General features: G+C 41.4%; 3 protein-coding genes across 11 annotated transcripts; all 3 read left to right on the top strand.

Moving 5' to 3' along the window:
* Positions 1 to 31156: 31156 nt before the first annotated feature.
* On the top strand, positions 31157 to 54782 carry LOC128409091 (gastrula zinc finger protein xLCGF3.1-like). 4 transcript variants are annotated; one of them, XM_053379301.1, is made up of 3 exons: positions 31157 to 31370; positions 33829 to 33979; positions 46500 to 54782. In XM_053379301.1, exons 2-3 carry the CDS (start codon positions 33880 to 33882, stop codon positions 47660 to 47662), a joined length of 1263 nt encoding a protein of 420 aa, XP_053235276.1. In that variant the 5' UTR covers positions 31157 to 31370; positions 33829 to 33879; the 3' UTR covers positions 47663 to 54782. The 4 variants fall into 4 exon arrangements, with proteins under 4 accessions (XP_053235276.1, XP_053235274.1, XP_053235277.1 ...); XM_053379299.1 differs by having other exon boundaries at positions 33793 to 33979; XM_053379303.1 differs by lacking the exon at positions 31157 to 31370 and adding an exon at positions 39444 to 39588 and having other exon boundaries at positions 33884 to 33983.
* A 10893-nt stretch (positions 54783 to 65675) lies between these two features.
* On the top strand, positions 65676 to 115495 carry LOC128409009 (oocyte zinc finger protein XlCOF6-like). 5 transcript variants are annotated; one of them, XM_053379160.1, is made up of 3 exons: positions 65700 to 66129; positions 93308 to 93494; positions 112325 to 115495. In XM_053379160.1, exons 2-3 carry the CDS (start codon positions 93395 to 93397, stop codon positions 113989 to 113991), a joined length of 1767 nt encoding a protein of 588 aa, XP_053235135.1. In that variant the 5' UTR covers positions 65700 to 66129; positions 93308 to 93394; the 3' UTR covers positions 113992 to 115495. The 5 variants fall into 5 exon arrangements, with proteins under 5 accessions (XP_053235136.1, XP_053235135.1, XP_053235131.1 ...); XM_053379156.1 differs by lacking the exon at positions 65700 to 66129 and adding an exon at positions 68234 to 68409; XM_053379159.1 differs by lacking the exon at positions 65700 to 66129 and adding an exon at positions 90893 to 90995.
* LOC128409022 (oocyte zinc finger protein XlCOF6-like) lies at positions 90906 to 137844 on the top strand. 2 transcript variants are annotated; one of them, XM_053379186.1, is made up of 3 exons: positions 90906 to 90995; positions 133766 to 133952; positions 134925 to 137844. In XM_053379186.1, exons 2-3 carry the CDS (start codon positions 133853 to 133855, stop codon positions 136505 to 136507), a joined length of 1683 nt encoding a protein of 560 aa, XP_053235161.1. In that variant the 5' UTR covers positions 90906 to 90995; positions 133766 to 133852; the 3' UTR covers positions 136508 to 137844. The 2 variants fall into 2 exon arrangements, with proteins under 2 accessions (XP_053235161.1, XP_053235160.1); XM_053379185.1 differs by lacking the exon at positions 90906 to 90995 and adding an exon at positions 128971 to 129066.
* The last annotated feature ends 6335 nt before the right edge of the window (positions 137845 to 144179 follow it).

Here is a 144179-nt window from a genome sequence, read left to right as displayed (position 1 = left end):
GGGACAGCCCATGGAGGCCATGCTTTCCACAAAGTCCCAATCGGCCCCTTGTAAGGTTGTGTCGGCATGAATGTTAAAATCCCCCAGGACAACCAAATTAGGTGTCTCCAGGAGAACATCTGCCACGACCTGAAGCAGCTTGGGCAGGGAATCCTTGGTGCAGCAGGGTGGTCGGTACACCAAAAGGAATCCTGTACTGCCCCTATTGTCCAACTTCAAGAACATGCACTCAGAGAACTGGGTCTTCCCAATAGGACGCCTGGTGCAAATTAATGACTTCCTACAAATCACTGCAAATCACACCCCTCCCCTGCCCACATGACTTGGGTTGCTGTGCGTAAGAGAAACCTGGTGGACAAGCAGTGGCAAGGACAGGTCCACCTGCTTCATCCCACCAGGTCTCTGTTAAACATGCCAGGTCAAGTTCTCCATCCACGATCAAGTCATGGATGGCAGTGGTCTTATGAATCATTGACCTGGCATTCCATAGCAGCACCTTCAGGTCATGTGGGTCTCCCTTGCTGATTCCAGTATCCATCCAAATGACACCAGACCTGGAGTCAGGGATAGTCCTCAAACTAAAATGGGGGGCCATGCTATTTGGTGACCCTCTTTTTTTCTTTTTTAATTTATACTTCTACATCACACAAACAAGCATTGAATAAATCGAACAAACAATAGAAAACAGAAGAAAATTGAAAAACAAAATTACAAGGATCTAAACATAATATGCAATAAAAAATACAGAACATTATATTCTCTCCAAAAAAGGAAAAAGAACGAAAAACACCAAAAAAGAAAAAGAAAGGGGGGGGAATGACTTCTAACTAACTCCATGCGGCTCTTTATTCTTCATATCACTGGTTGTCTGTAATGATTATTTTTTTGGAGAATTATTCTAATTACCTGTGAGATTTTTATTCTAAACTAAGCCAAGTATGAATCTGGAAATCGGTTCTCTTCGTATAATTTATAAAGACTTCCCACTCTCTCCTTATTTTCTCATTAGAATAACTTCTTATTAAACCTGTAAGTCTGGCCAATTCAAGATATCCTGACAATTTAAGAACTCTTTCTTCTTTTGTTGGTGTTATGTTACTTTTCCAATTTTTAGCCATTACTATCCTGGCCGCCGTTACTGCATACAAAAATATTCTTTTGGTTTCTTTTGGGATGTCTGTTGTTAATAGGCCCAAAAAAACATTTCTGTTTTTTTGGGAAAAGTATGTCTTAACATTTTATTTAATTCTTCATTAATGGTATCTCAAAATTATTTAATTTTAGGGCACGTCCACCACATATGGAAGAAATTCTCTTCTTTAAGTTTGCACCTCCAACACTTTCCACTGGTGTTTTGGTACATTTTAGCCAATTTTGAGGGTTTAAGATACCATCAGTACATCATTTTTTAAAAAAATTATTTTATTGTATAACATGCTGTAAATCTTATGTCTCTTTTCCATAAGTTTTCCCATTTTTCTAAATCAATTGAATCACCGATATCTTGTGCCCATTTGACCATGACATCTTTAAACTCTTTGTCTCCTAAGTGCCAATTTAATAATAGTTTATACATTTTGGATAAATTTTTATCATCATTTATAATCAATTCTTTGTATATTTCAAATCATTTTGTATCAAATCCATTTACATTCTTGTCTTCCTCAAAAATTGCATTTAATTGATGGTATTGAAACCAGCCTATTCCTGTATGTCTTATTGTTTCATATTTTTTCATTTGTAATCTATTATTTACTTCCTCTAAAAGATCTTTATACGTCAACCAATTTGAATCCATATTTTTTCTTTTTACTGCCTCTGCCTCCATTGGTGACAACCACCATAGGGTTTTTGGTTCTAATAATTTTTTGTTCCTTTCCCAAACTTCATATAAGGCTTTCCTAATAATGTGATTTAGGAATCCCTTGTGGATTTTTGCTTTATTATAACCCAGGTAGCCGTGCCACCCCACTATATTATCCCAGCCCTCAATATCCAGTAATTTAGTATTCTTCAAGATCATCCATTCCTTGAGCTAGACCAGGCAGGCAACTTCTTTTTTTTAAAAAAAATAATTTTTATTAACAGGCCAATCACATCACATTATCCAAATCACATTAGTTTCAAATTATACAGCCAAATTTTAAATTTTGTTGGGGGTACCCATACATCAAGCTCCGCACGAGTCCAAAACTACGAACGAGTCCAAACATCACTTATATTACTGCTTTAATTAGACCTATTAGTTCTATCCAGTTCAATCCAGATAGTCCTTTATTACTTTCTTTCTCTTCTTGTTGTTATCATATATTCCTTTCTTTGCGATCTCTGATAATTTTCACAAGCAGATTGAAAACAGGCATGCTTTGTGTGGGTTTTGTACTGTCCAAAGATCATAGCACTCAGGGACACCCTCTGTTCAGCGCTTCCATAAAAAAAATTAATCTTCGGTCTGTCCTTTACTTTTCTCAGGCTTGCCAAATAAATCAAATGAGTCAGGAGGCTCTGTCAGGTCAAGTTTGCGTTCCAACATTCCTTCTCTTTCAAATAATCCTGATTCTCCTCCCCCTGTCCTCCTTTCTCCGGCAAGCCTGTCTTGGCGAGACGCCATTTTTTAACTGCGTCATGAAAATTTTCCTCTTTCTCACCGTTCACCAATCCTCTCTCCTGTTATAATCCATCCCACACAGTTCTTGAATTCCTGCTTGTGATTAATAAAAACGCAACGATCTTATTTCTATCTGGGGTGAAGGGTTATTAATATCACATCATGCAAAGAAAAAAAAAGTTTTTTCCTCCACCCCCCCCCCTTCATTCCAAACATACAGTCTCCTAGTGGTGATTCATCAGAAGATTTACTTATCCATCCGTCACTCCCGGTCACAGAGATCCATTAATCAGCAGTCTTATCTCTCGAACATTACTTGATATATGTGCTTCAGCTTCATTCCAATCCTATGTTTCCAATTATAATTCCAAGCTGAAGCTAACCAGCACGCGCTAATTGGAATCGGCGTCAGGAAGATCTGACTTCACCGAGGGCTCGTGCCAAGTGTTAGGCACCCCCATCTCTCGGATCAGGGGGTGCATTGTGAACACCGCTGGCAAGGCAGCGCCCCCCGTCTTCTGGGGGGGTAGGAAGACTGCATACTTCCCATAGCAGCCCCTTAATTACCTCGTATGGGTCAGAGAGATGTTATTGTCGGCCATCTTCCAACGCGCCACCTGGTGGCCCCCAGGCAGGCAACGTCATAGTAGATCCTAAAATCTGGCATTCCAAACCCTCCTTTGTTTTTGGTTACTGTTAATAGTTTAAATTTAATTCTGTTTTTGTTTTTTTTTTTTTTTTGCCCTGCCAAATGTATTTTGCCAAATACCTGTGCCATTTTTTAAAACAATTTAAGCCATTAAGAACCAGAATTGATTGAAAAAGGAACTGCATTTTTGGTAAAACTACCATCTTGATTGTAGAAATTTTCCCCACAACGTGAGTTTTAATTTACTCCAGATTTCTAAGTCTTTCTTAATATCGTTCCATACCTTAATATAAATGTCTTTCTATAAATTAATGTTTTTCATGGTTATCCAAATTCCTAAATACTTTGCTCTGTTAGTAATTTTAAGTCCTGTTTCTATTTCTAACTTTACTTTTTCTTGTATATCTAATTTTTTTACCAGGAGTTTTGTTTTTTCTTTATTAATTTTGAATCGTGAAAATTGTCCAAACGCCTTTCTTTTTCCTTTCCTTTCCTTTTCTTATAATATGTTTTATTGATTTTCTTTCTTACAACAAATATCCATCACCATCACTAAATCTTCCTATATCTCATCATAGTCTTTCAATTTTAACTTTCCTCCTTGTTCTGTTAGTAATTCTCTGTATGTTGGCCATATTCCTTTCATTGTTGACATGTTAAGTGATAGTGCTTCAATGGGTGATCGCCACCATGGAGTTTGGGGTTCCAATAATTCTTTGTATTTTCCCCATACCTTTATTAAAAACTTATTATAGTATTGTCGAGTCCTTTGTGTACTTTTGTTTTCCCATACCACAAATATGCATGCCAACCAAATATGCTGTCATGTCCTTCCAGTTCTATTGCCTCTCCTTTCTCCAATTTAATCCAATCCCGAATCCGAGTCAGACAAGCTGCTTCATAGTAAATTTTGAGGTCTGGAAGGGAAAAGCCTCCCCTTTCTTTTAAGTCTGAGTTTTGTATTTTATTCTTGGCCTTGTTTTTTCCAATATTACTACAATACTCTAGAGCAGCCTTTTTCAACCTGTGGGCCCCCAGATGTTGCTGAACTACAACTCCCATCACCCCTAGCTAGCAAGGCTAGAGCTCGGGGATGATGGGAGTTGTAGTCCAACAACCTCTGGGGACCCACAGGTTGAGAACCGCTGCTCTAGAGGGTTTTCTGTTGTAAATATTAGATTGTCTGAAAAGGCTCTGACCTTATAGGCCCTTTGTCCAACTTTAATTCCTTCTGTTCTAGGGTCTTCTCTTACTGCTTTCAAATACACTTCCAGAAGCGTGATAAAGAGGAGAGGAGAAAGAGGGCAGCCCTGTCTTGTTCCCTTAGATATATTAAAAGCTTCTGATGTTTCACCATTTATAATTAGTCTGACCTTTTGGGAATTATAAATCGCTTTTATACCACTACATATTTTCTCACCCAAACTCATCATTTCCAACGTTTTCTGCATGAATGCCCCTGAAGCATTATCCAATGCTTTCTCCGCATCCACCAAGATCAGGGCTGCCTTTTTATCTGGTCTCATTTCTAGGTATTCTATTGTATCTACTACCAATCTTACGTTGCTGTAAATTTGTCTTCCAGGTAGGAAGCCTGACTGATCTTTCTTTATTAATTTTGCCAGGATCTTTTTCAATTTATTGGCTAATTTTTTTGCAAATAATTTATAATCTGAATTTAGAAATGAGATTGGTCTATAATTTTTAATTTACTCTAAATTGGATCCATATTTCAGTATCAATGTAATTAGGGCCTCTTGCCATGATTCTGGCACTTGTCCTCCTTCTAAAATTTGGTTCATTATTTTTTCTAACACCGGTAATATGGTCTCTTCCAATTTTTTGTAATTCATTATAGAAATATCATCTGGACCAGGGACTTTACCATTCTTAGAAGTCACAATTCCTTCTTTTATTTCATTTATATTAATAGGGGTATTTAAGCATTTATTTCTCTTATTTTTGCCAGTCTATTGTTTATTTTAAAAAATCCTACTTTTTCGTCAAGTTCTTCCAGCTCACTTCCATTTGTGTTGTTGTTTTGCAGCAGATTTAGTTAATGTGAAAGCACAAAAGAACCACAAGGAATCTTGAGGCAGGTTACACATTTATTCCAGTTCAGTCTTTGGTTATTGACATTTCTATCCCACAACCCTATCCACCTAGCAGACTGCCTCTCTCCCCTGGCCCTACAAGCCCATCAGTAAAATTTTCTGCAGAGACACTGGGGATTGTTCCATGACAGTTGTCACTTGCTCACAATGCAGAAGGGGGCCACCTTGGTGCACCCAGAAGATACCAGGTGTTGGTTGTAGTTACATCTACACAAAGTGCATAGCCTTTGACCCTCCATAGAGAAATGGGGAGGAATGAGGAGCCTGAATAGCTGACTAGAAGGAAAGGTACCCTGGTAAGCTTCTGTCGATTCTTGAGGGGGCTTTGTATCATTTAACTTCAAAATGTGGAAAATGTTTGTGGGGCCTTCTCCTCCCCCTGTTGCTGCTGCTGAGTGGGGCCCTGGATATCTGCCCCAAACGTTTGCCTTGATGGTAGCAGGATGGGAGAAGTCAAGTGCCCAGAATTAAAAAGGGAAAGTATCTTCTGCATCTTTCTTGATTGAAATGGGTATGTCTGAAACCTCAGACAAAGTTCATGTTGACAGTATCAAAACTGTTATTCATAACCCAGTTAATATATTTATTACTGCTGATATAAAGAGTCTATCCTTCAGAGAAATACAATATAATGCTGTCCCAAACAAACACTTTAACCAGATAAACTTGCCTTCTTGGAGGTGGGGCAAGATGCTGAGGGAATCTATTCTATCTGGGGGGGGGGAGCTCAATGCACCCAGAAGATTCCAGTTGTGGGTTGTAGTTGCATCTATGCAAAGTGCACAGCCTTTGCCCCTTCATAAAGAAAGAAATGGGGGGCCTATTTTCATTCAGTCTCCAGTGTGTCCATGGGTGGGTGTGTTTTAGGTTTCCTTTCCCCCCTTCCTTGCAGTCCTGACAAAATCCAAACCTCCATGCCAATGCTTTCAGCCCCAGAAGAGGAGCTCCCCTTGGTGTCGAGGGAGTGGGGGGTCCAAGGGAGCATCTGGAGCCCTGCCATTCCTTCTGGCGCTGGTCCCTTCCCCTCCTCTCTCTGCCATCCCAGGGCCACTCTTGACTCCCCAGCAGGAGACTGGATCTGTCTGTGATGGTGAGATGTCCTGGCTGGTTGAAGGACCACTTCCTGTTTCCTGGAGCTCCATCCTTCTTTCTCATGCAAGGTGGAGTCATGAAGCAGGTGAAGATTGAGCACACCGAAGGGCGACATGGGGGGGGGGGTGTATTCTGCATATCCTTTCCCCGTCTGCTCCTTTTCTGGATCAAAATCCCCAGCTAATCTGTCTAGCTGCTCCTCCTGCTGCTGCTGCTGCCTGTCACTGTTCCTGTGTCTCTGGAGTGTTTCTTTGAGGAGAATACAGGACACTGCAAAAGACATTGTGTGTAATGAGTGTGCAATAAGGTAGACAGAGGCTGAGCCCTCCCTGTAATCCAAACAGGGAGACTTCTGTCCAGGAGATTTCTGTATCAAAAATTCTTTGCTGAGGTGGAAGTGGGGACTAAGTGTTATGTATTGAAGTTCTCACCCTGGCCACCAGGGGTATTGTGTATATACCGTATTTTTCGCTCTATAACACGCACCCGACCATAACACGCACGTAGTTTTTAGAGGAGGAAAATCCGTAGGCATGCCACCTGTAGGCATTTCCTCCATAACACGCACAGACATTTCCCCTTACTTTTTAGGAGGAAAAAAGTGAGTGTTATGGTGCAAAAAATACAGTAGTTTTCACTCGGGTCCACGTCAGTCAATTTAGGCGGGAAACCCTCGGTTGTTGTTGTTACAGTGTTGACAGCCGGCTGCCTATAAAAGCAGGCCAGCTGAGCTGTTTGCTGTTCAGTTCAGTTCCAGCTTACTATAAAGAACCACTTGGAGGAATCTCTGTGGCGTCTGCTATGTCCACCCACAATATAATACTCAGTGAGATTGGAGTAGAACCAGTTACCCAGAAGAGTTATTAGGCTTTTTTGCTATAAGCTACTTCATACATTGTAAGAAGTGGGTCCTGAGACCCTTGATCCCCTTCTTTAAAATACCATCTGAAGAATCTTGGAGAAGCAAATAAAGAGTTTATTGAGGACAAATAGGTAAAGGTAAAGGGACCCCTGACCGTGAGGTCCTGTTGAGGATGACACTGGGGTTGCGGTGCTCATCTCACTTTACTGGCCGAGGGAGCCAGCGTACAGCTTCTGGTTCACGTGGCCAGCATGACTAAGCTGCTTATGGCAAACCAGAGCAGTGCACGGAAACGCCATTTACCTTCCCGCTGGAGCGGTATGTAACAAAAAAATTTAAGGTCTTATATATATAATAAATGTTCATAAATGTACCAACCAAGCACATACATAGATATGTGGACCACATGTCTGAAGCAGCACAGGAAAAGCAACAACATTCAAATTTCTGTTGTAGACTGCCTTTTCTGTGATGTAGGTATGATGTATGGAGGGGTGGTCTTGAGCTCCAGGGCAGGGAATTTAAAAGGTCTATATAAGGGCAGGCACACCTTTGTTCTGGGTCCTCCTTCTTTCTCCTCCATGTGAGGGGAGCACCCTGTTGCAACAGTTCAATAAAGATCAGGCTTACTAGCTGCTTTGCTTCTCAATATTCTCTGGTTGGCCTCTGTTATTTTCTCCTATTGATGGAGAACCGGCAAAGGACTCTATAAAGGCTCTTGTGTCCCCCATAAGGGAATAAGGGCAGATTTTGTTTACAACAGGTACCTATTTATCTTCTTGCACTTTGTGCTTTTGAATTGCTAGGTTGGCAGGAGCAGAGACAGAGCAACGGGAGCTCACCCCATTGCAGGGATTCAAACTGCCAACCTTCTGATTGGCAAGCCCTAGGCTCTGGGGTTTAAACCACAACTCCAGCCGCGTCCCTTATTGAGGACAATACCTTATTGCAAAAGCGGGGGTCCAAAGCAGGCACAGTCCAGCTGGAGCGAAGAATGAGCTTTTATTCCCTATGCACACGTTCCCTCCCTTGCCTTCCCATTGGTTGGGTGCTGCAAGGTTTTCCTTCCCCCAATTATCAAATAACAGACAAGAGGCTGAACGTGGAGAGAAACTTCTTCCTTCCTTCTCAGAGTTGCCTCCACTTCCGGCTTCACCAGCAGAGATAAAATTGGAGCTTGCAAAGGAGGGGAGGGAGGGAGGCGGGAAGCGGGGCTGCGTCTTGAGGAGACGGAGGAGGGGGCTTCTTCCTAATCAAGCCTCCTAATTAAGCGCGTCACTCCCTGCCTCCCACGCGGGGGCTCCCATTCCCGCCCCCGCTGCCCAGGATTTCGGGTGAGTGCAAAGCCAGTGGCGGGGAAGGAGGGAAGGGGGTTTGCGAGGGGGTCCAGGATGAGAAGCCCCGGGACGGGGAGAGGCGGCGCTGCGCAAGATCCGGGCGGGGAGAAGAGAAGGCAGGAAAGGGAGCTGTTCTCTTAAAGGGGGCCTTGTAGGGGAGGGGGGGGGAGAAGCTTCCTCCTGCAGGGACCTGGTGCAAAGGGAGGAGGCGGGCGAGGGGAGAGGGGTGGGCATTGCTGGCCAGGATCGCCTTAATAGTATTAATTTAAATTTAGTATCTATACCCCAGCAGAAGACCCCTCGGAGAAGGACCTTATCTTTAGGCAACAGGCGAAAGCCTTGCTCTTCTCCCAGACGTTTGGCTCATTAAAAATCTATGGACTGCACACCTGCATGGGGGGGGGGGGAGGAAGGGTTGTCGTTTCTGTTTCTTGCTCTGCTATGCATCTCTGTGTTTTTCTCTTGTAAGCTACCCTGTGATCTATAAATAAAATTTATTATTATTATTATTATTATTATTATTATTATTATTATTATTATTATTATTTGGAGGAAGGGCAGTATAGAAATGTGAAGAATAGCTGTCAAAATAGGAAGCCCTCTTGCGTTCAAGGGGGGGGGTTGGGACAGAGTCTCTGATCAGCATACATAACAGGATGGGCTTAGGAGGGAATAATACTATTAAGAATAAGAATAAATAATTCATCACTTGCACCCTTCCCATCTGACTGTGTTGCCTCAGCCACTCTGGGCGGCTTCCAACAAAAACACCAAAAAATTTAAAACATTAAAAACTTTCCTATATAGGGCTGCCATCAGAAGACTTCCATTTTGTAGAAATGGCCTTTGAATTTAAAGAAATGCCCTCTTTAAGGATCCACGTGGTGTAAACGTGTATGTTGTCCTCTAGGTCCAAACACATAGTAAGAGCAAGCAGTGCTCCAAAGTGCTTCTCTTGTGAACTTGCCATCTAAGTTGTTTACTCCTGACCAAAACTCCTGTTTCCCAAAAGGACTGGAGGGGGGGTCTCTCTCTCTTTTTTTTAAAATAATATTTATTAAAGTTTTAAAGGTTACAGAAAGAAAAAGTAAAAAACACCATATTAAACAAAAACAATACAACACATCACAATAAGGGGGGGGGGGAAGGATGAGAAAAAGAAAAAAAAAGAACAGAAAAAGAAAATCCATTAAAAAAAACAAAAAAAGATACAGCGAATCTTCCCATAACTTATCTTTCATTAGCTTATTTCCTTGACCTCCTCACACCTCCCTTTTTTGTATTCTAGTTCGATTATCTGTTTCAGCAAATCCTTTCCATCTTTTCAAATTTTTGTCCTGTAATTTATCTTCATATAATGTAACTTTACTTACCCTCCTTTCACCAATTAACAGTCAGTTTTTTCCTAATTCTTTATAACATTTCTGCTAAAATCACATCATCATTCCAACATCCTTCTAACATTCATTAATTTTACAATGTTTCTGTAAATAGTCTTTAAATTTCTTCCAATCTTCCTCCACCGACTCTTCTCCCTGGTCTCGGATTCTGCCAGTCATTTCCACCAGTTCCATGTAGTCCATCACCTTCATCTGCCATTCTTCCCGGGTGGGTAGATCTTGTGTCTTCCAGTACTTTGCAATAAGTATTCTTGCTGCTGTTGTAGCATACATAAAGAAAGTTCTATCCTTCTTTGGCACCAATTGGCCGACCATGCCCAGGAGAAAGGCCTCTGGTTTCTTCAGAAAGGTATATTTAAATACCTTTTTCATTTCATTATAGATCATCTCCCAGAAAGTCTTAATCCTTGGGCATGTCCACCATAGGTGAAAGAATGTACCTTCAGTCTCTTTACATTTCCAACATTTATTATCGGGCAAATGGTAGATTTTTGCAAGCTTGACTGGTGTCATGTACCACCTGTAGATAATTTTCATTATATTCTCTCTTAAGACATTGCATGCCGTGAACTTCATACCTGTGGTCCATAACTGTTCCCAGTCAGCCATCATAATATTATGTCCAACATCTTGTGCCCATTTAATCATAGCAGATTTCACCGTTTCATCCTGAGTATTCCATTTCAACAGCAAGTTATACATTCTTGACAAGTTCTTAATTTTAGGATCTAGCAGCTCTGTTTCCAATTTTGATTTTTCCACCTGGAAGCCAATTTTTTTGTCCAAGTTATATGCCTCCATTATCTGGTAATAATGAAGCCAATCTTGCACTCTATTTTTTAATTTTTCAAAACTCTGCAGTTTTAATCTGTCTCCCTATTGTTCCAAAATTTCCCAATATTTCGGCCATTTGGCCTCCATATTGAACTTTTTCTGAGCCTTCGCTTCCATTGGTGACAACCACCTTGGGGTTTTATTTTCAAGCAAGTCCTTATATCTTATCCAAACATTGAACAGTGCTTTTCTGACAATATGGTTTTTATACGCTTTATGTGCTTTGACCTTGTCATACCACAGATATGCATGCCACCCAAATACATTGTTAAAACCTTCTAAATCCAGCACGTCAGTGTTTTCAAGAAGCATCCATTCTCTCAGCCAGCAAAAAGCAGCTGATTCATAATAAAGTTTTAAGTCTGGCAGGGCAAATCCACCTCTTTCTTTAGCATCAGTTAGTATCTTAAATTTTATTCGAGGCTTCTTGCCCTGCCAGACAAATCTAGAGATATCTTTCTGCCACTTCTTGAAACACTCCTTTTTATCCAAAATTTGCAATGTTTGAAACAAAAACAGCATCCTTGGCGATACATTCATTTTTATCACAGCAATTCGGCCTAACGATAGCTTCAGGTTTGACCATATTTCTAAATCCTTTTTCACTTCCATCCAACATTTTTCATAGTTATCCTTAAATAAATTCACATTCTTAGCGGTCATGTTAACCCCTAGGTATTTCACTTTCTTAGCCAGTGTTAATCCTGTCTCCTTCTGAAACCTCTCTCTCTCAGTCACTGTTAGATTTTTCTCTAAAACCTTAGTTTTCATCTTATTCAACTTAAATCCCGCTACTTGTCCAAATTCTTGGATCAGTTCCAGTACTCTCTTAGTACTAGATTCTGGCTCCTGTAATGTCAATACCAAATCATCGGCAAATGCTTTCAATTTGTACTGTTTAGCACCGACTTGTATACCTTTAACCATTTGGTCCCTTCTAATCATGTTTAAAAGAACCTCCAGGACCGATATAAAAAGCAATGGAGAGATTGGGCAACCTTGTCGTGTTCCTTTCTCTATCTTAAATTCTTCCGTCACTACATTATTCACAATTAATTTAGCCTTTTGTTCTGAGTAAATTGCACCTATACCATTGCCAAAACCTTGACCAACTCCCATCCCCTGTAAATTCTTCTTCATAAAACTCCAAGAAATATTGTCAAAGGCTTTCTCCGCGTCCACAAATATCAAGACTGCTTTAGTATTAATATTCACTTGTAATTTTTCTAGAATATTAATTATGTTCCTCGTATTGTCAGACAAGTGTCTGCCCGGGAGAAAGCCAGCTTGATCTTTATGAATTTCTTCTACTAGTACCTTTTTTAATCTTTTAGCCAAAATGTCTGCAAAAATTTTATAATCCACATTAAGCAAAGATATGGGGCGGTAGTTCTTAAGCTGTGTCTTCTCAGCCTCTGTTTTCGGTATAAGTGTAATAATAAGCTTCCTTCCACGACTCTGGTGCCCTTTTCCCTTCCAATATTTCATTACAAACTTCCTTTAATGGCTGTACTAACCATTCTTTCAGGGATCTATAATATCTTGAAGTCAAACCATCCGGTCCTGGAGATTTGCCTAATTGCATATTCTGGATGGCCCCTTCTACCTCCTGCTCCGTTATTTTGCAGTTCAACATTAGCTTATTTTCTTGAGAGATTTTTTGTAGTCCATTTGTTTTCAAAAATAGGTCAATATCCATTTCTTTCTGCGTCTCCTGTGTATATAATTGTTTAAAGTACCTCTGGAAACACTTTCTGATCTCCACTGGATTCTGTATATTTTTTCCTTCCACTTCCAAGTTTGTAATGGTATTAAGTTTTTGTCTTTTTTTCATTTGCCAAGCCAGCAGTTTTCCACATTTATTTGTCGATGCGGAAATGTGGAGGGGGGGTCTCCTCATCACTTTTAACCCACCCCACTCCCACCGCATGGAAGGCAGAGGACGTGTTCATTCACAATCCCAGTAAACCATGAAGTGAACCAGGCGCTGCAGCTCCTTCCCCTCTCACTGGGCTGCTGCAAGAAAAGGCAGCAGAGGAGGAAACGGATGGTTTTGAAGGCTCTTCCTGCCTCTCTCCCCTGAGCAACAAGAGCAAAGGGTGTTTGCAGGGCTGGAGGCAGGGAGGGCAGAGGGAGCAGTGGGCGGATCCACCGCCTCTCCCAGGGGGTCCAGATGCAAGCAAGGGGGTTCCTTCTTCTCCATGCAAGGGCCACCCATGTATTCAGAGCAGTCCTTTGCAGATTAACTCTTAAGTTCCAAGGGATCTACTCTCAGGCCACTAATGTGCATACCATGCCAGCCTTAGGAAGGCAGGTGGCACAGGCAGGTGAAAGAAATTGCCAAAGGTGTTTGAAAATGGGTGGGGGCTCTTGGGAAGGGGGTGCCCAATTGGGGCTTCTCCAGGGGCAGCAGAATGTCTTGGGCAGGAGAATCCCTGCAGGGGCTCTCAGACTCCCTTGGCTTCTTCTTCCCTCCCTCCCAGGAAGCTGCAACTTGCTCTGGCTTCTGCGCTCCTCAGGAAGCTGAACCTGCAAACCTAGCTGAGACTAAACCTGCAACCCTGGCCAGGATGGAAGGAGGAAGATGGACGGTTGACCTGGTCAGGCTGTCTCCCGCATCCCTCCCCACAACCTCTGAGCATTCCCTTCCAGGACCCTTGGAGAAATCTGGTGAGTTCCAGGGGAGAGGAGATGGGGACAGAGATAGATGGATGGTGGAGGGAGAAAGGGGAAAAGATGGAGAGGAGACAAATTGATGGTAGCTCCTGACAGGAAGAAGGAAGGGGTGAGGCCTTCTCCGAAGCATCTCTTTGTTTCTTGAATCCCTTTCATAAAGTACAGTGGTACCTTGGGTTAAATACGCTTCAGGTTACAGACTCCGCTAACCCAAAAATAGTACCTCTGGTTAAGAACTTTGCTTCAGGATGAGAACACAAAACGCGTGGCAGCAGCGGGAGGCCCCATTAGCTAAAGTGGTGCTTCAGGTTAAGAACAGTTTCAGGTTAAGAACGGACCTCCGGAACGAATTGAGTATGTAACCAGAGGTACCACTGTAGTGGGGGCAGATTTTCTTCCTCCAGGATTTTAAATCTTAGGAGTTACAGTGGTACCTTGGTTCTCAAACATAATCGGTTCCGGAAGTCTTCCAAAACTAAAGCGTTCCAAAACCAAGGAGCATAAAATGAAAGCAATAAACAATGTTCTGTACCATAAAATAAATAAGACAGTATTTTAGATGATAGAAATTAAAATTAAAACAAAAAAACAAGCCACAGTCAAGAATGAAAAAGCCACACAAACAAAAACGCAAAAAATAGGAAACAACTAAAGCACCAAATGTCACCTCAGAACACTGCAACCAGAAACGGCTTGAATATTGATTGGGGGGGAGCTTAAATTAGCTGTGCAAGGGAACAAATGGGATGAAAAAAGCCTTGATTACGATGGAGACGACTTAAATTAGCTGCTCAAGGGTAAAACGGAATGAAAAAAAGCCCCAATTAGGATGGGGGGGCACTTAAATTTGCTGCGCAACAGTAAAAATGGAAGCTCAGGAGCACGTTCGGTTACCGCGGCAAACTTCAAAAACAGGAACACCTATTTTGGGGTTTGCAAATGATGAATCAACAGAAGCCTAGTCAATCTATGGACTTCCCTTTTTTTGAAATATTTTTATTGGTTTTTACAAATGCAAGTTTATATTAAAGACATTTATATAATCATTTCATGAGATTCTCTGAATCACATGACTTCACTCCATTCCTTTCATGGGTCCTTATATTACTGTATTTTTCGCTCCATAAGGCACACTGGACCTTAAGACGCACCTAGTTTTCAGAGGGGGAAAACAGGGAAAAAATATTCTGAATCAAACGTACTAAACTATTTAATAAACTACTGGTATATCAGAGTGAGACTAAGAGGGACAGGAACTGTTTGTTTGTTTGTTTAGTGTGCAGGCTCAAGGAGCCAGCGGATCAGCTGAGACGCACCGGATTTGCGTAATTTTTCCCTCTCCCTCATCCTCTGCCCTCCAGTCCCCAGCAGCCTTCCTTTTTTACCTCCAGATTTTCACTGCGCTCGTGGCTCAGAGCTCGAGTTTGGGGTTTTTTTTTGCTGCTGGTTGCTTAAATTTTATCCTTCCCGATCCAACCCCTCCTGTGTCCTGCCGTCCCTCTGCAGCCTCATTGCTCCATCAGGGAGCGGGCGGACCTTCTGCTGGCTACGCACCACTTTTAAAATTGCCTTCTGGCTTTGAATCACCTGCCTCCCTTTGCTATTTTACTCAAGGTATTTGCCCTGTGCCTGGGGTTTTTTTTCCATTTAACAGTTTGCAGCCTCTTCCTTCCGTTGCTTGTTTTGAGGCAGGATAGATTTGAGCAAGTGATCAGGACTTGGATTGCAGGGGATTCGCCATTAGCTGTGTAAAAGCGCTCCTCCTTGCAGCCTTCTATGTTGTTTGTACACGTGGCTACTGGTATCAGGTTCAGTTTGAGTAATAAGCAACCCCTGGCAGCAATAGAATGGAGCATAAAAAAGGAGTAGGGGCACTGGGACCCAGACAATGCTCAAATCTCTCCTGCCTCAAAACAAGCTGCAGAAGGAAAAAGCACGCTCCCGCTCCCCTGCCCCTCATCCCGTGCCCTCCCCAGCTTTTTTTATACTTCCTGGTTTTCACTGCGCTCGTGGCTCTGAGCTCGTGGCTCCTTCCCGATCCAACCCCTCCTGTGCCCTGCCGTCCCTCTGCAGCCTCATCGCTCGGTTTAGGGAGCGCGCGGACCTTTGCTAGCTGAGGCTCGCTGTAAAGCAAGCAAAGCTAGAGCTGCGCAAAGCGGGACAGAAGCCCTTTAAGCGGCTCCCGCTTTGCTTGACTGACGGGAGCCATGGCTCCGGTCCAGTGCATTCGCTCCATAAGACGCACAGGCATTTCCCCTTTCTTTTTAGAAGGAAAAAAGTGCATCCTATGGAGCAAAAAATACGGGAATTTTTCCAAAACTACATACAGTGGTATCTCCAGCTGCAAACGGGATCCGTTCTGGAGCTCCAGACGAATCCTGAGGTTTTTGCAAACCGGAGGACCGCTTCTACACATGCATGCGGCACAACAGAATGCTTCTACGCGTGCGAGTGGCAAAACCCGGAAAAATACCAGAGGGTTACGTAACACGAGGTACCACTGTATAGATACATTCTCCACAGTCCTCATTTATCTAAATAATCTCATAGGTAAATTAAAAATTTTCCCCATTCTTTTAAAAGTCCTTGTTTTCTTGATTCCTGAGTCTCGTGGCTAATTTTACCATTTCGTGTTTTTTTTTTAAATAATTTTTATTAACTGGCCAATCACATCAAATTAAATCACATCACATAAATTCCAAATTACAAAGCCAAATTTTTAAATTTTGTTGGGGGAACCCATACTTCAAGATCCAAAGGGGGATTCAAATCATCTTCTTATTACTGCGTTAGTGTCCAAATCAGTCCCAATTCCTCCAGACAAAGTTCATAATTCTATCCAGTCTTATCTTGGTGTTTCCACATCATATCTTGTTCATATAATTTCTCTTTTTCTTTTACGATCTCTTCTGTTACTCTCCTTAAGCCGATAAGCAAATATAATAATCCTGTGTGAATTTCCCGTTCTTCCAATCTAAGTCCAGATGGTTTCCATATATCTCCTTCGTAGATAACATCACTCTTTCCATCATAAATCAGGCATTTTTCGCTCTTAAGTCCCACAGAGGAGTTAATCCACGATATGTAAACAGCTCTATTTCTCTCTTTCTCCTCCCAGACCCAAGAGCTCCAACAATGCCTCCCAAGATGGCGACGGCATTTTTAACTGCGTCATTCCAAAACTCTTAACTTTCCAGCTTCGTCTTGAAACATTGCTTTGGTTCGAAAGTTTATCTCCACACAGCCTTAAATCACAGCTTAAGTCCTTAAAGTTCTAACTCATTAGGGGAGGGGATTCTTGTTTAATCACATAAAGAGGAAAGGAAATTTTTTCCCCCTCCCCCCTCAGTCATTTGCAATACCGTATCTTGACGTATCTTCTCATATTTTGTTCTTGCCTTGTTATCAGAGATCTCTTCTGTCAGCAGTCTTTACTCCCCCTTTTTCCTTGAAGTATGTGCAATTTATCTCGTCCAAATTGTTTCTTTTGAAGATTCTTGCAAACTAGAGGCGCGGATCAGAGACAGCATCAAGGAGTGCCGGAATCCCACAGGAGGGCTTTGTGCCTAGTGCCCCCACCCCCACAAATTCGGGGGTGGTATAGGGCACAGCAGGCAAGGGCCGTCCCCCCCATAATCCTGGGGGGGTTAAGGAGGCTAATTACCCCCATCATAGCCTCCAAATTACCTCGTGTGGGTCGGAGAGATGTTATTGTCAGCCATCTTCCGATGCGCCACCTAGTGGCCCCCGCTAATTTTACCATTTCGGCAGAGTCCAGCAGTTTGGGTTGCTATTCTTCCCTAGTTGGGATTATTGCATCTTTCCTTTTTCTTTTTTTAATAATTTTTATTCATTTTCCAAACAAATTTTATACAATCAACAAATTATTTTGCACTCATTCTTCAATTTTTGACTTCCCTCAGTTTCTCTGTCAATCTTTCGTAAAATTTCTATTTATTGACGCATTTCTAAACATGATATTGCCTTTCCCAACTCCTTTTCCTCTTACTCTCTTTTTTGCAATATTTCTTACTATCTCACAGAGTCTCTTCAGAACCAACAAGTGTTGTCTGTACATCACATATATTTTTCAGATATTCTGTAAATTTCCCCCAGTCCTCGATAAACTTTTGGTCTTTCTGATATCGAATCTTCCCAGTCAATTTGTCCAATTCTGCATATTCAGTCAATTTCCTTCTCCATTCTTCCACTGTTGGAATTTCTTCCTGTTTCCATCTTTGGGCCAGAAGTATCCTTGCGGCAGTCACTGCATATTGAAACAGTTTACAGTCTCTCTTATTAATTTCGTTTCCTACCATTCCTAATAGAAAGGCCTCTGGTTTTTTAACGAACGTATATTTCAACATCTTTTTCAATTCATTGTATATCATTTCCCAGAAGTCTTTCACCCTTTTACACTCCCACCACATATGATAGAAAGTACCTTCTTTTTCTTTACATTTCCAACACTTATTGCATGTTTTATACATTTTGGCCAGTTTAACTGGCGTTATATACCATCTGTAGAACATTTTCATTACATTTTCTTTCAACGCAGTACATGCCGTAAATTTTAACCTTTCATTCCATAATTTCATCCAATCATCATACTGTATATTATAACCAAAGTCTCTTGCCCAGTGTATCATTACTGCTTTTACCTCTTCATCTTTTGTATGCCACTCCAGCAACATTTTATACATTTTAGACAGATTTTTATACTCATTATTCAATACCTCCACTTGGAATTTTGATTCTTTACCTTCATACCCACACATTTTACAATCTTTTTTAAACATTTCATTAATCTGAAAGTAATGTAACCAGTCGTAAACAGATTCTTTCACCTCTTCATAAGTTTTCATTTTCCATTTACCCCCTCTCTTGTTACCAATTCTCCATATGTTATCCACCTCCCCCTCATATTAATTTTTTTTCACACTCATCACTTCTAATGGTGAAATCCAATGGGGGAGTCTAGGTTCCAACAAGTTTTTATACCTCTCCCACACCTCTATCAATGATCTTCGGAAGATGTGGTTTTCGAAACCTTTGTGAATTTTTTTCTTCTCATACCATAGATAAGCATGCCAACCAAATCAGTTATCAAATCCTTCTAAATCTAACAGCTCTCCATTCTCTAATTTAATCCATTCCTTTATCCAACAGAGGCATGATGCTTCATAATATAATTTCAAATCTGGCAGGGCGAAGCCACCTCTTTCTTTTGCATCTGTTAATAACTTAAACTGAATCCTTGGCTTCTTACCCTGCCAGATATATCTTGAAATTATTTTTTGCCATTCTTTAAAAATTGATGCCCCCTTGATTATCGGCAGTGATTGGAAAAGGAATAACATCTTTGGTAGCACACTCATTTTTATCGTAGATCTTCTCCCCCAAAAGGACAATTTCAGTCTTCCCCACACCTCCAAATCCCTTTTTATTTGATTCCACATAGGTAAATAATTGTTTTGAAACAAATCAATGTTCTTGGGGGTTAACCATATTCCTAAATACTTCACTTTGTTCACCACTTCTATCTCTGTCCTTTGTTGTATTTCCTCAATTAATTCTTGATTCATGTTTTTAGCCATAATTTTCGTCTTCTTTTTTGTCCCCTTCTGCTTGTGCCCCCCATCTTTCCCAACATTAGGGTCTTTTCCAGGGAGTCTTCTCTTCTCATGAGGTGGCCAAAGTATTGGAGCCTCAGCTTCAGGATCTGTCCTTCCAGTGAGCACTCAGGGCTAATTTCCTTAAAAATGGAGAGGTTTGATCTGCTTGCAGTCCATGGGACTCTCAAGAGTCTCCTCCAGCACCATAGTTCAAAAGCGTCAATTCTTCAGCTTTCACTTCCATACATCACTACTGGGAAAACCATAACTTTTACTGTACGGACCTTTGCTAGCAAGGTGATGTCTGTACTTTTTCATTATATACCATTTCCCAAAATGATACTGTTATCTTACATGACCACCACATATAGCAAAAGGTACCCACTTCTTCTTTACATTTCCAGCAGATATTTGAACTTACTCTATACGTTTTAGATAACTTACTAGAAGCCAAATACCACCAGTACATAATTTTCATGTAGTATGTTATGTCCTAAGTCCCTTTCCCATTTAGTCATAACTGATTTGACCTGTTCATCCTTTGTATACCGTTCTAGGAGCAAGTTATACATTTTAGACAGATCTTTTTATGTTACTTCCTAAGAGTTCTTTTTGAAATTGTGATGTCTCATAATTAAACCTTTCTTTTTGTCTCTCTTAAAGATATCGTTTAGTTGATGGTACTGTAACCAGTCAGTTACAGCTTCCCTTATCTCTTCAAAATCTTTTAATTTCAGTTGGTTTTCAACTTCAGTTAACAGCTCTCTATAAGACGGCCAATTACTTCTCATATTCAATTTTTTTCAGAGATATTGCTTCCAAGGGAGAAAGCCACCAGGGTTTTTTACTCAAGCAAATTTTTATACTTCTCCCATACCCTACAAATTGGTTTTCTTACTATATGATTCTGAAAAGCTCTATGCACCTTGGCCTTTTCCTACCATAAATATGCATCCTATCCATTATTTGTGTCCTTCCAGATCTAAAATACAGTACCTGTGTTTTCAAATGTAATCCATTCCCAGTTCTAGTTTCAAACCCGGCAGGGCGAAACCTCCTCTCTCTCTTACATCTGTTAATAATTTATTTTTTATACTTGGTTTCTTCCCTTGTCAAATAAACCTAGATATATCTTCTTGCTATTTTTCAAAGCATCCTGCGTTGCCTATTGCCTGGACTGACTGGAATAAAAATAACATTTTTGGCAATACATTCATTTTTATTATTGATATTCTTCCCCAAAATGATAAATTCATTCTTCCCCATATCTCTAAAGCTCTTTTTATTTCTTTCCACTCATTCTTGTAATTGTCTTTAAAAATATTAATATTCTTAGCTGTCAGACAAATCTATCAGTATTTGACTTTTTATGTATAACTAACTCTGTTTTCTGTTGTAATTCCTTTTGGTCTTGCTCCATTGTGTTTTTTACCAAAAACTTAGTCTTATTCTTGTTTAGTTTAAAGCCTCCGGCCTGCCCGAAGTCCCTTATCTTTTCTACCACATTCGGTGGAGTATTTTTGGGATCCTTCACTGTAATTACAAGGTGAACTGTAAAAGCTTTTAATTTATATGCTTTATTTTCTACTGTTATTCCTCTAATTAATTTCTCCGCTTTTTCTCTCTCGCCAGGGCCTCTAATACCAAAATAAATAATAATGGTGATAGGGGATATCCTTGTCTTGTCCCCTTCGTTATTTTACACTTTTCTGTTATAACCTTATTAACAATCAGCATAGCCTGTTGGTAAAAATAAATTGCATCAATTCCTCTCCTAAATGCTTCCCCAAGATTCATTTTTTCTTTTATCTTTTTCATAAAAGCCCATGAAACATTATCAAAAGCCTTTTCAGCATCTATAAACATTAAGGCCGCTTTTTTCTCATTTCTTACTTTCAAATATTCAATAATATCAGTTATATTCCTTATATTCTCCTTCATCTGACGTCCTGGTAGACAGCAGGCCTGATTGTGATGATTTTTTTCTGCTAAAACACCTTTCAATCTATTGTCCAAAATACGATCAATACTCTAAATGGAGTATTTTTCTCGCCTTTTAGTTCAAGAATTATTGAGTTGTGGTCCAAAAGCGTTCTTGGTTGTATTTCTGCTTTTTGAATCTATGTAATTCCATCCTACAGGAATGATGGCCAACAACTTGGATAGCTTGAAAAAAGAGGATTAGACTGAAAGCACAGGAAGGCAGAGGGTTCCTGTACTCAGATCCTGCTTGCTGGTTTCCCACAGGCATTTAGTTGGCCACTGTGAGAACAGGATGCTGGACTAGGTGGGCCTTTGCCCAATCGAGCAGGCTCTTATGTTCTAATACAGACATCCCCAAATTTGGCCCTCCAGATGTTTTGGGACTACAACCCCCATCATCCCTAGCTAACAGGACCAGTGGTCTGGGAAGATGTGAATTGTAGTCCCAAAACATCTGGAGGGCCAAGTTTGGGGATTCAAATATATTGCAATATTTTTACAGTTACATGTGGCATAGTAACATGAAAGTTTTACTTCCTAGTCATAGGAGAGACTGTTACTCGATCCAGTGATCATTTCCTCCCTGGGAAAAGAGAAATACCGAGATGTGTCTAAGAAGCCAGTTCCACCATAAATTATAAAATAATGCAGTTTATTAAGTGTGAATGGAGTGATCATGTGTTGTTCTTGCAATTATCTCACCTGCATTCCTAAAACTTTGGAACATAGAGAGGACAATGGAGAAATGAGACAGTGTTAAAATAGGAGAAGGTGCATATTAGGATTGACATGTGTTCAGTTCCTTTCTTGTCTTTCTTGTAAGTCTTAACAGGATTCTCACCGCCCCGACCCAACTCCCAAACAGGTGAGGAAGATGATTGCCAGAATTCTATGGAGCCATCTGTGAATTCATTGGGAAGAAAAAAGAAACAGTTTAAATGCATGGAATGTGGGATGTGTTTTAGTCACAGTGGAAGACTGAGGACACATCAACGAATTCACATAGAGGAGAAACCATTTAAATGTACTGACAATCGAAAAAGCTTCAGGGAAAATGGAACTCTTAGAAAACACCAAGGAACTCACACAGGAGGAAAACCATTTGAATGTACTGAATGTGGAAAGTGCTTCAGTAGATATGGAACACTTAGAATACACCAACGAACTCACACAGAGGAGAAACCATTTAAATGTATTGAATGTGGAAACAGCTTCAGTCAAAATGGAAACCTTAGAAGACATCAACTAACTCACACAGGGGGGAAACCATTTGAATGTACTGAATGTGGAAAGTGCTTCAGTCGATATGGAACACTTAGAATACACCAACGAACTCACACGGGGGAGAAACCATTTGCATGTATTGAATGTGGAAAGAGCTTCATTAAAAGTGAAGCACTTAGAATACACCAACGAACTCACACGGGGGAGAAACCATTGAAATGTATTGAATGTGGAAAGGGCTTCAGTGAAAGTGGAGCACTTAGAAGACATCTACAAACTCACATAGAGGAGAAACCATTTAAATGTATTGCATGTGGAAAGGGCTTCAGTAAAAGTGGAGACCTTAGAATACACCAAGGAACTCACATGGGGGAGAAACCATTTAAATGTATTGAATGTGGAAAGAGGTTCTGTAGAAGTGGAACACTTAGAAGACATCAACGAACTCACACAGAGGAGAAACAATTTAAATGTATTGAATGTGGAAAGAGCTTCAGTAGAAGTGAACACCTTAGAAGACATCAACTAACTCACACGGGGGAGAAAACATTTAAATGTATTGAATGTGGAAACAGCTTCAGTCAAAGTGGAGCACTTAGAATACATCAACTAACTCACACAGAGGAGAAACCATTTAAATGTATTGAATGTGGAAAGAGCTTCAGTAGAAGTGGACACCTTAGAATACACCAACGAACTCACACGGGGGAAAAACCATTTGCATGTATTGAATGTGGAAACAGCTTCAGTCAAAATAGATACCTTAGAATACATCAACGAACTCACACAGGGGAGAAACCATTTAAATGTATTGAATGTGGAAAGAGCTTCAGTTTTAGTGGACACCTTAGAAGACACCAACGAACTCACACGGGGGAGAAACCATTTGCATGTATTGAATGTGGAAAGAGCTTCAGTCAACATGGATACCTTAGACTACATCAGCGAACTCACACAGGGGAGAAACCATTTAAATGTATTGAATGTGGAAAGGGCTTCAGTAGAAGTGGACACCTTAGAATACATCAACGAACTCACACGGGGTAGAAACCATTTAAATGTATTGAATGTGGAAAGAGCTTCAGTCAAAATGGAATACTTAGAAGACATCTACAAACTCACATAGAGGAGAAACCATTTACCGTATTTTTCCCTCTATAACACGCAGATTTTTTCTCCTAAAAAGTAAGGGGAATTGTCTGTGCGTGTTATTGAGCGAATGTGTGGTCCCTGGACTGGCGCGAGTGAAGGCAAAAATCAGGCAAATATCAAATCGTCCGGAGAAGGGAAGCCTTGAAAAGAGGAAGCTGCTGCTTTCCTGCATTCTGCCTCAGGGTCTTACTGCCCACCCACTTCTGTTTCATTACTGTGTTTGCTCAAACGGAACAAAGAGCAGAGAAAACCCCTCCCCTCCAGGCAAGCAGAGGCGAAAGCAGAGCGTCCTTCCTTCTAATTCCTCTCCGTGCTCCGGTGGTGCTGCTGCTGCGTCTAGGGACTCGCAGGCAACATGCAGGTGGGGGGGGGAGAGAGAGAGAGCTGGCTGGGTGGGTGGGTGGGGGGAACTTTTGCCTTCCTTTCCTCCCTCCGGTAAAACCCCTCTCCTGCATTCTTAGCCAGCTGCTTCTCCGCACACCCCTCTCGGTGCTCCTTCTCCCTTCTATGTTTTTCCTTCCCTCCCCACTTAAAACGTGGTTACAAAGCACGGATCCACATGGATCCTCAGGATCTTTGCATTGGGTCACCCCAAATTCACCATCAGATCACATAGCATGTCCATGGCTACAGCCTGCACCAAAAAAAATCACACACACACTGTTGCCTGGGGCTGCAATGGTACAAAAATGTGGTTACAAAGCATGGATCCACATGGATCCTCAGGATCTTTGCATAGGGTCACCCCAAATTCACCATCAGATCACATAGCATATTCATGGCTACAGCCTGCACCCAAAAAAATCACGCACCCACTGTTGCCTGGGGCTGCAATGGTGCAAAAACGTAGTTACAGAGCACAGATCCACATGGATTCTCAGGATTTTTGCATTGGGCTACCCCAAACTCACCGTCAAATCACATGTCTGTGGCCACAGCATGAAGCACAAAAATGATACATCCACTGTTTCATTCAGAATTTTTTTTCTTGTTTTCCTCCTCTAAAAACTATGTGTGTGTTATGGTCAGGTGTGTGTTATTGAGCGAAAAATATGGTAAATGTATTGAATGTGGAAAGAGCTTCAGTAAAAGTGGAGACCTTAGCATACACCAGCGAATTAACACGGGGGAGAAAACATTTAAATGTACTGAATGTGGAAAAAGCTTCAACAGGAAGGATAACCTTACATTACATTGGCAAACTCACACAGCGGAGAAGCTTAAGTCATTATGGAACCTTAGGAAACATCCACTAATTTACATGGGGAGGTCTTAATACAGTGGTACCTCGGGTTAAGTACTTAATTCATTCCGGAGGTCTACTCTTAACCTGAAACTGTTCTTAACCTGAAGCACCACTTTAGCTATTCGGGCCTCCTGCTGCTTTCAAGCCGCCACAGCACGATTTCCATTCTCATCCTGAAGCAAAGTTCTTAACCCGAGGTACTATTTCTGGGTTAGTTAGCACAGTCTGTAACCTGAAGCTTATGTAACCTGAAGCGTATGTAACCCGAGGTACCACTGTATAGTACTTTCTAGAGCAGCCTTTCTCAACCTGTGGGCCCCCAGATGTTGCTGAACTACAACTCCCATCACCCCTAGCTAGCAAGGCCAGAGCTCAGGGATGATGGGAGTTGTAGTCCAACAACATCTGGGGACCCACAGGTTGAGAATCGCTGCTCTAGAGGGTTTTCTGTTGGAATTATTAGATTGTCTGCGAAGGCTCTGACCTTATAGGCCTTTTGTCCAACTTTAATTCCTTCTATTCTAGGGTCTTCTCTTACTGCTTTCAAATACACTTCCAGAAGTGTGGTAAAGATGAGAGGACAAAGAGAGCAGCCCTGTCTTGTTCCCTTAGAGATATTAAAAGCTTCTGATATTTCACCATTTATAATTAGTCCGACCTTTTGGGAATTATAAATTGCTTTATACCACTACATATTTTCTCACCCAAACTCATCATTTCCAAAGTGTTTTGTATGAATGCCCCCAAAACATTATCCAGTGCTTGCTCCGCATCCACCAAGATCAGGGCTGCCTTTTTATCTGGTCTCATTTCTAGGTATTCTGTTGTATCTACTAACAATCTTACGTTGCTGTAAATTTTTCTTCCACGTAGGAAGCCTGACTGATCTATCTTTATTAAGCTTGCCAGGATCTTTTTCAATTTATTGGCCAAAATTTTTGCAAATAATTTATAATCTGAATTTAGAAGTGAGATTGGTCTATAATTTTTAATTTACTCTAAATTGGATCCATATTTCAGTATCAATGTAATTAGGGCCTCTTGCCATTATTCTGGCACTTGTCCTCCTTCTAAAATTTTGTTCATTATTTTTTCTAACACCGGTAATATGGTCTCTTCCAATTTTTTGTAATTCATTATAGAAACACCATCTGGACCAGGGACTTTACCATTCTTAAAAGTCACAATTCCTTCTTTTATTTCATTAATATTAATAGGGGCATTTAAGTATTTCTATTCTTTCTCTTATTTTTGCCAGTCTATTGTTTATTAAAAAAAATCCTATTTTTTCGTCAAGTTCTTTCATCTCACTTCCATTTCTGTTGCTGTTTTGCAGGAGATTTACCGTACTTTTCGCTCCAAAACACGCACTTTTTTGCTCCTAGAAAGTAAGGGGAAATGCCTGTGCGTGTTACGGAGCGAATGCACTGGATGGCCGCTTGCAGGGCTTTGCACGGCTCTAGCTTTGCTTGCTTTACAGCCAGGAGGAGGGGCTCTCTGAAAGTAAGCAAAGCGAGAGCCGCTTACACGCTCTATGAGGCTCTCGCTTTGCTTGCTTTAAAGCGACCTACGGCTCGGAGGATCCGGGGAGGAGGGAGGGAAGGAGAGCCATGGCAGCAAAGCGGGCAACAGCCGCTTACACGGGAGGAGGGACAGACGGGAGCCATAGCGAGCTGGGAGGAGGCAGGCAGTTCAAAGCCAGCAGGCGCTTTTAAAGTAGCCAGCAACAGCTGCTGCAGCCTCAGCTAGCACAGGTCCACGCGCTCTCTAAACGGAGCAATGAGGCTGCAGAGGGACAGCAGGGCACAGGAGGGCTTGGATCAGGAAGGATAAAATTTAAGCAACCAGCAGCAAAAAAAAAACCCAACCTGGAGCTCTCAGCCACGAGCGTAGTGAAAACCAGGAAGTAAAAAAAAAGGCTGGGGAGGGCACGGGATGAGGGAGAGGGGAAAACTAAGCAAATCCCCCCCCTTCTCAGCTGTTTTCAGGCAGGATAGATTTGAGCATTGTCTGGGCCCTAGTGCCCCTATCGTTTTTTTGTGCTCCGTTCTATTGCTGCTGGTGGCTGCTTATCACTGATACCAGTAGCCACGTGTACAAACAAAGTAGAAGGCTGCAAGGAGGAGCGTTTTTACACAGCTAATGGCGAATCCCCTGCAATCCAAGTCCTCCTCACTTGCTCAAATCTATTCTGCCTCAAAACAAGGAGCGGAAGGAACAGGCTGCAAACTGTTAAATGGAAAAACCCCCAGGCACAGGGCAAATACCTTAGGTATACCTTTAAAGCAACAGTGCTCTTTTCCTCCCCACTCAGCTCTCCGAAAAGCTCCTCCACACACCTCACATGTGCTCCTTGTCCCTTGCATGCTTTTCCTTCCTCCCCACTTAAAACGTGGTTACAAAGCACGGATCCACATGGATCCTCAGGATTTTTGCACTGGGTCACCCCAAATTCACCATCAGATCACATAGCATGTCCATGGCTACAGCCTGCACCCAAAAACACACACGCACCCACTGTTTCATGGGGCCGCAATGGCGCAAAAACGTGGTTACAAAGCATGGAGCCACATGGATCCTCAGGATTTTTGCACTGGGCTACCCCAAACTCACCATCAGATCACATGTCTGTGGCCACAGCATGAACCACAAAAATCATACATCCACTGTTTCATTTAGATTTTTTTTTTCTTGTTTTCCTCCTCTAAAAACTACGTCCGTGTTACGGTCAGGTGCGTGTTATAGAGCGAAAAATACGGTAGTTAATGTGAAAGCACAAAACAACCACAAAGAATCTTAAGGCAGGTTACACATTTATTCCAGTTCAGTCTTTGGTTACTGACATTTCTATCCCACAACCCTATCCACCTAGCAGACTGCCTCTCTCCCCTGCCCCTAAAAGCCCATCAGTAAAATTTTCTGCAGAGACACGGGGGATTCTTCCATGACAGTTGTCACTTGCTGACAATGCAGAAGGAGGCCACCTTGGTGCACCCAGAAGATACCAGATGTTGGTTGTAGTTACGTCTATACAAAGTGCATAGCCTTTGACCCTGTTGGGTTGAAATAACGACAGACAGGTAGCGAGTGTCATCTGGGAGGCATCTCCTGAGCAAGTCTCAAGGAGCCTCTTTTATTGAATATTACAACATTGCCACATATGTGCTTATTGCTGATTGGTTAACACAAGTACAAAGCAAAGGTTGCATTAATCACCAATAGATTAAAGGCTGGGAAAGGGTGCACAGAACTAGACAGGCATGAAGACCTCCTAATTAAACTTTTACTAGTGATTGATATAGCATTCATCCGTAGATGTGGTCAACTATGCATTAAGAACAAGTCAGGTACGAACTCAATGAGAACTGAACATTCTAAGGTGGTGAGTGACTGTCTTAGAACGGTTTGTGTAGCGTTATGTGCAGGAGCGAAACTTAAGAGCAAGACTTCCCATCAGGCCACAGTCGTGTATAGGATTATTGCATCCAGCATCCCAGCAGACCCTCCATAAAGAAATGGGGAGGAATGAGGAGCCTGAATAGCTGACTAGAAGGAAAGGTACCCTGGTAAGCTTCTGTCGATTCTTGAGGGGGCTTTGTATCATTTAACTTCAAAATGTGGAAAATGTTTCTGGGGCCTCCTCCTCCCCCTGTTGCTGCTGCTGAGTGGGGCCCTGGATGTCTGCCCCAAACGTTTTCCTTGATGGTAGCAGGATGGGAGAAGTCAAGTGCCCAGAATCAAAAAGGAAAAGTATTTTCTGCATCTTTTCTTGAACAAAATGGGTATGTCTGAAACCTCAGACAAAGTCCATGTTGACAGTATCAAAACTGCTATTCATAACCCAGTTAATATATTTATTACTGCTGATATAAAGAGTCTATCCTTCAGAGAAATACAATATAATTCTGTCCGAAACAAACACTTTAACCAGATAAACTTGCCTTCTGGGAGGTGGGGCAAGATGCTGAGGGAATCTATTCTATCTGGGGGGGTGGAGCTCAATGCACCCAGAAGATTCCAGTTGTGGGTTGTAGTTGCATCTATACAAAGTGCATAGCCTTTGCCCCTCCATAAAGAACGAAATTGGGAGGATACAAGAGCTGGAATAGCTGACCAGAAGGAAAGGTAACCTGGGAACTTCATGTTGATCGACCACCTCAGCTCCTTGACCCCAAGAAAAGACCAGTCCAGGGAGGCAGGTGAGCATTACAGCTAAACCCCACATTATGCTCTCCAGTAGCTATTCCTTCAGACAGGCCTATTTTCATTCAGTCTCCAGTGTGTCCATGGTTTTATGCGTTTTACGTTTCCTTTCCCCCCTTCCTTGCAGTCCTGACAAAAATCAAACCTCCATGCCAATGCTTTCAGCCCCAGAAGAGGAGCTCCCCTTGGTGTCGAGGGAGGGGGGGGGTCCAAGGGAGCATCTGGAGCCCTGCCATTCCTTCTGTCGCTGGGCCCTTCCCCTCCTCTCTCTGCCATCCCAGGGCCACTCTTGACTCCCCAGCAGGAGACTGGATCTGTCTGTGATGGTGAGATGTCCTGGCTGGTTGAAGGACCACTTCCTGTTTCCTGGAGCTCCATCCTTCTTTCTCATGCAAGGTGGAGTCATGGAGCAGGTGAAGATTGAGCACACCTAAGGGCGACATGGGGGGGCGTTCTGCTTAACCTTTCCCCGTCTGCTCCTTTTCTGGATCAAACTTCCCAGCTAATCTGTCTAGCTCCTGATGCTGCTGCTGCTGCATGTCACTGTTCCTGTATCTCTGGAGTGTTTCTTTGAGGAGAATACAGGACACGGCAAAAGACATCGTGTGTAATGAGTGTGCAATAAGGTAGACAGAGGCTGAGCCCTCCCTGTAATGCAAACAGGGAGATTTCTGTCCAGGAGATTTCTGTATCAAAAATTCTTTGCTGAGGTGGAAGGGGGGACTAAGTGTTATGTATTGAAGTTCTCACCCTGGCCACCAGGGGTATTATGTATATAGCTTTCACTCAGGTCAACGTCAGTTAATTTCAGCGGGAGACCCTGGCTTCTTGTTGTTGTTACAATGTTGGCAGCCGGCTGCCTATAAAAGCAGGCCGGCTGAGCTGTTTGAGTCCAGTTCAGGTCCAGCTTAGTATAAACAACCACTTGGAGAAATCTCTGTGTCGTCTGCCATATCCACCCACAATTTAATACTAAGTGAGGTTGGAGTGGAACCATGTTTACATGAACATGAGAAGGCAAAATATGCTCTCCGTTTAAATATTTATTAAAATAATTTATTCTGTTACCCAGAAGAGTTATTTTTTGCTGTAAACTACTTCATACATTGTAAGAAGTGGGTCCTAAGACCCTTGATCCCCTTCCTTAAAACACCATCTGAACAAAATTGGTGAAGCAGTAAAGAGTTTATTGAGGACTAAAGGTAAAGGTAAATTACTAAAGGTAATTAGGTCCAGTCGTGACCGACTCTGGGGTTGCGGCGCTCATCTCACTTTACTGGCCAAGGTAACCGGCGTACAGCTTCCGGGTCATGTGGCCAGCATGACTAAGCCGCTTCTGGTGAACCAGCGCAGTGCACGGAAACGCCATTTACCTTCCCGCTGGAGCGGTATGTAATAAAAAATTTTAAGGTCTTATATATATATAATAAATGTTCATAAATGAACCAACCAAGCACATACATAGATATGTGGACCACATGTCTGGAGCAGCACAGGAAAAGCAACAACATTCAGATTTCTGTTGCAGAGCGCCTTTTCTGTGATGTAGGTATGATGTATGGAGGGGTGGTCTTGAGCTCCAGGGCAGGGAATTTAAAAGGGCTATATAAGGGCAGGCACACCTTTGTTCTGGGTCCTCCTCCGTTCTCCTGCGTGTGAGGGGACCACCCTGTTGCAACAGTTCAATAAAGATCTGGCTTACTAGCTGTTTGCTTCTCAATATTCTCTGGTTGGCCTCTGTTATTTTCTCCTACCGATGGAGAACCTGCAAAGGACTCTACAACGGCTCTTGTGTCCCCCATAAGGGAATAAGGGCAGATTTTGTCTACAACAGGTACCTCTTTATCTATTTGCAGTTTGATGTGCTTTTGAATTGCTAGGTTGGCAGGAGCAGAGACAGAGCAACAGGACTCACCCCTTCACGGGGATTCGAACAGCCAACCTTCTGATTGGCAAGCCCTAGGCTCTGTGGTTTAACCCACAGCGCCACCAGCGTCCCTTATTGAGCACAATATGCGGCTCCAAAGCAGGCACAGTCCAGCTGGAGCGAAGAATGAGCTTTTATTCCCTATGCACACGTTCCCTCCCTCTTCTCCCCATTGGTTGGGTGCTGCAAGGTTTTCCTTCCCCCAATTATCAAATAACAGACAAGAGGCTGAGACTTCTCCTTCCTCCTCAGAGTTGCCTCCACTTCCGGCTTCACCAGCAGAGATAAAATCGGAGCTTGCAAAGGAGGGAGGGAAGGAGGCCGGAAGCGGGGCTGCGTCGTGCGGAGGAGGGGGCTTCTTCCTAATTAAGCCTCCTAATTAAGCGCCCTCACTCCCTGCCTCCCACGCGGGGGCTCCCATTCCCGCCCCCGCTGCCTGGGATTTCGGGTGAGTGCAAAGCCAATGGCGGGGAAGGAGGGAAGGGGCTTTGCGAGGGGGTCCAGGATGAGAAGCCCCGGGACGGGGAGAGGCGGCTCTGCACAAGATCCAGGCGGGGAGAAGAGAAGGGAGGAAAGGGAGCTGTTCTCTTAAACGGGGAGCCTTGAAGGGGAGGGGGGAGAAGCTTCCTCCTGCAGGGATTTGGTGCAAAGGGAGTTGCAGGCGAGGAGGCGGGAAAGGGGAGAGGGGTGGGCATTGCTGGCCAGGATCGCCTTAATAATAGTATTAATTTTAATTTTAATATCTATATCCCAGCAGAAGGCCCCTCGGAGGAGGACCATATCTTTAGGCAACAGGCGAAAGCATTGCTCTTTTCCCAGGCGTTTGGCTCATTAAACAATCTATGGACTTCACAACTGAATTGGGGGGGGGGAGGGTTGTCGTTTTTATTTCTTACTCTGCTATGCATCTCTGTGTTTTTCTCTTGTAAGCTGCCCTGTGATCTTTGGAAGAAGGGCAGTATAGAAATGTGAAGAATAGCTGTAAAAATAGGAAGCCCTCTTGCGGTCAAGGGGGAGGTTGGGACAGAGTCTCTGATCAGCATGCATAACAGGATGGGCTTAGAAGGGAATAATACTAATAAGAATAAGAATAAATAATTCATTACTTGCACCCTGCCCATCTGACTGTGTTGCCTCAGCCACTCTGGGTGGCTTTCAACAAAAACACCCCAAAATTTAAAACACCGAAAACTTTTCTACATAGGGCTGCCAGCAGAATACTTCCATTTTGTAGAAATGGCCTTTGAATTTAAAGAAGTGCTCTCTTTAAGGAATCCCGTGGTGTAAACGTATATGTTGTCCTCTAGATCCAAACACATAGTAAGAGCAAGCAGTGCTCCAAAGTGCTTCTCTTGTGAACTTGCCATCTAAGTTGTTTACTCCTGACCAAAGCTCCTGTTTCCGAAAAGGACTGGAGGGGGGAGGTCTCTTCACCACTTTTAACCCACCCCACTCCCACCGCATGGAAGGCAGAGGACGTGTTCATTCACAATCCCAGTAAACCATGTGTGTATCTGAAGTGAACCAGGCGCTGCAGCTCCTTCCCCTCTCACTGGGCTGCAGAGGAGGAAATGGATGGGTTTGAAGGCTCTTCCTGCCTCTCTCCCCTGAGCAACAAGAGCAAAGGGTGTTTGCAGGGCAGGAGGGCAGAGGAGGAGGCAGGGAGGGCAGAGGGAGCAATGGGCGGATCCCCCGCCTCTCCCAGGGGGTCCTGATGCAAGCAAGGGGCTTCCTTCTTCTCCATGCCGGGGCCACCCATGTATTCAGAGCAGTGCTTTGCAGATTAACTCTTAAGTTCCAAGGGATCTACTCTCAGGCCACTAATGTCATACCATGCCAGCCTTAGGAAGGGAGGTGGGACAGGCAGGTGAAAGGAATTGCCAAAGGTGTTTGAAAATGGGTGGGGGCTCCTGGGAAGGGGTCTTTTTGTATGCAACAACTGCAGTGGGGATGCTGATTGCCAAGGGATAGAAAGGAGATAAAATTCCATCAAAAGAGGAGTGGCAAGTAAACATTCTTCCATATATAGAAGTAGCATAGATGACGGAAAAGATCAGAGATCGATCGACCCAAAAGTTTAAAAGGGAATGAGAAAGCTATAGATAATATTTAAAACAACAGTGTCCTCTTATAAAAACTTTAGAATGCTTCGAATAACTCTTGGAATTGAATAAGGTACAAAGAATTCAGACAAGATTTAGCAAAGATAAAGTTTATTGAAAAATAGAGGCAAGTAATTAAGAAAATTGCCAACCTAGCAGTTTGAAAGAACGTCAAAGTGCAAGTAGATAAATAGGTACCGCTCCGACGGGAAGGTAAACGGCGTTTCCGTGCGCTGCTCTAGTTCTCCAGAAGCGGCTTAGTCATGCTGGCCACGACCCGGAAGCTGAGTGCGGACAAACGCCGGCTCCCTCGGCCAGTAAAGCGAAATGAGTGCTGCAACCCCAGAGTCATCTGTGACTGGACCTAACTGTCAGGGGTACCTTTACCTAATTAAGAAAATAAATAACCCATATCAAGGAAGTCTGAAGTTGATGGCTGGAATAATTTTGTGCATTCGTGATGTATTGTTCTATTTCTTTTTGTAAGAAATGTATTGTGCTTTTTTGTTTTGTTTCTTTTCCTATTTATAAGCTTTTGGTGTGTGTGTGTTGATTTTAAACCAATAAAGATTGAATAAACAAAATAAAATAAATAAAAAAGGAAAGGAGGTGATGAAAGGAATTGCCAAAGGTGTTTGAAAATGGGTGGGGGCTCTTGGGAAGGGGGTGCCCAATTGGGGCTTCTCCAGGGGCAGCAGAATGTCTTGGGCAGGAGAATCCCTGCAGGGGCTCTCAGACTCCCTTGGCTTCTTCCTCCCTCCCTCCCAGGAAGCTGCAACTGGCTCTGGATTCTGCGCTCTTCAGGAAGGTGAACCTGCAAACCTAGCTGAGACTGAACCTGCAACCCTGGCCAGGATGGAAGGAGGAAGATGGGCGGTTGACCTGGTCAGGCTGTCTCCCGCATCCCTCCCCACAACCTCTGAGCATTCCCTCCCAGGACCCTTGGAGAAATCTGGTGAGTTCCAGGGGAGAGGAGATTGGGACAGGGATAGATGGATGGTGGAGGAAGAAAGAGGAAAAGATGGAGAGGAGACAAATGGAAGGAAGTTCCTGACAGGAAGAAGGAAGGGGTGAGGCCTTCTGCAGCTCTTTGTTTCTTGAATCCCTTTCATAAAGTAGTGGGGGCAGATTTTCTCCCTCCAGGATTTTAAATCTTAGGAGTTACAGTGGTACCTCGGGTCTCAAACTTAATCGGTTCCAGAAGTCTTCCAAAACCAAAGCGTTCCAAAACCAAGGCGTGCTGTCCCGTAGAAAGTAATGCAAAATGGATTAATCCATTCCAGACTTCTTAAAACAACCCCTAAAACAGCAATTTAACATGAATTTTACTATCTAACAAGACCATTGATCTATAAAAAGAAAGCAATAATCAATGTTCTGTACCATAAAATAAATAAGACAGTATTGTCGATGATAAAAAAAAAATTCGTACCTGCATTGATGATAGTCATTGTTTGAATGGGTAGCTTTTATCCCTTTCCACAATCAATCAATCATAAAGCTAAAAACTAAGCCTCAGTCAAAAATGAAAAAGCCACACAAACAAAAATGCAAAAAATAGGAAAAAACTAAAGCAGCAAGTGTCACCTCAGAACACTGCAACCAGAAACGGCTTGAATATTGATGGGTGGGGGCTTAAATTAGCTGTGCAAGGGAACAAATGGGATGAAAAAAACCTTGATTACGATGGAGACGACTTAAATTAGCTGCTCAAGGGTAAAACGGAATGAAAAAAAGCCTTAATTAGGATGGGGGGCACTTAAATTTGCTGCGCAACAGTAAAAATGGAGCTCAGGAGCACGTTCGGTTACCGCGGCAAACTTCAAAAACAGGAACACCTATTTCTGGGTTTGCAAATGATGAATCAACAGAAGCATAGTCAATCTATGGACTTCCCCTTTTTTTGAAATATTTTTATTGGTTTTTACAAATACAAGTTTATATCAAAAACATTTGATATAATGTTTTTATAGCATCATAAATGACAGATCCCGAGGTTTTTGCAAACCAGAGGATCGCTTCTGCACACGCACACGGCGTAATAGAGTGCTTCTACGCGTGCGAGCGGCGAAACCCGGAAAAATACCAGAGGGTTACGTAACATGAGGTACCACTGTATAGAAACATTCTCCACAGTTCTCATTTATCTAAAGTGTCCATAAACTTATTTACAAGTGATTCCTAAAGTCCAGCTAACGTTTTGATTTGCGTGCAGTAATCTCATAGGTAAATTATAAAATTTCCCCATTCTTTTTTAAAGTCCTTGTTTTCTTGATTCCTGAGTCTCATGGCTAATTTTGCCATTTCGGCAGAGTCCAGCAGTTTAGCTCACCATTCTTCCCTAGTTCGGATTGTTGCATCTTCCCATCTTTGAGATAATAACATCTGTGCAGCTGTTGTCACATACATAGTCTTTCCTGGTCTTTTGGGATCTCAGTACCTGTAATTCCAAATAAATAAACTTCTGGTTTCTTAACAAAATTTATTGTAAACATTTTTTTCCAATTCATTATATACCATTTCCCAAAATAATACTGTTATTTTACATAACCACCACATATAGCAAAAGGTACCCACTTCTTCTTTGAAGTGACCTGTTCATCCTTTGTATGCCATTCTAGGAGCAAGTTATACATTTTAGACAGATTTTTTTATGTTACTTCCTAAGAGTTCTTTTTGAAATTGTGATGTCTCATAACTAAAACCTTTTTTTTATTTTAAATTTTTTTAAAAAAATTTATTGTTAAAATAGTTCATCATTAATCCACATATAATACAGATATGCAAGCATACAAACATACATTTCATACAATCCTTAAAAGTGTTCAAACGTACTTACACTCAATCCCACAAATAATTCCTTTTCCCATCACCATCCACCACCCCTCACCCCACCTTTGTGTTAGACTTCCAATCTACTCAATTGCAATTTTTTCCCACTTCTATTACTTTCTTTCACACACCTTTAGCCTAATTTCATACTTCTTTTTCTATTACACATTGTTATCCATCTTATTTAGTATTTCAGTGTTTGAAACGGAACTTGTTTATTCTAATAGGAGTTCTGATTTTTCGATATGGTTTTGCAAGTATCTTTTAAACACCTTCCAGTCCCTATCTATCTTCTCTTTTGATATCCTTCCAATTTCTCCCATTGTTTTGGATATATTGTAGGACTCCAATAATTTGGCAAGCCACTCTATTTTTGTCAGTACAATACCACTTTTCCAGTTTTTCGCACTCAGTAGCCTTGTGGCTACTGTTGCGTATAAATATAAGGTCTTGTCTTCTTCCTTTAGGCTTCCTGGTACTATTCCCAATAGAAAACCTTCTGGTGTTTTCCTAAATGAATATCTAAACATTTTTTTTCATTTCGTTATATATTATTTCCCAAAATTGTTTGATGTTTAAACAATTCCACTATATATGTATCATAGTACCTTTTCCAGTGTTGCATCACCAACAGATATCGCTACAATTTTTATTCATTTTTGTTATTCTTTCAGGCGTTAAATACCATCTATGCTGTATTTTGAGGTAATTTTCTTTCAGTATATAACACATAGTGAATTTCATATCTTCTTCCCACAATTTTTCCCATTGTTCAAACATAATATTTTTCCCAATATCTTGCACCCATTTAATCATTGATGCTTTAACCAATTCATCCTTTGTTTCCCACTTTAAGATCAGATTATACAATTTAGATATATTATTTGATTTTTCTTGTATTAAATATTTATCGAATTTTGATATTTCTTTTTCAAATCCTAGCTTTTTGTCTTTCACTAATCTATACTTAATTTGAATATATTGGAACCAATCACTAATGTGAGCTTTAATTTCTGTATAATCCTTTAATTCCAATTCTCCGTTTTCTTCCTTTAATACAGTTTTATAGGTAACCCAATTTTCTTTCATATTTAATTTTTTCACTGCGACAATTTCTGCTGGCGATGCCCACCAGGGTTTTCGGTTCTAGGAGTCTTTTATATTTCTCCCATATTTTATATATAGACTTTCTGACTATATGCCCTAGGAAGCCTTTATGTACTTTGACTTTTTCATCTATTAGATAGGCATGCCATCCAAATCTCGTCTCTATTCCGTCTAAATCCAATACATCCGAGTCATCTAATTTGATCCATTCTTTTAGCCAGGTCAGACCCACCGCATCATGATATAACTCCATGTCTGGGAGACCAAATCCTCCTCTCTCCTTCTTATCTATCATTATTTTGTGTTTTATTCTTGGCTTTTTCCCTGACCATACGAATTTAGCCAAATCTCTTTTCCAGTTATTAAAACATTTATCTCCTCCTAGTATTGAGATACTTTGAAATAAAAACATCATCCTTGGTAATATGTTCATCTTTATTACCGATATTTTCCCTAGTAAGGAAAGATTTAATTTCCCCCATACTTGCAAGTCATTTTTTATTTCATTCCATGTTTTCCCATAGTTCTCATTACTTAAGTCTATAGTGTTTGTTGTTAAATTTATTCCAAGATACCTTATTGTCTTTTTAATTTCCAATCCTGTAATTTATTGTAATTTCACTTTATCTTTTTCTTCCATATTTTTCACTAGTATTTTGCTTTTCCCATAGTTTAATTTGTATCCTGCTAATCTGCCATATTCGTTTATGCATTCCAATATTCTAGGTGTACATTGTAGGGGATTTTCTGTTGTGATCATAACATCATCTGCAAAGGCTCTTAACTTGTATCTTTTTTCACCAACTGCTATTCCTCTTATTTGGTTGTCCTGCCTTATTTTCTTTAATAGAACCTCTAATACTATTGTAAATAACATTGGTGATAGGGGACATCCTTGTCTTGTACCTTGAAAGATGTTGATTTCTTCTCCAAACTCTCCATTAATAATAATTTTTGCTTTCTATTGGTCATATATTGCATTTATACCTTTTTGGAATTTTTCACCTAGACACAATTCTTTTAATAGTTTTTTCATGTCTATCTTAAAGATATTGTTTCGTTGATGGTACTGTAACCAGTCAGTTACAGCTTCCCTTATCTCTTCAAAATCTTTTTGTTTCAGTTGGTTTTCAACTTCAGTTAAGAGTTCTCTATAAGTCGGCCAATTACTTCTCATATTCAATTTTTTTCAGAGATATTGCTTCCAAGGGGGAAAGCCACCAGCTTGTTTTTTACTCAAACAAATTTTTATACTTCTCCCATACCCTAAAAATTGATTTACTTACTCTATGATTCTGAGAAGCTCTATGCACCTAGGCTTTTTCCTACCATAAATATCCATGCTATCCATAATTCATGTCCTTCCAGGTCTAAAATACAGTATCTGTGTTTTCCAATGTAATCCATTCCTGGTTGTAGCAGATACAGGATGCTTAATAATAAAGTTTCAAATCCAGCAGAGCAAAACCTCCTCTCTCTCTTACATCTGTTAATAATTTATTTTTTATCCTTGGTTTCTTCCCTTTCCAGATAAACCTAGATATATCTCCTTGCCATTTTTCAAAGCATCCTACGTTGCCTATTGCCGGGACTGATTGGAATAAAAATAACATTTTTGGCAATACATTCATTTTTATTACTGATATTCTTCCCCAAAATGATAAATCCATTCTTCCCCATATCTCTAAAGCTCTTTTTATTTCTTTCCACTCATTCTTGTAATTGTCTTTAAAAATATTAATATTCTTAGCTGTCAAACAAATCTATCAGTATTTGACTTTGTTATGTATAACTAACTCTGTTTCCTGTTGTAATTCCTTTTGGCCTTGCTCCATTGTGTTTTTTACCAAAAACGTAGTCTTATTCTTGTTTACTTTAAAGCCTCCGGCCTGACCGAAGTCCTGTATCTTTTTTTACTACCTTTGGTGGAGTATTTATGGGATCCTTTACTGTAATTACAAGGTGAACTGTAGAAGCTTTTAATTTATATGCTTTATTTTCTACTGTTATTCCTGTAATTAATTTATCCACTTTTTCTCTCTCACCAGGGCCTCTAATACCAAAATAAATAATAATGGTGATAGGGGATATCCTTGTCTTGTCCCCTTCGTTATTTTACACTTTTCTTTTATAACCTTATTAACAATCAGCATAGACTGTTGGTAAAAATAAATTGCATCAATTCCTCTCCCAAATGCTTCCCCAAAATTCATTTTTTCTTTTATCTTTTTCATAAAAGCCCATGAAACATTATCAAAAGCCTTTTCAGCATCAATAAACATTAAGGCCGCTTTTTTCTCATTTCTTACTTCCAAATATTCAATAATATCAATTATATTCCTTATATTCTCCTTCATCTGACGTCCTGGTAGAAAGCAGGCCTGATTGTCATGAATTTTTTCTGCTAAAACACCTTTCATTCTATTGCCCAAAATATGAGCAATACTCTAAATGGACTTCTATGGACTTCCATCCTACAGGAGTGATGGCCAACAACTTGGATAGCTTGAAAAAGAGGATTAGACTGAAAGCACAGGAAGGCAGGGGGCTCTTGTACTCAAATCCTGCTTGCTGGTTTCCCACAGGCATCTAGCTGGCTACTGTGAGAACAGGATGCTGGACTAGGTGGGCTTTTGCCCAATCGAGCAGACTCTTCTTATGTTCTAATACAGGCATCCCCAAACTTGGCCCTCCAGATGTTTTGGGACTACAACTCCCATCATCCGTAGCTAACAGGACCAGTGGTCAGGGATGATGGGAATTGTAGTCCCAAAACATCTGGAGGGCCAAGTTTGGGGGTGCCTGTTCTAATATATTGCAATATTTTTACAATTATCTGTGGCATAGTAACAAAAAGTTTTACTTCTTAGTCATAGGAGAGAGTGCTACTTGAGCCTGTGATCATTTCCTCCCTGGAAAAAGAGAAATACAGAGATGTGTCTAAGAAGCCAATTCCACCATCGATTATAAAATAATGCAGTTTATTAAGTGTGAATGGAGCTATTAAGTGTGAATCATGTGTTTTTCTTGCCATTATCTCACCTGCATTCCTAAAAGTTTGGAACATAGAGAGGACAGTGGAGAAAGGAGTTAAAATAAGAGAAGGTGCATATTAGGATTGAAATGTGTTCAGTTCCTTTCTTGTCTTTCCTGAAAGTCTTATTAACAGGTTCTCTTTTTTTTAAATGATATTTATTAAAATTTCAGAAGAAATTACAAAAGTAATAAGAAAATAGAAAAAAGAAAACAAAATACAAAATACAGAGGAAATAAAAACAATTAAAAGTAAATCCATCTTTCCATGTCTTGCCTTTCATTTACTTGTTTCCCTGACCTCCTCGCACCTCCCTTTTTTGTATTCCAGTTCGAATACATAATTCAGCAAATCCTTTCCCTCTTTGTTTTTATCTTAATTCTTTATCTTAACATATTATAACTTTATACTTTCATCTATTAACAATCCATTTTTACATACTCCTTTTTAACATTGTTGCTAAAACCGCTTCATTTCATTCCGACATCATTTTAGCATTCATTAATTTTACAGTGTTTCTGTAAATAATCTTTAAATTTCTTCCAATCTTCTTCCACCAACTCTTCTCCCTGGTCTTGGATTCTGCCAGTCATTTCCGCCAATTCCATATAGTCTATCACTTTCATCTGCCATTCTTCCAGGGTGGGTAGATCTTGTGTCTTCCAGTACTTTGCAATGAGTATTCTTGCTGCTGTTGTAGCGTACATAAAAAAAGTTCTATCCTTCTTTAACACCAATTGGCTGACCATGCCCAGGAGAAAGGCCTCTGGTTTCTTCAAGAAGGTATATTTAAATACCTTTTTCATTTCATTATATATCATCTCCCAGAAAGCCTTAATCCTTGGGCACGTCCACCAAAGGTGAAAGAATGTGCCTTCATTATCTTTACATTTCCAACATTTATTATCGGGCAAATGGTAGATTTTTGCAAGCTTGACTGGTGTCATGTACCACCTGTATATCATTTTCATAATATTCTCTCTTAAGGCATTACATGCCGTAAACTTCATATCTGTGGTCCATAACTGTTCCCAGTCAGCAAACATAATGTTATGTCCAACATCTTGTGCCCATTTAATCATAGCAGATTTAACCATTTCATCCTGAGTATTCCATTTCAACAGCAAGTTATACATTCTTGATAGTATCTTAGTTTTGGGGTCTAACAGTTCTGTTTCCAATTTTGATTTTTCCATCTGGAAGCCAATTTTTTTGTCCAAATTGTAAGCCTCCCTTATTTGATAGTAATGAAGCCAGTCTCGCACTTTATATTTTAGTTTCTCAAAACTCTGCAATTTCAATTTATTTCCTTCTTGTTCCAAAATCTCCCAATATTTTGGCCATTTGGCCTCCATATTGAGCTTTTTCTGAGGCTTCGCTTCCATCGGTGATAACCACCTTGGGGTTTTGTTTTCAAGTAAATCTTTATATCTTATCCAGACATTAAACAATGCTTTCCTGGCAATATGGTTTTTAAATGCTTTGTGTGCTTTAACCTTGTCATACCACAGATATGCATGCCACCCAAAAACATTATTTAAGCCTTCTAAGTCCAAAATGTCTGTGTTCTCAAGAAGCAGCCATTCTTTCAGCCAGCAAAATGCTGCTGATTCATAATAGAGTTTAAGGTCTGGCACGGCAAATCCACCTCTTTCCTTTACATCGGTTAGTATTTTAAATTTTATTCTGGGCTTCTTGCCCTGCCAGACAAATCCAGAAATATCTCTCTGCCACTTCTTGAAACAGTCCATTTTGTCCAAAATTTGCAATGATTGAAACAAAAATAACATTCTTGGCAATACATTCATCTTTATAACAGCAATTCGACCTAGCAAGGAAAGCTTCAGATTTGACCATATTTCTAGATCCTTTTTCACTTCTGACCAACATTTCTCATAATTATCTTTAAATAAATTTAAGTTATTAGCGGTCATATTAACCCCCAGGTATTTTACTTTCTTAACCAGTGTTAAACCTGTCTCCTTCTGAAACCTCTCTTTCTGAATCGGTGTTAAATTTTTCTCGAGAACCTTAGTTTTTAACTTATTCAACTTAAATCCTGCCACTTGACCAGATTCTTGAATCAGTTCCAATACTCTTTTAGTACTAGATTCTGGCTCCTGTAGTGTCAGTACTAAGTCATCTGCGAAAGCTTTCAATTTGTACTGTTTGGCTCCGACCTGTATACCTTTAATCAGATGGTCCCTTCTGATCATATTTAGCAAAACCTCCAGGACCGAAATAAAGAGCAGTGGGGAAATTGGGCAGCCTTGTTGTGTCCCTTTCTCTATCTTAAATCCCTCTGTTACCACATTGTTAACAATTAGTTTGGCCTTTTGTTCTGAATAAATTGCACCTATACCATTTTCAAAGCCATGACCAGCCCCCAGCCCCTGAAGATTTTTCTTCATAAAACTCCAAGAGATATTATCAAAAGCTTTCTCCGCATCTACAAATATTAAGACTGCTTTAGTATTAATATTCACTTGCAGTTTTTCCAAAATGTTAATTATATTTCTCGTGTTATCAGACAAGTGTCTACCCGGGAGAAAGCCAGCTTGGTCTTTATGTATCTCCTCCACTAATACTTTTTTTAGTCTTTTAGCCAAAATATCTGCAAAAATTTTGTAATCCACGTTAAGCAGGGATATAGGGCGGTAGTTCTTAAGTTGTATCTTTTCAGACTCAGTTTTCGGTATAAGTGTAATGTAGGCTTCCTTCCACGACTCTGGCGCTTTTTTCCCCTCCAAAATTTCATTACAAACCTCCTTTAGTGGTTGAATTACCCAATCTTTCAAAGATCTATAGTATTTTGAGGTTAAACCATCCGGCCCTGGAGATTTGCCCAACTGCATATTCTGGATGGCACCTTCTACCTCCTGTTCTGTTATTTTATAGTTCAACATTGACTTGTTTTCTTGAGAAATTTTTTGTAATCCATTTGTTTTTAAGAATTGGTCTATATCAATCTCTTTCTGTGGCCCTTGTGTATATAACTGTTTAAAGTACCTCTGGAAACATTTTCTAATTTCCACTGGATTCTGTATATTCTTTCCTTCCACTTCCAAATTAGTAATGGTGTTAAGTTTTTGTCTTTTTTTCATTTGCCAAGCTAACAGTTTCCCACATTTATTAGCCGATTCAAATGTCCTTTGTCTCATCTGTTTAATTTTCCATTCTATTTCCTGATTCATCATTTTCATATATTGGACTTGGTATAACTTTATTTCTCTCAGAATCTCTTGTGACTTTGGTTTCGCTCTCAGTTTCTTCTCGCCCTCTTTTATTTTCTCCAAAATTTTATCTTTTTTCTCATTTTGAGTTCTCTTCTTTATTGCATTCTCTTGAATTAGAAACCCCCTCATAACCGCTTTGCTTGCGTCCCAGATTACTCTTTTTCCAATGGTAGTGTTCATATTTATCTCGAAATAGTCTCTCAAGGTCTTTTGGGCCTTCTTGGTAACCTCTTCGTCTCTAAACAAGGTGTCATTCATCCTCCATCTGAAGGAACCAGTTGGTGTTAGTTTCATCTCCATTTTCACAGCATTATGGTCGGAGCAAGTTTTAGGGCAAATTTCCACTTTTCGAATCTTAGGAGCCAGTCCTCTAGTTATCCAAATTTGGTCAATTCTCGTCCATGTCATTTTGGCTTCAGAGAAGAAAGTTCTCTCTCTACCCAAGGGATTCTTTGTTCTCCAAATGTCAATTAAGTCGATATTGTCAGTCATCTCAAAAAAGGTTTTTGGTAGTCTGCCATCCTTAGTGACTACCTGTCTCTGTGCCTTGTCCATATTTGTAGATACCACTCCATTCATATCTCCCATCATGATAATGTTGTAATCCATATAGTGCAGCAATGTCTCATGCAACTTTTTAAAAAATTCAGATTTCCCCTCATTTGGTGCATAAACTCCTACTATCAAAAATTTCTCTCCTTGTGTTTGAATTTCAATTGCCACGAATCTTCCTTGGTCATCTTTAAAAATAAATTTTGGTGATAGGCTCTCTCTTGCAAAAATCACTACTCCTCTTTTTTTAACCTTATCCGATGAAATAAACTCTTGACCCAATCTTTTATTGATCAATACTTTCCTATGTAGCCTTATCACATGTGTTTCCTGTAGACAAATCAAGTCCAATTGTTCCTTTTTCAATAAATGAAAGACTTTTTCCCTCTTCTCCGGGGAGTTAAAACCATTAATATTCCAACTTAATAGTTGCAGAGCCATGGCGTGGTTACTTTACTTTTCCTCCAACTGCACCCAGTAATTGTTCTTGTTCTGTCGGTGGTATCACTTTCTCTGAGTTGTCCAATCCAAAAGATAGTGATGCTATGTCTAGTATTCCTGGTTTTAATGCTCTTGGCTCGTCTTCAGATTCTTTCTGCAGATCTTCTCCGTAATCTTTCAAAAATCTTTCTTTATCATCCACTGATCTTATTTTTAACTTTCTTCCTTTGAAGGTAAAAGATAGGCCTTGGGGGAATTCCCACCTGAAAACAATTCTATTACTTCTCAACAGGGTCACCAGATCTCCGTAGTTAGACCTAAGATCCAGAAGGTATTTCGGAATGTCTTTAAATATCTCCACTCTTGAGTGATGTATTTCCAAGGTCTTCTGAAAATGCAGACTCAATATTTTGTCTCTCTCCTCTTTTGTTCGGAGGGTAATCAAACAGTCTCTCACTCTGTTCTTTCTCCCCCCTCTTCCAAGCCTGAAAGCACTTACTATCTTGATATCTTGCTTATCTGACTCTAGGTTCCAAAAGTCTGCAAATTCCTGCATAAGAAAGTCACTTAGGTTATCTTTCTCAAGTTCAGGTACAGCCCTGATCCTTAAATTTGTCTGTCTTTCCTTCAGTTCAATCATGGACAACATCGACCTGTGGTCCTCAAGTTGCCTACATATCGGTGGTATCTTTTCCTCTACGGCCAGTGCTTTTTCCTTTGCTTCTTCAGCTGTCTTTCAGGTCAAAGTAGATTCCTGCAGCAATTTCTCAATAGATTCTGTGTTAGAGTTCACCTTCTGTCCCAAGTTATTGATGCTTGTAGTGTTTTGGTCAATTATAGTTGTTGCTTCAGCTACTTGTTTGCTTAATTTTTCCAAAGATTCATTGATCTTACCTAATGCCAAAGCTAAAACATCTTCAGATGCCATTCCTTTTGACCCAACTTGAACAGATGCTGCCCCTGGTGGTGCAGAAGGGCCAGATGCTGATGCTCTTCGCTGCTGCCGAATTTTACCAGATCTTGTTGTTTTTTCCTGAAGCGAGTCTGCCGTAACACTTTATCTGAAGCTCAAGGTCAATCCCACGGCCGGAGTTTGTTTTGCTGTGGAAAATTCCCCTGGCCGGTTTAAAGTGGAAAATTCCCTGGCCAGTTGTAACAATTTCAAAGTTCCTCTAGGGGGACACAGTAACAGTCAATACTTGTTGCATTAAAATAACTTTTCCAAGTCCCCTATTTAACAATATAAGCAACAGTTTCAATTTCAGTTAATTTACAGTTCCTTAAAGTCCGGAGAAACCAGTCAGAATCAAAGTTTCTCTCTTGCAGAATTAACTGTCAAAAGGTTACATTATCCATAAGCAGCGCGATTCACAGTACGGCAATCTTATTGTCCCTTGACAGCCCGTTCCCAGGCATTGAGTGGTGGTCTTTGTTTCTTTTCCTCTCTTTTTGCAGGCAAAAATACTTCTCCCTCTTCCCTCCCCTCTCCTGCAACTCAGGGAGGGAGATCTCTTGTATTGATGTTAGGATTTAAGTCCTTTTAAAGCGATTTTCCAGGTCTTAGCTTAGATGATCTTTGCTTTGATCTGTTTACAAGGAACGGAAGGCGGACTTCCTGTTTAAGCCTTCCCGTTTCGGTGCCAAATTAGTGCTTTTTCTTCCCTTGTTTTCAAATCTTTAAGTTTAACCTACTCACGGGTAGTTGTTTTGATAGCCGAATTGTCACAGGAAAAAAGTCAGCGCTCTCCGGCAACAGCTGTGCGGCTTCACTCCATGGAAGAAGCAATTGACTCTCAGCACCGCGCCGCTCACCCCATTTCGCTCTGGAGCCCGGAGCCGGGTTCCTTTGCAAATTGGGGGGGCGCTGAAGGTTCCCGCCGAGTCCCACGATCACAGGCTTCACCCGCCTGCGGTTTTTTGAAGGGTCCCCGCTTCGCCGTAGCTGCAAGACCCGATTTCCGCGGAGCTAACTCCCTCAAAGATGGAATCCGCCATTGCCGATGGCGCCGACCCCGGAAGTCTAAGAAGCCAATTCCACCACAGATTATAAAATAATGCAGTTTATTAAGTGTGAATGGAGTGATCATGTGTTTTTCTTGCCATTATCTCACCTGCATTCCTAAAAGTTTGGAACATAGAGAGGAAAGTGGAGAAAGGAGACAGTGTTAAAATAAGAGAAGGTGCATACTGGGACTGAAATGTGTTCAGTTCCTTTCTTGTCTTTCTTGAAAGTCTTAACAGGATTCTCTTCCCCCTCCCCCACTCCCAAACAGGTGAGGAAGATGATGGCCAGAATTCTATGGAGCCATCTGTGAATTCATTGGGAAGGACAACGAAACAGTTTAAATGCATGGAATGTGGGATGTGCTTTAGTCACAGTGGAAGACTGAGGACACATCAACGAATTCACATAGAGGAGAAACCATTTAAATGTACTGACTATCGAAAGAGATTCAGGGACAATGGAACACTTAGAAAACATGAACGAACTCACACAGGGGATAAACCATTTGAATGTATTGAATGTGGAAAGTGCTTCAGTCGAAATGGAAAGCTTAGAATACACCAACGAACTCACACAGGGGAGAAACCATTTAAATGTATTGAATGTGGAAAGTGCTTCAGTCAAAATGGAAAGCTTAGAATACACCAACGAACTCACACAGGAGAGAAACCATTTAAATGTATTGAATGTGGAAAGAGCTTCAATGATAGTGGAAACCTTAGACAACATCAACGAACTCACACGGGGGAGACACCATTTAAATGTATTGAATGTGGAAAGTGCTTCAGTCGAAATGGAAAACTTAGAAGACATCATCAAACTCACACGGGGGAGAAACCATTTAAATGTATTGAATGTGGAATGTGCTTCAGTCAAAATGGAACACTTAGAATACACCAACGAACTCACACAGGGGAGAAACCATTTGAATGTATTGAATGTGGAAAGAGCTTCAGTCGAAATGGAACACTTAGAATACACCAACGAACTCACACGGGGGAGACACCATTTAAATGTATTGAATGTGGAAAGTGCTTCAGTCAAAATGGAACACTTAGAATACACCAACGAACTCACACAGGGGAGAAACCATTTGAATGTATTGAATGTGGAAAGAGCTTCAGTCGAAATGGAACACTTAGAATACACCAACGAACTCACACAGGGGAGAAACCATTTAAATGTATTGAATGTGGAAATAGCTTCAGTAGAAGTGAACACCTTAGAATACACCAACGAACTCACACGGGGGAGAAGCCATTTAAATGTATTGAATGTGGAAAGTGCTTCAGTCAAAATAGAACACTTAGATTACACCAACGAACTCACACGGGGGAGAAACCATTTAAATGTATTGCATGTGGAAAGAGCTTCAGGCAAAATGGACACCTTAGGAAACATCAACGAACTCACACGGGAGAAACCATTTAAATGTACTGAATATGGAAAGAGCTTCCATCCATATAGACACCTTCTAAGACACCAACTATCGCACGGGGAAGAAACCATTTTAATGTATGGCATGTGGAAGGAGATTCAGCTACAGTAGAGCACATAGAATACACCAACTAACTCATACAGGGGAGAAACCATTGGAACGTATTGAATGTGGGAAGAGCTTCAACAGGAAGGATAAACTTACATTACATTGGCGAACTCCCACAGGGGTGAAGTTTAAGTCAAGATGGAACCTTAGTAAACATCCGCTGACTCACATGGGGAAAACCAGATTCATGAAACGTGGAAAGAGCTTCAGAGGGAGTGAAGACCTTACTATCCATAAGAAAATTCACACTGGCAGGAAACCATATAAATGTATGGAGTTTTCCACTCAGGTTTTACCAGATTTCCTGGGAAGTGAAGATTACTGTCGAGTCTCTGGATGTACAGAAAAGAATTTGGCAGTGTTTGTTTTCAATAATAATAATAGCAACAGCAACAATAATAACAACAATAATAATATAATTTATACCACACCCATCTGGCTGGATTTCCCCCGCGGCACAGCCACTCTTGGTGGCTTCCAACAAAATACTGAAATACAATAGTCCTTCAGATATTAAAAGCTTCCCTAAAGAGGGAAGCCTTCAGATGTCTTTTAAAGTCTGGTGGCTGTTTTTTCCTTTGACATCTGGTGGGAGGGTATTCCACAGGGAGGGCACCACTACCGAGAAGGCCCTCTGCCTGGTTCCCTGTAACTTCACTTCTCGCAGTGAGGCAACCGCCAGAAGGCTCTTGGTACTGGACCTCCATGTCCAGGCAGAACGATGGGGGTGGAGACTCTACTTCAGGTATACTGGATCGAGGCCGTTTAGCGCTTTAAAGGTCAGCACCAACACTTTGATTTGTGCTCAGAAATGCAACGGGAGCCTATCTTGGTTTTTCAATACCAGTGTTATGTGGTCTTGGCGGCTGCACCCCGTCACCAGTCTAGCTGCTGCATTCTGGATTAGTTGCAGTTTCCGGACCACTTAAAAAGGTAGCCCTACGTAGAGCGCATTGCAGTAGTCCAAACAGGAGATAACTGGAGTATACACTACTCTGGCAAGACAGTCTAAGGGCAGATAGGGTCTTAGCCTGCGTACCAGATTGAGCTGGTAAACAGCTGCCCTGGACACAGAACTGACCTGCGTTTCCATTGACAGCTGCAAATCCAAAATGACCGCCAGGCTGTGCACCTGGTCCTTTAGGGGCACAGTTACCCCATTCAGGACCAGGGAGTTCTCCACACCTGCCTGCCTCCTGTCTCCCAAAAACAGGACATCTACCTTGTCAGCATTCAACTTTAATATGTTAGCTGCCATCCATCCTCCAACCGCCTCCAGACACTCACACAGGACCTTCATCATCTTCACTGGTTCTGATTTGAAAGAGAAGTAGAGCTGGGTATCTGCATACTGATGAACATCCAGCCCAAACCCCCTGATCTCTCCCAGCGGCTTCATGTAGAAATCTGAAAAGCATGGGGAGAGGACGGAACCCTGAGGCACCCCACAAGTGAGAGCTCAGGGGTCTGAACACTCAGCCCCCAACACCACTTTCTGAACACGGCCCAGTGTATAACAGTTCCTCCAGCTCCCAGCCCCTCTAGTTGGTCCAGAAGGATGTTATGGCCAATGGTGTCAAAAGCCTCTGAAAGATCCAGCAGATCTAGGAAATAGCTCTCACCTTTGTCCCTAGCCCGCCGGAAATTATCGTGTCCAGGTCAGTTTCAGTCCCATGATGAGGCCTGAATCCCAACTGGAATGGATCCAAATGGTCCACATATTCCAAGCGTCCCTGGAGTTGTTCAACAACCACCCACTCATTCACCTTGCCAAAGAATGGAAGATTTGAGACTGGGCGATAGTTGGCCGTATTGGCTGGGTCTAAAGATTTTTTTTTAAGAAGCAGTTTAATACAGTGGTGCCTCAGGTTATATACGCTTCAGGTTACAGACTTCGCTAACCCAGAAATATTACCTTGGGTTAAGAACTTTGCTTCAGGATGAGAACAGAAATCGTACAGCGGCAGCAGGAGGCCCGATTAGCTAAAGTGGTGCTTCAGGTGAAGAACAGTTTCACATTTAGAACAGATCTCCAGAACGAATTAAGTTCTTAACCTGAGGTACCACTGTAACTGCCTCTTTCAGTGTGTCTGGGATGGCTCCCTCACAGAGAGAAGCATTCACCACCCCGCGGAGCCCATCGCCCAGCCCTTCCCAGCTAGATTTTATGAGCCAGGATGGGCAAGGATCAAGGAGACTGGTGGTTGGTTTCACTCATCTAAGCAGCCTGTCCACATCCTCGGACATAAAAGATTGGAATTGATCCCACGCAACTTTACTAGACAGGACTCTAGCACTCGCCAGCCCCCGCCCTGCTCCCACGGGGGAGTCTACCTCTCTTAATCTGAGCGACTTTATTTGCAAAAAACTTTGCAAAATCATTGCAGGAGATCATGTGGCCTGTACCGGGCGCCATTGGAGAGATGGTTCCATTAAATTGCAAACCACCTGAAAGAGTCTCCTGCTGCTGTTTTCTGCAGATGCAATAGAGGGGGTGAAGAAGGTTTTCTTCACCTTCACTATCGCCATTTGGTAGGCTCAACGTTGAGCTCTAACCCGTGTCCGGTCAGATTGAGAATGAGGTTTCTGCCACTGGCGCTCTAGCCGTCTCGTTGCCCTCAGATCCTTGGAAAACCATGGGGCTGTCCGGTCTCCATGCAATCGGAGTGGGCTTTTTGGAGCCAGATACTCAATAGCCCTGGTTAACTCCACATTCCAACAGGCCACCAAGGAATCAGCTGAAAGGCCATCAGCATGGGATAAAACATCCCCTGCCACTCTCTGGAAACCATTTGGATCCATTAAGTGGCGGTGGCGGACCATCCAAAACGGATCCCACCTCCCTGCAGAGGGGAAGGGTTGTGGAGAAGTCCAGTTGCACCAGGAAGTGATCTGAACATGGCACTTATTTAGTTTCGCCTTTACTTAGTGTCAGATCACCAACATCCATAGAGGAGAAAAACCAGGTCTAAGGCATTTCTGCGACTATAAGTTGGGCCAAACTTATTTAGGGACAGCCCATGGAGGCCATGCTTTCCACAAAGTCCCAATCGGCCCCTTGTAAGGTTGTGTCGGCGTGAATGTTAAAATCCCCGAGGACAACCAAATTAGGTGTCTCCAGGAGAACATCTGCCACAACCTGAAGCAGCTTGGGCAGGGAATCCTTGGTGCAGCAGGGTGGTCGGTACACCAAAAGGAATCCTGTACTGCCCCTATTGTCCAACTTCAAGAACATGCACTCAGAGAACTGGGTCTTCCCAATAGGACGCCTGGTGCAAATTAATGACTTCCTACAAATCACTGCAAATCACACCCCTCCCCTGCCCACATGACTTGGGTTGCTGTGCGTAAGAGAAACCTGGTGGACAAGCAGTGGCAAGGACAGGTCCACCTCCTTCATCCCACCAGGTCTCTGTTAAACATGCCAGGTCAAGTTCTCCATCCACGATCAAGTCATGGATGGCAGTGGTCTTATGAATCATTGACCTGGCATTCCATAGCAGCACCTTCGGGTCATGTGGGTCTCCCTTGCTGATTCCAGTATCCATCCAAATGACACCAGACCTGGAGGCAGGGATAGTCCTCAAACTAAAATGGGGGCCATGCTATTTGGTGACCCTCTTTTTTTCTTTTTTAATTTATACTCCTACATCACACAAACAAGCATTGAATAAATCGAACAAACAATAGAAAACAGAAGAAAATGCAAAAACAAAATTACAAGGATCTAAACATAATATGCAATCAAAAATACAAAACATTATATTCTCTCCAAAAAAGGAAAAAGAACGAAAAACACCAAAAAAGAAAAAGAAAGGGGGGGGGGAATGACTTCTAACTAACTCCATGCAGCTCTTTATTCTTCATATCACTGGTTGTCTGTAATGATTAATTTTTTGGAGAATTCTAATTACCTGTGAGATTATTATTCTAAACTAAGCCAAGTATGAATCTGGAAATCGGTTTTCTTCGTATAATTTATAAAGACTTCTCACTCTCTCCTTATTTTCTCATTAGAATAACTTCTTATTAAACGTGTAAGTCTGGCCAATTCAAGATATCCTGACAATTTAAGAACTCTTTCTTCTTTTGTTGGTGTTATGTTACTTTTCCAATTTTTAGCCATTACTATCCTGGCTGCCGTTACTGCATACAAAAATATTCTTTTGGTTTCTTTTGGGATGTCTGTTGTTAATAGGCCCAAAAAACATTTCTATTTTTTTGGGAAAAGTATGTCTTAACATTTTATTTAATTCTTCATTAATGGTATCTCAAAATTATTTAATTTTAGGGCACGTCCACCACATATGGAAGAAATTCTCTTCTTTAAGTTTGCACCTCCAACACTTTCCACTGGTGTTTTGGTACATTTTAGCCAATTTTGAGGGTTTAAGATACCATCTGTACATCATTTTTTTAAAAATTTATTTTATTGTATAACATGCTGTAAATCTTATGTCTCTTTTCCATAAGTTTTCCCATTTTTCTAAATCAATTGAATGACCGATATCTTGTGCCCATTTGACCATGACATCTTTAAACTCTTTGTCTCCTAAGTGCCAATTTAATAATAGTTTATACATTTTGGATAAATTTTTATCATCATTTATAATCAATTCTTTGTATATTTCAAATCATTTTGTATCAAATCCATTTACATTCTTGTCTTCCTCAAAAATTGCATTTAATTGATGGTATTGAAACCAGCCTATTCCTGTATGTCTTATTGTTTCATATTTTTTCATTTGTAATCTATTATTTACTTCCTCTAAAAGATCTTTATACGTCAACCAATTTGAATCCATATTTTTTCTTTTTACTGCCTCTGCCTCCATTGGTGACAACCACCATAGGGTTTTTGGTTCTAATAATTTTTTGTTCCTTTCCCAAACTTCATATAAGGCTTTCCTAATAATGTGATTTAGGAATCCCTTGTGGATTTTTGCTTTATTATAACCCAGGTAGCCGTGCCACCCCACTATATTATCCCAGCCCTCAATATCCAGTAATTTAGTATTCTTCAAGATCATCCATTCCTTGAGCTAGACCAGGCAGGCAACTTCTTTTTTTTAAAAAAAATAATTTTTATTAACAGGCCAATCACATCACATTATCCAAATCACATTAGTTTCAAATTATACAGCCAAATTTTAAATTTTGTTGGGGGTACCCATACATCAAGCTCCGCACGAGTCCAAAACTACGAACGAGTCCAAACATCACTTATATTACTGCTTTAATTAGACCTATTAGTTCTATCCAGTTCAATCCAGATAGTCCTTTATTACTTTCTTTCTCTTCTTGTTGTTATCATATATTCCTTTCTTTGCGATCTCTGATAATTTTCACAAGCAGATTGAAAACAGGCATGCTTTGTGTGGGTTTTGTACTGTCCAAAGATCATAGCACTCAGGGACACCCTCTGTTCAGCGCTTCCATAAAAAAAATTAATCTTCGGTCTGTCCTTTACTTTTCTCAGGCTTGCCAAATAAATCAAATGAGTCAGGAGGCTCTGTCAGGTCAAGTTTGCGTTCCAACATTCCTTCTCTTTCAAATAATCCTGATTCTCCTCCCCCTGTCCTCCTTTCTCCGGCAAGCCTGTCTTGGCGAGACGCCATTTTTTAACTGCGTCATGAAAATTTTCCTCTTTCTCACCGTTCACCAATCCTCTCTCCTGTTATAATCCATCCCACACAGTTCTTGAATTCCTGCTTGTGATTAATAAAAACGCAACGATCTTATTTCTATCTGGGGTGAAGGGTTATTAATATCACATCATGCAAAGAAAAAAAATTTTTTTCCTCCACCCCCCCTTCATTCCAAACATACAGTCTCCTAGTGGTGATTCATCAGAAGATTTACTTATCCATCCGTCACTCCCGGTCACAGAGATCCATTAATCAGCAGTCTTATCTCTCGAACATTACTTGATATATGTGCTTCAGCTTCATTCCAATCCTATGTTTCCAATTATAATTCCAAGCTGAAGCTAACCAGCACGCGCTAATTGGAATCGGCGTCAGGAAGATCTGACTTCACCGAGGGCTCGTGCCAAGTGTTCGGCACCCCCATCTCTCGGATCAGGGGGTGCATTGTGAACACCGCTGGCAAGGCAGCGCCCCCCGTCTTCTGGGGGGGTAGGAAGACTGCATACTTCCCATAGCAGCCCCTTAATTACCTCGTATGGGTCAGAGAGATGTTATTGTCGGCCATCTTCCAACGCGCCACCTGGTGGCCCCCAGGCAGGCAACGTCATAGTAGATCCTAAAATCTGGCATTCCAAACCCTCCTTTGTTTTTGGTTACTGTTAATAGTTTAAATTTAATTCTGGTTTTTTTTTGCCCTGCCAAATGTATTTTGCCAAATACCTGCGCCATTTTTTAAAACAATTTAAGCCATTAAGAACCAGAATTGATTGAAAAAGGAACTGCATTTTTGGTAAAACTACCATCTTGATTGTAGAAATTTTTCCCACAACGTGAGTTTTAATTTACTCCAGATTTCTAAGTCTTTCTTAATATCGGTCCATACCTTAATATAAATGTCTTTCTATAAATTAATGTTTTTCATGGTTATCCAAATTCCTAAATACTTTGCTCTGTTAGTAATTTTAAGTCCTGTTTCTATTTCTAACTTTACTTTTTCTTGTATATCTAATTTTTTTACCAGGAGTTTTGTTTTTTCTTTATTAATTTTGAATCGTGAAAATTGTCCAAACGCCTTTCTTTTTCCTTTCCTTTCCTTTCCTTATAATATGTTTTATTTATTTTCTTTCTTACAACAAATATCCATCACCATCACTAAATCTTCCTATATCTCATCATAGTCTTTCAATTTTAACTTTCCTTCTTGTTCTGTTAGTAATTCTCTGTATGTTGGCCGTATTCCTTTCATTGTTGACATGTTAAGTGATAGTGCTTCAATGGGTGATAGCCACCATGGAGTTTGGGGTTCCAATAATTCTTTGTATTTTCCCCATACCTTTATTAAAAACTTATTATAGTATTGTCGAGTCCTTTGTGTACTTTTGTTTTCCCATACCACAAATATGCATGCCAACCAAATATGCTGTCATGTCCTTCCAGTTCTATTGCCTCTCCTTTCTCCAATTTAATCCAATCCCGAATCCGAGTCAGACAAGCTGCTTCATAGTAAATTTTGAGGTCTGGAAGGGAAAAGCCTCCCCTTTCTTTTAAGTCTGAGTTTTGTGTTTTATTCTTGGCCTTTTTCCAATATTACTACAATACTCTAGAGCAGCCTTTTTCAACCTGTGGGCCCCCAGATGTTGCTGAACTACAACTCCCATCACCCCTAGCTAGCAAGGCTAGAGCTCAGGGATGATGGGAGTTGTAGTCCAACAACCTCTGGGGACCCACAGGTTGAGAACCGCTGCTCTAGAGGGTTTTCTGTTGTAAATATTAGATTGTCTGAAAAGGCTCTGACCTTATAGGCCCTTTGTGCAACTTTAATTCCTTCTATTCTAGGGTCTTCTCTTACTGCTTTCAAATACACTTCCAGAAGCGTGATAAAGAGGAGAGGAGAAAAAGGGCAGCCCTGTCTTGTTCCCTTAGAGATATTAAAAGCTTCTGATGTTTCACCATTTATAATTAGTCTGACCTTTTGGGAATTATAAATCGTTTTTATACCACTACATATTTTCTCACCCAAACTCATCATTTCCAAAGATTTTTGCATGAATGCCCCTGAAGCATTATCCAATGCTTTCTCCGCATCCACCAAGATCAGGGCTGCCTTTTTATCTGGTCTCATTTCTAGGTATTCTATTGTATCTACTACCAATCTTACGTTGCTGTAAATTTGTCTTCCAGGTAGGAAGCCTGACTGATCTTTCTTTATTAATTTTGCCAGGATCTTGGCTTCCGGTTTCTGTCGCGAACAGACAGGGAGTGAGGAAAATCTCCGGAGGAGTTTTCCGAGTAATACAGGGGCTTGGGGGTGCCGCAAAGGCACTGCGCCCCCCATAAATCTCAAGGGGGAGACCCTTGGGGGAGAGATACCCAGCCGTGTGGATGCGGTCAGCTGTTTTTTCGGGGTTTTTTTTTTTTCTTGGAAGATCTCGAGGCAGCGAAACCGCTAGCACAAAAGGGAGAGCAACGACCCTGTATTACGATGCCTCTGACTCCCACTGAAGAATGCGACTGACCTCCAAAACTGTAAGAACGGAACCCTTAGTGTGAGTAGACTTATTTAATGCTCCAAAATTTGAAAATACACTAAGAGAACGTCGGATGTTAGATGATTTAATTTAGGAATTCACCTCGGAAGAGGATTAAAATGGCGCAGGCTACAAAGTCGCAAGGTGGAGGAAGGGAGTATCCCCTCGCCTGACTGAGTGACTGAGTGAATACAAAGTAAACATTTCGGGATTTATTGTGGGGAATTAAAAGAACTTGAAACATTCCACCGTTATGATACATGCTCTGCTCTTTTCGGGGGAGGCAGACAAAAAAAGAAAGCAAGCAAGGAAACTTCATAGAGCCATTTAAAATGGAGCTTCTTAGAACTGCTTAAAAGGACAGCTGGAAATACGACCCAAAGAAACACTCGGAAAAAGAACTTTCTCTAACTTCCCCCAACCTTGGGAATTTATTGACGCTTCTGGGATTTATTTTACGTATGTTTATCTGAACTTTAGTTCAAGGAAACCTAGGACCCCTTGAACTCTGGAACTTTCTGCAGAGGCTGCATTTATGTCCCGCTCATAAACCCCTGGCTTTTTTCCTCTTCCCACTTTCTCCCCTTCCCTCCTTGTTCTCTTATGGTATTTAGGATATTTACATTTTGATTTGAATTAGAAAATTATCTGGTTATTTTGTCCCTCTCTTTTCTCTTTCCTTATTTCTATGTATCTGTTTTCTTCTCTTACCTTATATCTTCCTTTCTCCTTCGCTCCCCATTATAATTAACATAACTAATAATCTATCTTCCCTACCCTTAGCCCTGAGGAAAATTTACCGATTCCATCAACCTAAGCAGGACTAGCATTTAAACCAAGACATCTTTTTAAGTAAATGACATGTTGAATAACTTCAGATTCTGAAAAGTTGGAGACTATTTGATATAATCCACTGAGAACTCCCTGAAATACCTACATCTCGAGGTAATAGAAAACAATGAAAGTCTGACGTATTTTCTGTGAAATGGATTAGGCCGACAAGTGGCTGAAGAGTACAGAAACTGAACAATCTTTTCTAGACTGCAAAAAGAGAATATTATTTTTGATTTTTGCCCTCCATTCTGTCTTTCTCTTTCTTTGTTGTTGAAACAGCTATACTAACATATTAACACAATTTAAATATATGATAACAAAAGACTATTGGTAAAGCTAATGGGATTGGATAACTCTGAATAAGCCATTGAAAGATCTCTCTTTTCCTTTGGGGAATATAGGTTGGATGGTAATTAAAGAGGATCTGTCAATAAGAGTGGCAAAGTGATATAAGAAAATAATATAGGAATATATAAATAAAGGTACTGAAATTACTGAAAGGGTAAAGGAAAGATTGTGAACCCCCTAGGGGAGAGAGAAAAAAGTAAAGCTAGCCACTGAGAATTAACCCATAAAATGTTGGGGAAAAATGGGAAAAAAGTAGGAGGGACACCAGGAGAGAGAAAGGTATCCCGACAAGAGGAAATTAGAGATTTAGACATTTTATGGCTAAAGATTAAAGAGGAATTCAAGCAAAATGAATTGCATATGGAAAACAAATTAGGAGAAATACAGGAACAGATAGATAAGAAAATAGAAAGTGCTGTAGGAGAACTCTCTAGAAAGGTACAAGACTTGACAGCCAAGTCAAAAATAATTGAAGATACCAATAAAAAAACTCAAAAAGATCTGAGAGACCAAAAAAAAGAAACAGAAAAATTAAAGGAAGAAGTAAAAGATTTAAATAAAATGCAAAATCAATTATGGGACAATTTAGCCATGACAGAAATGCGTCAGAAACAACTTAATTTAAAATTCCGAGGAGTTGCAGAAGAAGTAAATGAAGATATAAGAGAAAAAATGGTTAAAGAACTTGCAAAATGGTTGGAAATAAAAGAAGAACAAGTAGCATACACGATAGAAAGTGCGTTTAGAATAAGAGGAAAATCACAACAAATCAAATAAAAAAAAATCCCTGGTGACTGTTTAGTAATATTTAATTCAATGGAAATGAAGAATACTATATTAAGAACAAGCTATAAAAGAAAGTTAATCATTGGAGATTGTCCAATCATCATCTATAAAGAAATTCCAATCAGGATTCTGCGCAAGAGGGAAGGATACAGGCATTTAACAAATGTCCTGAAGAGAAATACAATACAGTACAAATGGGAATTCCCAGAAGGGATTTCCTTTTTTTATAAGAATAAAAAATTCAAACTGATAGACACACAAGAAGCCGGAAAGTTTTTGAGAAGATACGAAAAGGACCTGGGTAGGGAAGAAGAAAGATTTGGAAGAGGAGAGGGGAGAGTGGGGGAAAGAGGAGGGAGAGAGGGGAGAGAGGCCGAGGGACTGGAGGGGAGGGGAGGGGAGACAGAGGAAGAGGCGGAAGGTGCAGGATCGGGGGAGGAAAAGGAGGGGGAAGAGATAGAGACTATTGGAAACAGAAGCACCAGAATTTAAATCAGAAATTAGGATAGAGGGTTGTTAGCTGAAATGACCCTTAAGTTTCTGTCGTGGAATGTGAATGGCTTTAATGAAAAGTCCAAGAGAAATAAATTTGAGAAAATGATAAAGAAAAAAAATGTTGATGTGATCTGTTGCCAAGAAACACATGTTGCCAAAAAACACAAACATATTTTAATAAATAAAAAGTTGGGAATAGAATTCATTAATTCAGATTCCAAGAAAAAAAGAGGGGTAGCAATTTATGTGAATGAGAAATTAGAACCTAAATTGATATGCAAGGACGAGGAAGGAAGAATCTTAGGAGTGCAAATCAATTTTCAGGGAGAAAAACTCAACGTGGTGACAGTTTATGCGCCAAATACAAATAAGTTGGAGTTTTTCAAAAAATTGGAACAAGTCTTATTAAATCTAGAGAATAATAAACTGGTCCTACTTGGAGATCTAAATGGAGTGCCGAAACCAGAACTAGATAGAAGCTCAAAGAGGAAGAATCTAAATCAAGGGAAACTTCCGAGATCGTTTAATGACCTCGAGGAAAATTTAGACTTAATAGATATATGGAGATATAAAAACCCCATGACAAAACAATTCACTCACTTCTCAGAGCCGCATCAGAGTTGGAGCAGGTTGGATCAGATATGGGTATCAAGAGAATTAACAATAAGAGTGTCGAAATGTGAGATACTTCCTAGAACACTATCTGATCACAACCCAATAATATTACATTTAAATTGGAAAACTCAGGGTATGTACAGATGGAGAATGAATGACTATTTATTTGAAAAAGAAGAAGTGATTGAAAAGGCTAAAACCACCTTAAAAGACTACTTTGATTTAAATATCAATAAGGAGACAAACATAGACATAGTTTGGGATGCCAGTAAGGCAGTGCTAAGAGGTTTTCTGATACAACAAAATAGTCAAAGAAGAAAGGTGAGAGAACAAAAAAAAGAAGAGTTAATTACACAATTGAGAGAATGTGAAAAGAATCTGATAGAAAAACCGAGTGATGAAGGGAACAAGCAACTGCACAAGATATTACAAGCACAATACTCAACATTAATAAATCAAGAGGTAGAATGGGGAATTAAGTTAATGAGACAAAAAATTTTCGAATCGGCAAATAAAACTGGAAAGTTTCTGGCGTGGCAACTGAGAAAAAGGAAAAAACAAAATGTTATTAATAAAATAAAAGTAGAAGAACAAATCTTGGAGGACCCTAATGAAATAAAAAAGAGCTTCCTCAAATTCTATGAAAACCTATATAAAAGAGAAGAAGAAGATGCCATAGAAATAGAAAAATATCTAGAAGAAAACAGAATTAACAACATATCGGAAGAGGAAAGAAGTCTGTTAAATAAACCCATAAAAGCAGAGGAAATTCAAGAGGCGATAAAGAGGATGAAACTGGGGAAAGCCCCAGGCCCAGATGGTCTATCGGCCAAGTATTATAAAGTCCTAGAAGAACTTATAACACCGGTGCTATGTGAAGTAATGAATGAGATTTTAGGAGGAGGAAGAACACCAGCATCCTGGAAAGAAGCATACATTACGTTGATACCGAAACCTGATTCGGACAGACAGATCATTAAGAACTACAGACCGATTTCATTACTGAACAATGACTACAAGATCTTCGCAGACGTAATGGCGACCCGACTTAAAAAGTGTCTAGTTAACCTCATCCATACCGATCAGGCTGGTTTTTTACCTAATAGGCAAATAAAAGACAACATAAGACATACAATAAACATCATTGAATACTTAGAATGCAAAAATGAAATCCCCGCAGCTTTAATGTTCATTGACGCCGAAAAGGCTTTTGACAATGTATCCTGGTGTTTTCTTATAAAATGTTTGGAAAAGACAGGGATAGAGGGCACATTCCTTGAAGGAATAAAAGCAATTTACTCACAACAAAGTGCCAAATTAATTATCAATAATAACTTAACAGAACCCTTTGAAATTTCGAAGGGTACAAGGCAGGGGTGCCCTCTGTCACCTCTTCTGTTTATTATGATGTTAGAGATAATTACAAATAAGATAAGGAAAACTTCAGAGATACGCGGAATAAATATTGGAGTAAAAGAATACAAATTGAAAGCATATGCTGACGATCTTATGTTGTCTTTAGAGGATCCAAAAGAGAGTGTTAGTAAGGTGTTAGATCTGTTAGAAGAATTTGGAAAATTATCTGGTTTTAAATTAAATAGAACAAAAACTAAAATGATGACTAAAAATGTGAAAGAGGAGGTAAAAAACCATCTTGAATCTCAAACTGGTATTAAAGAAACAAAAAAAGTAAAATACCTTGGAATCTGGTTAACGATGAAAAATATAAATTTGATGGAAGATAATTACATAACCACATGGAAAGAAATAAGGAAGGACTTAGACACCTGGAACAGAATAAAACTTTCTTGGTCGGGTAGAATGGCGGCCATTAAAATGAGTTTATTACCGAAATTGTTGTTCCTATTTCAAAATATACCGATAATCAGGGGTACCTCAGTATTCAAAGATTGGCAGAAAATACTCTCTAAATTTATCTGGCAAGGGAAAAGGCCCAGAATCAGATTTAAACTACTTACAGATCAAAGAGATAGGAGAGAGAGAGATAGATCAAAGAGAGAGATCGCAGTTCCAAATTTAAAGTTGTATTATGAAGCCTCGTGTCTTTGTTGGGTCAAAGATTGGATCGTTATTAAAAATAAAGACTTGTTAGATCTAGAAGGATTTAATATAAGATTTGGTTGGCACTCTTACCTATGGCGTAACAAGGGAAAGGTTCATAAAGGATTTTCTAACCACATTTTTAGAGGACCACTGCTGGAAGTGTGGGAAAGAAACAAAAAATTATTGGAACAGAAGACCCCTTGGTGGCTATCGCCAATTGATATCCTGACAATAAAAAAACCAAACATCGAAGGAGAAAGATGGACATATGAAGACCTACTAGTAAAAACAGAGACTGGTTGGAGGATTAGGCCTTATGAAGAAATAAAGAACAAATTGACAGGATGGATCCAATTTCACCAAATTAATTCTATATGGTCTGAGGATAAAAAGAATGGGATAAGTGAGAAAAAATCTAGATTTCAGATTGAAATACTAGAAAGTAAAACAAAACTCCTATCGAAAATGTATAGCCTGTTACTTGAATGGGATACCAAAGATGAAGAAGTAAAGGAGGTAATGATCAGATGGGCAATGGACTTCGGACATAACATAGAGTTTGATAAATGGAAGGCATTATGGAATAAAGGCATGAGATTCTTGGCATGCACAACACTCAGGGAAAATATGTATAAAATGATGTACAGGTGGTATGTAACGCCCGTAAAATTGGAAAAAATATATAAAACTGGTGATAAATTATGTTGGAAGTGCAAGATCAAGGAGGGCGATTTCTATCATATGTGGTGGTTGTGTGAGCCTATCAAAAATTCTGGGAATCTATTTACAATGAATTAAAAAAAATCCTCAAATATACCTTTATAAAAAAACCCGAAGCCTTTCTGCTGGGGATAATTGGGGAGGAAATCAAAAAGGAAGACCACACACTCTTTCAGTATGCGACAGTGGCTGCCAGAACTCTAATAGCGCAGAATTGGAAGACATCAAAAATCCCAACTATAAACGAATGGCAAACCAAACTATTTGATTATTTAGAACTGGCAAAAATGACACAGAAAATAAGAAATCAAAAAGACATAAAGTTTAATAAAGAATGGAATAAATTTATGACATATATGGAAACAGAGGTAAAAAATCTAAAAATCACAGTAGGTATGACGTAACACTTGTGACGTAAAGAGTCTTTTGAGGAAAAGAAACTGCGGATAAAAAAATCATATAATATATTCTGAAACCGAGATGAAGGGAAGTCAATTAATGTTGTGTGTTATTTAGTTATTTAGTTAATGTAAGTTAATTAGTTGGTGTTTTATGTTAGGAGATGTTTTTTCTTTTGTTTTTTTTATTATTATTTCTTTTATTTATGTACTCCTTTTTTGTATGTATGTGTTATGTATGTTTATTTTTTCACCTGTTTTAATGTTGGATGTAGCAAAATGAATTAAAATCAATAAAAAAAAATTAAAAAAAAATTTGCCAGGATCTTTTTCAATTTATTGGCTAATTTTTTTGCAAATAATTTATAATATGAATTTAGAAATGAGATTGGTCTATAATTTTTAATTTACTCTAAATTGGATCCATATTTCAGTATCAATGTAATTAGGGCCTCTTGCCATGATTCTGGCACTTGTCCTCCTTCTAAAATTTGGTTCATTATTTTTTCTAACACCGGTAATATGGTCTCTTCCAATTTTTTGTAATTCATTATAGAAATACCGTGTGTACCGGGGACTTTACCATTCTTAGAAGTCACAATTCCTTCTTTTATTTCATTAATATTAATAGGGGCATTTAAGTATTTATTTCTCTTATTTTTGCCAGTCTATTGTTTATTTTAAAAAATCCTATTTTTTCGTCAAGTTCTTCCAGCTCACTTCCATTTGTGTTGTTGTTTTGCAGCAGATTTAGTTAATGTGAAAGCACAAAAGAACCACAAGGAATCTTGAGGCAGGTTACACATTTATTCCAGTTCAGTCTTTGGTTATTGACATTTCTATCCCACAACCCTATCCACCGAGCAGACTGCCTCTCTCCCCTGGCCCTACAAGCCCATCAGTAAAATTTTCTGCAGAGACACTGGGGATTGTTCCATGACAGTTGTCACTTGCTGACAATGCAGAAGGAGGCCACCTTGGTGCACCCAGAAGATACCAGGTGTTGGTTGTAGTTACGTCTATACAAAGTGCATAGCCATTGACCCTCCATAGAGAAATGGGGAGGAATGAGGAGCCTGAATAGCTGACTAGAAGGAAAGGTACCCTGGTAAGCTTCTGTCGATTCTTGAGGGGGCTTTGTATCATTTAACTTCAAAATGTGGAAAATGTTTGTGGGGCCTTCTCCTCCCCCTGTTGCTGCTGCTGAGTGGGGCCCTGGATACCTGCCCCAAACGTTTGCCTTGATGGTAGCAGGATGGGAGAAGTTAAGTGCCCAGAATCAAAAAGGAAAAGTATCTTCTGCATCTTTCTTGATTGAAATGGGTATGTCTGAAACCTCAGACAAAGTTCATGTTGACAGTATCAAAACTGTTATTCATAACCCAGTTAATATATTTATTACTGCTGATATAAAGAGTCTATCCTTCAGAGAAATACAATATAATGCTGTCCCAAACAAACACTTTAACCAGATAAACTTGCCTTCTTGGAGGTGGGGCAAGATGCTGAGGGAATCTATTCTATCTGGTGGGGGGGGGCTCAATGCACCCAGAAGATTCCAGTTGTGGGTTGTAGTTGCATCTATACAAAGTGCACAGCCTTTGCCCCTTCATAAAGAAAGAAATGGGGGGCCTATTTTCATTCAGTCTCCAGTGTGTCCATGGGTGGGTGTGTTTTAGGTTTCCTTTCCCCCCTTCCTTGCAGTCCTGACAAAATCCAAACCTCCATGCCAATGCTTTCAGCCCCAGAAGAGGAGCTCCCCTTGGTGTCGAGGGAGGGGGGGGGTCCAAGGGAGCATCTGGAGCCCTGCCATTCCTTCTGGCGCTGGTCCCTTCCCCTCCTCTCTCTGCCATCCCAGGGCCACTCTTGACTCCCCAGCAGGAGACTGGATCTGTCTGTGATGGTGAGATGTCCTGGCTGGTTGAAGGACCACTTCCTGTTTCCTGGAGCTCCATCCTTCTTTCTCATGCAAGGTGGAGTCATGAAGCAGGTGAAGATTGAGCACACCTAAGGGTGACATGGGGGGTGTATTCTGCATATCCTTTCCCCGTCTGCTCCTTTTCTGGATCAAAATCCCCAGCTAATCTGTCTAGCTGCTCCTCCTGCTGCTGCTGCTGCCTGTCACTGTTCCTGTGTCTCTGGAGTGTTTCTTTGAGGAGAATACAGGGCACTGCAAAAGACATTGTGTGTAATGAGTGTGCAATAAGGTAGACAGAGGCTGAGCCCTCCCTGTAATCCAAACAGGGAGACTTCTGTCCAGGAGATTTCTGTATCAAAAATTCTTTGCTGAGGTGGAAGGGGGGACTAAGTGTTATGTATTGAAGTTCTCACCCTGGCCACCAGGGGTATTGTGTATATAGTTTTCACTCGGGTCCACGTCAGTCAATTTAGGCGGGAAACCCTGGGTTGTTGTTGTTACAGTGTTGACAGCCGGCTGCCTATAAAAGCAGGCCAGCTGAGCTGTTTGCTGTTCAGTTCAGTTCCAGCTTACTATAAAGAACCACTTGGAGGAATCTCTGTGGCGTCTGCTATGTCCACCCACAATTTAATACTCAGTGAGATTGGAGTAGAACCAGTTACCCAGAAGAGTTATTAGGCTTTTTTGCTATAAGCTACTTCATACATTGTAAGAAGTGGGTCCTGAGACCCTTGATCCCCTTCTTTAAAATACCATCTGAAGAATCTTGGTGAAGCAAATAAAGAGTTTATTGAGGACAAATAGGTAAAGGTAAAGGGACCCCTGACCGTGAGGTCCTGTTGAGGATGACACTGGGGTTGCGGTGCTCATCTCACTTTACTGGCCGAGGGAGCCAGCGTACAGCTTCTGGTTCACGTGGCCAGCATGACTAAGCTGCTTATGGCAAACCAGAGCAGTGCACGGAAACGCCATTTACCTTCCCGCTGGAGCGGTATGTAATAAAAAAATTTAAGGTCTTATATATATAATAAATGTTCATAAATGTACCAACCAAGCACATACATAGATATGTGGACCACATGTCTGAAGCAGCACAGGAAAAGCAACAACATTCAAATTTCTGTTGTAGACTGCCTTTTCTGTGATGTAGGTATGATGTATGGAGGGGTGGTCTTGAGGGCAGGGAATTTAAAAGGGCTATATAAGGGCAGGCAAACCTTTGTTCTGGGTCCTCCTCTGTTCTCCTGCGTGTGAGGGGAGCACCCTGTTGCAACAGTTCAATAAAGATCAGGCTTACTAGCTGCTTTGCTTCTCAATATTCTCTGGTTGGCCTGTTATTTTCTCCTACTGATGGAGAACCGACAAAGGACTCTATAAAGGCTCTTGTGTCCCCCATAAGGGAATAAGGGCAGATTTTGTTTACAACAGGTACCTATTTATCTTCTTGCACTTTGTGCTTTTGAATTGCTAGGTTGGCAGGAGCAGAAACAGAGCAACGGGAGCTCACCCCATTGCAGGGATTCAAACTGCCAACCTTCTGATTGGCAAGCCCTAGGCTCTGGGGTTTAAACCACAACTCCAGCCGCGTCGCTTATTGAGGACAATACGTTATTGCAAAAGCGGGGGTCCAAAGCAGGCACAGTCCAGCTGGAGCGAAGAATGAGCTTTTATTCCCTATGCACACGTTCCCTCCCTCTTCTCCCCATTGGTTGGGTGCTGCAAGGTTTTCCTTCCCCCAATTATCAAATAACAGACAAGAGGCTGAACGTGGAGAGAAACTTCTCCTTCCTTCTCAGAGTTGCCTCCACTTCCGGCTTCACCAGCAGAGATAAAATTGGAGCTTGCAAAGGAGGGGAGGGAGGGAGGCGGGAAGCGGGGCTGCGTCGTGCGGAGGCGGAGGAGGGGGCTTCTTCCTAATCAAGCCTCCTAATTAAGCGCGTCACTCCCTGCCTCCCACGCGGGGGCTCCCATTCCCGCCCCCGCTGCCCAGGATTTCGGGTGAGTGCAAAGCCAGTGGCGGGGAAGGAGGGAAGGGGCTTTGCGAGGGGGTCCAGGATGAGAAGCCCCGGGACGGGATCCGGGCGGGGAGAAAAGAAGGCAGGAAAGGGAGCTGTTCTCTTAAAGGGGGCCTTGAAGGGGAGGGGGGGAGAAGCTTCCTTCTGCAGGGACATGGTGCAAAGGGAGGAGGCGGGCGAGAGGAGAGGGGTGGGCATTGCTGGCCAGGATCGCCTTAATAGTATTAATTTAAATTTAGTATCTATACCCCAGCAGAAGACCCCTCGGAGAAGGACCTTATCTTTAGGCAACAGGCGAAAGCCTTGCTCTTCTCCCAGACGTTTGGCTCATTAAAAATCTATGGACTGCACACCCGCATGGGGGGGGGGAGGAAGGGTTGTCGTTTCTATTTCTTGCTCTGCTATGCATCTCTGTGTTTTTCTCTTGTAAGCTACCCTGTGATCTATAAATAAAATTTATTATTATTATTATTATTATTATTATTATTAGGAAGGGCAGTATAGAAATGTGAAGAATAGCTGTAAAAATAGGAAGCCCTCTTGCGTTCAAGGGGGGGGGGTTGGGACAAAGTCTCTGATCAGCATGTGTAACAGGATGTGCTTAGGAGGGAATAATACTATTAAGAATAATAATAATAATTCATTACTTGCACCCTGCCCATCTGACTGTGTTGCTTCAGCCACTCTGGGCGGCTTCCAACAAAAACACCAAAAAATTTAAAACATTAAAAACTTCCCTGTACAGGGATGCCATCAGAATACGTCCATTTTGTAGAAATGGCCTTCAAACATACAGAAGTGCCCTCTTTAAGGATCCACGTGGTGTAAACGTGTATGTTGTCCTCTAGGTCCAAACACATAGTAAGAGCAAGCAGTGCTCCAAAGTGCTTCTCTTGTGAACTTGCCATCTAAGTTGTTTACTCCTGACCAAAACTCCTGTTTCCCAAAAGGACTGGAGGGGGGGGGTCTCTCTCTCTTTTTTTTAAAATAATATTTATTAAAGTTTTAAAGGTTACAGAAAGAAAAAGTAAAAAACACCATATTAAACAAAAACAATACAACACATCACAATAAGGGGGGGGAAAGGATGAGAAAAAGAAAAAAAAGAACAGAAAAAGAAAATCCATTAAAAAAAACAAAAAAAGATACAGCGAATCTTCCCATAACTTATCTTTCATTAGCTTATTTCCTTGACCTCCTCACACCTCCCTTTTTTGTATTCTAGTTCGATTATCTGTTTCAGCAAATCCTTTCCATCTTTTCAAATTTTTGTCCTGTAATTTATCTTCATATAATGTAACTTTACTTTCCCTCCTTTCACCAATTAACAGTCAGTTTTTTCCTAATCCTTTATAACATTTCTGCTAAAATCACATCATCATTCCAACATCCTTCTAACATTCATTAATTTTACAATGTTTCTGTAAATAGTCTTTAAATTTCTTCCAATCTTCCTCCACCGACTCTTCTCCCTGGTCTCGGATTCTGCCAGTCATTTCCACCAGTTCCATGTAGTCCATCACCTTCATCTGCCATTCTTCCCGGGTGGGTAGATCTTGTGTCTTCCAGTACTTTGCAATAAGTATTCTTGCTGCTGTTGTAGCATACATAAAGAAAGTTCTATCCTTCTTTGGCACCAATTGGCCGACCATGCCCAGGAGAAAGGCCTCTGGTTTCTTCAGAAAGGTATATTTAAATACCTTTTTCATTTCATTATAGATCATCTCCCAGAAAGTCTTAATCCTTGGGCATGTCCACCATAGGTGAAAGAATGTACCTTCAGTCTCTTTACATTTCCAACATTTATTATCGGGCAAATGGTAGATTTTTGCAATCTTGACTGGTGTCATGTACCACCTGTAGATAATTTTCATTATATTCTCTCTTAAGGCATTGCATGCCGTGAACTTCATACCTGTGGTCCATAACTGTTCCCAGTCAGCCATCATAATATTATGTCCAACATCTTGTGCCCATTTAATCATAGCAGATTTCACCGTTTCATCCTGAGTATTCCATTTCAACAGCAAGTTATACATTCTTGCCAAGTTCTTAATTTTAAGAACTGGAGCTGGGCATGTTTAGCCTGGAGAAGAGGAGGTTAAGGGGTGATATGATAGCCATGTTCAAATATATAAAAGGATGTCACATAGAGGAGGGAGAAAGGTTGTTTTCTGCTGCTCCAGAGAAGCGGACACGGAGCAATGGATCCAAACTACAAGAAAGAAGATTCCACCTAAACATTAGGAAGAACTTCCTGACAGTAAGAGCTGTTCGACAGTGGAATTTGCTACCAAGGAGTGTGGTGGAGTCTCCTTCTTTGGAGGTCTTTAAGCAGAGGCTTGACAACCATATGTCAGGAGTGCTCTGATGGTGTTTCCTGCTTGGCAGGGGGTTGGACTCGATGGCCCTTGTGGTCTCTTCCAACTCTATGATTCTATGATTCTATGATAATTTTAGGATCTAGCAGCTCTGTTTCCAATTTTGATTTTTCCACCTGGAAGCCAATTTTTTTGTCCAAGTTATATGCCTCCATTATCTGGTAATAATGAAGCCAATCTCGCACTCTATTTTTTAATTTTTCAAAACTCTGCAGTTTTAATCTGTCTCCCTCTTGTTCCAAAATTTCCCAATATTTCGGCCATTTGGCCTCCATATTGAACTTTTTCTGAGCCTTCGCTTCCATTGGTGACAACCACCTTGGGGTTTTATTTTCAAGCAAGTCCTTATATCTTATCCAAACATTGAACAGTGCTTTTCTGACAATATGGTTTTTAAACGCTTTATGTGCTTTGACCTTGTCGTACCACAGATATGCATGCCACCCAAATACATTGTTAAAACCTTCTAAATCCAGCACGTCAGTGTTTTCAAGAAGCATCCATTCTCTCAGCCAGCAAAAAGCGGCTGATTCATAATAAAGTTTTAAGTCTGGCAGGGCAAATCCACCTCTTTCTTTAGCATCAGTTAGTATCTTAAATTTTATGCGAGGCTTCTTGCCCTGCCAGACAAATCTAGAGATATCTTTCTGCCACTTCTTGAAACACTCCTTTTTATCCAAAATTTGCAATGTTTGAAACAAAAACAGCATCCTTGGCGATACATTCATTTTTATCACAGCAATTCGGCCTAACGATAGCTTCAGGTTTGACCATATTTCTAAATCCTTTTTCACTTCCATCCAACATTTTTCATAGTTATCCTTAAATAAATTCACATTCTTAGCGGTCATGTTAACCCCTAGGTATTTCACTTTCTTAGCCAGTGTTAATCCTGTCTCCTTCTGAAACCTCTCTCTCTCAGTCACTGTTAGATTTTTCTCTAAAACCTTAGTTTTCATCTTATTCAACTTAAATCCCGCTACTTGTCCAAATTCTTGGATCAGTTCCAGTACTCTCTTAGTACTAGATTCTGGCTCCTGTAATGTCAATACCAAATCATCGGCAAATGCTTTCAATTTGTACTGTTTAGCACCGACTTGTATACCTTTAACCATTTGGTCCCTTCTAATCATGTTTAAAAGAACCTCCAGGACCGATATAAAAAGCAATGGAGAGATTGGGCAACCTTGTCGTGTTCCTTTCTCTATCTTAAATTCTTCCGTCACTACATTATTCACAATTAATTTAGCCTTTTGTTCTGAGTAAATTGCACCTATACCATTGCCAAAACCTTGACCAACTCCCATCCCCTGTAAATTCTTCTTCATAAAACTCCAAGAAATATTGTCAAAGGCTTTCTCCGCGTCCACAAATATCAAGACTGCTTTAGTATTAATATTCACTTGTAATTTTTCTAGAATATTAATTATGTTCCTCGTATTGTCAGACAAGTGTCTGCCCGGGAGAAAGCCAGCTTGATCTTTATGAATTTCTTCTACTAGTACCTTTTTTAATCTTTTAGCCAAAATGTCTGCAAAAATTTTATAATCCACATTAAGCAAAGATATGGGGCGGTAGTTCTTAAGCTGTGTCTTCTCAGCCTCTGTTTTCGGTATAAGTGTAATAATAAGCTTCCTTCCACGACTCTGGTGCCCTTTTCCCTTCCAATATTTCATTACAAACTTCCTTTAATGGCTGTACTAACCATTCTTTCAGGGATCTATAATATCTTGAAGTCAAACCATCCGGTCCTGGAGATTTGCCTAATTGCATATTCTGGATGGCCCCTTCTACCTCCTGCTCCGTTATTTTGCAGTTCAACATTAGCTTATTTTCTTGAGAGATTTTTTGTAGTCCATTTGTTTTCAAAAATAGGTCAATATCCATTTCTTTCTGCGTCTCCTGTGTATATAATTGTTTAAAGTACCTCTGGAAACACTTTCTGATCTCCACTGGATTCTGTATATTTTTTCCTTCCACTTCCAAGTTTGTAATGGTATTAAGTTTTTGTCTTTTTTTCATTTGCCAAGCCAGCAGTTTTCCACATTTATTTGTCGATGCGGAAATGTGGAGGGGGGGTCTCCTCATCACTTTTAACCCACCCCACTCCCACCGCATGGAAGGCAGAGGACGTGTTCATTCACAATCCCAGTAAACCATGAAGTGAACCAGGCGCTGCAGCTCCTTCCCCTCTCACTGGGCTGCTGCAAGAAAAGGCAGCAGAGGAGGAAACGGATGGTTTTGAAGGCTCTTCCTGCCTCTCTCCCCTGAGCAACAAGAGCAAAGGGTGTTTGCAGGGCTGGAGGCAGGAAGGGCAGAGGGAGCAGTGGGCGGATCCACCGCCTCTCCCAGGGGGTCCAGATGCAAGCAAGGGGGTTCCTTCTTCTCCATGCAAGGGCCACCCATGTATTCAGAGCAGTCCTTTGCAGATTAACTCTTAAGTTCCAAGGGATCTACTCTCAGGCCACTAATGTGCATACCATGCCAGCCTTAGGAAGGGAGGTGGCACAGGCAGGTGAAAGAAATTGCCAAAGGTGTTTGAAAATGGGTGGGGGCTCTTGGGAAGGGGGTGCCCAATTGGGGCTTCTCCAGGGGCAGCAGAATGTCTTGGGCAGGAGAATCCCTGCAGGGGCGCTCAGACTCCCTTGGCTTCTTCTTCCCTCCCTCCCAGGAAGCTGCAACTTGCTCTGGCTTCTGCGCTCCTCAGGAAGGTGAACCTGCAAACCTAGCTGAGACTAAACCTGCAACCCTGGCCAGGATGGAAGGAGGAAGATGGACGGTTGACCTGGTCAGGCTGTCTCCCGCATCCCTCCCCACAACCTCTGAGCATTCCCTCCCAGGACCCTTGGAGAAATCTGGTGAGTTCCAGGGGAGAGGAGATGGGGACAGAGATAGATGGATGGTGGAGGGAGAAAGGGGAAAAGATGGAGAGGAGACAAATTGATGGTAGCTCCTGACAGGAAGAAGGAAGGGGTGAGGCCTTCTCCGAAGCATCTCTTTGTTTCTTGAATCCCTTTCATAAAGTACAGTGGTACCTTGGGTTAAATACGCTTCAGGTTACAGACTCCGCTAACCCAAAAATAGTACCTCTGGTTAAGAACTTTGCTTCAGGATGAGAACACAAAACGCGTGGCAGCAGCGGGAGGCCCCATTAGCTAAAGTGGTGCTTCAGGTTAAGAACAGTTTCAGGTTAAGAACGGACCTCCGGAACGAATTGAGTATGTAACCAGAGGTACCACTGTAGTGGGGGCAGATTTTCTTCCTCCAGGATTTTAAATCTTAGGAGTTACAGTGGTACCTTGGTTCTCAAACATAATCGGTTCCGGAAGTCTTCCAAAACTAAAGCGTTCCAAAACCAAGGAGCATAAAATGAAAGCAATAAACAATGTTCTGTACCATAAAATAAATAAGACAGTATTTTAGATGATAGAAATTAAAATTAAAACAAAAAAACAAGCCACAGTCAAGAATGAAAAAGCCACACAAACAAAAACGCAAAAAATAGGAAACAACTAAAGCACCAAATGTCACCTCAGAACACTGCAACCAGAAACGGCTTGAATATTGATTGGGGGGGAGCTTAAATTAGCTGTGCAAGGGAACAAATGGGATGAAAAAAGCCTTGATTACGATGGAGACGACTTAAATTAGCTGCTCAAGGGTAAAACGGAATGAAAAAAAGCCCCAATTAGGATGGGGGGGGCACTTAAATTTGCTGCGCAACAGTAAAAATGGAAGCTCAGGAGCACGTTCGGTTACCGCGGCAAACTTCAAAAACAGGAACACCTATTTTGGGGTTTGCAAATGATGAATCAACAGAAGCCTAGTCAATCTATGGACTTCCCTTTTTTTGAAATATTTTTATTGGTTTTTACAAATGCAAGTTTATATTAAAGACATTTATATAATCATTTCATGAGATTCTCTGAATCACATGACTTCACTCCATTCCTTTCATGGGTCCTTATATTACTGTATTTTTCGCTCCATAAGGCACACTGGACCTTAAGACGCACCTAGTTTTCAGAGGGGGAAAACAGGGAAAAAATATTCTGAATCAAACGTACTAAACTATTTAATAAACTACTGGTATATCAGAGTGAGACTAAGAGGGACAGGAACTGTTTGTTTGTTTGTTTAGTGTGCAGGCTCAAGGAGCCAGCGGATCAGCTGAGACGCACCGGATTTGCGTAATTTTTCCCTCTCCCTCATCCTCTGCCCTCCAGTCCCCAGCAGCCTTCCTTTTTTACCTCCAGATTTTCACTGCGCTCGTGGCTCAGAGCTCGAGTTTGGGGTTTTTTTTTGCTGCTGGTTGCTTAAATTTTATCCTTCCCGATCCAACCCCTCCTGTGTCCTGCCGTCCCTCTGCAGCCTCATTGCTCCATCAGGGAGCGGGCGGACCTTCTGCTGGCTACGCACCACTTTTAAAATTGCCTTCTGGCTTTGAATCACCTGCCTCCCTTTGCTATTTTACTCAAGGTATTTGCCCTGTGCCTGGGGTTTTTTTTCCATTTAACAGTTTGCAGCCTCTTCCTTCCGTTGCTTGTTTTGAGGCAGGATAGATTTGAGCAAGTGATCAGGACTTGGATTGCAGGGGATTCGCCATTAGCTGTGTAAAAGCGCTCCTCCTTGCAGCCTTCTATGTTGTTTGTACACGTGGCTACTGGTATCAGGTTCAGTTTGAGTAATAAGCAACCCCTGGCAGCAATAGAATGGAGCATAAAAAAGGAGTAGGGGCACTGGGACCCAGACAATGCTCAAATCTCTCCTGCCTCAAAACAAGCTGCAGAAGGAAAAAGCACGCTCCCGCTCCCCTGCCCCTCATCCCGTGCCCTCCCCAGCTTTTTTTATACTTCCTGGTTTTCACTGCGCTCGTGGCTCTGAGCTCGTGGCTCCTTCCCGATCCAACCCCTCCTGTGCCCTGCCGTCCCTCTGCAGCCTCATCGCTCGGTTTAGGGAGCGCGCGGACCTTTGCTAGCTGAGGCTCGCTGTAAAGCAAGCAAAGCTAGAGCTGCGCAAAGCGGGACAGAAGCCCTTTAAGCGGCTCCCGCTTTGCTTGACTGACGGGAGCCATGGCTCCGGTCCAGTGCATTCGCTCCATAAGACGCACAGGCATTTCCCCTTTCTTTTTAGAAGGAAAAAAGTGCATCCTATGGAGCAAAAAATACGGGAATTTTTCCAAAACTACATACAGTGGTATCTCCAGCTGCAAACGGGATCCGTTCTGGAGCTCCAGACGAATCCTGAGGTTTTTGCAAACCGGAGGACCGCTTCTACACATGCATGCGGCACAACAGAATGCTTCTACGCGTGCGAGTGGCAAAACCCGGAAAAATACCAGAGGGTTACGTAACACGAGGTACCACTGTATAGATACATTCTCCACAGTCCTCATTTATCTAAATAATCTCATAGGTAAATTAAAAATTTTCCCCATTCTTTTAAAAGTCCTTGTTTTCTTGATTCCTGAGTCTCGTGGCTAATTTTACCATTTCGTGTTTTTTTTTTAAATAATTTTTATTAACTGGCCAATCACATCAAATTAAATCACATCACATAAATTCCAAATTACAAAGCCAAATTTTTAAATTTTGTTGGGGGAACCCATACTTCAAGATCCAAAGGGGGATTCAAATCATCTTCTTATTACTGCGTTAGTGTCCAAATCAGTCCCAATTCCTCCAGACAAAGTTCATAATTCTATCCAGTCTTATCTTGGTGTTTCCACATCATATCTTGTTCATATAATTTCTCTTTTTCTTTTACGATCTCTTCTGTTACTCTCCTTAAGCCGATAAGCAAATATAATAATCCTGTGTGAATTTCCCGTTCTTCCAATCTAAGTCCAGATGGTTTCCATATATCTCCTTCGTAGATAACATCACTCTTTCCATCATAAATCAGGCATTTTTCGCTCTTAAGTCCCACAGAGGAGTTAATCCACGATATGTAAACAGCTCTATTTCTCTCTTTCTCCTCCCAGACCCAAGAGCTCCAACAATGCCTCCCAAGATGGCGACGGCATTTTTAACTGCGTCATTCCAAAACTCTTAACTTTCCAGCTTCGTCTTGAAACATTGCTTTGGTTCGAAAGTTTATCTCCACACAGCCTTAAATCACAGCTTAAGTCCTTAAAGTTCTAACTCATTAGGGGAGGGGATTCTTGTTTAATCACATAAAGAGGAAAGGAAATTTTTTCCCCCTCCCCCCTCAGTCATTTGCAATACCGTATCTTGACGTATCTTCTCATATTTTGTTCTTGCCTTGTTATCAGAGATCTCTTCTGTCAGCAGTCTTTACTCCCCCTTTTTCCTTGAAGTATGTGCAATTTATCTCGTCCAAATTGTTTCTTTTGAAGATTCTTGCAAACTAGAGGCGCGGATCAGAGACAGCATCAAGGAGTGCCGGAATCCCACAGGAGGGCTTTGTGCCTAGTGCCCCCACCCCCACAAATTCGGGGGTGGTATAGGGCACAGCAGGCAAGGGCCGTCCCCCCCATAATCCTGGGGGGGTTAAGGAGGCTAATTACCCCCATCATAGCCTCCAAATTACCTCGTGTGGGTCGGAGAGATGTTATTGTCAGCCATCTTCCGATGCGCCACCTAGTGGCCCCCGCTAATTTTACCATTTCGGCAGAGTCCAGCAGTTTGGGTTGCTATTCTTCCCTAGTTGGGATTATTGCATCTTTCCTTTTTCTTTTTTTAATAATTTTTATTCATTTTCCAAACAAATTTTATACAATCAACAAATTATTTTGCACTCATTCTTCAATTTTTGACTTCCCTCAGTTTCTCTGTCAATCTTTCGTAAAATTTCTATTTATTGACGCATTTCTAAACATGATATTGCCTTTCCCAACTCCTTTTCCTCTTACTCTCTTTTTTGCAATATTTCTTACTATCTCACAGAGTCTCTTCAGAACCAACAAGTGTTGTCTGTACATCACATATATTTTTCAGATATTCTGTAAATTTCCCCCAGTCCTCGATAAACTTTTGGTCTTTCTGATATCGAATCTTCCCAGTCAATTTGTCCAATTCTGCATATTCAGTCAATTTCCTTCTCCATTCTTCCACTGTTGGAATTTCTTCCTGTTTCCATCTTTGGGCCAGAAGTATCCTTGCGGCAGTCACTGCATATTGAAACAGTTTACAGTCTCTCTTATTAATTTCGTTTCCTACCATTCCTAATAGAAAGGCCTCTGGTTTTTTAACGAACGTATATTTCAACATCTTTTTCAATTCATTGTATATCATTTCCCAGAAGTCTTTCACCCTTTTACACTCCCACCACATATGATAGAAAGTACCTTCTTTTTCTTTACATTTCCAACACTTATTGCATGTTTTATACATTTTGGCCAGTTTAACTGGCGTTATATACCATCTGTAGAACATTTTCATTACATTTTCTTTCAACGCAGTACATGCCGTAAATTTCAACCTTTCATTCCATAATTTCATCCAATCATCATACTGTATATTATAACCAAAGTCTCTTGCCCAGTGTATCATTACTGCTTTTACCTCTTCATCTTTTGTATGCCACTCCAGCAACATTTTATACATTTTAGACAGATTTTTATACTCATTATTCAATACCTCCACTTGGAATTTTGATTCTTTACCTTCATACCCACACATTTTACAATCTTTTTTAAACATTTCATTAATCTGAAAGTAATGTAACCAGTCGTAAACAGATTCTTTCACCTCTTCATAAGTTTTCATTTTCCATTTCCCCCCCCTCTTGTTACCAATTCTCCATATGTTATCCACCTCCCCCTCATATTAATTTTTTTTCACACTCATCACTTCTAATGGTGAAATCCAATGGGGGAGTCTAGGTTCCAACAAGTTTTTATACCTCTATCAATGATCTTCGGAAGATGTGGTTTTCGAAACCTTTGTGAATTTTTTTCTTCTCATACCATAGATAAGCATGCCAACCAAATCTGTTATCAAATCCTTCTAAATCTAACAGCTCTCCATTCTCTAATTTAATCCATTCCTTTATCCAACAGAGGCATGATGCTTCATAATATAATTTCAAATCTGGCAGGGCGAAGCCACCTCTTTCTTTTGCATCTGTTAATAACTTAAACTGAATCCTTGGCTTCTTACCCTGCCAGATATATCTTGAAATTATTTTTTGCCATTCTTTAAAAATTGATGCCCCCTTGATTATCGGCAGTGATTGGAAAAGGAATAACATCTTTGGTAGCACACTCATTTTTATCGTAGATCTTCTCCCCCAAAAGGACAATTTCCGTCTTCCCCACACCTCCAAATCCCTTTTTATTTCATTCCACATAGGTAAATAATTGTTTTGAAACAAATCAATGTTCTTGGGGGTTAACCATATTCCTAAATACTTCACTTTGTTCACCACTTCTATAATAATAATAATAATAATAATAATAATAATAATAATAATAATTTATTATTTATACCCCGCCCATCTGGCTGGGCCTCCCCAGCCACTCTGGGCGGCTTCCATAGAAACCAAAAATACAGTAAAATATCACACGTTAAAAACTTCCCTGAACAGGGCTGCCTTAAGATGTCTTCTGAATGTCAGGTAGTTGTTTATCGCTTTGACATCTGCTGGAAGGGCGTTCCACAGGGCGGGTGCCACTACCGAGAAGGCCCTCTGCCTGGTTCCCTGTAGCTTTGCTTCTCACAATGAGGGAACCGCCAGAAGGCCCTCGGCGCTGGACCTCAGCGTCCGGGCAGAATGATGGGGGTGGAGATGCTCCTTCAGGTATACTGGACCGAGGCTGTTTAGGGCTTTAAAGGTCAGCACCAACACTTTGAATTGTGCTCGGAAACGTACTGGGAGCCAATGTAGGTCTTTCAAGACCGGTGTTATATGGTCTCGGCGGCCGCTCCCAGTCACCAGTCTAGCTGTCGCATTCTGGATTAGTTGTAGTTTCCGAGTCACCTTCAAAGGTAGCCCCACGTAGAGTGCATTGCAGTAGTCCAAGCGGGAGATAACCAGAGCATGCACCACTCTGGCGAGACAGTCCGCAGGCAGATAGGGTCTCAGCCTACGTACCAGATGGAGCTGGTAAACAGCTGCCCTGGACACAGATTTGACCTGTGCCTCCATGGACAGCTGTGAGTCCAAAATGACTCCCAGGCTGCGCACCTGGTCCTTCAGGGGCACAGTTACCCCATTCAGGACCAGGGAATCCTTCACACCCGCCCGCCTCCTGTCCCCCAAAAACAGTACTTCTGTCTTGTCAGGATTCAACCTCAATCTGTTAGCCGCCATCCATCCTCCAACCGCCTCCAGACACTCACACAGGACCTTCACCGCCCTCACTGGTTCTGATTTAAAAGAGAGGTAGAGCTGGGTATCATCCGCATACTGATGAACACCCAGCCCAAACCTCCTGATGATCTCTCCCAGCAGCTGCATGTAAATGTTTAAAAGCATGGGGGAGAGGACAGAACCCTGAGGCACCCCACAAGTGAGAGCCCAGGGGTCTGAACACTCATCCCCCACCACCACTTTCTGAACACGGCCCAGGAGGAAGGAGCGGAACCACTGTATGACAGTGCCCCCAGCTCCCAGCCCCTCAAGACGGTCCAGAAGGATGTTATGGCCGATGGTATCAAACGCCGCTGAGAGATCCAGCAGAACTAGGAAACAGCTCTCACCTTTGTCCCTAGCCCGCCGGAGATCATCAACCAGTGCAACCAAGGCAGTTTCAGTCCCATGATGAGGCCTGAATCCCGACTGGAAGGGATCCAAATGGTCCGCTTCTTCCAGGCGTGCCTGGAGTTGTTCGGCAACTGCCCGCTCAATCACCTTGCCCAAGAATGGAAGATTTGAGACTGGGCGATAGTTGGCCATCGTGGCTGCATCTAAAGATGGTTTTTTAAGAAGCGGTTTAATAACCGCCTCTTTCAGCGAGTCTGGGAAGGCTCCCTCACGGAGGGAAGCATTCACCACCCCACGAAGCCCATCGCCCAGTCCTTCCCGGCTAGCTTTTATGAGCCAGGATGGGCAAGGATCAAGGAGACAGGTGGTTGGTTTCACTCATCTAAGCAGCCTGTCCACATCCTCGGAGGTAACAGATTGGAATTGATCCCACTCAACTTGACTAGACAGAACTCTAGCACTCTCCCACCCCGGCCCTGCTCCCACAGTGGAGTCTACTTCTTCCCGAATCTGAGCGATTTTATCTGCAAAAAACTTTGCAAAATCATTGCAGGAGAGCATGTCCTTTGTTGTATTTCCTCAATTAATTCTTGATTCATGTTTTTAGCCATAATTTTCGTCTTTTTTTTTTGTCCCCAACATTAGGGTCTTTTCCAGGGAGTCTTCTCTTCTCATGAGGTGGCCAAAGTATTGGAGCCTCAGCTTTAGGATCTGTCCTTCCAGTGAGCACTCAAGGCTAATTTCCTTAAAAATGGAGAGGTTTGATCTCCTTGCAGTCCATGGGACTCTCAAGAGTCTCCTCCAGCACCATAGTTCAAAAGCATCAGTTCTTCAGCTTTCACTTCCATACATCACTACTGGGAAAACCATAACTTTTACTGTACGGACCTTTGCTGGCAAGGTGATGTCTCTACTTTTTCATTATATACCATTTCCCAAAATGATACTGTTATCTTACATGACCACCACATATAGCAAAAGGTACCCACTTCTTCTTTACATTTCCAGCAGATATTTGAACTTACTCTATACGTTTTAGATAACTTACTAGAAGTCAAATACCACCAGTACATAAGTTTCATGTAGTATGTTATGTCCTAAGTCCCTTTCCCATTTAGTCATAACTGATTTGACCTGTTCATCCTTTGTATACCGTTCTAGGAGCAAGTTATACATTTTAGACAGATCTTTTTATGTTATTTCCTAAGAGTTCTTTTTGAAATTGTGATGTCTTATAACTAAAACCTTTCTTTTTGTCTATCTTAAAGATATCGTTTAGTTGATGGTACTGTAACAAGTCAGTTACAGCTTCCTTTATCTCTTCAAAATCTTTTAATTTCAGTTGGTTTTCAACTTCAGTTAACAGCTCTCTATAAGACGGCCAATTACTTCTCATATTCAATTTTTTTCAGAGATATTGCTTCCAAGGGAGAAAGCCACCAGGGTTTTTTACTCAAGCAAATTTTTATACTTCTCCCATACCCTACAAATTGGTTTTCTTACTATATGATTCTGAAAAGCTCTATGCACCGTGGCCTTTTCCTACCATAAATATGCATCCTATCCATTATTTGTGTCCTTCCAGATCTAAAATACAGTACCTGTGTTTTCAAATGTAATCCATTCCCAGTTCTAGTTTCAAACCCGGCAGGGCGAAACCTCCTCTCTCTCTTACATCTGTTAATAATTTATTTTTTATACTTGGTTTCGTCCCTTGTCAAATAAACCTAGATATATCTTCTTGCTATTTTTCAAAGCATCCTGCGTTGCCTATTGCCTGGACTGATTGGAATAAAAATAACATTTTTGGCAATACATTCATTTTTATTACTGATATTCTTCCCCAAAATGATAAATTCATTCTTCCCCGTATCTCTAAAGCTCTTTTTATTTCTTTCCACTCATTCTTGTAATTGTCTTTAAAAATATTAATATTCTTAGCTGTCAGACAAATCTATCAGTATTTGACTTTTTATGTATAACTAACTGTTTTCTGTTGTAATTCCTTTTGGTCTTGCTCCATTGTGTTTTTTACCAAAAACTTAGTCTTATTCTTGTTTAGTTTAAAGCCTCCGGCCTGCCCGAAGTCCCATATCTTTTCTACCACATTCGGTGGAGTATTTTTGGGATCCTTCACTGTAATTACAAGGTGAACTGTAAAAGCTTTTAATTTATATGCTTTATTTTCTACTGTTATTCCTCTAATTAATTTCTCCACTTTTTCTCTCTCGCCAGAGCCTCTAATACCAAAATAAATAATAATGGTGATAGGGGATATCCTTGTCTTGTCCCCTTCGTTATTTTACACTTTTCTGTTATAACCTTATTATCAATCAGCATAGACTATTGGTAAAAATAAATTGCATCAATTCCTGTCCCAAATGCTTCCCCAGAATTCATTTTTTCTTTTATCTTTTTCATAAAAGCCCATGAAACATTATCAAAAGCCTTTTCAGCATCTATAAACATTAAGGCCGCTTTTTTTTCATTTCTTACTTTCAAATATTCAATAATATCAGTTATATTCCTTATATTCTCCTTCATCTGACGTCCTGGTAGACAGCAGGCCTGATTGTGATGATTTTTTTCTGCTAAAACACCTTTCATTCTATTGTCCAAAATATGATCAATACTCTAAATGGAGTATTTTTCTCACCTTTTAGTTCAAGAATTATTGAGTTGTGGTCCAAAAGCGTTCTTGGTTGTATTTCTGCTTTTTGAATCTATGTAATTCCATCCTACAGGAATGATGGCCAACAACTTGGATAGCTTGAAAAAAGAGAATTAGACTGAAAGCACAGGAAGGCAGAGGGCTCCTGTACTCAGATCCTGCTTGCTGGTTTCCCACAGGCATTTAGTTGGCCACTGTGAGAACAGGATGCTGGACTAGGTGGGCCTTTACCCAATCGAGCAGGCTCTTCTTATGTTCTAATACAGACATCCCCAAACTTGGCCCTCCAGATGTTTTGGGACTACAACTCCCATCATCCCTAGCTAACAGGACCAGTGGTCAGGGCTGATGGGAATTGTAGTCCCAAAACATCTGGAGGGCCAAGTTTGGGGATTCAAATATATTGCATAATTTTTACAGTTACATGTGGCATAGTAACATGAAAGTTTTACTTCCTAGTCATAGGAGAGACTGTTACTCGATCCAGTGATCATTTCCTCCCTGGGAAAAGAGAAATACTGAGATGTGTCTAAGAAGCCAGTTCCACCATAAATTATAAAATAATGCAGTTTATTAAGTGTGAATGGAGTGATCATGTGTTGTTCTTGCAATTATCTCACCTGCATTCCTAAAACTTTGGAACATAGAGAGGACAATGGAGAAATGAGACAGTGTTAAAATAGGAGAAGGTGCATATTAGGATTGACATGTGTTCAGTTCCTTTCTTGTCTTTCTTGTAAGTCTTAACAGGATTCTCACCGCCCCGACCCAACTCCCAAACAGGTGAGGAAGATGATTGCCAGAATTCTATGGAGCCATCTGTGAATTCATTGGGAAGAAAAAAGAAACAGTTTAAATGCATGGAATGTGGGATGTGTTTTAGTCACAGTGGAAGACTGAGGACACATCAACGAATTCACATAGAGGAGAAACCATTTAAATGTACTGACAATCGAAAAAGCTTCAGGGAAAATGGAACTCTTAGAAAACACCAAGGAACTCACACAGGAGGAAAACCATTTGAATGTACTGAATGTGGAAAGTGCTTCAGTAGATATGGAACACTTAGAATACACCAACGAACTCACACAGAGGAGAAACCATTTAAATGTATTGAATGTGGAAACAGCTTCAGTCAAAATGGAAACCTTAGAAGACATCAACTAACTCACACAGGGGGGAAACCATTTGAATGTACTGAATGTGGAAAGTGCTTCAGTCGATATGGAACACTTAGAATACACCAACGAACTCACACGGGGGAGAAACCATTTGGATGTATTGAATGTGGAAAGAGCTTCAGTCAATATGGAACACTTAGAATACACCAACGAACTCACACGGGGGAGAAACCATTGAAATGTATTGAATGTGGAAAGGGCTTCAGTGAAAGTGGAGCACTTAGAAGACATCTACAAACTCACATAGAGGAGAAACCATTTAAATGTATTGCATGTGGAAAGGGCTTCAGTAAAAGTGGAGACCTTAGAATACACCAAGGAACTCACATGGGGGAGAAACCATTTAAATGTATTGAATGTGGAAAGAGGTTCTGTAGAAGTGGAACACTTAGAAGACATCAACGAACTCACACAGAGGAGAAACAATTTAAATGTATTGAATGTGGAAAGAGCTTCAGTAGAAGTGAACACCTTAGAAGACATCAACTAACTCACACGGGGGAGAAACCATTTAAATGTATTGAATGTGGAAACAGCTTCAGTCAAAGTGGAGCACTTAGAATACATCAACTAACTCACACAGAGGAGAAACCATTTAAATGTATTGAATGTGGAAAGAGCTTCAGTAGAAGTGGACACCTTAGAATACACCAACGAACTCACACGGGGGAAAAACCATTTGCATGTATTGAATGTGGAAACAGCTTCAGTCAAAATAGATACCTTAGAATACATCAACGAACTCACACAGGGGAGAAACCATTTAAATGTATTGAATGTGGAAAGAGCTTCAGTTTTAGTGGACACCTTAGAAGACACCAACGAACTCACACGGGGGAGAAACCATTTGCATGTATTGAATGTGGAAAGAGCTTCAGTCAACATGGATACCTTAGACTACATCAGCGAACTCACACAGGGGAGAAACCATTTAAATGTATTGAATGTGGAAAGGGCTTCAGTAGAAGTGGACACCTTAGAATACATCAACGAACTCACACGGGGTAGAAACCATTTAAATGTATTGAATGTGGAATGAGCTTCAGTCAAAATGGAATACTTAGAAGACATCTACAAACTCACATAGAGGAGAAACCATTTACCGTATTTTTCCCTCTATAACACGCAGATTTTTTCTCCTAAAAAGTAAGGGGAATTGTCTGTGCGTGTTATTGAGCGAATGTGTGGTCTCTGGACTGGCGCGAGTGAAGGCAAAAATCAGGCAAATATCAAATCGTCCGGAGAAGGGAAGCCTTGAAAAGAGGAAGCTGCTGCTTTCCTGCATTCTGCCTCAGGGTCTTACTGCCCACCCACTTCTGTTTCATTACTGTGTTTGCTCAAACGGAACAAAGAGCAGAGAAAACCCCTCCCCTCCAGGCAAGCAGAGGCGAAAGCAGAGCGTCCTTCCTTCTAATTCCTCTCCATGCTCCGGTGGTGCTGCTGCTGCGTCTAGGGACTCGCAGGCAACATGCAGGTGGGGGGGGGGAGAGAGAGAGAGCTGGCTGGGTGGGTGGGTGGGGGGAACTTTTGCCTTCCTTTCCTCCCTCCGGTAAAACCCCTCTCCTGCATTCTTAGCCAGCTGCTTCTCCGCACACCCCTCTCGGTGCTCCTTCTCCCTTCTATGTTTTTCCTTCCCTCCCCACTTAAAACGTGGTTACAAAGCACGGATCCACATGGATCCTCAGGATCTTTGCTTTGGGTCACCCCAAATTCACCATCAGATCACATAGCATGTCCATGGCTACAGCCTGCACCAAAAAAATCACACACACACTGTTGCCTGGGGCTGCAATGGTACAAAAATGTGGTTACAAAGCATGGATCCACATGGATCCTCAGGATCTTTGCATAGGGTCACCCCAAATTCACCATCAGATCACATAGCATATTCATGGCTACAGCCTGCACCCAAAAAAATCACGCACCCACTGTTGCCTGGGGCTGCAATGGTGCAAAAACGTAGTTACAGAGCACAGATCCACATGGATTCTCAGGATTTTTGCATTGGGCTACCCCAAACTCACCGTCAAATCACATGTCTGTGGCCACAGCATGAAGCACAAAAATGATACATCCACTGTTTCATTCAGAATTTTTTTTCTTGTTTTCCTCCTCTAAAAACTATGTGTGTGTTATGGTCAGGTGTGTGTTATTGAGCGAAAAATACAGTAAATGTATTGAATGTGGAAAGAGCTTCAGTAAAAGTGGAGACCTTAGCATACACCAGCGAATTAACACGGGGGAGAAAACATTTAAATGTACTGAATGTGGAAAAAGCTTCAACAGGAAGGATAAACTTACATTACATTGGCAAACTCACACAGCGGAGAAGCTTAAGTCATTATGGAACCTTAGGAAACATCCACTAATTTACATGGGGAGGTCTTAATACAGTGGTACCTCGGGTTAAGTACTTAATTCATTCCGGAGGTCTATTCTTAACCTGAAACTGTTCTTAACCTGAAGCACCACTTTAGCTATTCGGGCCTCCTGCTGCTTTCAAGCCGCCACCGCACGATTTCCATTCTCATCCTGAAGCAAAGTTCTTAACCCGAGGTACTATTTCTGGGTTAGTTAGCACAGTCTGTAACCTGAAGCTTATGTAACCTGAAGCGTATGTAACCCGAGGTACCACTGTATAGTACTTTCTAGAGCAGCCTTTCTCAACCTGTGGGCCCCCAGATGTTGCTGAACTACAACTCCCATCACCCCTAGCTAGCAAGGCCAGAGCTCAGGGATGATGGGAGTTGTAGTCCAACAACATCTGGGGACCCACAGGTTGAGAATCGCTGCTCTAGAGGGTTTTCTGTTGGAATTATTAGATTGTCTGCGAAGGCTCTGACCTTATAGGCCTTTTGTCCAACTTTAATTCCTTCTATTCTAGGGTCTTCTCTTACTGCTTTCAAATACACTTCCAGAAGTGTGGTAAAGATGAGAGGACAAAGAGAGCAGCCCTGTCTTGTTCCCTTAGAGATATTAAAAGCTTCTGATATTTCACCATTTATAATTAGTCCGACCTTTTGGGAATTATAAATTGCTTTATACCACTACATATTTTCTCACCCAAACTCATCATTTCCAAAGTGTTTTGTATGAATGCCCCCAAAACATTATCCAGTGCTTGCTCCGCATCCACCAAGATCAGGGCTGCCTTTTTATCTGGTCTCATTTCTAGGTATTCTGTTGTATCTACTAACAATCTTGCGTTGCTGTAAATTTTTCTTCCACGTAGGAAGCCTGACTGATCTATCTTTATTAAGCTTGCCAGGATCTTTTTCAATTTATTGGCCAAAATTTTTGCAAATAATTTATAATCTGAATTTAGAAGTGAGATTGGTCTATAATTTTTAATTTACTCTAAATTGGATCCATATTTCAGTATCAATGTAATTAGGGCCTCTTGCCATTATTCTGGCACTTGTCCTCCTTCTAAAATTTTGTTCATTATTTTTTCTAACACCGGTAATATGGTCTCTTCCAATTTTTTGTAATTCATTATAGAAACACCATCTGGACCAGGGACTTTACCATTCTTAAAAGTCACAATTCCTTCTTTTATTTCATTAATATTAATAGGGGCATTTAAGTATTTCTATTCTTTCTCTTATTTTTGCCAGTCTATTGTTTATTAAAAAAAAATCCTATTTTTTCGTCAAGTTCTTTCATCTCACTTCCATTTCTGTTGCTGTTTTGCAGGAGATTTACCGTACTTTTCGCTCCAAAACACGCACTTTTTTGCTCCTAGAAAGTAAGGGGAAATGCCTGTGCGTGTTACGGAGCGAATGCACTGGATGGCCGCTTGCAGGGCTTTGCACGGCTCTAGCTTTGCTTGCTTTACAGCCAGGAGGAGGGGCTCTCTGAAAGTAAGCAAAGCGAGAGCCGCTTACACGCTCTATGAGGCTCTCGCTTTGCTTGCTTTAAAGCGACCTACGGCTCGGAGGATCCGGGGAGGAGGGAGGGAAGGAGAGCCATGGCAGCAAAGCGGGCAACAGCCGCTTACACGGGAGGAGGGACAGACGGGAGCCATAGCGAGCTGGGAGGAGGCAGGCAGTTCAAAGCCAGCAGGCGCTTTTAAAGTAGCCAGCAACAGCTGCTGCAGCCTCAGCTAGCAAAGGTCCACGCGCTCTCTAAACGGAGCAATGAGGCTGCAGAGGGACGGCAGGGCACAGGAGGGCTTGGATCAGGAAGGATAAAATTTAAGCAACCAGCAGCAAAAAAAAAACCCAACCTGGAGCTCTCAGCCACGAGCGTAGTGAAAACCAGGAAGTAAAAAAAAAGGCTGGGGAGGGCACGGGATGAGGGAGAGGGGAAAACTAAGCAAATCCCCCCCCTTCTCAGCTGTTTTCAGGCAGGATAGATTTGAGCATTGTCTGGGCCCTAGTGCCCCTATCGTTTTTTTGTGCTCCATTCTATTGCTGCTGGTGGCTGCTTATCACTGATACCAGTAGCCACGTGTACAAACAAAGTAGAAGGCTGCAAGGAGGAGCGTTTTTACACAGCTAATGGCGAATCCCCTGCAATCCAAGTCCTCCTCACTTGCTCAAATCTATTCTGCCTCAAAACAAGGAGCGGAAGGAACAGGCTGCAAACTGTTAAATGGAAAAACCCCCAGGCACAGGGCAAATACCTTAGGTATACCTTTAAAGCAACAGTGCTCTTTTCCTCCCCGCTCAGCTCCCCGAAAAGCTCCTCCACACACCCCACATGTGCTCCTTGTCCCTTGCGTGCTTTTCCTTCCTCCCCACTTAAAACGTGGTTACAAAGCACGGATCCACATGGATCCTCAGGATTTTTGCACTGGGTCACCCCAAATTCACCATCAGATCACATAGCATGTCCATGGCTACAGCCTGCACCCAAAAACACACACGCACCCACTGTTTCATGGGTCCGCAATGGCGCAAAAACGTGGTTACAAAGCATGGAGCCACATGGATCCTCAGGATTTTTGCACTGGGCTACCCCAAACTCACCATCAGATCACATGTCTGTGGCCACAGCATGAACCACAAAAATCATACATCCACTGTTTCATTTAGATTTTTTTTTTCTTGTTTTCCTCCTCTAAAAACTACGTCCGTGTTACGGTCAGGTGCGTGTTATAGAGCGAAATATACGGTAGTTAATGTGAAAGCACAAAACAACCACAAAGAATCTTGAGGCAGGTTACACATTTATTCCAGTTCAGTCTTTGGTTACTGACATTTCTATCCCACAACCCTATCCACCTAGCAGACTGCCTCTCTCCCCTGCCCCTAAAAGCCCATCAGTAAAATTTTCTGCAGAGACACGGGGGATTCTTCCATGACAGTTGTCACTTGCTGACAATGCAGAAGGAGGCCACCTTGGTGCACCCAGAAGATACCAGATGTTGGTTGTAGTTACGTCTATACAAAGTGCATAGCCTTTGACCCTGTTGGGTTGAAATAACGACAGACAGGTAGCGAGTGTCATCTGGGAGGCATCTCCTGAGCAAGTCTCAAGGAGCCTCTTTTATTGAATATTACAACATTGCCACATATGTGCTTATTGCTGATTGGTTAACACAAGTACAAAGCAAAGGTTGCATTAATCACCAATAGATTAAAGGCTGGGAAAGGGTGCACAGAACTAGACAGGCATGAAGACCTCCTAATTAAACTTTTACTAGTGATTGATATAGCATTCATCCGTAGATGTGGTCAACTATGCATTAAGAACAAGTCAGGTACGAACTCAATGAGAACTGAACATTCTAAGGTGGTGAGTGACTGTCTTAGAACGGTTTGTGTAGCGTTATGTGCAGGAGCGAAACTTAAGAGCAAGACTTCCCATCAGGCCACAGTCGTGTATAGGATTATTGCATCCAGCATCCCAGCAGACCCTCCATAAAGAAATGGGGAGGAATGAGGAGCCTGAATAGCTGACTAGAAGGAAAGGTACCCTGGTAAGCTTCTGTCGATTCTTGAGGGGGCTTTGTATCATTTAACTTCAAAATGTGGAAAATGTTTCTGGGGCCTCCTCCTCCCCCTGTTGCTGCTGCTGAGTGGGGCCCTGGATATCTGCCCCAAACGTTTTCCTTGATGGTAGCAGGATGGGAGAAGTCAAGTGCCCAGAATCAAAAAGGAAAAGTATTTTCTGCATCTTTTCTTGAACAAAATGGGTATGTCTGAAACCTCAGACAAAGTCCATGTTGACAGTATCAAAACTGCTATTCATAACTCAGTTAATATATTTATTACTGCTGATATAAAGAGTCTATCCTTCAGAGAAATACAATATAATTCTGTCCGAAACAAACACTTTAACCAGATAAACTTGCCTTCTGGGAGGTGGGGCAAGATGCTGAGGGAATCTATTCTATCTGGGGGGGTGGAGCTCAATGCACCCAGAAGATTCCAGTTGTGGGTTGTAGTTGCATCTATACAAAGTGCATAGCCTTTGCCCCTCCATAAAGAAAGAAATGGGGAGGATACAAGAGCTGGAATAGCTGACCAGAAGGAAAGGTAACCTGGGAACGTCATGTTGATCGACCACCCCAGCTCCCTGACCCCAAGAAAAGACCAGTCCAGGGAGGCAGGTGAGCATTACAGCTAAACCCCACATTATGCTCTCCAGTAGCTATTCCTTCAGACAGGCCTATTTTCATTCAGTCTCCAGTGTGTCCTTGGGTGGGTGTGTTTTACGTTTCCTTTCCCCCCTTCCTTGCAATCCTGACAAAAATCAAACCTCCATGCCAATGCTTTCAGGCCCAGAAGAGGAGCTCCCCTTGGTGTCAAGGGAGGGGGGGTCCAAGGGAGCATCTGGAGCCCTGCCATTCCTTCTGGCGCTGGTCCCTTCCCTTCCTCTCTCTGCCATCCCAGGGCCACTCTTGACTCCCCAGCAGGAGACTGGATCTGTCTGTGATGGTGAGATGTCCTGGCTGGTTGAAGGACCACTTCCTGTTTCCTGGAGCTCCATCCTTCTTTCTCATGCAAGGTGGAGTCATGGAGCAGGTGAAGACTGAGCACACCTAAGGGCGACATGGGGGGGCGTTCTGCTTAACCTTTCCCCGTCTGCTCCTTTTCTGGATCAAACTCCCCAGCTAATCTGTCTAGCTCCTGATGCTGCTGCTGCTGCATGTCACTGTTCCTGTATCTCTGGAGTGTTTCTTTGAGGAGAATACAGGACACGGCAAAAGACATCGTGTGTAATGAGTGTGCAATAAGGTAGACAGAGGCTGAGCCCTCCCTGTAATGCAAACAGGGAGATTTCTGTCCAGGAGATTTCTGTATCAAAAATTCTTTGCTGAGGTGGAAGGGGGGACTAAGTGTTATGTATTGAAGTTCTCACCCTGGCCACCAGGGGTATTATGTATATAGCTTTCACTCAGGTCAACGTCAGTTAATTTCAGCGGGAGACCCTGGCTTCTTGTTGTTGTTACAATGTTGGCAGCCGGCTGCCTATAAAAGCAGGCCGGCTGAGCTGTTTGAGTCCAGTTCAGGTCCAGCTTAGTATAAACAACCACTTGGAGAAATCTCTGTGTCTGCCATATCCACCCACAATTTAATACTAAGTGAGGTTGGAGTGGAACCATGTTTACATGAACATGAGAAGGCAAAATATGCTCTCCGTTTAAATATTTATTAAAATAATTTATTCTGTTACCCAGAAGAGTTATTTTTTGCTGTAAACTACTTCATACATTGTAAGAAGTGGGTCCTGAGACCCTTGATCCCCTTTCTTAAAACACCATCTGAACAAAATTGGTGAAGCAGTAAAGAGTTTATTGAGGACTAAAGGTAAAGGTAAATTACTAAAGGTAATTAGGTCCAGTCGTGACCGACTCTGGGGTTGCGGCGCTCATCTCACTTTACTGGCCAAGGTAACCGGCGTACAGCTTCCGGGTCATGTGGCCAGCATGACTAAGCCGCTTCTGGTGAACCAGCGCAGTGCACGGAAACGCCATTTACCTTCCCGCTGGAGCGGTATGTAATAAAAAATTTTAAGGTCTTATATATATATAATAAATGTTCATAAATGTACCAACCAAGCACATACATAGATATGTGGACCACATGTCTGGAGCAGCACAGGAAAAGCAACAACATTCAGATTTCTGTTGCAGAGCGCCTTTTCTGTGATGTAGGTATGATGTATGGAGGGGTGGTCTTGAGCTCCAGGGCAGGGAATTTAAAAGGGCTATATAAGGGCAGGCAAACCTTTGTTCTGGGTCCTCCTCCGTTCTCCTGCGTGTGAGGGGACCACCCTGTTGCAACAGTTCAATAAAGATCTGGCTTACTAGCTGTTTGCTTCTCAATATTCTCTGGTTGGCCTCTGTTATTTTCTCCTACCGATGGAGAACCTGCAAAAGACTCTACAACGGCTCTTGTGTCCCCCATAAGGGAATAAGGGCAGATTTTGTTTACAACAGGTACCTCTTTATCTACTTGCAGTTTGATGTGCTTTCGAACTGCTAGGTTGGCAGGAGCAGAGACAGAGCAACAGGACTCACCCCTTCACGGGGATTCGAACAGCCAACCTTCTGATTGGCAAGCCCTAGGCGCTGGTTTAACCCACAGCGCCACCAGCGTCCCTTATTGAGGACAATATGGGGCTCCAAAGCAGGCACAGTCCAGCTGGGGCACAGAATGAGTTTATATTCCCTATGCACACGTTCCCTCCCTCATCTTCCCATTGGTTGGGTGCTGCAAGGTTTTCCTTCCCCCAATTATCAAATAACAGACAAGAGGCTGAACGTGGAGAGAATCTTCTCCTTCCTCCTCAGAGTTGCCTCCACTTACAGCTTCACCAGCAGAGATAATCTCCGGACTTGCAAAGGAGGGAGGGAAGGAGGCCGGAAGTGGGGCTGCATCCTGCGGAAGCGGAGGAGGGGCTTCTTCCAAATCAAGCCTCCTAATTAAGCGCCCTCACGCCCTGCCTCCCACGCGGGGGCTCCCATTCCCGCCCCCGCTGCCCAGGATGTCGGGTGAGTGCAAAGCCAATGGCGGGGAAGGAGGGAAGGGGCTTTGCGAGGGGGTCCAGGATGAGAAGCCCCGGAACGGGATCCGGGCGGGGAGAAGAGAAGGGAGGAAAGGGAGCTGTTTTCTTAAAACGGGGCCTTGAAGGGGAGGGGGGGGGAGAAGCTTACTCCTGCCGGGATCTGGTGCAAAGGGAGTTGCAGGCGAGGAGGCGGGAAAGGGGAGAGGGGTGGGCATTGCTGGCCAGGATCGTTTTAATAATAGTATTAATTTTAATTTTAATATGTATACCCCAGCAGAAGACCCCTCGGAGGAGGACCTTATCTTTAGGCAACAGGCGAAAGTCTTGCTCTTCTCCCAGGCGTTTGGCTCATTAAACAATCCATGGACTGCACACCTGCATGGGGGGCGGGAGGGTTTTCGTTTTTATTTCTTACTCTGCTATGCATCTCTGTGTTTTTCTCTTGTAAGCTCCCTGTGATCTTTGGAGGAAGGGCAGAATAGAAATGTGAAGAATAGCTGTAAAAATAGGAAGCCCTCTTGCGTTCAAGGTGGGGGAGGTTGGGACAAAGTCTCTGATCAGCATGCATAACAGGATGGGCTTAGGAGGGAATAATACTAATAAGAATAAGAATAAATAATTCATTACTTGCCCCCTGCCCATCTGACTGTGTTGGCTCAGCCATTCTGGGCGGCTTCCAACAAAAACACCCCAAAATTTAAAACATCGAAAACTTTCCTACATAGGGCTGCCAGCAGAATACTTCCATTTTGTAGAAATGGCCTTTGAATTTAAAGAAGTGCCCTCTTTAAGGAATCCCGTGGTGTAAACGTGTGTGTTGTCCTCTAGGTCCAAACACATAGTAAGAGCAAGCAGGGGGGGGTCTCCTCACCACTTTTAACCCACCGCACTCCCACCCCATGGAAGGCGGAGGACGTGTTCATTCACAATCCCAGTGTTTACCATGTGTGTATCTGAAGTGAACCAGACGCTGCAGCTCCTTCCCCTCTCACTGGGCTGCAGAGGAGGAAATGGATGGGTTTGAAGGCTCTTTGTGCCTCTCTCCCCTGAGCAACAAGAGCAAAGGGTGTTTGCAGGGCAGGAGGGCAGAGGAGGGGGCAGAGGGAGCAGTGGGCGGATCCCCCGCCTCTCCCAGGGGGTCCAGATGCAAGCAAGGGGCTTCCTTCTTCTCCATGCAAGGGCCACCCATGTATTCAGAGCAGTCCTTTGCAGATTAACTCTTAAGTTCCAAGGGATCTACTCTCAGGCCACTAATGTGCATACCATGCCAGCCTTAGGAAGGGAGGTGGGACAGGCAGGTGAAAGGAATTGCCAAAGGTGTTTGAAAATGGGTGGGGGCTCCTGGGAAGGGGTCTTTTTGTATGCAACAACTGCAGTGGGGATGCTGATTGCCAAGGGATAGAAAGGAGATAAAATTCCATCAGAAGAGGAGTGGCAAGTAAAAATCCTTCAATATATAGAAGTAGCACAGATGACGGAAAAGATAAGAAATCGATCGACCCAAAAGTTTAAAAGGGAATGGGAGCTCTATAGGCAATATTTAAAAGAACTGTGTCCCCTTATAAAAACTTTAAAATGCTTTGAATAACTCTCGGAATTGAATAAGGTACAAAGAATTCAGACAAGATTTAACAAAGACAAAGTTTATTGAAAAATAGAGGCAAGTAATTAAGAAAATTGCCAACCTAGCAGTTCAAAAGCACATCAAAAGTAGATAAATGGGTACCGCTCCGGCGGGAAGGTAAATGGCATTTCCGTGCGCTGCTCTAGTTTGCCAGAAGCGGCTTAGTCATGCTGGCCACATGACCCGGAAGCTGAGTGCGGACAAACGCCGGCTCCCTCGGCCAGTAAAGCGAGATGAGCATTGCAACCCCAGAGTCATCTGTGACTGCACCTAACTGTCAGGCGTACCTTTACCTAATTAAGAAAATAAATAACCTATATCAAGGAAGTCGGAAGTTGATGGCTGGAATAATTTTCTGCATTCGTGATGTATTGTTCTATTTCTTTTTGTAAGAAATGTATTGTGCTTTTTTGTTTTGTTTCTTTTCCTATTTATAAGCTTTTGGTGTGTGTGTGTTGATTTTAAACCAATAAAGATTGAATAAACAAAATAAAATAAATAAAAAAGGAAAGGAGGTGATGAAAGGAATTGCCAAAGGTGTTTGAAAATGGGTGGGGGCTCTTGGGAAGGGGGTGCCCAATTGGGGCTTCTCCAGGGGCAGCAGAATGTCTTGGGCAGGAGAATCCCTGCAGGGGCTCTCAGACTCCCTTGGCTTCTTCTTCCCTCCCTCCCAGGAAGCTGCAACTTGCTCTGGATTCTGCGCTCCTCAGGAAGCTGAACCTGCAAACCTAGCTGAGACTGAACCTGCAACCCTGGCCAGGATGGAAGGAGGAAGATGGACGGTTGACCTGGTCAGGCTGTCTCCCGCATCCCTCCCCACAACCTCTGAGCATTCCCTCCCAGGACCCTTGGAGAAATCTGGTGAGTTCCAGGGGAGAGGAGATGGGGACAGGGATAGATGGATGGTGGAGGGAGAAAGAGGAAAAGATGGAGAGGAGACAAATGGAAGGAAGTTCCTGACAGGAAGAAGGAAGGGGTGAGGCCTTCTCCAAAGCAGCTCTTTGTTTCTTGAATCCCTTTCATAAAGTAGTGGGGGCAGATTTTCTCCCTCCAGGATTTTAAATCTTAGGAGTTAGAGTGGTACCTCGGGTCTCAAACTTAATCGGTTCCGGAAGTCTTCCAAAATCAAAGCGTTCCAAAACCAAGGCGTGCTGTCCCGTAGAAAGTAATGCAAAATGGATGAATCCATTCCAGACTTTTAAAAACAGCAATTTAACATGAATTTTACTATCTAACAAGACCATTGATCTATAAAAAGAAAGCAATAATCAATGTTCTGTACCATAAAATAAATAAGACAGTATTGTAGATGATAAAAATTAAAAAAAAAAATCGTACCTGCATTGATGATAGTCATTGTTTGAATGGGGAGCTTTTATCCCCTTCCACAGTCAATCAATCAATAAATCAATCAAAAAACAAAAAACTAAGCCTCGGTCAAAAATGAAAAAGCCACACAAACAAAAATGCAAAAAATAGGAAAAAACTAAAGCAGCAAATGTCACCTCAGAACACTGCAACCAGAAACGGCTGAATATTGATTGGGGGGGGCCTTAAATTAGCTGTGCAAGGGAACAAATGGGATGAAAAAAACCTTAATTACGATGGAGACGACTAAAATTAGCTGCTCAGGGGTCAAACGGAATGAAAAAAAGCATTAATTAGGATGGGGGCACTTAAATTTGCTGCGCAACAGTAAAAATGGAGCTCAGGAGCACGTTCGGTTTCCGCGGCAAACTTCAAAAACAGGAACACCTATTTCTGGGTTTGCAAATGATGAATCAACAGAAGCATAGTCAATCTATGGACTTCCCTTTTTTTGAAATATTTTTATTGGTTTTTACAAATAAAAGTTTATATCAAAAACATTTGATATAATGTTTTTATAGCATTATAAATGACAGATCCCGAGGTTTTTGCAAACCAGAGGATCGCTTCTGCACACGCACACGGCGCAATAGAGTGCTTCTACGCGTGCGAGCGGCGAAACCCGGAAAAATACCAGAGGGTTACGTAACATGAGGTACCACTGTATAGATACATTCTCCACAGTTCTCATTTATCTAAAGTGTCCATAAACTTATTTACAAGTGATTCCTAAAGTCCAGCTAACGTTTTGATTTGTGTGCAGTAATCTCATAGGTAAATTATAAAATTTCCCCATTCTTTTTTAAAGTCCTTGTTTTCTTGATTCCTGAGTCTCATGGCTAATTTTGCCATTTCGGCAGAGTCCAGCAGTTTAGCTCACCATTCTTCAGTAGTTCGGATTATTTCATCTTCCCATCTTTGAGATAATAACATCTGTGCAGCTGTTGTCGCATACATAGTCTTTCCTGGTCTTTTGGGATCTCAGTACCTGTAATTCCAAATAAATAAACTTCTGGTTTCTTAACAAAAATTATTTTAAACATTTTTTTCCAATTCATTATATACCATTTCCCAAAATAATACTGTTATTTTACATAACCACCACATATAGCAAAAGGTACCCACTTCTTCTTTGAAGTGACCTGTTCATCCTTTGTATGCCATTCTAGGAGCAAGTTATACATTTTAGACAGATTTTTTTATGTTACTTCCTAAGAGTTCTTTTTGAAATTGTGATGTCTCATAACTAAAACCCTTTTTTATTTTAATTTTTTTAAAAAAAATTATTGTTAAAATAGTTCATCATTAATCCACATATATTACAGATATACAAGCTACAAACATACATTTCAAACAATCCTTAAAAGTGTTCAAACATACTTACACTCAATCCCACAAATAATTCCTTTTCCCATCACCATCCACCACCCCTCACCCCACCTTTGTGTTAGACTTCCAATCTACTCAACTGCAATTTCTTTCCACTTCTATTACTTTCTTTCACACACCTTTAGCCTAATTTCATACTTCTTTTTCTATTACACATTGTTATCCATCTTATTTAGTATTTCAGTGTTTGAAACGGAACTTGTTTATTCTAATAGGAGTTCTGATTTTTCGATATGGTTTTGCAAGTATCTTTTAAACACCTTCCAGTCCCTATCTATCTTCTCTTTTGAGATCCTTCCAATTTCTCCCATTGCTTTGGATATATTATAGGACTCCAATAATTTGGCAAGCCACTCTATTTTTGTCAGTACTGGTCCTGGAGGTTTTGCTTAATATGATTAGGAAGGACCAGTTGGTCAAAGGGGTTCAGGTCGGAGTTAAACAATACAAATTGAGAGCATTTGCAGATGACCTGGTACTTACATTACAAGAGCCAGAAGCTAGCACGAAAAGAGTTTTGGAAATAATTCAAGAGTTTGGTCAAATGGCAGGATTTAAATTGAATAAGTTAAAGACTAAGGTATTGGAGAAAAATTTAACACAGGTTGAAAAAGAAAGGTTTCAGAATGAGACGGGGTTGACTGTGGTTAAAAAAGTGAAATATCTGGGTATAAATATGACAGCTAAGAATGTGAACTTATTTAAAGATAATTATGAAAAAACTTGGACAGAAGTGAAAAAAGATTTGGAGATTTGGTCAAACTTGAAGCTTTCCTTGTTAGGTCGAATTGCAGTTATAAAAATGAATGTATTGCCAAGAATGTTGTTTTTGTTCCAAGCATTACAAATAATGGATAAAATGGACTGTTTCAAGAAGTGGCAAAAAGATATATCTAAATTTGTCTGGCAGGGCAAGAAGCCCAGAATTAAATTTAAGATATTAACGGACTCAAAAGAAAGAGGGGGGTTTGCCCTGCCAGACTTTAAATTGTACTATGAAGCGGCAGCTTTCTGCTGGCTAAAAGATTGGCTGCTTCTTGAAAATACAGACATTTTGGATTTGGAAGGTTTTAACAATATTTTTGGGTGGCATGCATATTTGTGGTATGACAAGGTTAAAGCACATAAAAGTTTTAAAAACCATATTGTCAGAAAAGCACTATTAAATGTCTGGGTCAGATATAAAGATTTGCTGGAAAACAAAACTCCAAGGTGGCTGTCGCCAATGGAAGCTAAGGCAGTCAAAAAGTTAAATATGGAGTCGAAGTGGCCAAGATATTGGGAAATTCTGGAAAAGGAAGGGGACAAACTGAGATTGCAGAGTTTTGAGAAATTAAAAGGGAAGGTGAGAGATTGGTTGCACTATCACCAAATAAATGAAGTGTTTAAACTGGACAGTAAAATTGGCTTCCAGGTGGAAAAATCAAAATTGGAGACTGAACTGTTAGAATCCAGTACTAAGAATTTGTCAAAAATGTACAATTTGCTGCTGAAATGGAATACACAAGATGAAACGGTTAAATCAACTATGATTAAATGGGCTCAGGACATTGGTCATAATATTTTGTTTGCTGATTGGGAAAAGTTGTGGACCACCGGGATGAAATTTACGGCATGTAATGCTTTAAGAGAAAATATTATGAAAATGATCTATAGGTGGTACATAACCCCAGTCAAGCTTGCAAAGATTTACCATTTGCCTGATAATAAATGTTGGAAATGTAAAGAAAAGGAAGGTACATTTTTTCACCTTTGGTGGACGTGCCCGAAGATTAAGGCATTCTGGGAAATGATTTATAATGAACTTAAAAAGGTATTTAAATATACCTTCCCTAAGAAACCAGAGGCCTTTCTCTTGGGTATTGTCGGCCAAGGGGTGTTAAAGACGGATATAACTTTCTTTATGTATGCTACAACAGCAGCTAGAATACTCATTGCAAAGTACTAGAAGACACAGGATCTACCCACACTGGAAGAATGGCAGATGAAGGTGATTGACTACATGGGCTTGGCAGAAATGACGAGCAGAATCCGAAACCAGGGAAGAGAAGCAGCGGAAGAAGAATGGAAAAAGTTCAAGGACTATCTAAAGAAATATTACAAAATTAATGAAAGTTAGAATGATGTTGGACTGGAAAGTAAATGGTTACTATTAGCAATGGTTAAGACAAGGAGAATAAGGAAGATTAGCTTAAATATAAAGTAAAATAAGGGAAGATTTGCTGAGTAATTGATTAGAATTTGGAATACAGAAAAGGGAGGCATGAGGAAGTCGGGGAAGAAAGGTATAAGAAATTAAGATATGAAATGGTACTTGTTTTTTGTTTTGTTTTTGTTTTTGTTTGTTTATGTATTTGCTGTTGTTATGTTATGTTTGTGTTGTTATAAAAACTGCTTAATAAAAAAATTTTTTTTAAAAAAAATATTTTTGTCAGTACAATACCACTTTTTCAGTTTTTCGCACTAATGTGAGCTTTAATTTCTGTATAATCCTTTAATTCCAATTCTCCTTTTTCTTCCTTTAATACAGTTTTATAGGTAACCCAATTTTCTTTCATATTTAATTTTTTCACTGCGACAATTTCTGCTGGCGATGCCCACCAGGGAGTTTTCGGTTCTAGGAGTCTTTTATATTTCTCCCATATTTTATATATAGATTTTCTGACTATATGCCCTAGGAAGCCTTTATGTACTTTGACTTTTTCATCTATTAGATAGGCATGCCATCCAAATCTCGTCTCTATTCCGTCTAAATCCAATACATCTGAGTCATCTAATTTGATCCATTCTTTTAGCCAGGTCAGACCCACCGCATCATGATATAACTCCATGTCTGGGAGACCAAATCCTCCTCTCTCCTTCTTATCTATCATTATTTTGTGTTTTATTCTTGGCTTTTCCCCTGACCATACGAATTTAGCCAAATCTCTTTTCCAGTTATTAAAACATTTATCTCCTCCTAGTATTGGATACTTTGAAATAAAAACATCATCCTTGGTAATATGTTCATCTTTATTACCAATATTTTCCCTAGTAAGGAAAGATTTAATTTCCCCCATACTTGCAAGTCATTTTTTATTTCATTCCATGTTTTCCCATAGTTCTCATTACTTAAGTCTATAGTGTTTGTTGTTAAATTTATTCCAAGATACCTTATTTTCTTTTTAATTTCCAATCCTGTAATTTCTTGTAATTTCACTTTATCTTTTTCTTCCATATTTTTCACTAGTATTTTGCTTTTCCCATAGTTTAATTTGTATCCTGCTAACCTGCCATATTCGTTTATGCATTCCAATATTCTAGGTGTACATTGTAGGGGATTTTCTGTTGTGATCATAACATCATCTGCAAAACAAAAAATTTTTTTCCTTCCAGTAGCACCTTAAAGACCAACTAAGTTAGTTCTTGGTATGAGCTTTCGTGTGCATGCACACTTCTTCAGATAAGTGTATCTTATAGTGTATCTGAAGAAGTGTGCATGCACACGAAAGCTCATACCAAGAACTAACTTAGTTGGTCTTTAAGGTGCTACTGGAAGGAAAAAAAATTTTTTGTTTTGACTATGGCAGACCAACACGGCTACCTATCTGTAACATCATCTGCAAAGCCTCTTAACTTGTATCTTTTTTCACCAACTGCTATTCCTCTTATTTGGTTGTCCTGCCTTATTTTCTTTAATAGAACCTCTAATACTATTGTAAATAACATTGGGGATAGGGGGCATCCTTATCTTGTACCTTTAAAGATGTTGATTTCTTCTCCAAACTCTCCATTAATAATAATTTTTGCTTTCTGTTGGTCATATATTGCATTTATACCTTTTTGGAATTTTTCACCTAGACACAATTCTTTTAATAGTTTTTTCATATCTATCTTAAATATATTGTTTAGTTGATGATACTGTAACCAGTCAGTTACAGCTTCCCTTATCTCTTCAAAATCTTTTTATTTCATTTTTTTTTTATAATATTTTTTATTACGTTTCTTTCCAAATTTTATACATTACAAACAAATAAGGAGTTTACAAGAAACCATTTTTTTTTTTTTTTTTAACAAAAATCCCAAATTTGGACTTCCCCACCCCTTCCGATTCTGCGTTCTTTATGTTAACAATGTCAGCAATTTGTTACCTTATGTCATACCTTATTGTAACTTTTACATGTTATGTATCTATATTCAATGTATTATGTCACAATTTTTATACCTTTAAAATAAACGTAACATGTTCAATTTCATATTATCTCCTTTTCTCTTTTATCACTTAGTTTACTATTTACTTAATCATAATTGCTAAAGCGTATCATTTCCAAATCATGCACCATCTTAAGATTCATACAGCTTGTAATACTTTTGCAAGTAGTCTTTAAACTTTTTCCAGTCCACCTCAATTGTTTCTACATCCAAATCTCGGATTCTGCCGGTCAGTTCAGCTATCTCCATGTAGTCCATCAACTGCATCTGCCATTCCTCCAGCGTGGGTAAATCTTGTGTCTTCCAGTTCTTTGCGATGAGTATTCTTGCTGCTGTACTAGCATACATAAACAAAGTTCTGTCCTTCTTTAACACTTTCTGGTCTACCATGCCCAACAGGAAGGCCTCTGGTTTCTTGGGCAAAATCTTTTTATTTCAGTTGGTTTTCAACTTCAGTTAAGAGTTCTCTATAAGTCGGCCAATTCTCATATTCACTTTTTTTCAGAGATATTGCTTCCAAGGGGGAAAGCCACCAGCTTGTTTTTTACTCAAACAAATTTTTATACTTCTCCCATACCCTAAAAATTGATTTACTTACTCTATGATTCTGAGAAGCTCTATGCACCTAGGCTTTTTCCTACCATAAATATCCATGCTATCCATAATTCATGTCCTTCCAGGTCTAAAATACAGTATCTGTGTTTTCCAATGTAAAGGCATGTAAATACATTTCTGTCTGTCTCTCTCCCCTCCCTGGGGATGGCAGGGGAGGAGTGGTGTGTTCTTCTCACGTTAGAGGAGGATCGCCAATTGAGATCTCGCCTGATCTTGCCGGGGGTCGCAGACGGGGAGGTCAACAAGGAACTCAAGCCGGGTGCCTGGAGAGTGGCCAATTCCTCTGACTAGGCTTGATTCCTACATCTGGTAGCAAGACGCCGATGGTTACTGATCCATGGGAATCAGCATGAGAGGTTGATGGATCGTTTGTCATCCTCTGCACCAAAGAAGATAAGATAACGTCTGCGTGCAGCCAGAAGGTGAACAGACGGCTGGACACCGAGAGGAGCCCCAAAAGGTATGCTGAATTTCGGGCTAAAAGTGTGAACGCAGATTGATTCATTTTCTGGTTCACGGGAGCTGCGTTTGGAAAACAGCTCTGAAAGGAAAGGCTTGCATACCAGGAATTCTTGTGGTTGATAAGATTTCCTGTTAGAAGAAAGGTATGCACAGTTGCTAGGCAACGACCGTCAGTAAAGTGGAAAGATACTGACAAAGGGGCTGGCTCAGTGTGAGCCTGGGAAATGGAAGTTGTTTTGGCTAACTTCGCTGCTGTGCAAGGACTTTGAGACAGCTTGCAGTTTGCCTGCCAGAGTAGGCAGTAAACAACCCAGAAAAGACTTTTGGATTTTACAGGCTCGAGAGTGAGAGCTGAGACTTGGATTCAAAATGGATGCCAAGAAGGGGGGAGGTTTACCTTATCCACCTCCCCTGACTAATGACAATTATTCATCTTGGTCTGTAAAGATGAAGGCCCTGCTGCAGAATCAGAGGATCTTTGAGGTGATTGAGAACCCCATCCCTGCAGTTCCAACGCGAGGTTGGGAATCACAAAATGTAAAGGCCAGGACGGCTATAATTCTGTGTGTCTCAGATTGCCAATTGGTGCATATTCAGAATTTAGAGTATGCACGAGAGATTTGGGAAACGCTGCGTAGAACACATCAGAGGGATGCTGGTTCTTCAGCGTTGCTGTATTTTGAGAAGCTGACCAATCTGAGGCTTGCGCCTGATGGAGATGTTCAAGCGCACCTGACGGAGATGAAATATCTGCGCCAACAGATGGTGGAACGCAATTTCCGTCTACAGGAGGAAGTGTTTTGCTTCATGATGATAAACAGCCTAAATCGGACTTACAAAACGGTTGCCAGTCAGCTTGGTTCCCTACCGGCTCAAGATTTGACCGCAGAGAGGGTGTGTGCCGTTGTTCTGAATGAACACGACCGGCTTGCTGCACTGGAAGTAAAGGACGGGGAGGGAGGAACGGAGTTCTAATTCCCCCACTGATGTTGCTACTGGAGAGAATGCTGTAGCTTTGAATGTTGTCCGATGTTACAATTGTGGACAGGCTGGGCATCTTCAGCGGAACTGTAAGAAGCCACGCCAGCCAAAAGGAGTAAAGGGCCGCTCAGCAAAGCCTGAGGCATCAGGCAAAAGTCATACCACGTCTACGGTGAAACCTGCAAAGGCTTTGATGTCGAAAGGACCACGCCAGATGTTGAGAACGCGTTTGTAATCGACAACTATTTTCAACGTTTAAGAAGCAAAGCTTCGCTGTGAAACAGGCCAACGGTCAGGAGCTGGAAGCGACCGGGATAGGGACTGTGTATCTTGAGAGTCTGAACTTGACTATAAACAATGTTTACTTGGTTCCTGAATTGAAGTTCAATCTGCTGAGTGTTTCGCAGATTGCAAAGAAAGGACTGAAACTGTCCTATGATGCTGAGAGCTGCAAGATCTTCAAAGATGGAGAGTTGTATCTTTCTGCCAGAGAGAAAGATGGACTGTATTTGTTGACTTATGAACAAAGTGATTACATGGAATGTAATTCATCTGAATCTAACTTGATTTCTCTCGCAGGTGTGACCAAAACGGACGCCAAGAAGGTGACCAGGGTCGACAGAGCATTTCAGCGGGTGTATGCTGATGTGATTGGTCCTCTAGCACCATCTAGAGGCAATGCAAGATTTTATCTTGTGTGTGTGGATCATTTCTCTAATTTTGTCTGGATTTATGTGTTAAAGAAACCACAAGAAGCCTTAGAAAGGTTTCAGGAGTTTTGTGACAAGGTTGAAAATATGCATGATGCTAACATTGATTGTCTTTTCACAGATGAGAAGCAAATTTTTCTTTTACAGGATTTTCAGGAGTTCCTGCAGAAGAAAGGGATAAGACGCAAGGTTGCTGTTTCAGCGGAAGCATGGAACAGGGATGTCTGTGTACGGGTGAACAAAGAATTGCAAAAGGGGATGAATGCGCAATTGCTTAGTTCACATCTGCCACATGAGTACTGGGCGGAGTTGCTCATGTCGTATTGTTATACGTGGTTGAGAAAGGTTTCAAAAGAGTTGGGAAGTTCTCCTTTTGAGAAACTGTTCCATAGAAAACCTTCTGTTGCCCATTTCAAGGTTTTTGGGTCTCATGTGAGGACAGAAGCTCCAGGTGGAGTAAAGAATGCCAGAGGTATTTTTGTGGGATATGAAAAGGGTCTCTACAGAGTAATTTTGTCTGAATCTGGTCAGGTGATTCTCACAAAATCTCTAGAGAGTGCTCCTGAACAGGAGAGAGTGATAGTACACACATTTCCCACAGAGGACAATTCAGATGATGATGATGATTTTACTAGTACTGAGAGTGATGACAGTGATAGCTCAAAGAGCTCAGTTGACACAGTCATTGAGAGGAAATCTCACACAATGGATAGGCCTTCACAGGTGAAGGATGAACCACTGTTTACCATTGGTACTGGTTCTCAACAGAGTCCAGAGGCTAAACCAGTGAGCAGAGAAGATCAGCACCTCATACGAAGGTCTGAGAGAGTTACAAAGGGTGTACCACCCAAGTGGTACTCAAAAGAGTTTGCTAACTTAGCTGTTGCATGTGTTGCTGTTGTACACAACCGAGGACAGGTTGGAGCTGTGTCTAAGTCAGTGACAAAGACACAACAGAGAGTTGCTAGCCAAGGTAATGCAGATGCACTCATTCCTTGGAAGCCAGACAACCAGAGAGGTACACTGGGGAAACCAGTGGCGAGGAGTTCCAAGGGTGGAACTGTAACAACAGGGGAGTGTTATGTGTATAACAACTGTTTGTTTTCTTCTCTGGATCACGCTTTGCTTGCCGCAACACGCATTGATTCTTTTGGGGGAGGGTGTTACGAAAAAGGAGCAATGCAGCAGCGAGCTCCAGGTGGCTGGAAAGCCAAACAGGATGCTGATGCTTGGGACTGTACCGTGGGAACAAAGGGACAGTCTATTCACTGTACTGAGCACCGGATGTTAGCTCAGAGTGTCATCTGACCTGTACTGGAAGTACAGGGGAGGAGTTTTTTTCTCTCTCTGCTGTTGGTGTTAAGAGAGTGCAGACACGTTTCTCTGTACTGCTGGAAAGACAGAAATAAAGGCATGTAAATACATTTCTGTCTGTCTCTCTCCCCTCCCTGGGGATGGCAGGGGAGGAGTGGTGTGTTCTTCTCACGTTAGAGGAGGATTGCCGATTGAGATCTCGCCTGATCTTGCCGGGAGTCGCAGACGGGGAGGTCAACAAGGAACTCAAGCCGGGTGCTTGGAGAGTGGCCAATTCCTCTGACTAGGCTTGATTCCTACATCCCATTCCTGGTTGTAGCAGATACAGGATGCTTAATAATAAAGTTTCAAATCCAGCAGAGCAAAACCTCCTCTCTCTCTTACATCTGTTAATAATTTATTTTTTATCCTTGGTTTCTTCCCTTTCCAGATAAACCTAGATATATCTCCTTGCCATTTTTCAAAGCATCCTACGTTGCCTATTGCCGGGACTGATTGGAATAAAAATAACATTTTTGGCAATACATTCATTTTTATTACTGATATTCTTCCCCAAAATGATAAATCCATTCTTCCCCATATCTCTAAAGCTCTTTTTATTTCTTTCCACTCATTCTTGTAATTGTCTTTAAAAATATTGATATTCTTAGCTGTCAAACAAATCTCTCAGAATTTGACTTTGTTATGTATAACTAACTCTGTTTTCTGTTGTAATTCCTTTTGGCCTTGCTCCATTGTGTTTTTTACCAAAAACGTAGTCTTATTCTTGTTTACTTTAAAGCCTCCGGCCTGACCGAAGTCCTGTATCTTTTTTTACTACCTTTGGTGGAGTATTTATGGGATCCTTTACTGTAATTACAAGGTGAACTGTAGAAGCTTTTAATTTATATGCTTTATTTTCTACTGTTATTCCTGTAATTAATTTCTCCACTTTTTCTCTCTCACCAGGGCCTCTAATACCAAAATAAATAATAATGGTGATAGGGGATATCCTTGTCTTGTCCCCTTCGTTATTTTACACTTTTCTGTTATAACCTTATTAACAATCAGCATAGACTGTTGGTAAAAATAAATTGCATCAATTCCTCTCCCAAATGCTTCCCCAAAATTCATTTTTTCTTTTATCTTTTTCATAAAAGCCCATGAAACATTATCAAAAGCCTTTTCAGCATCTATAAACATTAAGGCCGCTTTTTTCTCATTTCTTACTTCCAAATATTCAATAATATCAATTATATTCCTTATATTCTCCTTCATCTGACGTCCTGGTAGAAAGCAGGCCTGCTTGTCATGAATTTTTTCTGCTAAAACACCTTTCATTCTATTGCCCAAAATATGAGCAATACTCTAAATGGACTTCTATGGACTTGCATCCTACAGGAGTGATGGCCTACAACTTGGATAGCTTGAAAAAGAGGATTAGACTGAAAGCACAGGAAGGCAGGGGGCTCTTGTACTCAAATCCTGCTTGCTGGTTTCCCGCAGGCATTTAGTTGATAACTGTGAAAACAGGATGCTGGACTAGGTGGGCCTTTGCCCAATCGAGCAGGCTCTTCTTATGTTCTAATACAGGCATCCCCAAACTTGGCCCTCCAGATGTTTTGGGACTACAACTCCCATCATCCGTAGCTAACAGGACCAGTGGTCAGGGATGATGGGAATTGTAGTCCCAAAACATCTGGAGGGCCAAGTTTGGGGGTGCCTGTTCTAATATCTTGCAATATTTTAACAGTTACATGTGGCATAGTAACATAGTCATAGGAGAGAGTGCTACTTGAGCCTGTGATCATTTCCTCCCTGGAAAAAGAGAAATACAGAGATGTGCCTAAGAAGCCAATTCCACCATAGATTATAAAATAATGCAGTTTATTAAGTGTGAATGGAGTTATTAAGTGTGAATCATGTGTTTTTCTTGCCATTATCTCACCTGCATACCTAAAAGTTTGGAACATAGAGAGGACAGTGGAGAAAGGAGTTAAAATAAGAGAAGGTGCATACTGGGATTGAAATGTGTTCAGTTCCTTTCTTGTCTTTCCTGAAAGTCTTATTAACAGGATTCTCTTTGTTTTTTTAATGATATTTATTAAAATTTCAGAAGAAATTACAAAAGTAATAAGAAAATAGAAAAAAGAAAACAAAAGATACAAAATACAGAGGAAATAAAAACAATTAAAAGTAAATCCATCTTTCCATGTCTTGCCTTTCATTTACTTGTTTCCCTGACCTCCTCACACCTCCCTTTTTTGTATTCCAGTTCGAATACATAATTCAGCAAATCCTTTCCCTCTTTGTTTTTATCTTAATTCTTTATCTTAACATATTATAACTTTATACTTTCATCTATTAACAATCCATTTTTACATACTTCTTTTTAACATTGTTGCTAAAACCGCTTCATTTCATTCCAACATCATTTTAGCATTCATTAATTTTACAATGTTTCTGTAAATAATCTTTAAAATTCTTCCAATCTTCTTCCACCAACTCTTCTCCCTGGTCTCGGATTCTGCCAGTCATTTCCGCCAGTTCCATATAGTCTATTACTTTCATCTGCCATTCTTCCAGGGTGGGTAGATCTTGTGTCTTCCAGTACTTTGCAATGAGTATTCTTGCTGCTGTTGTAGCGTACATAAAAAAAGTTCTATCCTTCTTTAACACCAATTGGCCAACCATGCCCAGGAGAAAGGCCTCTGGTTTCTTCAGAAAGGTATATTTAAATACCTTTTTCATTTCATTATATATCATCTCCCAGAAAGCCTTAATCCTTGGGCACGTCCACCAAAGGTGAAAGAATGTGCCTTCATTATCTTTACATTTCCAACATTTATTATCAGGCAAATGGTAGATTTTTGCAAGCTTGACTGGTGTCATGTACCACCTGTATATCATTTTCATAATATTCTCTCTTAAGGCATTACATGCCTTAAACTTCATACCTGTGGTCCACAACTGTTCCCAGTCAGCAAACATAATGTTATGTCCAACATCTTGTGCCCATTTAGTCATAGCAGATTTAACCGTTTCATCCTGAGTATTCCATTTCAACAGCAAGTTATACATTCTTGATAGTATCTTAGTTTTGGGATCTAACAGTTCTGTTTCCAATTTTGATTTTTCCACCTGGAAGCCAATTTTTTTGTCCAAATTGTAAGCCTCCCTTATTTGATAGTAATGAAGCCAGTCTCGCACTCTATTTTTTAATTTCTCAAAACTCTGCAATTTCAATTTATCTCCTTCATGTTCCAAAATCTCCCAATATTTCGGCCATTTGGCCTCCATATTGAGCTTTTTCTGAGCCTTCGCTTCCATCGGTGATAACCACCTTGGGGTTTTGTTTTCAAGTAAATCTTTATATCTTATCCAGACATTAAACAATGCTTTCCTGACAATATGGTTTTTAAATGCTTTGTGTGCTTTAACCTTGTCATACCACAGATATGCATGCCACCCAAAAACATTATTAAAGCCTTCTAAGTCCAAAATGTCTGTGTTCTCAAGAAGCAGCCATTCTTTCAGCCAGCAAAATGCTGCTGATTCATAATAGAGTTTAAGGTCTGGCAGGACAAATCCACCTCTTTCCTTTACATCGGTTAGTATTTTAAATTTTATTCTGGGCTTCTTGCCCTGCCAGACAAATCTAGAAATGTCTCTCTGCCACTTCTTGAAACAGTCCATTTTGTCCAAAATTTGCAATGATTGAAACAAAAATAACATTATTGGCAATACATTCATCTTTATAACAGCAATTCGACCTAACAAGGAAAGCTTCAGATTTGACCATATTTCTAGATCCTTTTTCACTTCTGACCAACATTTCTCATAATTATCTTTAAATAAATTTAAGTTCTTAGCGGTCATATTAACCCCCAGGTATTTTACTTTCTTAACCAGTGTTAAACCTGTCTCCTTCTGAAACCTCTCTTTCTCAATCGGTGTTAAATTTTTCTCGAGAACCTTAGTTTTTAACTTATTCAACTTAAATCCTGCCACTTGACCAGATTCTTGAATCAGTTCCAATACTCTTTTAGTACTAGATTCTGGCTCCTGTAGTGTCAGTACTAAGTCATCTGCGAAAGCTTTCAATTTGTACTGTTTGGCTCCGACCTGTATACCTTTAATCAGATGGTCCCTTCTGATCATATTTAGCAAAACCTCCAGGACCGAAATAAAGAGCAGTGGGGAAATTGGGCAGCCTTGTCGTGTCCCTTTCTCTATCTTAAATTCCTCTGTCACCACATTGTTAACAATTAGTTTGGCCTTTTGTTCTGAATAAATTGCACCTATACCATTTTCAAAGCCATGACCAACCCCCATCCCCTGAAGATTTTTCTTCATAAAACTCCAAGAGATATTATCAAAAGCTTTCTCCGCATCTACAAATATTAAGACTGCTTTAGTATTAATATTCACTTGCAGTTTTTCCAAAATGTTAATTATATTTCTCGTGTTATCAGACAAGTGTCTGCCCGGGAGAAAGCCAGCTTGGTCTTTATGTATCTCCTCCACTAATACTTTTTTTAGTCTTTTAGCCAAAATATCTGCAAAAATTTTGTAATCCACGTTAAGCAGGGATATAGGGCGGTAGTTCTTAAGTTGTGTCTTTTCAGACTCAGTTTTCGGTATAAGTGTAATGTAGGCTTCCTTCCACGACTCTGGCGCTTTTCCCCCCTCCAAAATTTCATTACAAACCTCCTTTAGTGGTTGAATTATCCAACCTTTCAAAGATCTATAGTATTTTGAGGTTAAACCATCCGGCCCTGGAGATTTGCCCAACTGCATATTCTGGATGGCACCTTCTACCTCCTGTTCTGTTATTTTATAGTTCAACATTGACTTGTTTTCTTGAGAGATTTTTTGTAATCCATTTGTTTTTAAGAATTGGTCTATATCAATCTCTTTCTGTGGCCCTTGTGCATATAACTGTTTAAAGTACCTCTGGAAACATTTTCTAATTTCCACTGGATTCTGTATATTCTTTCCTTCCACTTCCAAATTAGTAATGGTGTTAAGTTTTTGTCTTTTTTTCATTTGCCAAGCTAACAGTTTCCCACATTTATTAGCCGATTCAAATGTCCTTTGTCTCATCTGTTTAATTTTCCATTCTATTTCCTGATTCATCATTTTCATATATTGGACTTGGTATAACTTTATTTCTCTCAGAATCTCTTGTGACTTTGGTTTGGCTCTCAGTTTCTTCTCACCCTCTTTTATTTTCTCCAAAATTTTATCTTTTTTCTCATTTTGAGTTCTCTTCTTTATTGCATTCTGTTGAATTAGAAACCCCCTCATAACCGCTTTGCTTGCGTCCCAGATTACTCTTTTTTCAATGGTAGTGTTCATATTTATCTCGAAATAGTCTCTCAAGGTCTTTTGGGCCTTCTTGGTAACCTCTTCGTCTCTAAACAAGGTGTCATTCATCCTCCATCTGAAGGAACCAGTTGGTGTTAGTTTCATCTCCATTTTCACAGCATTATGGTCGGAGCAAGTTTTAGGGCAGATTTCCACTTTTCGAATCTTAGGAGCCAGTCCTCAAGTTATCCAAATTTGGTCAATTCTCGTCCATGTCATTTTGGCTTCAGAGAAGAAAGTTCCCTCTCTACCCAAGGGATTCTTTGTTCTCCAAATGTCAATTAAGTCCATATTGTCAGTCATCTCAAAAAAGGTTTTTGGTAGTCTGCCATCCTTAGTGACTACCTGTCTCTGTGCCTTGTCCATATTTGTAGATACCACTCCATTCATATCTCCCATCATGATAATGTTGTAATCCATATAGTGCAGCAATGTCTCATGCAACTTTTTAAAAAATTCAGATTTCCCCTCATTTGGTGCATAAACTCCTACTATCAAAAATTTCTCTCCTTGTGTTTGAATTTCAATTGCCACGAATCTTCCTTGGTCATCTTTAAAAATAAATTTCGGTGATAGGCACTCTTTTGCATAAATCACTACTCCTCTTTTTTTAACCTTATCTGATGAAATAAACTCTTGACCCAATCTTTTATTGATCACTACTTTCCTATGTAGCCTTATCACATGTGTTTCCTGTAGACAAATCAAGTCCAATTGTTCCTTTTTCAATAAATGAAAGACTTTTTTCCTCGTCTCCGGGGAGTTAAAACCATTAATATTCCAACTTAATAGTTGCAGAGCCATGGCGTGGTTACTTTACTTTTCCTCCAACTGCACCCAGTAATTGTTCTTGTTCTGTCGGTGGTATCACTTTCTCTGAGTTGTCCAATCCAAAAGATAGTGATGCTATGTCTAGTATTCCTGGTTTTAATGCTCTTGGCTCTTCTTCGGATTCTTTCTGCAGATCTTCTCCGTAATCTTTCAAAAATCTTTCTTTATCATCCACTGATCTTATTTTTAACTTTCTTCCTTTGAAGGTAAAAGATAGGCCTTGGGGGAATTCCCACCTGAAAACAATTCTATTACTTCTCAACAGGGTCACCAGATCTCCGTAGTTAGACCTAAGATCCAGAAGGTATTTCGGAATGTCTTTAAATATCTCCACTCTTGATTGATGTATTTCTAAGGTCTTCTGAAAATGCAGACTCAATATTTTGTCTCTCTCCTCTTTTGTTCGGAGGGTAATCAAACAGTCTCTCACTCTGTTCTTTCTCCCCCCTCTTCCAAGCCTGAAAGCACTTACTATCTTGATATCTTGCTTATCTGACTCTAGGTTCCAAAAGTCTGCAAATTCCTGCATAAGAAAGTCACTTAGGTTATCTTTCTCAAGTACAGGTACAGCCCTGATCCTTAAATTTGTCTGTCTTTCCTTCAGTTCAATCATGGACAACATCGACCTGTGGTCCTCAAGTTGCCTACATATCGGTGGTATCTTTTCCTCTACGGCCAGTGCCTTTTCCTTTGCTTCTTCAGCTGTCTTTCGGGTCAAAGTAGATTCCTGCAGCAATTTCTCAATAGATTCTGTGTTAGAGTTCACCTTCTGTCCCAACAAAAATTTTTTTTTCCTTCCAGTAGCACCTTAAAGACCAACTAAGTTAGTTCTTGGTATGAGCTTTTGTGTGCATGCACACTACTTCAGAAGTATCTGAAGTGTATCTTCAAGTGTATCTGAAGAAGTGTGCATGCACACGAAAGCTCATACCAAGAACTAACTTAGTTGGTCTTTAAGGTGCTACTGGAAGGAAAAAATTTTTTTTGTTTTGACTATGGCAGACCAACACGGCTACCTTTCTGTAACTTCTGTCCCAAGTTATTGATGCTTGTAGTGTTTTGGTCAATTATAGTTGTTGCCTCAGCTACTTGTTTGCTTAATTTTTCCAAAGATTCATTGATCTTATCTACTGCCAAAGCTAAAACATCTTCAGATGCCATTCCTTTTGACCCAACTTGAACAGATGCTGCCCCTGGTGGTGCAGAAGGGCCAGATGCTGATGCTCTTCGCTGCTGCCGAATTTTACCAGATCTTGTTGTTTTTTCCTGAAGCGAGTCTGCCATAACACTTTATCTGAAGCTCAAGGTCAATCCCACGGCCGGAGTTTGTTTTGCTGTGGAAAATTCCCCTGGCCGGTTTAAAGTGGAAAATTCCCTGGCCAGTTGTAACAATTTCAAAGTTCCTCTAGGGGGACATAGTAACAGTCAATACTTGTTGCATTAAAATAACTTTTCCAAGTCCCCTATTTAACAAAATAAGCAACAGTTTCAATTTCAGTTAATTTACAGTTCCTTAAAGTCTGGAGAAACCAGTCAGAATCAAAGTATCTCTCTTGCAGAATTAACTGTCAAAAGGTTACATTATCCATAAACAGCGTGATTCACAGAACGGCAATCTTATTGTCCCTTGACAGCCCGTTCCCAGGCATTAAGCGGTGGTCTTTGTTTCTTTTCCTCTCTTTTTGCAGGCAAAAATACTTTTCCCTCTTCCCTCCCCTCTCCTGCAACTCAGGGAGGGAGATCTCTTGTATTGATGTTAGGATTTAAGTCCTTTTAAAGCGATTTTCCAGGTCTTTGCTTTGATCTGTTTACAAGAAACGGAAGGCGGACTTCCTGTTTAAGCCTTTCGTTTCAGTGCCAAATTAGTGCTTTTTCTTCCCTTGTTTTCAAATCTTTAAGTTTAACCTACTCACAGGTAGTTGTTTTGATAGCCAAATTGTCACAGGAAAAAAGTCAGCGCTCTCTGGCAACAGCTGTGCGGCTTCACTCCACGGAAGAAGCAATTGACTCAGCACCGCGCCTCTCACCACGTTTCGCTCCGGAGCCGGGTTCCTTTGCAAATTGGGGGGGCGCTGAAGGTGCCGGCCAAGTCTCACGATCACAGGCTTCCCCCGCCTGTGGTTTTTTGAAGGGTCCCCGCTTCGCCGTAGTGGCAAGACCCGATTTCCGTGGAGCTAACTCCCTCAAAGAGGGAATCCGCCATTGCCGATGGCGCCGACCCCGGAAGTCTAAGAAGCCAATTCCACCACGGATTATAAAATAATGCAGTTTATTAAGTGTGAATGGAGTGATCATGTGTTTTTCTTGCCATTATCTCACCTGCATTCCTAAAAGTTTGGAACATAGAGAGGAAAGTGGAGAAGGGAGACAGTGTTAAAATAAGAGAAGGTGCATACTGGGACTGAAATGTGTTCAGTTCCTTTCTTGTCTTTCTTGAAAGTCTTAACAGGATTCTCTTCCCCCTCCCCCACTCCCAAACAGGTGAGGAAGATGATGGCCAGAATTCTATGGAGCCATCTGTGAATTCATTGGGGAGATCAAAGAAACAGTTTAAATGCATGGAATGTGGGATGTGCTTTAGTCACAGTGGAAGACTGAGGACACATCAACGAATTCACATAGAGGAGAAACCATTTAAATGTACTGACTATCAAAAGAGATTCAGGGACAATGGAACACTTAGAAAACATCAACGAACTCACACAGGGGATAAACCATTTGAATGTATTGAATGTGGAAAGTGCTTCAGTCGAAATGGAAAGCTTAGAAGACATCAACGAACTCACACGGGGGAGAAACCATTTGAATGTATTGAATGTGGAAAGAGCTTCAGTCGAAATGGAACACTTAGAATACACCAACGAACTCACACAGGGGAGACACCATTTAAATGTATGGAATGTGGAAAGTGCTTCAGTCAAAATGGAACACTTAGAATACACCAACGAACTCACACAGGGGAGAAACCATTTAAATGTATAGAATGTGGAAAGAGCTTCAGTCAAAATGGAAACCTTAGAAAACACCAACAAACTCACACGGGGGAGAAACCATTTAAATGTATTGAATGTGGAAAGAGCTTCAGTCGAAATGGAACACTTAGAATACACCAACAAACTCACACAGGGGAGAAACCATTTAAATGTATAGAATGTGGAAAGAGCTTCAGTCGAAATGGAAACCTTAGAATACACCAACAAACTCACACGGGGGAGAAACCATTTAAATGTATTGAATGTGGAAAGAGCTTCAGTCGAAATGGAACACTTAGAATACACCAACAAACTCACACAGGGGAGAAACCATTTAAATGTATTGAATGTGGAAATAGCTTCAGTAGAAGTGAACACCTTAGAATACACCAACGAACTCACACGGGGGAGAAACCATTTAAATGTATTGAATGTGGAAAGAGCTTCAGTGGAAGTGGAGACCTTAGAAAACATCAACGAACTCACACGGGGGATACTCCATTTAAATGTATTGAATGTGGAAAGTGCTTCAGTCAAAATGGAACACTTAGATTACACCAACGAACTCACACAGGGGAGAAACCATTTAAATGTATTGAATGTGGAAATAGCTTCAGTAGAAGTGAAAACCTTAGAAGACATCAACGAACTCACACGGGGGAGAAACCATTTGAATGTATTGAATGTGGAAAGAGCTTCAATGATAGTGGAAACCTTAGACAACATCAACAAACTCACATGGGGGAGAAACCATTTAAATGTATGGAATGTGGAAAGTGCTTCAGTCAAAATGGAACACTTAGAATACACCAACGAACTCACACAGGGGAGAAACCATTTAAATGTATTGAATGTGGAAATAGCTTCAGTAGAAGTGAAAACCTTAGAATACACCAACGAACTCACACGGGGGAGAAACCATTTGAATGTATTGAATGTGGAAAGAGCTTCAGTGGAAGTGGAAACCTTAGAAAACATCAACGAACTCACAAGGGGGAAAACCATTTGAATGTATTGAATGTGGAAAGAGCTTTAGTCAATATGTACACCTTAGAAAACACGAAGGAACTCACACGGCGGAGAAACCATTTAAATGTATTGAATGTGGAAATAGCTTCAGTAGAAGTGAACACCTTAGAATACACCAACGAACTCACACGGGGAGAAACCATTTAAATGTATTGAATGTGGAAAGTGCTTCAGTCAAAATGGAACACTTAGATTACACCAACGAACTCACACGGCGGAGAAACCATTTAAATGTATTGAATGTGGAAATAGCTTCAGTAGAAGTGAACACCTTAGAATACACCAACGAACTCACACGGGGAGAAACCATTTAAATGTATTGAATGTGGAAAGTGCTTCAGTCAAAATGGAACACTTAGATTACACCAACGAACTCACACGGGGGAGAAACCATTTAAATGTATTGAATGTGGAAAGTGCTTCAGTGGAAGTGGAAACCTTAGAAAACATCAACGAACTCACAAGGGGGAGAAACCATTTAAATGTATAGAATGTGGAAAGAGCTTCAGTGGAAGTGGAAACCTTAGAAAACATCAACGAACTCACAAGGGGGAAAACCATTTGAATGTATTGAATGTGGAAAGAGCTTTAGTCAATATGTACACCTTAGAAAACACGAAGGAACTCACACGGCGGAGAAACCATTTAAATGTATTGAATGTGGAAATAGCTTCAGTAGAAGTGAACACCTTAGAATACACCAACGAACTCACACGGGGAGAAACCATTTAAATGTATTGAATGTGGAAAGTGCTTCAGTCAAAATGGAACACTTAGATTACACCAACGAACTCACATGGGGGAGAAACCATTTAAATGTATTGAATGTGGAAAGAGCTTCATTAAAAGTGAAGCACTTAGAATACACCAACGAACTCACACGGGGGGGGAACCATTTGAACGTATTGAATGTGGAAAAAGCTTCAGTCAAAATGGACACCTTAGGAAACATCAACGAACTCACACGGGAAAAACCATTTAAATGTACTGAATATGGAAAGTGCTTCCATCCATATAGACACCTTATAAGACACCAACTATCACATGGGGAAGAAACCATTTTAATGTATGGCATGTGGAAGGAGATTCAGCTACAGTAGAGCACTTAGAATACACCAACTAACTCATACAGGGGAGAAACCATTGGAACGTATTGAATGTGGGAAGAGCTTCAGCAGGGAGGATAAACTTACATTACCCTGGCCAACTCCCACAGGGGAGAAGCTTAAGTCAAGATGGAACCTTAGTAAACATCCGCTGACTCACATGGGGAAAACCAGATTTATGAAACGTGGAAAGAGCTTCAGAGGGAGTGAAGACCTTACTATCCATAAGAAAATTCACACAGGCAGGAAACCATATAAATGTATGGAGTTTTCCACTCAGGTTTTACCAGATTTCCTGGGAAGTGAAGATTACTGTCAAGTCTCTGGATGTACAGAAAAGAATTTGGCAGTGTTTGTTTTCAATAATAATAATAGCAACAGCAACAATAATAACAACAATAATATAATTTATACCACACCCATCTGGCTCGATTTTCCCCGCGGCACAGCCACTCTTGGTGGCTTCCAACAAAACACTGAAATACAATAGTCCTTCAGATATTAAAAGCTTCCCTAAACAGGGCAGCCTTCAGATGTCTTTTAAAGTCTGGTGGCTGTTTTTGTTGGGATACTGCCAGGGAGATAAAGTCCATCATGACTCCACGTCGTCTCCGGATGTCCATCGATCTCCCGTAGACACGCAGTATCAGCAATTAGTGCCACAAAGCCTCAGAAATAGTATTCCACATTCTTAGGCTGGTGCACACTCTATCAGCAGAATTCACACAGCGAAAGATGCACAGCAGGAGAGCATTTTTCCAAGTTTATTCAGCGGTGATCAGAACAAAGAAAAACATGACTGCCTGCTTGCGTGTTCAGGCAAAGAGAGAAACGAAAGCAAAGACACAACAGAAACATCCTGTGAACAGGAAATACGCAGACTCTGTGACTCACAAAGCCTGCTCCCTTTTAAGGTGGAACGGAAATATCCTAACAGTTTTTTCCTTTGACATCTGGTGGGAGGATATTCCACAGGGGGGGGCACCACTACCGAGAAGGCCTTCTGCCTGGTTCCCTGTAACTTCACTTCTCACAGTGAGGCAGCCGCCAGAAGGCTCTTGGTACTGGACCTCCATGTCCAGGCAGAACGATGGGGGTGGAGACTCTACTTCAGGTATACTGGATCGAGGCCGTTTAGCGCTTTAAAGGTCAGCACCAACACTTTGATTTGTGCTCAGAAATGCAATGGGAGCCTATCTTGGTTTTTCAATACCAGTGTTATGTGGTCTTGGCGGCTGCAGCCCGTCACCAGTCTACCTGCTGCATTCTGGATTAGTTGCAGTTTCCGGGCCACTTACAAAGGTAGCCCCACGTAGAGCGCATTGCAGTAGTCGAAACAGGAGATAACTGGAGCATACACTACTCTGGCAAGGCAGTCTGAGGGCAGATAGGGTCTTAGCCTGCGTACCAGATTGAGCTGGTAAACAGCTGCCCTGGACACAGAATTGACCTGCGCTTCCATTGACAGCTGCAAATCCAAAATGACCGCCAGGCTGTGCACCTGGTCCTTTAGGGGCACAGTTACCCCATTCAGGACCAGGGAGTTCTCCACACCTGCCTGCCTCCTGTCTCCCAAAAACAGGACATCTACCTTGTCAGCATTAAACTTTAATATGTTAGCTGCCATCCATCCTCCAACCGCCTCCAGACACTCACACAGGACCTTCATCATCTTCACTGGTTCTGATTTGAAAGAGAAGTAAAGCTGGGTATCCGCATACTGATGAACATCTAGCCCAAACCCCCTGATCTCTCCCAGCGGCTTCATGTAGAAATCTGAAAAGCATGGGGAGAGGACGGAACCCTGAGGCACCCCACAAGTGAGAGCTCAGGGGTCTGAACACTCAACCCCCAACACCACTTTCTGAACACGGCCCAGTGTATAACAGTTCCTCCAGCTCCCAGCCCCTCTAGTTGGTCCAGAAGGATGTTATGGCCAATGGTGTCAAAAGCCTCTGAAAGATCCAGCAGATCTAGGAAATAGCTCTCACCTTTGTCCCTAGCCCGCCGGAAATTATTGTGTCCAGGTCAGTTTCAGTCCCATGATGAGGCCTGAATCCCAACTGGAATGGATCCAAATGGTCCACATATTCCAGGCGTCCCTGGACTTGTTCAACAACCACCCACTCATTCACCTTGCCAAAGAATGGAAGATTTGAGACTGGGCGATAGTTGGCCGTATTGGCTGGGTCTAAAGATATTTTTTTTAAGAAGCAGTTTAATACAGTGGTGCCTCGGGTTACATACGCTTCAGGTTACAGACTTCGCTAACCCAGAAATATTACCTCGGGTTAAGAACTTTGCTTCAGGATGAGAACAGAAATTGTACAGCGGCAGCAGGAGGCCCGATTAGCTAAAGTGGTGCTTCAGGTGAAGAACAGTTTCACATTAAGAACAGATCTCCAGAACGAATTAAGTTCTTAACCAGAGGTACCACTGTAACTGCCTCTTTCAGTGTGTCTGGGAAGGCTCCCTCACAGAGAGAAGCATTCACCACCCCACGGAGCCCATCGCCCAGCCCTTCCCGGCTAGATTTTATGAGCCAGGATGGGCAAGGATCAAGGAGACAGGTGGTTGGTTTCACTCATCTAAGCAGCCTGTCCACATCCTCGGACATAACAGATTGGAATTGATCCCACGCAACTTTACTAGACAGGACTCTAGCACTCACCAGCCCCCGCCCTGCCCCCACAGGGGAGTCTACCTCTCTTAATCTGAGTGACTTTATTTGCAAAAAACTTTGCAAAATCATTGCAGGAGATCATGTGGCCTGTACCGGGCGCCATTGGAGAGATGGTTCCATTAAATTGCAAACCACCTGAAAGAGTCTCCTGCTGCTGTTTTCTGCAGATGCAATAGAGGGGGTGAAGAAGGTTTTCTTCACCTTCACTATCGCCATTTGGTAGGCTCAACGTTGAGCTCTAACCCGTGTCCGGTCAGATTCAGAATGAGGTTTCTGCCACTGGCGCTCTAGCCGTCTCGTTGCCCTCAGATCCTTGGAAAACCATGGGGCTGTCCGGTCTCCATGCAATCGGAGTGGGCTTTTTGGAGCCAGATACTCAATAGCCCTGGTTAACTCCACATTCCAACAGGCCACCAAGGAATCAGCTGAAAGGCCATCAACATGGGATAAAACATCCCCTGCCACTCTCTGGAAACCATTTGGATCCATTAAGTGGCGGTGGCGGACCATCCAAATCGAACCCACCTCCCTGCAGAGGGGAAGGGTTGTGGAGAAGTCCAGTTGCACCAGGAAGTGATCTGAACATGGCACTTATTTAGTTTTGCTTTTACTTGGTGTCAGATCACCAACATCCATAGAGGAGAAAAACCAGGTCTAAGGCATTTCTGCGACTATAAGTTGGGCCAAACTTATTTAGGGACAGCCCATGGAGGCCATGTTTTCCACAAAGTCCCAATCGGCCCCTTGTAAGGTTGTGTCGGCGTGAATGTTAAAATCCCCCAGGACAACCAAATTAGGTGTCTCCAGGAGAACATCTGCCACGACCTGAAGCAGCTTGGGCAGGGAATCCTTGGTGCAGCAGGGTGGTCGGTACACCAAAAGGAATCCTGTACTGGCCCTATTGTCCAACTTCAAGAACATGCACACAGAGAACTGGGTCTTCCCAATAGGACTCCTGGTGGAAATTAATGACTTCCTACAAATCACTGCAAATCACACCCCTCCCCTGCCCACATGACTTGGGTTGCTGTGCGTAAGAGAAACCTGGTGGACAAGCAGTGGCAAGGACAGGTCCACCTGCTTCATCCCACCAGGTCTCTGTTAAACATGCCAGGTCAAGTTCTCCATCCACGATCAAGTCATGGATGGCAGTGGTCTTATGAATCATTGACCTGGCATTCCATAGCAGCACCTTCGGGTCATGTGGGTCTCCCTTGCTGATTCCAGTATCCATCCAAATGACACCAGACCCGGAGGCAGGGATAGTCCTCAAACTAAAATGGGGGGCCATGCTATTTGGTGACCCTCTTTTTTTCTTTTTAAATTTATACTTCTACATCACACAAACAAGCATTGAATAAATCGAAGAAACAATAGAAAACAGAAGAAAATGCAAAAACAAAATTACAAGGATCTAAACATAATATGCAATCAAAAATATAGAACATTACATTCTATCCAAAAAAGGAAAAAGAACGAAAAACACCAAAAAAGAAAAAGAAAGGGGGGGAATGACTTCTAACTAACTCCATGTGGCTCTTTATTCTTCATATCACTGGTTGTCTGTAATGATTAATTTTTTGGAGAATTATTCTAATTACCTGTGAGATTTTTATTCTAAACTAAGCCAAGTATGAATCTGGAAATCGGTTCTCTTCGTATAATTTATAAAGACTTCCCACTCTCCTTATTTTCTCATTAGAATAACTTCTTATTAAACCTGTAAGTCTGGCCAATTCAAGATATCCTGACAATTTAAGAACTCTTTCTTCTTTTGTTGGTGTTATGTTACTTTTCCAATTTTTAGCCATTACTATCCTGGCCGCCGTTACTGCATACAAAAATATTCTTTTGGTTTCTTTTGGGATGTCTGTTGTTAATAGGCCCCAAAAAACATTTCTGTTTTTTGGGGAAAAGTATGTCTTAACATTTTATTTAATTCTTCATTAATGGTATCTCAAAATTATTTAATTTTAGGGCACGTCCACCACATATGGAAGAAATTCTCTTCTTTAAGTTTGCACCTCCAACACTTTCCACTGGTGTTTTGGTACATTTTAGCCAATTTCGAGGGTTTAAGATACCATCTGTACATCATTTTTTAAAAAAATTATTTTATTGTATAACATGCTGTAAATCTTATGTCTCTTTTCCATAAGTTTTCCCATTTTTCTAAATCAATTGAATGGCCGATATCTTGTGCCCATTTGACCATGACATCTTTAAACTCTTTGTCTCTTAAGTGCCAATTTAATAATAGTTTATACATTTTGGATAGATTTTTATCATTTATAATCAATTTTTTGTCTATTTCGGATAATTTTGTATCAAATCCATTTACATTCTTGTCTTCCTCAAAAATTGCATTTAATTGCTGGTATTGAAACCAGCCTATTCCTGTATGTCTTATTGTTTCATATTTTTTCATTTGTAATCTATTATTTACTTCCTCTAAAAGATCTTTATACGTCAACCAATTTGAATCCATATTTTTTCTTTTTACTGCCTCTGCCTCTATTGGTGACAACCACCATAGGGTTTTTGGTTCTAATAATTTTTTGTTCCTTTCCCAAACTTCATATAAGGCTTTCCTAATAATGTGATTTAGGAATCCCTTGTGGATTTTTGCTTTATTATAACCCAGGTAGCCGTGCCACCCCACTATATTATCCCAGCCCTCAATATCCAATAATTTAGTATTCTTCAAGATCATCCATTCCTTGAGCTAGACCAGGCAGGCAACTTCTTCTTTTTTTAAAAAAATAATTTTTATTAACAGGCCAATCACATCACATTATCCAAATCACATTAGTTTCAAATTATACAGCCAAATTTTAAATTTTGTTGGGGGTACCCATACATCAAGCTCCGCATGAGTCCAAAACTACGAACGAGTCCAAACATCACTTATATTACTGCTTTAATTAGACAGTTCTATCCAGTTCAATCTAGATAGTCCTTTATTACTTTCTTTCTCTTCTTGTTGTTATCGTATATTCCTTTCTTTGCGATCTCTGATAATTTTCTCAAGCAGATTGAAAACAGGCATGCTTTGTGTGGGTTTTGTACTGTCCAAAGATCATATCACTCAGGGACACCCTCTGTTCAGCGCTTGCATAAAAAAAAACTTTCGAATAATCCTGATTCTCCTCCCCCTGTCCTTCTTTCTCCAGCAAGCCTGTCTTGGCGAGACGCCATTTTTTAACTGCTTCATGAAAATTTTCCTCTTTCTCACCGTTCACCAATCCTCTCTCCTGTTATAATCCATCCCACACAGTTCTTGAATTCCTGCTTGTGATTAATAAAAACGCAACGATCTTATTTCTATCTGGGGTGAAGAGCTATTAATATCACATCGTGCAAAGAAAAAAAAAGTTTTTTCCTCCACCCCCCCCCTTCATTCCAAACATACAGTCTCCTAGTGGTGATTCATCAGAAGATTTACTTATCCATCCATCCCTCCCGGTCACAGAGATCCATTAATCAGCAGTCTTATCTCTTGAACATTACTTGATATATGTGCTTCAGCTTCATTCCAATCCTATGTTTCCAATTATAATTCCAAGCTGAAGCTAACCAGCACACGCTAATTAGAATCGGCGTCAGGAAGATCTGACTTTACTGAGGGCTCGTGCCAAGTGTTCGGCACACCTGGCAAGGCAGCGCCCCCGTCTTCTGGGGGAGTAGGAAGACTGCATACTTCCCATAGTAGCCCCTTAATTACCTTGTATGGGTCAGAGAGATGTTATTGTCGGCCATCTTCCAACGCGCCACCTGGTGGCCCCCAGGCAGGCAACGTCATAGTAGATCCTAAAATCTGGCATTCCAAACCCTCCTTTGTTTTTGGTTACTGTTAATAGTTTAAATTTAATTCTGGTTTTTTTTGCCCTGCCAAATGTATTTTGCCAAATACCTGTACCATTTTTTAAAACAATTTAAGCCATTAAGAACCAGAATTGATTGAAAAAGGAACTGCATTTTTGGTAAAACTACCATCTTGATTGTAGAAATTTTTGCCACAACGTGAGTTTTAATTTACTCCAGATTTCTAAGTCTTTCTTAATATCGTTCCATACCTTAATATAAATGTCTTTCTATAAATTAATGTTTTTTATGGTTATCCAAATTCCTAAATACTTTGCTCTGTTAGTAATTTTAAGTCCTGTTTCTATTTCTAACTTTACTTTTTCTTGTATATCTAATTTTTTTACCAGGAGTTTTGTTTTTTCTTTATTAATTTTGAATCGTGAAAATTGTCCAAACGCCTTTCTTTTTCCTTTCCTTTCCTTTCCTTTTATTATAATATGTTTTATTGATTTTCTTTCTTACAACAAATATCCATCACCATCACTAAATCTTCCTATATCTCATCATAGTCTTTCAATTTTAACTTTCCTTCTTGTTCTATTAGTAATTCTCTGTATGTTGGCCGTATTCCTTTCATTGTTGACATGTTAAGTGATAGTGCTTCAATGGGTTCCAATAATTCTTTGTATTTTCCCCATACCTTTATTAAAAACTTATTATAGTATTGTGGAGTCCTTGTGTACTTTTGTTTTCCCATACCACAAATATGCATGCCAACCAAATATGCTGTCATGTTCTTCCAGTTCTATTGCCTCTCCTTTCTCCAATTTAATCCAATCCTGAATCCGAGTCAGACAAGCTGCTTCATAGTAAATTTTGAGGTCTGGAAGGGAAAAGCCTCCCCTTTCTTTTAAGTCTGAGTTTTGTATTTTATTCTTGCCCTTGTTTTTCCCAATATTACTACAATACTCTAGAGCAGGCTTTTTCAACCTGTGGGCCCCCAGATGTTGCTGACCTACAACTCCTGTCACCCCTAGCTAGCAAGGCCAGAGCTCAGGGATGATGGGAGTTGTAGTCCAACAACCTCTGGGGACCCACAGGTTGAGAACCGCTGCTCTAGAGGGTTTTCTGTTGTAAATATTAGATTGTCTGAAAAGGCTCTGACCTTATAGGCCCTTTGTCCAGCTTTAATTCCTTCTATTCTAGGGTCTTCTCTTACTGCTTTCAAATACACTTCCAGAAGTGTGATAAAGAGGAGAGGAGAAAGAGGGCAGCCCTGTCTTGTTCCCTTAGAGATATTAAAAGCTTCTGATGTTTCACCATTTATAATTAGTCTGACCTTTTGGAATTATAAATCGCTTTTATACCACTGCATATTTTCTCACCCAAACTCATCATTTCCAAAGTTTTCTGCATGAATGCCCCTGAAGCATGATCCAATGCTTTCTCCGCATCCACCAAGATCAGAGCAGCCTTTATATCTGGTCTCATTTCTAGGTATTCTGTTGTATCTACTACCAAACTTACCATATTTTTCGCCTTATAGGACGCACTTTTTCCCCTCCAAAAATGAAGGGGAAATCTGGGTGCGTCCTATGGGGTGAATGCAGGCTTTAGGAAGACATCCGCAGCTCCGGGAGCGCTGAAGGCAGAGCGCCAGGCGCTTCGGGAACACATCCGCAGCCTAGGCAGCCCTGAGGGAGTTCCCGCAGGGCTCCCTACGCTGCGGATAGCAGCCTGCCACCCGGCACGAGGGGCGCACTGAAGCAGAGCGCCCCGCCCGCCAGGCAGACATCGGCCAGCCCCACAAACTCGGGGGACAGCGGGGAGGCGCAGTGCCGCCATCCCGCTGTTCCCCGACCTGGTTTTGGGGGGGAAATAAAGGGAATAAATTTCCCTTTATTTCCCCCCAAAAAACTAGGTGCATCCTATGGGACAGAGCATCCTATAGGATGAAAAATACGGTACGTTGCTGTAAATTTGTCTTCCCCGTTGGAAGCCTGACAGATCTTTCTTTATTAATCTTGCCAGGATTTTTTTCAATTTATTGGCTAAAATTTTTGCAAATAATTTATAATCTGAATTTAGAAGTGAGACTGGTCTATAATTTTTAATTTACTCTAAATTGGATCCATATTTCAGTTCTATGTAATTAGGGCCTCTTGCCATGATTCTGGCACTTGTCCTCCTTCTAAAAGTTTGTTCATTATTTTTTCTAACACCGGTAATATGGTCTCTTCCAATTTTTTGTACTTCATTATAGAAATACCATCTGGACCAGGGACTTTACCATTCTTAGAAGTCACAGTTCCTTCTTTTATTTCATTAATATTAATAGGGGCATTTAAGTATTTCTATTCTTTCTCTTATTTTTGCCAGTCTATTGTTTATAAAAAAAAAATCCTATTTTTTCGTCAAGTTCTTCCAGCTCATTTCCATTTCTGTTGTTGTTTTGCAGCAGATTTAGTTAATGTGAAAGCACAAAACAACCACAAATAATCTTGAGGCAGGTTACACATTTATTCCAGTTCAGTCTTTGGTTATTGACATTTCTATCCCACAACCCTATCCACCTAGCAGACTGCCTCTCTCCGCTGCCCCTACAAGCCCATCAGTAAAATTTTATGCAGAGACACTGGGGATTGTTCCATGACAGTTGTCACTTGTTGACAATGCAGAAGGAGGCCACCTTGGTGCACCCAGAAGATACCAGGTGTTGGTTGTAGTTACGTCTATACAAAGTGCATAGCCTTTGACCCTCCATAGAGAAATGGGGAGGAATGAGGAGCCTGAATAGCTGACTAGAAGGAAAGGTACCCTGGTAAGCTTCTGTCGATTCTTGAGGGGGCTTTGTATCATTTAACTTCAAAATGTGGAAAATGTTTGTGGGGCCTTCTCCTCCCCCTGTTGCTGCTGCTGAGTGGGGCCCTGGATATCTGCCCCAAACGTTTTCCTTGATGGTAGCAGGATGGGAGAAGTCAAGTGCCCAGAATCAAAAAGGAAAAGTATTTTCTGCATCTTTTCTTGAACAAAATGGGTATGTCTGAAACCTCAGACAAAGTCCATGTTGACAGTATCAAAACTGCTATTCATAACCCAGTTAATATATTTATTACTGCTGATATAAAGAGTCTATCCTTCAGAGAAATACAATATAATTCTGTCCCAAACAAACACTTTAACCAGATAAACTTGCCTTCTTGGAGGTGGGGCAAGATGCTGAGGGAATCTATTCTATCTGGGGGGGAGCTCAATGCACCCAGAAGATTCCAGTTGTGGGTTGTAGTTGCATCTATACAAAGTGCACAGCCTTTGCCCCTTCATAAAGAAAGAAATGGGGGGCCTATTTTCATTCAGTCTCCAGTGTGTCCATGGGTGGGTGTGTTTTAGGTTTCCTTTCCCCCCTTCCTTGCAGTCCTGACAAAATCCAAACCTCCATGCCAATGCTTTCAGCCCCAGAAGAGGAGCTCCCCTTGGTGTCAAGGGAGGGGGCGGTCCAAGGGAGCATCTGGAGCCCTGCCATTCCTTCTGGCGCTGGTCCCTTCCCTTCCTCTCTCTGCCATCCCAGGGCCACTCTTGACTCCCCAGCAGGAGACTGGATCTGTCTGTAATGGTGAGATGTCCTGGCTGGTTGAAGGACCACTTCCTGTTTCCTGGAGCTCCATCCTTCTTTCTCATGCCAGGTGGAGTCATGAAGCAGGTGAAGACTGAGCACACCTAAGGGCAACATGGGGGAGGGGATTCTGCTTAACCTTTCCACCTCTGCTCCTTTTCTGGATCAAAATCCCCAGCTAATCTGTCTAGCTCCTCCTGCTGCTGCTGCTGCTGCCTGTCACTGTTCCTGTGTCTCTGGAGTGTTTCTTTGAGGAGAATACAGGACACTGCAAAAGACATTGTGTGTAATGAGTGTGCAATAAGGTAGACAGAGGCTGAGCCCTCCCTGTAATGCAAACAGGGAGATTTCTGTCCAGGAGATTTCTGTATCAAAAATTCTTTGCTGAGGTGGAAGTGGGGACTAAGTGTTATGTATTGAAGTTCTCACCCTGGCCACCAGGGGTATTGTGTATATAGTTTTCACTCGGGTCCACGTCAGTCAATTTAGTCGGGAAACCCTGGGTTGTTGTTGTTACAGTGTTGTCAGCCGGCTGCCTATAAAACCAGGCCGGCTGAGCTGTTTGCTGTTCAGTTCAGTTCCAGCTTACTATAAAGAACCACTTGGAGGAATCTCTGTGGCGTCTGCTATGTCCACCCACAATTTAATACTAAGTGAGATTGGAGTAGAACCACGTTTGCATGAACATGAGAAGGCAAAATATGAAGGTCACCAAAATAAAACTTTGCCACACCAAGTTCAGATACCTAGGGGTACAAATAACCAGAAACCTCAATAAATTGTACCTCCACAACTACAAGCCCCTGTGGCGACAAATTAACAAAGACCTAAAGAGATGGAACAACATGAATTTCTCTCTCTCAGACAAAATAGCCATGATCAAAATGATCACACTCCCAAAACTAACCTACCTATTCCAAACCCTCCCAACCTAGATCCCCTCAACCCAACTTCGCAGTTGGCAGAGAAAACTACACTCTTTCATCTTCTCACATAAAAAACCAAGAATAAGCCCCAAATACCTGCACCTCCCCTCCTCAGAAGGAGGATGGGGAATCCCCAACATAGAAGCATATTACAATGCCAACCAAATACTCCATATAATCCCATATATACTAGAAGATGAGACAAAACAATGGGTACACCTAGAGAGGGACACAATTGAAAACACCTGCACCACAACACACCCACTCCTCCCAAACAAACTAAAGAAAATTCCCACAACACTTAACAGGTACACACAGACCATGCTCAAAGCATGGAAAACACAAATAGGCAAGCTATCCCCAACCCCATCCCCACTAATCCCCCTGGCGTACCACCCATTATTCCACCATGCAGCACAAAACCTCCAGATAAAAACCTGGCGAACCAAAGGCTTATATCGCCTAATAGACTTTTATAAAAATAACAAACCCTTGTCAACACAAGAAATACAAGACAAACTAGAAGACACCCAAATGACCTGGTTAACACAACACCAACTACATGCCCTCTTAAACAACCCAACAGTAAAATCAGCAGCAACTAGGCTCCTGACAACCTTCGAAAACCACCTCCTAACAACAAAGGGAAACGGTAAAGGGACGGTATCCGCAATATACAAAATACTACTCCAAAACCCCGCAAATCCCCTAGACGCAATGAAAAAACAATGGGAGAATGACATAGGCTATGAGATTAACCCCACTCAATGGACCAGAATGTGGTCTAAACCCCCCTTTAAATCCATATCAACGAAAAGAAAAGAACTCACACTGAAACTCACCTACAGGTGGTACCTAACACCAAGGAAACAAGCGCTAATACACCCAGGAACCTCACCAAAATGCTGGAGAGGGTGCACCTCCACAGGCACATACCTCCACATGTGGTGGGAGTGTCCCAAAATTCAACTATTCTGGACAACAGCCATACAAGAAATATGTAAAATAACTAAGCAAGTAATAGACATCACCCCAGAATTGGCCCTACTAAACATCTTCCAAGACAACAATGCCCATTTACACCACAAAGAACTCATAACCCACCTGCTCTCAGCAGCCAGAAACACCATAACCAGACACTGGAGAGACCTGTCAGGAGTAAGCATGGACCAATGGTACCAAATAGTATGGGAAACAGCCATACTAGAAAAATTAACTAATAAACTGAAACTGACACGGGGACAAACAGAAGAAGACGCCTTCACCCCGGTATGGCTCCCCTTTATCACATACACAACCCAACAGGACAATGACAATAATCCACCAACAGCATACAAATCAATATGGCTAACCTGATCCAAAACACACACACACCTCACTCACACACGAAAACAAAGATCACCACAGCCAATCACAAGCAAACAATCACACCCTAGGCCAACCCCAACCTCTCTCACCACCAAAGGAACACAAGTGAACAACACAAGCAACGCTGACACCAAACTCTACATACATTAAACATAATAGAAACACCGCCACCCGACCCCACCTCCATCCATCTTCCCTCTCTCCACCCCCTTTCTTTTTTCTTTCTTTTTTCTTCTCCCCCTAATGCCTCAACAAATGAAACGGATTTGTAAAAATGTTACATGGAAGAAGAAGAAAAAATACGAGGCACTACACTTCTGTAAAACAAGAAAATGCTTAATAAAAAATATTTTAAAAAAGAGAAGGCAAAATATGTTCTCCATTTAAATATTTATTAAAATAATTTATTCAGTTACCCAGAAGAGTTATTAGGCTTTTTTGCCGTAAACTACTTCATACATTGTAAGAAGTGGGTCCTGAGACCCTTGATCCCCTTCCTTAAAATACCATCTGAAGAATATTGGAGAAGCAAATAAAGAGTTTATTGAGGACAATAGGTAAAGTTAAAGGGACTCTTGACCGTGAGGTCCTGTTGAGGATGACTCTGGGGTTGCGGTGCTCATCTCGCTTTACTGGCAGAAGGAGTCGGCGTACAGCTTCTGGGTCATGTGGCCAGCATGACTAAGCCGCTTCTAGGGAACCAGAGCAGTGCACGGAAACACCATTTACCTTCCCGCTGGAGCGGTATGTAATAAAATATTTTAAGGTCTTATATATATAATAAATGTTCATAAATGTACCAACCAAGCACAGGTATGATGTTTGTGGGTCGTGGTCTTGGGTTACAACCCTTCTGTGATGTATGTATGATGTATGGAGGGGTGGTCTTGAGCTCCAGGGCAGGGAATTTAAAAGGGCTATATAAGGGCAGGCACACCTTTGTTCTGGGTCCTCCTCCTTTCTCCTCCATGTGAGGGGAGCACCCTGTTGCAACAGTTCAATAAAGATCAGGCTTACTAGCTGCTTTGCTTCTCAATATTCTCTGGTTGGCCTCTGTTTTTTTCTCCTACTGATGGAGAACCGGCAAAGGACTCTGTAAAGGCTCTTGTGTCCCCCATAAGGGAATAAGGGCAGATTTTGTTTACAACAGGTACCTTTTTATCTTCTTGCACTTTGTGCTTTCGAATTGCTAGGTTGGCAGGAGCAGAAACAGAGCAACGGGAGCTCACCCCATTGCAGGCATTCAAACTGCCATCCTTCTGATTGGCAAGCCCTAGGCTCTGGGGTTTAAACCACAACTCCAGCCGCGTCCCTTATTGAGGACAATACGTTCTTGCAAAAGCGGGGGTCCAAAGCAGGCACAGTCCAGCTGGAGCAAAGAATGAGCTTTTCTTCCCTATGCACACGTTCCCTCCCTCGCCTTCCCATTGGTTGGGTGCTGCAAGGTTTTCCTTCCCCCAATTATCAAATAACAGACAAGAAGCTGAAGGTGGAGAGAAACTTCTCCTTCCTTTTCAGAGTTGCCTCCACTTCCGGCTTCACCAGCAGAGATAAAATTGGGGCTTGCAAAGGAGGGGAGGGAAGGAGGCGGGAAGCGGGGCTGCGTCTTGCGGAGGCGGAGGAGGGGGCTGCTTCCACATCAAGCCTCCTAATTAAGCGCGTCACTCCCTGCCTCCCATGCGGGGGCTCCCATTCTCGCCCCCCTGCCCAGGATTTCGGGTGAGTGCAAAGCCAGTGGCGGGGAAGGAGGGAAGGGGCTTTGCGAGGGGGTCCAGGATGAGAAGCCCCGGGACGGGATCCGGGCGGGGAGAAAAGAAGGCAGGAAAGGGAGCTGTTTCCTTAAAGGGGGCCTTGAAGGGGGGGGAGAGGCTTCCTCCTGCAGGGACCTGGTGCAAAGGGAGTTGCAGGGAAGGAGGCGGGAAAGGGGAGAAGGGTGGGCATTGCTGGCCAGGATCGCCTTAATAGTATTAATTTAATTTTAATATCTATACCCCAGCAGAAGACCCCTCGGAGGAGGACCTTATCTTTAGGCAACAGGCGAAAGTCTTGCTCTTCTCCCAGGCGTTTGGCTCATTAAAAATCTATGGACTGCACACCTGCATGGGGGGGGGGGGGGAGGAAGGGTTGTCGTTTCTATTTCTTGCTCTGCTATGCATCTCTGTGTTTTTCTCTTGTAAGCTACCCTGTGATCTATAAATAAAATTTATTATTATTATTATTATTATTATTATTATTATTATTATTTATTTATTTGGAGGAAGGGCAGTATAGAAATGTGAAGAATAGCTGTAAAAATAGGAAGCCCTCTTGCGTTCAAGGGGGGGGGGTTGGGACAAAGTCTCTGATCAGCATGCATAACAGGATGGGCTTAGGAGGGAATAATACTAATAAGAATAAGAATAAATAATTCATTACTTGCACCCTGCCCATCTGACTGTGTTGCTTCAGCCACTCTGGGCGGCTTCCAACAAAAACACCAAAAAATTTAAAACATTAAAAACTTTCCTACATAGGGCTGCCATCAGAATACTTCCATTTTGTAGAAATGGCCTTTAAAGAAATGCCCTCTTTAAGGAATCCCGTGGTGTAAACGTGTATGTTGTCCTCTAGGTCCAAACACATAGTAAGAGCAAGCAGTGCTCCAAAGTGCTTCTCTTGTGAACTTGCCATCTAAGTTGTTTACTCCTGACCAAAACTCCTGTTTCCCAAAAGGACTGGAGGGGGTCTCTCTCTCTCTCTTTTTTTAAAAATAATATTTATTAAAGTTTTAAAGGTTACAGAAAGAAAAAGTAAAAAACACCATATTAAACAAAAACAATACAACACATCACAATAAGGGGGGGGAAGGATGAGAAAAAGAAAAAAAAAAGAACAGAAAAGTAAAATCCATTAAAAAAACAAAAAAAAGATACAGCGAATCTTCCCATAACTTATCTTTCATTAGCTTATTTCCTTGACCTCCTCACACCTCCCTTTTTTGTATTCTAGTTCGATTATCTGTTTCAGCAAATCCTTTCAATCTTTTCAAACTTTTGTCCTGTAATTTATCTTAATATAATGTAACTTTACTTTCCCTCCTTTCACCAATTAACAGTCAGTTTTTTCCTAATCCTTTATAACTTTTCTGCTAAAATCACATATCATCATTCCAACATCCTTCTAACATTCATTAATTTTACAATGTTTCTGTAAATAGTCTTTAAATTTCTTCCAATCTTCCTCCACCGACTCTTCTCCCTGGTCTCGGATTCTGCCAGTCATTTCCGCCAATTCCATGTAGTCCATCACCTTCATCTGCCATTCTTCCCGGGTGGGTAGATCTTGTGTCTTCCACTACTTTGCAATAAGTATTCTTGCTGCTGTTGTAGCATACATAAAGAAAGTTCTATCCTTCTTTGGCACCAATTGGCCGACCATGCCCAGGAGAAAGGCCTCTGGTTTCTTCAGAAAGGTATATTTAAATACCTTTTTCATTTCATTATAGATCATCTCCCAGAAAGTCTTAATCCTTGGGCATGTCCACCAAAGGTGAAAGAATGTACCTTCAGTCTCTTTACATTTCCAACATTTATTATCGGGCAAATGGTAGATTTTTGCAAGCTTGACTGGTGTCATGTACCACCTGTAGATAATTTTCATTATATTCTCTCTTAAGGCATTGCATGCCGTGAACTTCATACCTGTGGTCCATAACTGTTCCCAGTCAGCCATCATAATATTATGTCCAACATCTTGTGCCCATTTAATCATAGCAGATTTCACCGTTTCATCCTGAGTATTCCATTTCAACAGCAAGTTATAAATTCTTGACAAGTTCTTAATTTTAGGATCTAGCAGCTCTGTTTCCAATTTTGATTTTTCCACCTGGAAGCTAATTTTTTTGTCCAAGTTATATTCCTCCATTATCTGGTAATAATGAAGCCAATCTCGCACTCTATTTTTTAATTTTTCAAAACTCTGCAGTTTTAATCTGTCTCCCTCTTGTTCCAAAATTTCCCAATATTTCGGCCATTTGGCCTCCATATTGAACTTTTTCTGAGCCTTCGCTTCCATTGGTGACAACCACCTTGGGGTTTTATTTTCAAGCAAGTCCTTATATCTTATGCAAACATTGAACAGTGCTTTTCTGACAATATGGTTTTTAAACGCTTTATGTGCTTTGACCTTGTCGTACCACAGATTTGCATGCCACCCAAATACATTGTTAAAACCTTCTAAATCCAGCACGTCAGTGTTTTCAAGAAGCATCCATTCTCTCAGCCAGCAAAAAGCGGCTGATTCATAATAAAGTTTTAAGTCTGGCAGGGCAAATCCACCTCTTTCTTTAGCATCAGTTAGTATCTTAAATTTTATTCGAGGCTTCTTGCCCTGCCAGACAAATCTAGAGATATTTCTCTGCCACTTCTTGAAACACTCCATTTTATCCAAAATTTGCAATGTTTGAAACAAAAACAGCATCCTTGGCAATACATTCATTTTTATCACAGCAATTCGGCCTAACAATGATAGCTTCAGGTTTGACCATATTTCTAAATCCTTTTTCACTTCCATCCAACATTTTTCATAGTTATCCTTAAATAAATTCACATTCTTAGCGGTCATGTTAACCCCTAGGTATTTCACTTTCTTAGCCAGTGTTAATCCTGTCTCCTTCTGAAACCTCTCTCTCTCTCAGTCACTGTTAGATTTTTCTCTAAAACCTTAGTTTTCATCTTATTCAACTTAAATCCCGCTACTTGTCCAAATTCTTGGATCAGTTCCAGTACTCTTTTAGTACTAGATTCTGGCTCCTGTAATGTCAATACCAAATCATCGGCAAATGCTTTCAATTTATACTGTTTAGCTCCGACTTGTATACCTTTAACCATTTGGTCCCTTCTAATCATGTTTAAAAGAACCTCCAGGACCGATATAAAAAGCAATGGAGAGATTGGGCAACCTTGTCGTGTTCCTTTCTCTATCTTAAATTCTTCCGTCACTACATTATTCACAATTAATTTAGCCTTTTGTTCTGAGTAAATTGCGCCTATACCATTGCCAAAACCTTGACCAACCCCCATCCCCTGTAAATTCTTCTTCATAAAACTCCAAGAAATATTATCAAAGGCTTTCTCCGCGTCCACAAATATCAAGACTGCTTTAGTATTAATATTCACTTGTAATTTTTCTAGAATATTAATTATGTTCCTCATATTGTCAGACAAGTGTCTGCCCGGGAGAAAGCCAGCTTGATCTTTATGAATTTCTTCTACTAGTACCTTTTTTAATCTTTTAGCCAAAATGTCTGCAAAAATTTTATAATCCACATTAAGCAAAGATATGGGGCGGTAGTTCTTAAGCTGTGTCTTCTCAGACTCTGTTTTCGGTATAAGTGTAATATAAGCTTCCTTCCACAACTCTGGTGCCCTTTTCCCTTCCAATATTTCATTACAAACTTCCTTTAATGGCTGTACTAACCATTCTTTCAGGGATCTATAATATCTTGAAGTCAAACCATCCGGTCCTGGAGATTTGCCTAATTGCATATTCTGGATGCCCCTTCTACCTCCTGCTCCGTTATTTTGCAGTTCAACATTAGCTTATTTTCTTGAGAGATTTTTTGTAGTCCATTTGTTTTCAAAAATCGGTCAATGTCCATTTCTTTCTGCGTCTCCTGTGTAGATAATTGTTTAAAGTACCTCTGGAAACACTTTCTGATCTCCACTGGATTCTGTATATTTTTTCCTTCCACTTCCAAGTTTGTAATGGTATTAAGTTTTTGTCTTTTTTTCATTTGCCAAGCCAGCAGTTTTCTGCAGTTATTTGCTGATGCGTAAATGTGGAGGGGGGTCTCTCAACCACTTTTAACCCACCCCACTCCCACCGCATGGAAGGCAGAGGACGTGTTCATTCACAATCCCAGTAAACCATGAAGTGAACCAGGCGCTGCAGCTCCTTCCCCTCTCACTGGGCTGCAGAGGAGGAAATGGATGGGTTTGAAGGCTCTTCCTGCCTCTCTCCCCTGAGGAACAAGAGCAAAGGGTGTTTGCAGGGCAGGAGGGCAGAGGAGGAGGCAGCGAGGGCAGAGGGAGCAGTGGGCGGATCCCCCGCCTGTCCCAGGGGGTCCAGATGGAAGCAAGGGGCTTCCTTCTTCTCCATGCAAGGGCCACCCATGTATTCAGAGCAGTCCTTTGCAGATTAACTCTTAAGTTCCAAGGGATCTACTCTCAGGGCACTAATGTGCATACCATGCCAGCCTTAGGAAGGGAGGTGGGACAGGCAGGTGAAAGGAATTGCCAAAGGTGTTTGAAAATGGGTGGGGGCTCTTGGGAAGGGGGTGCCCAATTGGGGCTTCTCCAGGGGCAGCAGAATGTCTTGGGCAGGAGAATCCCTGCAGGGGCTCTCAGACTCCTTTGGCTTCTTCTTCCCTCCCTCCCAGGAAGCTGCAACTTGCTCTGGCTTCTGGGCTCCTCAGGAAGCTGAACCTGCAAACCTAGCTGAGACTGAACCTGCAACCCTGGCCAGGATGGAAGGAGGAAGATGGACGGTTGACCTGGTCAGGCTGTCTCCCGCATCCCTCCCCACAACCTCTGAGCATTCCCTCCCAGGACCCTTGGAGAAATCTGGTGAGTTCCAGGGGAGAGGAGATGGGGACAGGGATAGATGGATGGTGGAGGGAGAAAGAGGAAAGGATGGAGAGGAGACAAATGGAAGGAAGTTCCTGACAGGAAGAAGGAAGGGGTTAGGCCTTCTCCAAAACAGCTCTTTGTTTCTTGAATCCCTTTCATAAAGTACAGTGGTACCTTGGGTTACATACGCTTCAGGTTACAGACTCCGCTAACCCAAAAATAGTACCTCTGGTTAAGAACTTTTCTTTAGGATGAGAACACAAAACGCGTGGCAGCAGCGGGAGGCCCCATTACCTAAAGTGGTGCTTCAGGTTAAGAACAGTTTCAGGTTAAGAACGGATCTCTGGAACGAATTGAGTATGTAACCAGAGGTACCACTGTAGTGGGGGCAGATTTTCTTCCTCCAGGATTTTAAATCTTAAGAGTTACAGTGGTACCTTGGTTCTCAAACATAATCGGTTCCGGAAGTCTTCCAAAACTAAAGCGTTCCAAAACCAAGGAGCATAAAATGAAAGCAATAAACAATGTTCTTTACCATAAAATAAATAAGACAGTATTTTAGATGATAGAAATTAAAATTAAAACAAAAAAAAAGCCACAGTCAAGAATGAAAAAGCCACACAAACAAAAACGCAAAAATAGGAAAAAACTAAAGCACCAAATGTCACCTCAGAACACTGCAACCAGAAACGGCTTTAATATTGATGGGGGGGGGGGGCTTAAATTAGCTGTGCAAGGGAACAAATGGGATTATAAAATAATGCAGTTTATTAAGTGTGAATGGAGTGATCATGTGTTGTTGCCATTATCTCATCTGCATTCCTAAAACTTTGGAACATAGAGAGGACAATAGAGAAATGGGACAGTGTTAAAATAGGAGAAGGTGCATATTTGGATTGACGTGTGTTCAGGTTCTTTATTGTAAGTCTTAACAGGATTCTCTTCCCCTTCCTCCCCACTCCCAAACAGGTGAGGAAGATGATGGCCAGAATTCTATGGAGCCATCTGTGAATTCATTGGGAAGAACAAAGAAACAGTTTAAATGCATGGAATGTGGGATGTGCTTTAGTCATAGTGGAAGACTGAGGACACATCAAAGAATTCACATAGAGGAGAAACCATTTAAATGTACTGACTATCGAAAGAGCTTCAAGGAAAATGGAACTCTTAGAAAACATCAAGGAACTCACACAGGGGGAAAACCATTTGAATGTACTGAATGTGGAAAGTGCTTCAGTCGAAATAGAACACTTAGAACACATCAACAAACTCACACAAGGGATAAACCATTTGAATGTATAGAATGTGGAAAGAGCTTCAGTAGAAGTGGACACCTTAGAATACATCAACGAACTCACACAGAGGAGAAACCATTTAAATGTATTGAATGTGGAAAGTGCTTCAGTCAAAATGGAAACCTTAGAAGACACCAACGAACTCACACAGGGGAAAAACCATTTGAATGTACTGAATGTGGAAAGTGCTTTGGTCGATATGGAACACTTAGAATACACCAACGAACTCATACGGGGGAGAAACCATTTGCGTGTATTGAATGTGGAAAGAGCTTCAGTCAATATGCAACACTTAGAATACACCAACGAACTCACACGGGGGAGAAACCATTGAAATGTATTGAATGTGGAAGGAGCTTCAGTGAAAGTGGAGCACTTAGAAGACATCTACAAACTCACATAGAGGAGAAACCATTTGAATGTATTGAATGTGGAAAAGGCTTCAGTAAGAGTGAAGACCTTAGAATACACCAAGGAACTCACATGGGGGAGAAACCATTTAAATGTATTGAATGTGGAAAGAGCTTCTGTAGAAGTGGAACACTTAGAAGACATCAACGAACTCACACAGAGGAGAAACAATTTAAATGTATTGAATGTGGAAAGAGCTTCGGTAGAAGTGAACACCTTAGAAGACATCAACTAACTCACACGGGGGAGAAACCATTTAAATGTACTGAATGTGGAAACAGCTTCAGTCAAAGTGGAGCACTTAGAATACATCAACTAACTCACACGGAGGAGAAACCATTTAAATGTTTTGAATGTGGAAAGAGCTTCAGTAGAAGGGGACACCTTAGAGTACACCAACGAACTCACACGGGGGAGAAACCATTTGCATGTATTGAATGTGGAAACAGCTTCAGTCAAAATAGATACCTTAGAATACATCAACGAACTCACACGGGGGAAAAACTATTTAAATGTATTGAATGTGGAAAGAGCTTCAGTCACAGTGGACACCTTAGAAGACACCAACGAACTCACACGGGGGAGAAACCATTTGCATGTTTTGAATGTGGAAACAGCTTCAGTCAAAATGGATACCTTAGAATACATCAACGAACTCACACGGGGGAGAAACCATTTAAATGTATTGAATGTGGAAAGAGCTTCATTAGAAGTGGACACCTTAGAGTACACCAACGAATTCACACGGGGGAGAAACCATTTGAATGTATTGAATGTGGAAAGAGCTTCAGTCAAAATGTAATACTTAGAAGACATCGACAAACTCACAGAGGAGAAACCATTTAAATGTACTGAATGTGGAAAAAGCTTAAACAGGAAGGATAATCTTACATTACATTGGCAAACTCACACAGCGGAGAAACTTTAGTCAATATGGAACCTTAGGAAACATCCACTAATTTACATGGGGAGGTCTTAATACAGTGGTACCTCGGGTTAAGTACTTAATTCGTATCGGAGGTGTATTCTTAACCTGAAACTGTTCTTAACCTGAAGCACCACTTTAGCTATTCGGGCCTCCTGCTGCCGTCACGCCGCCACCACACGATTTCCATTCTCATCCTGTAACAAAGTTCTTAACCCGAGGTACTATTTCTGGGTTAGCACAGGTTCTAACCTGAAGCTTATATAACCTGAAGCATTTGTAACCCAAGGTACCACTGTATAGAACTTTCTAGAGCAGCTTTCTCAACCTGTGGGCCCCCAGATGTTGCTGAAATACAACTCCCATCACCCCTAGCTAGCAAGGCCAGAGCTCAGGGATGATGGGAGTTGTAGTCCAACAACATCTGGGGACCCACATGTTGAGAACCGCTGCTCTAGAGGGTTTTCTGTTGTAAATATTAGATTGTCTGCGAAGGCTCTGACCTTATAGGCCCTTTGTCCAACTTTAATTCCTTCTATTCTAGGGTCTTCTCTTACTGCTTTCAAAAACACTTCCAGAAGTGTGATAAAGAGGAGAGGAGAAAGAGGGCAGTCCTGTCTTGTTCCCTTAAGAGATATTAAAAGCTTCTGATGTTTCACCATTTATAATTAGTCTGACCTTTTGGGAAATATAAATCGCTTTTATACCACTACATATTTTCTCACCCAAACTCATCATTTCAAAGTTTTTTGCATGAATGCCCCTGAAGCATGATCCAATGCTTTCTCCGAATCCACCAAGATCAGGGCTGCCTTTTTATCTGGTCTCATTTCTAGGTATTCTATTGTATCTACTACCAACCTTACGTTGCTGTAAATTTGTCTTCTCCATAGTAAGCCTGACTTTATTAATCTTTATTAATCTTTATTTATTAATCTTGCTAGGATCTTTTTCAATTTATTGGCTAAAATGTTTGCAAATAATTTATAATCTGAATTTAGAAGTGAGATTGGTCTATAATTTTTAATTTAAATTGGGTCCATATTTCAGTATCAATGTAATTAGGGCCTCTTGCCATTATTCTGGCACTTGTCCTCCTTCTAAAATTTTGTTCATTATTTTTTCTAATACCGGTAATATGGTCTCTTCCCATTTTTTGTAATTCATTATAGAAATACCATGTGTACCGGGGACTTTACCATTCTTAGAAGTCACAATTCCTTCTTTTATTTCATTAATATTAATAGGGGCATTTAAGTATTTCTATTCTTTCTCTTATTTTTGGCAATCTATTGTTTATAAAAAAAAATCCTATTTTTTCGTCAAGTTCTTCCAGCTCATTTCCATTTCTGTTGTTTTGCAGCAGATAGAGTTAGTGTGAAAGCACAAAACAACCACAAAGAATCTTGAGGCAGGTTACACATTTATTCCAGTTCAGTCTTTGGTCATTGACATTTCTGTCCCACAACCCTATCCACCTAGCAGACTGCCTCTCTCCCCTGCCCCTACAAGCCCATCAGTAACATTTTATGCAGAGACACTGGGGATTGTTCCATGACAGTTGTCACTTGTTGACAATGCAGAAGGAGGCCACCTTGGTGCACCCAGAAGATACCAGGTGTTGGTTGTAGTTACATCTATACAAAGTGCATAGCCTTTGACCCTCCATAAAGAAAGAAATGGGGGGGGAGACAAGAGCTGGAATAGCTGACCAGAAGGAAAGGTAACCTGGGAACTTCATGTTGATCGACCACCCCAGCTCCCTGACCCCAAGAAAAGACCAGTCCAGGGAGGCAGGTGAGCATTACAGCTAAACCCCACATTATGCTCTCCAGTAGCTATTCCTTCAGACAGGCCTATTTTCATTCAGTCTCCAGTGTGTCCATGGGTGGGTGTGTTTTACGTTTCCTTTCCCCCCTTCCTTGCAGTCCTGACAAAAATCAAACCTCCACACCAATGCTTTCAGCCCCAGAAAAGGAGCTCCCCTTTGGTGTCAAGGGAGGGGGGGGGGTCCAAGGGAGCATCTGGAGCCCTGCCATTCCTTCTGGCGCTGGTCTCTAACCTTCCTCTCTCTGCCATCCCAGGGCCACTTGACTCCCCAGCAGGAGACTGGATCTGTCTGTAATGGTGAGATGTCCTGGCTGGTTGAAGGACCACTTCCTGTTTCCTGGAGCTCCATCCTTCTTTCTCATGCCAGGTGGAGTCATGAAGCAGGTGAAGACTGAGCACACCTAAGGGCAACATGGGGAGGGGGGAATTCTGCTTAACCTTTCCACCTCTGCTCCTTTTCTGGATCAAAATCCCCAGCTAATCTGTCTAGCTCCTGCTGCTGCTGCCTGTCACTGTTCCTGTGTTTCTTTGAGGAGAATACAGGACACTGCAAAAGACATTGTGTGTATTGAGTGTGCAATAAGGTAGACAGAGGCTGAGCCCTCCCTATAATGCAAACAGGGAGACTTCTGTCCAGGAGATTTCTGTATAAAAAATTCTTTGCTGAGGAACATCCGGTGGAGCGCGAGCCCCTCGCAAGCGAGGGATTTCTCTGGGAGAGGAACCCTGGCTATTTCGGACAGAAAGTGGGGGTTTTAGGGCAAAAAAAATCCCCTCTTAAACCTCTGGGGGGGTGTCCAGAGGGTCAGGTTCCCGGCAGTGCCTAAAAGCTGCCCGTCCGGCTGCCAGGTAACCTCGGAAAAGGGTGAAGAGCGTGGCAGAACGGGATAGCAGGCTATCGGGAAGCCATTGCTATGGCCGAATAGCGAAGCCCCGAGCTTGCAAGGAACAGCGCTTCGCTCTTAAATTTAAGAAATTCGGACTTAAAATAATTACAATTGGATTGAAGAGACATTTTAAGGGAAGTTCCGAAATAAAAAGGAAAAGATTACAAGTTCAGCTGTCATCTGGAATCAGCGCAGACGCAGCATTGCAAGCAGAGCCAGAAAGCGAAAGTGAGTTGCCGCTAGCGGCTATAGTTTCTCCCTAACTTTCAGAAACTTTTAGAAACTAAGTTAAAAGTTTAAAAGTAACCTTTATTGAGAATTTAAAGAGGTGGAAAAGCAAAGGGGGAACAGAAGGTTACTATTGTGGCAAGCAGAAGTCTTAGATGCAACGGAGGATATATGAGGATTGAATACACCAACGAACTCACACGGGGGAGAAACCATTTGAATGTATTGAATGTGGAAAGAACTTCCGTCAAAGTGGAACAATTAGAATACACCAACAAACTCACACAGGGGAGAAACCATTTGAATGTATTCAATGTGGAAAGAGCTTCAGTCAATATGGACACCTGTTGGTACTAAAGGGTTAAGAGGTAACAAGTCGCTCTAATCACTGAGCAGCTGGAAGTCATTAAGCATCCAGGAATGTGAGTTAGTTTGTATAAATAGTCAGTTCACTCAGTTTGTGGCCGGTGGGCTGATATGAGTTAGGTTTAGAGTAAAGTTTTCTTTATGCCGGAGATAAGAGCATGTGTGCTTTATCGCCAGGGTTTTTCTTCTGTAAATAAAGTTTTTTCCTGAGTTCCAAAGTGCTTGCTCCAGGATTCTTCATTGAAAGGTACTGTCTTTCCTGCCTTCTTCACTGTTGCACAAAATTCTCTGCTGAGATAAGATTTATGGCGTTGGAAGCGCACTGGACGTTTTCTTAACATTAAACTAATTAAAGTTTAATGGACAGGTTATGGATGTTTGTACGTCAAGAAGGAGATAAGGAGTGCAGTTCAGAGTGATTTATGAAAGGACTGGAGCGAAGGCAGAAGCGGTTGCCAACAACGAAAGCCTTCAAAGCAGCTTGAGTCCTGCAACGTCCCTAGAAAAAGTTTTAAACAGGCACTGCGCAGTTTGTACTCGCTGGAAGACGTCTTATTCCTCAAGGAGCCACCTCAGCAGCTGGGAGACGGTCTACAGGTATGTGAGTATCGTTCCTAAGCCCCAGGGAGGATGGCAGAGTCCCAGGAAAGTTTTGCTGTCCCGTTTACGCGACTCAATGGGAAAAATTGGCAAGATTGGAAGGCTAGAGTAAGGGTTTGGTTGCAAGCAAAAGAGTTGTGGAGTTGTACTGAAGCACCGCCTTTGCAGGCAGCTGCAGACGCGTCTGCAGAAGACAAAGCAGCAGCAGCAGCTTCACAGAAACGCGACAGGAAAGCCCAAGGTTTATTAGTTTTGGCAGTGGGACCAGAGCAAATGCCTTATGTTTCTGAATTAAAGAACACGCATGAGGTCTGGACGGTTCTGCAGCGGCTAAATTCCAGAAACACTGCGGGGGCCAAGATCCATGCTACAAGATGTTTGTTTGATTTACGTCTCCAACCGGGAGCGTGTGTGAAAGAACATATTGCCAAAATGGTGTCTGCCTTTAATCAACTAAGACAGCTAGGCATTCCTTTCTCTATGGAGCAGCAGTCATACATATTGTTGTCTTCTCTTGATAAAAGCTATGAGACTCTAGCTTTAACTTTGGAAGCTATGCCTTCAGCTGAATTAACCCTTGAATACATTTCTTCGCGGCTTGCAGATGAACAGGATAAAAGGCAAAGAGAAAGAGGTTTGTCTTCAAAGGGGAGTTGTGCTGTGCCTAAGAGTGGGGATGCTGAGTTTGAGAACACAGTAAATGCTTTTGCAGCTAGACACTGTTTTCGCTGTGGTTCCTCTTCCCATTTAATCAGGAACTGCACACGTGAACCTGGTCAAGACAGCACCAAGGCCGTTACCCCTAGTTACCAGACAAGGAGTTCCAGGGGATGTCGAAGAAGAGGAGGTGGTCGTGGCTACTCCCACAGCACACAGCACATGGCTTCAGCAATGGCGTTGATGCAAGGGCGTGGCCAAGGCAGCAATCTACGCTGGTTGATCGACAGTGGTGCATCTCACCACCTGGTGGCGCCATCTAGTGTCCGTTTGCAGAATTGCAGACATTTGCAAACCCCTAAAGTTGTGACAATGGCAGATTCAACTAAACGTTCCTTAAAGACGTAGGCACAGTGTTCTTGAATTGTTTGCATACAGAAATTGATGCCTATGTGCTAAAGGGAATGAAGGGGTGTATTTTGTCTGTGTCAGAACTTGATAGAGATGGGTTTAAAACTGTGTTTGAAAATGGGGTTTGCACTATTTCAAAGAATAACGTATCCCTTTTGCAGGTGGAATGCAGAAATGGGTTATATTATTTTGAGACAAGTCCAGATGAAGTTGAACAGGTTCATGCTGGTTGTGTGAACTCGCCTACCCATAATTCTTGTGTTCATTTATGGCACCGCCGTTTGGGACATATTAATTTTCAGTATGTTAAAAGGCAACCTGAATTATCAGAAGGGTGCAAAATGAACAAATGTACTAAGTATTTGGATTGTACTGCATGCAAAAGGGCGAAGGTTCATAGATGCAGCTATCCCAGTTCAGATAGGAAATCTGACAAAGTATTCCAACTTGTGCATATGGACCTATGTGGCCCAATGCCTGTTGCTAGCATGGGAGGTTCAAGGTATGCACTGTGTCTCTCGGATGACAAAACAAAAGTCACATGGTTTTTTCCTCTCAAAACAAAAGCAGATACTGCAGAAACAGTTAAAAATTGGGTTCATGCAGTAGAACTTGAATTCGGTACTAGAGTACTTGCTTTTCAGACAGACAGAGGGTCAGAATTTACCGGGTCTGTGTTGCAGAATTTCTTTAAGAAAAAGGGAATTAAGCATCGTCTGTCTACACCTTATTCCCCCCAAGAAGGAGGCGTGGCCGAACGTAAAAACAGGGTTCTGCAAGAGTTGGCAAACTCTTTGTTGTTTGATTCTAAACTCCCTCAAAGTTACTGGGCGGAAGCCTGGCAGACGGCTACTCATATTCTAAACCGAGTATATAATTCAGTAATTGATACTACGCCATATTTTGCTTTATACGGGAAGAAGCCCAAAGTTAATTACTTTCGGGTGTTTGGATCTCAAGCCTATGTACTTATCCCAAAAGCGTTAAGGAAAAAGGGAAGTCCAAGGACTAGGAAACTCATCTTTTGTGGGTACGAACCACACGCCAAATCTTGGAGGTTCGTGAACCCAGATGGGGATACTACAAGAGTGGTCATCAGTAGGAGCGCTGAATTTTGTGAGCAATCCGGATGGACTCACTTACATGCTAACCCTGACATTTTGAGAGATGATTTAGGCATTTATGCTGAGAATGAAAGTCCAGAGGGTGGTGAGCCAGAAGCAGGTCGCCTGCAACACCAAGCCCAAGGGAGGTATCTAAACGGAGGTCTTTATCCCTAGGGGCGCACCCAGATATAAAGTCTGAGACAGATTCTGACAGCCAACGGTCAGAGGGGGCACAAGAGGAACAATTGCGCAGATCAAAACGTGCCACAAAGGGCAAACCACCAGAGCGGTTTAAGGTGACAAGTGTATATGTAAATATGGCACAGTGTGAGCCAGATAGCTATATAGAGGTACAACAGCTTCCAAGCTCAGAAGCCGTAAAGTGGCAGGAAGCAATGGAAAAGGAGATGGCTTCAATGAAGTCTCTCGGTGTGTTTACAAGTACAGAGCTTCCAAAAGGGCAACAAGCTGTAGGTTGTCGATGGGTATATCGTTTAAAGCCCACAACTACTGAGGAGTTGCAATATAAAGCCCGACTAGTTGCAAAAGGTTTTTCGCAGCGCAAAGGTGTTCACTATTCTCAAATCTATGCCCCTACTTCAAGACCAGAGTCATTAAGAATGCTTTTAGCCTCTTCAGCTAAGAAGGGAAATAAGCTGTTTCATTTTGATGTCAATGTGGCTTATTTAAATGCAGACTTACAGGAGGAAGTCTATATGACACCACCACCAGGTTTTGAAGGAGACAAGCCAAACCAGGTCTGGCGCCTACACAAATCCATTTATGGGTTGAAACAGTCCGCCCGTAATTGGAATTCCTGTTTAAACGATGCTCTAGAGAGCATGGGGTTCAGAAAGAGCGCAGCAGATGTGTGTCTTTATCTAAAAGGCTCTGGATGTGAACAAGAAGCAGTTTTGATATTTGTTGACGATTTATTATACAGTGGAAAGGACGATAAACTTGCACAACAATTTGCCACAAAGCTTGGAGAAAAGTTTCAGTTAAAATCACTAGGCACTGTATCTGTTTATCTAGGAGTTAAAATTCAGCAAGATGAAAATGGGAACTATTGGCTCAGCCAAGAAGCTAAGATCCAGCAGTTGCTGGAAAGGTTTAAAATGGACAACTGTGCTGGTGTTAAAACCCCAATGGAGTTAAGTTACACAAAGGATGCTCAAGCCGAGCAACAGGCAGAGTTCAGTAATCCCGGGGTTTACCAGTCAGCGATAGGCAGTCTACTCCACATTGCACAGTGGACTCGGCCCGATATAACATATGCTGTCAACATGCTGTGTAGACAAGCTGAAAAACCAACAATGCATGCTTGGCAAGGAGTAAAAAGAGTTTTAAGGTATCTCCAAACTACCAAAAGGTTTCGCTTAAAACTATCAGCAGAGGGCAGCACACAACTTGAATGTTGGGCCGACAGCAGTTGGGCAGATGCTGGACCAGATAGAAAATCAGTGTCAGGAATGGCGATAAAATTTGGAAATGCACTAATTGGTTGG

This window comes from Podarcis raffonei, chromosome 2, assembly GCF_027172205.1.
Source record: "Podarcis raffonei isolate rPodRaf1 chromosome 2, rPodRaf1.pri, whole genome shotgun sequence".
Lineage (NCBI taxonomy): Eukaryota > Metazoa > Chordata > Lepidosauria > Squamata > Lacertidae > Podarcis > Podarcis raffonei.
This window is presented reverse-complemented; position numbering and strand designations above follow the sequence as displayed.

What these genes read in the sequence shown, in the direction of transcription:
- LOC128409091 (XM_053379301.1), top strand. Translation starts at nt 33,880, where the DNA reads ATGGAAGGAGGAAGATGGGCGGTTGACCTGGTCAGGCTGTCTCCCGCA. An exon ending in AGGACCCTTGGAGAAATCTG is followed by an intron (nt 33,980 to 46,499) that starts GTGAGTTCCAGG and finishes ACTCCCAAACAG; the next exon opens with GTGAGGAAGATGATGGCCAG.
- LOC128409022 (XM_053379185.1), top strand. Translation starts at nt 129,025, where the DNA reads ATGCGGGGGCTCCCATTCTCGCCCCCCTGCCCAGGATTTCGG. An exon ending in CCCCCTGCCCAGGATTTCGG is followed by an intron (nt 129,067 to 133,765) that starts GTGAGTGCAAAG and finishes CCTCCCTCCCAG; the next exon opens with GAAGCTGCAACTTGCTCTGG. An exon ending in AGGACCCTTGGAGAAATCTG is followed by an intron (nt 133,953 to 134,924) that starts GTGAGTTCCAGG and finishes ACTCCCAAACAG; the next exon opens with GTGAGGAAGATGATGGCCAG.
- LOC128409009 (XM_053379156.1), top strand. Translation starts at nt 68,260, where the DNA reads ATGATAGCCATGTTCAAATATATAAAAGGATGTCACATAGAGGAGGGA. An exon ending in TTAGGAAGAACTTCCTGACA is followed by an intron (nt 68,410 to 93,307) that starts GTAAGAGCTGTT and finishes CCTCCCTCCCAG; the next exon opens with GAAGCTGCAACTTGCTCTGG. An exon ending in AGGACCCTTGGAGAAATCTG is followed by an intron (nt 93,495 to 112,324) that starts GTGAGTTCCAGG and finishes ACTCCCAAACAG; the next exon opens with GTGAGGAAGATGATGGCCAG.